Genomic DNA, 107,123 nt, shown 5'->3' on the forward strand with positions numbered 1-107,123 from the left:
CAGATTAAAATGTTCATAAGGCAACAAGTTTCTTCTGGGCATGATGAATGCATCAGGAGGATGTTCAGCAGCCTGTGTAGCCCAGAGATCAAACAAAGTGATCTCCTCTGCATTTTAAATGTATGAAGCTGAGAGATCTTAAGGGCAAATAAACTTACTTTGATTGTAGGGCTGAGATCTTCGAAGTCATATTCCTTTAATTTCCTTGGGCTGGTTGCCTTCTCTGTGAAAGACATGCACAGTGAGTTTTCAGTGGAAACTGGTTTTGCCTCATTTTCCACTTCTCTCCAGTTACAAGGAAAGAAGTGCAGAGCTCCAGAGGCCTACCTACCTTTTCCTATGCAGACAGAAAGGGCTGGGTGTCTGTTTTTAATTACAGCCTGAAAGAACTGCATTTAAAAGACAACAGAAAGCTATTTAATTAATACTTATCATTAGCACACATAGGAATGCCTAGCAGCAAATTGCAACAACAAAGCAATTTCTTTTTACTTTTTTTTCCTTGCACTTTGGATAAATTCAAAAAAATTAGAGTAAACAAATGCTTTGCACCTCGTTTGAGATGACATTTTACAGAGTGAGAGTAGTGGGAATATAGGTGTCACCCTAGGAGAGCAAAGATGTCTGAGCAGCCTTCTCCATCTCCAGTTTTTCAATCTCCAGCTCTCTTGGCCAAGAAGCTTATCTTCATCCATCCATCTATCTATCCTTCTATCTCAGCATTTACATCGGGCTCACCCCCATGTCTGAGTGCCTACTTGTCTTCATACCTGTCCATAAATTACACGGGGCCCCCAGGGCATTATAAATAATAATTCAGCTCCCAAACCTTCAGAACACTGTTTTAAAGCATTGGCTTATAATTCACCACGTTGTGGGCTCCTCCCAGCTCATAAATGGAGTAGAAGGACGTGACAGCCAGGTCAGTGAGGTAATTGCCCAAAGATCAATTCATTGGGTGGCCACGAGCTGGAAGATGGGGATGGACATTGGGACAAAGCACAGGGGAAGGCTGGACTGCTCTGCTCATGGGAGACTCCTCACTCACAGCTCCTTCGGGATTTTATATTCCTCACAATTTTATCTCAGGCAGAGCAGCAGTCAGCCAGTCATCCATCTCCCCCTTTAGTGAATAGATCTCTTAATGGCACTTTTAATGATTGGAGTATTGAACCACAGCATGGCTCTGCTGGAAGATGAAGTCCCCATGGGGCACAGAGGCAGATGGCTTAGAGGGCAGATCCCACCTGTAGCCCAGCAGATCCCAAATCACACCAGGACAGGCACGCCAATCCCTTGGTGGACACACCAACTATAAGTGAGTTTGGCTCAGGACAGCAAGTTGCTTTGATACATGTGAGTTATTGAGTAGAAACCCCAGCTGAGCTATGACCCTATTCCTCTATCTCAACACACTGCATGTCCATCCCAAGACATTACTTTCTCCTTGAGGTAGGAGTTGGGAACATGTCCCAGCCATGTCCCTCAGTGGGAGAATGCAGTGTCCCCATGGAGTATGGTCACCAGTTTGCAGGCATCACTGTCTCCTGGATGAGATGTCTCAACTGTCAGACAGGCCTGGGGTCAGGGACCTGAAAATGGAATTTTTGCTGGAGAAAAGCAAGAGCAGTTGATGTATGAGATCAATTATTTGACAAGCCTGTCCTGGGTTTGTGATCAGGTCTGGAAGGTGCAGGACTAAAATACCATCAACTCTGGGAACACGTGAATCTACCAGAGCCTGCAGCCACCCATCAGTGCTGGGTGAGCAGGTACCACTTTTTGTGTGACTTTCTTCCCTCCACTTTCCATCTTTCCACCAAACCAGGCTGACCTTCCCTCTCAGCCAGAGACCCAAGGATGAGTGGGCAGAGCCCCAAGCACCAGTTCTGGGGACAGAGTGGGAACTCCTGGTGTGACAGTGGCCATGGATGCCATGGTCCCTGAGCAGGTGGTGGGACAAAGCACATCCATTCGTCCAGATTCATTCCCACATCCCAGGCACCGGGCTGGCACACATGGCTGTGGATTGCCCTCTCTGGGAGCACAGCCCCTCTGCCAGCCAAGCCTGTCTTGCTCCCTCTGCCTTGGCTCCAGGCATGGAACAGGCTTTTCCTGCTGTTCTTCTGCTCCAGAGATCTCAGAGAGGGTTTCATAGTGTCCTGCCCTAAAAAAAGGTCTGATTTGGGCTGGGGGAGATGTAGCATCCTCACCCCATAAGGTACCCTCAGGGATGGTGGAGAATTAAACTCCTTTTCACCCTACAATGAGGCTGGACCCTTTACTTATCCTACTGCTTGAGGGCACTGTGATGGGAGCATGGAATGTATTTGTCACACTTTCTGCTTGCAAAACACACCAGGATTTTGGCAGGCTGCAAGTCCAGCCCCATTCACCCCATCCTTCACAGTGCTCCCCAGTGAGGGGTTGGGGTCTTGCCAGCCAGGTTTGCAACCAATTGCAGAACTGGGTGCAATTTCAGGCCTCTCCCCTCTTGCAGGGTGTCTTGAGATATGATTAAGGGCTAAATTGCAACTGAGCCTGGCTGAGAACCTCAAGATTTGGGGAGGCAGTTGTTAAGGGCAGTGGGGTCCAATGAGCACAACATCTGCATCAATGAAAGGGGAAACTGATCATGGGGGTCAAAAGGATCAGGAAGTTTCTTATTGCCACACCCAGAAATGTCCTGCACCACCCCCAGTGCAAAGCCATGCTTTGAGGAAGCGTTATTTGTAAGGATGAAGGTACTGCTTACAGATGAGGTATTTTGATGGTTTGGCTCTTAAAGAAGGGTGAATGATGGCCTCATGAAACATCATTCCTGAACCCCACCTCCCAGCTGCTCAATCCATGCAAGTAGAGCTGCTAGCATCAAAAACATCCAAGTGCTGTGGTTTTTACATCATTCTCAGCCAAGCTGTTTCCCTCGTCCCCGTTAATTGGGATGGGGCAGCCTCAGCCCCCACTCTGGAGGAGGCACAGGTCCCTCCTCTCCTGCAGGGTTTCGGTGGGATGGGAGGAGGTGGCACAGAGCCAGCTGTGCCAGAGGGAGCCAAGGAAAAGGCTGCCTGGGTGCCAGCAAGGCAGCTTGCAGCCCAGGCCAAGCTTCCCACTCTTCCCGCACATTCTGCAACATCCCAAGCTGAATCACTTCACAGAATTTACTTTTACCCCGTTAAATGCCACTAAACCTTCAAATTAATCCTCCCATTACAGGACTTCCTTTGATGTCAAAGGGGGATATTTTTTTGATGGCAAAGGGGGATTTTCCCCCCCGGTATAATTATTCCTAGTTTTCTTCCCCCTTTTTTAGGCACAAGAGATCCTTGCCAGATGCATGACTTGTGGAGGCAGCTCCCACACAAAGTATTTATGTATTTATATGTATATGATGAGAACGTGGTATTGAAAGACCTGAAGTTTCAGGCAGAAGATAAAGGGAATTTCCCATTTCCTACTTGTTACAGTGGAAGTTGCCAGGGAAGAGTCTGAAGCAGGACTAGGACCAAAAGCTGTGAGATACAGCACTGGAAAATAGCTCTTTAAGAAAAACTTGTCCAGGGAAAACATCTGCTATTTAACACTATCACACAGCAAGTTTCAATGCCTGGAAACAATCCCTGGCACTGCTTAAACTACAGGGATGGGTAAAGTGGATCCATTCCACTCTTGTATGTGTTTCCTATTGAGCATCTTGGGTGCTACTGGGATTGCTGGGCTGAACATCCCAGCACAGAGCCAGAATCACTGGATAATGCTCAAGAAGCAGGCAGCTGTGGGTAGTGCTATGACAGCTTTCTGTAACAGCCAGTAATGATGGAACAGCCAGGTTTACTCAGAGTTTTAATCAGTTTTTCTGATTTATTAGGAAAAAGGGGTACAATTGCAGCGCTCTTTACTGAAAATGTTATGAAATTGTCCATATAATTGAACTCTTAACTGAAAATGTTATGAGATAGTCCAATTGGACAGAGAAGTGAATTCTTGCTAATATATCATTGCATGGAGACTCCCAGCATAAGACAGGGCTTTTCTGGGAGTGGAGAATGCCTCCCAGGGCTCATTCTCCAGCTGTACCCAGTGGTCATGCCTGTGTGACTACCTGCCCTGGGGTGCAGACTGACCCACCTGTGCCTCCCACTGCTGTGCCACAGCTTCAATCCGGCCCCGGAGCACCTGTGCCCAGTCCTGTCCCCGCTCCAGGGGAGTGGACCTGGTCTCCATTGCTGTCAGAGCAGAGATTTCAGGGGGGATCTGGGGAGCCAGGCCAGCTCGGAGAAGGGCATCCTGAAATTTGGCTGCAGAGGCTGGAGCAAAGCAACACCGGGGAATGCTGGAAAGGAAAGACAAGCAAAGAAAACTTATGGTGCAAATGAGCTGGGGCTGGAGGTGCTGCAGGAGCAAAGGGATAGTGATGGTCCAGTCCCTAATGCTCATGACCATGGCTGTCCCTACCTGTGTGGCTGTGAATAGTGGTAGTGAGCAGCCACGGCAGAGTGGGGGCACAGCAGGTACTGGTTCTCCTCCCAGCAGCGCCGCATGGCTCCCACAATGTCCTGGTCAGAGGCTGAGCACGATCCCAGGGTCTCAGAGAGCTGTGGGGAAACAGGGAGGGTCACACAGGGCACCACCACCCAGCTGGCTTTAAAGCAGGTGGAAACAGAGAGGCTGGAGGATGGGTTCCTCCAGAGATTGAAGGAAAAGGGGTTGATGCTGCAGCTTGGGGATGAGGCACTGCTGGAATAAACCACAGGGATGGAGTGTGGGCAAGGGGCTTCCATCCACAGGTGCTGTGAGAGTGGCTGAGCAGGAGCCAGGGCTCAGCTCCTCATCTCTGCACTGCTATTTCCATGCTCTGAGGGAGTTTCTGAGGACTTGTAAAATCCACCTCAGTGTAACAGTTCTTCTTGCTTTTAATAATAAAATTGTTTTATATTTATCTTTCTGCAGCACAAGCAAGAGTGGGCACTGGGCAAAGGCTGCTCTGTGAGGGAGAACACATCAGAAATTGGACAGGAAAAGGCAGGATTTTACCCCTGGCCCTCTCACAACTCAAATCTTTGGTTTTCTCTTGTATCTCTCTCTGCTTTGTGTTTGTGCTCCCCTTTACTGTAACAGCAAGGCTGAACTGTACCAAACTCAGCAGACCCACTCCCAAACACCCAATTTGTGCCAGCATCCACTGTACAATGCCTCAGTACATAGCCAAGGATAGTCCAATTTCATATGCTACCTAAATAACTGCAGGTAATTTTTAAGTTACTTTTGTGAAGAAGGGAGAGCATTCTTAAAAAAATTTAAAAAGGGGTTTTTAGTATCTCCATGCACACACATTGATATAAAACTGTTCTGGAGTCATGCTTAAATTTTTGGTTGCATACTCTCCATTATTATTTTTTTAATTCTGCAAATGAATTGAAAATACCTGGTAGCAATAATCTTACACACACACACACAGGCACAGTGTTGTATGGGTGAGGAACTGACCTTTTTGTGCAAATCCTCTGGCAGCTTCAGCCTTTTTGAGATGTTGAATTGCTCCATCAGAGTTTTTATCAGGAGGCTGTCAGAGCCTGAGAGCAGCCAGAGGATCCTCTCCACATTGTAAGGCTCCTGGGACAACAAGGCAAGAGGTGAGGAAATTCAAACAGGGGGGGAGCTTCCTTGTGGATTCTCTGATGTCTCATTAGGGCTGAGGTCCTACCACTGTGTTTTTCTTGGTGGAAGCCAGGGTGGGCTTTTTGTCTTCCCTTTGCTCACCTACATCCCAGGACAAGTCTTTGGGAACACAATGTCTTTTGAACCTCTGACCTGTCAGAGCAGTCTGACAGTGACCATCAGATTAAAACAGAAAATGAAGGGATGGCTGATGAATCAACAGCTTGACCACATCTGTACCATCACTGTGAGGAGCCCAGGCTAATAACACACTGTGTATTGGAGAACCAGACATATCCAGCTGTTTACTCAGTGTTGCAGATGCTGCTGTGAGTCACTCAGCTCCTGCGTGACTTAATGAGACACCCAGCTCGCTGCAGGGCTGGCTGATAATCTCCTGGATTCATAGGGCACATATAGGGCCTGACTGGCCTATATGGCTGTGTAGCAATCAGCATTGCAACACTGCAGCAGAACTCTGTGCAAGACCATACAGGAGGGTCCCAAACCAATTTCTCTGCCCTGCCTCATTCCTGCACATTTACAAGCACCAAGAAATATTCCTCCAGGTGGTTTGGCTGAGATACCTTGTAAGGACAGACAGGACAAGGGCACCAATTTACAGAGTCCTCATCTCACCTCCTGGGCTTAAGTGCTGGGTTTGGATAAACTCTTCATAACTTTTAGCAGCTGAGAGCGCCTGTGACCTTTTGTCACTCCATCATGTACTACCTTGTCAAGTCATCAGGACTTACTCAGCCTTTTTTGTTCTTATCTGGGTGTCTTATGGGCTCAATTCTGTTCTTCATCTTCCCACCATCATCTCCCAGAGCCTCCAGCCTTTAATCTTCAGTCTAGTCTGGGTGTAGCCTGCCCTTTGCTCTAGGCTGTCCCCTGTTTTAGGCTGTCCTGGTCAGTGTGCCTGGATTTCCATGACCTGCTCCTGGACGTGCCTCCAACACTGTGCTCCTGACACCCCTTCTCCTGTCCTTCTTTCTGCTGTTCCCACATCCTTCCCACATCTTCCCACATTTCCCCTTCACCCTCCATTCCCACCAGCCTTATGGTTTCCATTACAGAACACTATGGTGACACCAGTAAGTTGAATTGGGCCAGGGCACTGGTGCAAGTACCAGCCTCACCATCTAAGTAAGGCTTTTGTTTCTGTCCCACACCACCAGAGCCCTTCAGGAGAATGCTGGGGCCCCATCTGGAGGCCAGGTCATGCTGGGGACAAAGTTTTGGAGTGTGGTTATGAGCTCTGTGACTCTTCCTGACCTCAGGGACAAAGAATAGCCCCTGCTTGGCTGCAAAGACACAGCATCTGCTGGGATTGTCCTGGGATTGCTCCTTGCAAGGCTCATCCACACCAGACTTTCTGCTTCACCTTCAACTCTTCAGGCAGCATCTAACAGGAAAGTTTTCTCTGCCTTATCTTAGTCTGCAGAAGCAGCAACCTAAAGAGGCTGCGCACTCTTCATGTTTGAAGGTTTCCAACACCTAAATGGACACAGCCCTGAGCAATCCCACCTGACCTCAAGGTTGAACCTGCTTTAAACAAGTCCCAAAGACCTCCTGAATTCCCCTCCAGAACAAATGTTCTCTTTAGCTACAGAAATATTTGCATGGATGCTTCAGATGTAAGTGAACAGTGACATCCCATGCAGCCATGGAGAGGAATGTGCTGAGGGATTCACTCATCTAGCTCATCAGGAATCTCAGGAAATCTCCTCACCTGACTCTTCCCCCAAGATCCCAAAGTGTGGCACTTGCTGACCAGCGCTACTGAAGGGAGATGGGCTGAGAGAGAAGCCCAGTTCCCCTGGAGCTCTGAGAAGCACCACAAGTTCCTGGCTCAGCAACTAAGCCAAGCTGCAGAGCACAGCCTGGTGATAGGGGCATAGGGACTTAGTGACTGCAAAGCACGGCAGTACCTCCAGACTCCCAGGTCCTCCCAGTGTGTTTGAACAGCTTTTGGAAAATCCAGGTAGCTTAAGGCCATAGAGATACAACACCAAGGGTTTCCCACTTTGATCACTTGTTTGGAAGCAGATCCAATCCCTGGGGATCCCAGAGTGGGAATGAAAGGGGAGGTATGTGCTTCCAGGTGTTTGGTTTCTGTGCCTCCATGACTTTTCTTTCTGAGGCCTTTCCCTGCCTGCTGGGACTTGTTTTGCTCCGAGCAAGCTGCAGGCAGCCATGAACAAGGCATTTCTTCTGGACTTCTCCACCTCCTTCCTAGTCTCTCCTCTTGCTCTTTGTGGAGTTTTTCAGAAGAATCAACAAAACCCTCAAGACATGATGGCATTTTTAGTTCTCTAGTTGTCTCATGTTGTGGAAATGTCCCTGTCTTGCTAAGCTTGCACAGAACAATCCCCAGAAACCCAGAACTCAACAACAAAGATCAGAAAGTCAGACCCTGAAAAGCGAGGGAGAAGGAGTTTGATCTATCTCAGCTCTGCAGTCTGTAGCATAAATGGTCAATAGGAGTCACACCTCTGAATGCATCACTGAGTGGCAGAATTTTACAGGCAGAACAGAGTAAAAGATTAAAAAAAACCCAGCAATATTTTCTATTTTTGCATTTTGGCCAGTTCACTACATACCTGGATATCCATGGCTGACGCCAACGTAGCCTTCACGCTCCCTGCCAGTGAGAAATCTCCATGTTGAACAGTCCTATGAATGATGTCATTGCTGTTCACCACAGTAACAAGTTGAATTGGGAGACCCATTTTCTGGGCAATACAGCCAGCTAGGGAAAAAAAGCAAAAAAAATGCATGAGTGCTCGATGAAGAAACATTTGGAGGAGATTTAGCAAAGTCATTATACAAATTGATTGAGCATCTAGTTCAGAAGCAGGCAGAAATTATATTCCCTAGTGGACTCTGAGATATCTGACTTCACTGGTTTGGTAGAACACAGATTATAAAATCCAGGAATGCAATGCTCCACCTGCCATTGAGCACAGACCCTTGCTCATCTCCACTTTTGCTGGCGGACAGGCAGGGGGCAGAGAGTTCAGGCAGATGATGGGCAAGCAGAAGAGATGAAGATTTTGGGCTTTTGCTTCTCTGATGGCAGCCTGGAAGAGCAGTGAATATATAAAATCCTTTATTGCTTTCATAAGACAGTTCTACATCTATTTTGGGACTGAGGCAATCAAGGACTCTCATTTAGAAGGCCAGATTATGCAATTAAGAGTGGTTGTCCTGACCATGCATTACCAGGCAAACCAGAGAGGACCAGGCAGGACTCCACACCTCTGTTAATGTCTCACTTAAGAAATCAGAGCCACAGCATTTTCCCTCTTCTGCATCAAACACATTCAGTCCTCTCCCAATGTGCCCATCCTCAAGATAGTTACAGTCATCATCAAAGAGTGGTTTGGGTTTTTCTGCACCTTGCAAATCACCAGTGACACCTAAATTGAGTAATAACCATACATGAGTAATAAAATATAAGTGGTTCTGAAGAAATCCTACCAAAGAGTGGGTGTTTTAATAAATAGCAATACCCAGTATCTGCAAAGTGCTTTTGGTCCATAGATCAGAGCATTCTCTCTCTCTTATCTAACCCATCTCTTTTTCCCTTTACCCGTGATATTTCCTCCTCCTCCCGTTGGCACAACAATTTCCACCATTGGCAGCTGGGTGGTATCCAGGGATGGGGTGCACTGAAAGTAAGCATAGAAGTAGTGGGCAATCTGCACCATAATCCTGGACCAATTGACAGAATTCAAGCTCATCAGGTTGTATTTTCCAGCAAAATCCACATCAGCAAACAGTTCCTTGATCGGCTGATCGATTTCATCGCTGTTCCCACGAGCTGTCAAAAGGAGAAAGGAAAGATTAGATCTGCCAGCAGCAGTGCATCAGGCACGAGGTATTTCTGCTCAGAAATAGGGCTGGTCTCAAGCCCTGGGGTTTGCTGTGGCCAGGAGTTGCCCATCTGCCCTGAGGGCTGTGTGAACCAGGGCCTGAGTGGCACCCTGTGGATGTCAGGTGGTTTCTGCAGACACAGCACTCTGGGCTCTTGCTTCTACCAAATATAAACCTGCCAGGGAGGCAAATGCTGCATCCCCTTGTGAGATGCCAGGGTGACACCTGGCTGAGCAGAGGAGGGCATGGGAACTCAAGCAGCTCAAGCACCCAGTGGTGATGCCAACCCATGGGGATGGCACAGTGGAAGGAGGTGGATCACCCATGAAGGCAAGAGGGAAGGGGTGGCTCCAAATCCTTTTAGTGACAAAAAAATGGTGCTGAATTTAGTTCAACCAAACACCAACCACCTGCATGGAGGCAGCTCTGATCTACAGCCAGGAGAAAAAGAAGCCTTAAACTGCTTGGTTGTCAAACTGGGGATGTTGTCTCCTGTCAGCCAGATGTCTGGGCATGGTGATAGCAATGACCCAGCTGGCTGCAGCTGCAAACCCCACTAAGCAGCCCCCTCAGACTTTTAGGGTCAAGGTTTTGACACAGCAGGGCCATAAAATGCACAGTCCAAACAGCAGTGCCAACCAGCAAAGACGTGGACGTTGTCTTCAATGACAGTGGTCATCTGAAGCTCCTGTATCTGGGTGCAGAGCCCCTTGGGCAGCAGAACAAAGATGTCCACGTTCTTCTGCCCTCTCACACTCTCGATGGCTGAGCTCCCTGTGTCCCCTGAGGTCCCTGTTTCAAAGTGAGGAAGCACCAAGAAAAGCAAAAAATTGCTGTGTCAATCAAACCTGCACCACTGCACTTTTAGAAAAAGATGCAGAGATGCTCCATGATACGTTTTTGGCCAGAGCAGCCACTTTGGCATTGCCTGGAGATTATGAGGCAATACCATCCTCGGGCATCTTCGGGGAGGGCTGTAGGATGATGGCTCTCAAGGTAAAGGCCTGCCCAAGAACCTTACCTCCAAGGAGTCATACTCACCCACCAGAATATTGACATGCTTCTGCTTTTTCTCCAAGAAATACTGTAAAAACTGTCCTGTGCAGGACAAGGACAGGTCCTTAAATGCATACGTAACACCATGCCAGAGCTCCAAAATGTTCAGCCCATCTTTCAGCCTGGACAGATGCACAACATTCTTGTGTCTGAATCTGCTGAAGGCCTTGTCGATCAGCTCTAGAGGGAAAATGGTTAAATGGCCTGTTAAATTAAAGGAGTGTTTTTCTGACCCATGGCTTCCTGCATCTGTGCTCTCTGTGCTCCTGGCTACCTTTCTGCACAACCAAAGGCTCTGTGCAGTGACAGATACCCCAAAAGTTATTTGTGGTTATTAGGAATGAACCAGCCCAGCTTAATGCTGTTTGATAACTCTGTGCTAAGTAATCCCAGGGGACATGCCACACAATCAGAAAACTATATTAAAACATAAAATACAGGAAACCCAAGTTTTATACCAACGTGCTGTTGAGACAGAGGTTGCAGCTGCCCTCTGGTGGAAAATATAGCTCATAAGTTTTAAAAACATTTAAAAACACACATCAAGGTAAGTGTGAAGCAGAAGAAAGCCCTGGAGGGAGCGCCAGCAGTGAGCAGGGCCACAACATCAGCTTGCTGCTGTCACCAGAACCCTATTTTTACACAGGGGACATCTTTTCCACTAGTGCCAGCAAGGTGACAGAGCAGAGCAGGCTACAGAAAGGAGCAGGCAATGTGCAGCAGGCTCCTTCTCTAGGGGACTGTGAAGAGGATAGGGGAAAGGCAGGCAGAAGCATCTAGACCCACCAAACCCTTGTCCACATCCCCACGAGCAGCTCCCCACTCAGCTCACCATTGAGCACGTTCCGTGGGATCAGTTTGGCCGGGACGAAGAGGGAGCACAGCTCCTTCACCAGCTCAGGGTAGGACAGGCTGCTCCACCTTTGCAGGGTGTCCCTGTGCAGCGAGGGGATGCGCTGGGGCATGAAGAGGCCCCCATCGGGGGCATATCCAGAGAAAAGGGCTCCCTCGAAGTCCACGGCCCCCGTGCCTCCCCGTGTGCTGACATACTCCATGGCTGCTGAGGAGGCACCACAATCACTGCCAGCAACACAAAGCACCCCCACACCAGGAACAGGCCCTCACCCCAAAACAATTCCCTCCAAAACCTCCCCTGTGGGCAGAGAGAACTCCCCAGGGGACAAACCACCTCCTCCCACAGGGAGCTGGAGCAGCCGGGGTCAGTGCAGGGCACTCGGCATTTTGCAGGAGGTGGAAAGGCTGCCTGGGATTTGTGCCAGGGTCGGAGCCTCCTTGTCCGGCTTTCCCTCTACCCTGCCGGGGAGACATTTCCGCCTGAGGAAAAGCCCTGACGGCGCACAAGTCGCTGTAGAAGCACGTCATGAACCTTTTGTGGGCTGTTTACAAAAGCTGGAGCTTTAAATTAAAAAAAAGAAATCGCTACGTTTTCAGAGCAGGCTGATTTTGTTCAAAGGAGTTAAACTAAGGACAGGATTTGACGCAGTGCAGGAAGGGCTGAGCTAAATCCTCCGGACTGGCGCAAATCCCGCAGGGCTCCTGGGACCGGCCCGGTCTCCCCCTGACCCTGCGCCCGCCCCGGCTGTGCCCCCCTCAGGCCCTGGGGCAGCGCTGTCCCCTCAGCGCGGCGGGGAACTGCCCAAAGAAGCTGCGGCCACCGCTTCCAGCCCGGCCACCCTTTGCGCTTGTGCTCACGGAAAATTGTCCCCAGTGACACCCGCCGGTGTTCCTGGTGCCGCGGCAGAGACGGCCGGCAGCAAGCCTGGAATGGGAATATGCGGGAGAGACGGAGCTCGGCTGCTTCTGCCGGTGCCAGGAGCCGGGACAAGGGGCAGCAGGTGCGAGCTGCAGCGAGGGGGAAATCTGGTTAAATATTAGGAGACAGCTTTTAACCTGAGAGTGATCAGGCACAGGGCATGGAGACCTTGTGGTCTCTTGTGTAAGCCTGGAGACATTCCGACTTCGAGTGGGGAAACATGGAGACACCTGATTAAACCACGAGTTTGGACTTAAATTTGAGATTGAAGCTGCTTAAAGAAGGGTTTGGGTCAGGAAATCCCAGAAGTCCCTTGTAAGCACAGTCAGTCTGGAACTCGGCTCTGCTCAGCCTCCCAACAGAACAGCCCTGTCACATCAACGGGGAAACTGAGGCACGGGGGAGAGAGGAGACATGGGAGGCATTTTGCAAAAAAATACAGTTCTTTGCTGGGAAGGGCTGTGCATCCCTTTGCTGCTTTTTGTTTTAATATAATTAGCATTTTTGGAAGGGCAAGGTCAGCACACGACCAGTGGCTGCACAAACCCAGGACACAGCTCAGTGCTGGAGAAAGCAAAAGGACTTCAGCCCAGGCAGGCAGGAGCAGAGGTACGAAGGATGGCTGATAACAGCCTGCTGTGAGCCACAGAGCCCACATCTGCAGCAAAGGACATACCACCTGCCAAAGCACTGGAGTCTGCCCCAAATACATTGCCTCTCTCTCTTTATTCTTATGGTTCTAACTGGAGCAATGAGAAAAATATCTCATTAGAGAGATATTTTTATTGTAGAGAGTGGTCCAGTCACTGCCCGGGGAAAACAACTTTTCTACACTCAACATCCCAAAAGACCCTTTCTGCAGGCTCTTTAGGTGGAGGCAGTAGGTAAATTTCAGGCTCTGGACAGAGCTGCTTTTGGTGGTGTTGCTGAAGATTGAACAGGGCAGCTGTAGCAGAGCAGGAAGCAAACAGAGGTATTTTAATAATATATCTGAGCTCAAACAGTGGGCCAGAGCAGAGCACACCTCTAGGAAATCAGCTAGGAAGGGAGCTATTTATGTATAATTATATAAATTCTATCACCAACCAGCCTGCATTTCCCCACCATCTCTGTGCTCAGTATTCCTCATGACATTGCAAAGATGAAGCCTGAGCCACCCAAACCTGCTGTGGTCCCATAGTTCTCCCTGTACCTATAGCCACCAGATCCTCTTGGCACAATGACATGCAGTAGGGTGCTCACCCTGTAATGGAGGTCTGTCCCCATTCCAGATGTGGATCCAGGTCTTTTCAGAAGGTTCTGGATAAAATAGCAAGACTGGACCTTGTTCTTCAGAGATTGGTCAGGCTTAAACTGATGGTGAAACCTCCCCATCACCATTCCTGGAATCACTGGAAGCTCCCAGTGATGCTTTACTTGGATGATGAGGGGAGTGGCTGATGTCTCCAAAACAAAGTGTCAGCTCCTCAACATGCTCCAGTGGTAGCTGGCACAAAAAACTGCAAGTAGTATCTCTGGACAAAACAGTGAAATATTAGAAATAAAGGAAATAGCAAAAGCTGCAGGATATGTGATTTGCCTCCTCTGTTCTAACCTCTCCCCTTTTCCATGATGGTGTGCCAAGGTGAATTCAGGATTTTCCTTCCTTGCCCATGCAGAGGCAGAGCACACTTTGAGCTAGAACAAGGACAGGATCAAATCCATAGGAAGAACTGCACAAGCTTGTAGTTTTTATTACCAATGCAAGTATTTAATATCACCAATATACATCTTTGCAAGAGTCACCCAGCACACTTCAATGAGACCTCACCTTTTCCCACCAGCATGGGACCTTATGTCTCTGGGCATTCACTTACCACGTGTCTAATTCTTTTAATGTGTGTTTTAGCTATGTGAGATGACTTCATTAATGCATCTGATTTTTTTTTCCAAGTGAAGAGCTTACAATGAGATTGATGATTCCTTCAGCATTACATCTCTCTGGGATGCAGGAGGCCTGCAAAATAAAAAATTGATTACAGCAGGATACCTGCTGCTCTGCATCTGCAAAGAGGCTGTTGCCACAGGTCTGTCCATGCCCTGGGTCTATCAGCAGTGATAACCCTCATTAACAAGTGGTTACTGCTGGGGTGCAGGGACTGCTGATGTGGCAGTCGCAGGTGAGCACAGAACAACAGCCTGGGACACAAACCAGGATGACACTGCCATTTACATGGCGAGGTTTTCCCATGCTCAGCCCTACAATTTCCATGAACTCAAGTTTAGAGTGGCATTTCATTTTGGGTGGAGCTCTGAGCAGCCTGGTTTTGTGAGAGGTGTCCCTGCCCATGGCAAGGGAGTTGGAGCCAGATGATCTTTAAGGTCCCTTCCAACCCAAACCATCATGATTCCATTATTCGTTCTATGATTCTTTAATATTATTTTGAATTTTTAAGAAAAGGAGGGGAGGCGTGTGCCCATGTTGCCTGTCAGGACTCATCCACTGCAGCAACAGATGAAGAGCTAGAAAACGTAATAGCCTCTAATTAACCTGGCCTTACTCACTGCCTCCATATTTCTGCTGGGATTTGCAGTTCTGCTTTGGACCTTGCCCATTCCTGAGCAGTTCATGGTCTCTGGACTCATATGTCAGGAATCACCTGTATTTGCAAACCCCAGCTCAAGCTGCTATCAGACTTTCCCCTTTTTTTTTTCTCTCTATTTTTTTTTTCCATTTTTTGGAATGCATCATTTTTCGGAATGCATCATTTTTCATTCCTCCAGGGGGATTTCCTCAATCTCTCCACCTTCCAAAGGCATCCAAAAGCATGATGAGGACTGAGGAAGCAGAAAGACATGTATAGCAGCAAAAATTCAAAATTTTTCTGAACCAATCCTCCTAAAATAGCATCTCTCAGCCCCGAACATTGCAGCACTCAAAGACAAGCACAGCAAAACTCTCAACTTCATGTTTGCTGAGCAGCTTTTCCATCCTTTCCAGCAAAGTGTGCCCCTTTACATGTCCCAAGCACAAGAGGCACGTTGGGTGGGGGTCCCCGGCCCATTTCCCGGCAGAGCATCCTCAGGAGCGCCGTGGACCAGCGGCTCTGCCGGCGAATCCCAAGTCACTAGATGGCGGCAGTGCCTTGTGTCCAGGCATACTGGAGGAGATGCACACCCCTTTGCCTGATCCCCTCCAGCCTTTCCCACCTTCCCACAGGTCCCTCTGCCCTTCGGGTTACGGACGCTGTCCCAATAAAAGCCGGGAAACACCTTTCCAAAGTTTTGAGGCTGAGGAAAAGGAAGCACGGGCGGTGTCCTGCGGCAGGAGGGTTGGATACAAAGCTGATGCAAGAGCTCGTCGGGGTGGGAAGGAGGTTCTTCATGTTCGCCCATCTTCTCCCCAGAGGATTCCATCCTGGGATTTTATTACCTTCTTTTCAGTGAGATCTCTCCTGTCCCCAGTAAGACACTCAGAAAAGGGCACACAGAAAGGACCCCAACTCTCATGCAGGTCCAAAAAGCACCACATTTAATAAAAAAGTAACACATAACCCTGAGCAGAACAAAAATGTCCCCATTACTCCCAGTCCTGTCTCTGCCCACAAGTTGTCTGGGGTCTGAAAACTGCATTCAGACAAAAGCTTTCAGACATGTAAGTGATCCAGACAACACCAGGCAGGTCAGAAAGGCAGTGACCAGGATTTGGGGATTTTGCAATGCCATTTACTGCCTTGTACAGAGTACCTCCCAGTGGGAAGTGTGTTACATTGGCTGAGAAAAATTACAGGAGCTTATCATTGGGGGTTGTGGAAGTTATGTGTCCCCTGCCCTCTCAGGTACAGAAGTGTGAACATTCACAGAGAGAACAGGGAGATTCTAGGTAAAAACTGCAAGGTTCTGACCAGAAATCAAAGTATTTCAGTTGTGCCTTCGCAGAGGTAGGCACAACTTAGGCTCAGAATCTGCACCAGAAAGGGGGCTAAGGAAGTTTGCAGAATGTCTGCAGCTGCACAGGCAAATATGCACCCAGAATTATTTCTTTGAGCCTCATGTCAAGGAGATATAAGACAGAAATGTATGACTGTAAATAAATTAAACTGTAAAAAGCTGCATCTTTGTTACAGCAAAGGCATCTCTTTCCCCCACTTTTTAAATCTGATCTAAATTGCCAGTATCTCAGCTGATGTGAGGCAGAACTTCCACATGGATCACCTCCTCTCATCTGCAAATGTGCACGTAGAGACTTTTCCACCTCTGCTGATTTTGCAGGGCAAGGAGCTGCCAGCATGTCAGCCCTTTCCCCACATTTGGGTGCAACACTCTTGCCTCAGAGCAAGGTGTTTCACAACCAAGTCAAGGGCATCTGTGTTGTGGTTTGGGTCTTGTAGGCCAAAGTGCAGGACCCACACATAAAGGCAGAGCAGAAAGGCAGCTCAAGGAAATGTGCAGTGCTGGCACCCTGGTGGGGTACAGGAGAAGCTGTTGTATCCTGGAGAAGGTTGTGCAATCTGGTTCTCCTGAGTTTACATTATACCCCATAGCCACATTTTTTATCAAAATCTGCAATCCCATAGCATGTGGGCTCTACGACCCCCAGTTAGGGATTGGACAAGGAAGATGCTTTATCAGCTTCTCCAGATCATTTTGGAAAAGTCAGGCTCCATAATGTGCAAAATGGAGATACCTGTGCTCAGGGAGGCACTTTGACTATAAAAACACAGCTGTGTCCTGCCTCAGCACTGACCCTCTGGCTGGTGCATCACTCTTGGCTCATTGCTTTCCCCAGCCAAGGGGCACCCACCATCTGCTAGGGAAGGTCTTGGAGGTTATTGCTTGGACTTTCCTTCATTTTATATATAAATTGTGGTTATATATTTACCTCAGGGAGAGACAGGAACAGGCTCCACCCCACACTTGTCTGGCCCCAGGATGCTCTCCTTGACTAATCACCTGCAACCCTCTGTGAGGAGCACTGAGTGAGCCACTGAGCTTGATAGATCAGGATGAAGGGGAGCACAGCTGGACAGGGGAGTACTGGCCCACAGTGACAGCCAGGTGTCCCTCCAGGACTGGAGTTCATCTGACCACCTGTGTGCACTTGGAGGCTGCTCCCTTTCCTTGTCAACATGCTGGTCTTGTGCACTTGCTCAGATTAAAGTTTCCTTGTCCCCACTGTGTCTCAGGGGCTCTTATGTGCCTGGATCAGAGGGAGAAGTTTGCACTGCAGATGTGTGGTGGGGTCTGATGCAACATTGGTTAAATCTTCACTGGCTCTGCTTTGGGGGTCTCTTCCAGACCTTTCTCACTCGAGAACATTGACTGCTAATGGCTTCATTTCTTTCCCAACATTTTCTTTCCTTGTCCTGGCACAAACTAGTTCCATAAGCAATGAGCACCATTTCCAGTCCTTTACCCTGACTCCACAAGGGCTGTGGGATGGAGAGCAGCCTCACCCCACTAAAGGCCAACCTGCTGGGACAATACACATCCTCTGAGGGCATAAACAGAGGGTCCCTGTGCCTGGAGAGAGGCCACAGCTCTACACCACAGATGTTAGAAGCAAGAGAATGGGAAGTGGGTGGCAGAGCCAGCAGCTTTATTCCTATTGTAAAGCAAGATCCCAGCAGCAAAGTCCAACTCTTCTGTAAGCTCTGGTCCCCAGATGATCATTGATAAGAGCTAAGGCTCTTGTGCTATCAGTGCTAGAGCCGCCTTGACCTTGAAGAAGCAATACAAACCCTTTGCTCCCTTTGGCACATTTGCGGTAAGATGACAAGGGCTGAGGGCTGCTCTTCTCTGAGTATCAGCATTGATGGAAAGCTTTCTCAAGCAGCAGCTCTCTGCACAAGCTACTGCTTTTGCATTCTTATCAGGGCTCTGATAATGACATATCTAATCTAAACCTATAGGAAATGGTGCTTGCATATCTGCAGCTTGGAAGTTACAGCTTGGAGGCAGGAGTCTCAGCATACTGCCAAGGGCATTTTAAAAAGAGAGGAATCTGGGAAAGATGCTGTATTTAATCTCAGTGCTGTCTTGGTAACACAGCACAAGGAAAACCAAGAGGGACAGAGAGCTTTTGGCAGCAGCAGCATCTTCTCCATCCTATCCAGCCTTTCGAAGCAATGCAGTCATGTGGCCTGATGAAGAAACTTTTATTCCTCAGAGTTCAAATTAATCATACCAGAGATGTGAAAACTTGGCAGCAGACCAAGTTTCCAGGTTCAAGGGCAGCAGAAATAGAATTACCCAACAATACTCTAGGTTGAGACAGAGGGGAGCCCACCTGGGGATCTGTGACTGTCAAGCTTGTGACCAAGCATTTTAAAAAAATGTCTAGGGGTTTTGGGGTGTTCAACTGGACCTGCACTAGGAAAATCCAGGACTGAATCATCAAAGGTCCTGCCTTGTAGCCTTTCACATTTGGGCAAAGAAAATCCTAGTGTAGAGCCCAACCCTGGCTTCCCAAAGCACAGAAGTGCTGGGCTCACTGGAGTCTGGGGAATCACTGGTGGGATAGATAAGAGAAGCAAGTGAGCTGATAGAGGGGAGATGCATGAAGACATTCCCAGACCTCCACAAGGCTGCCAGGGACCCTCCCCTAGGCTACAGGAAGTGCCTCTCCCCATACTTGAGCTATAAAGTCATTTTTGTAGTTCAGAACTTAATTGTTTCCGTTTGAACTGGAGGAGGCAGAGACATTTTTTTTCCTGTAGGAGCTGTAAACTTGAAAATCTAGATACAATGTCCAACTTACCAAGGAGTGCAGGTAGGAGGGTGGCTTCCCAGAGGCTGAGTGAAAGTGAGAGCTGAGAGCTGAGCTCAGGAATCCCAGGGAAGGGTTGAGGGGATGTCATAAAAGGATGCAGCTGCTCCACAGGCAGCTACAGAGGTGACAGAGCCAAACTCTTCTTGATTATGGAAGATGTTGTAACGTGAGGCACCAGCCACAAATTGCAGTTTGGGGGGTTTGGGTTGAGCACCTCTCCTTCAAGAGGTGGGTCTTGGGGATCCAGGATGAGTGCCCAGGGGGACAGAGGAGATGGGGTTTAAAATTTGGCCAAAGCCATGGCTGATCCACTGGTGATATTCTTACCTGAGACATTCTGCATGATTCAGGTGCAAAAAGCAGAAATAAGATATTTCAATCTTTTTTTTTTTTTTTCTGACAAGCTTCTAAGATCCTCTGCTTTATTTTCAAAGCAGCTTAAAGACAGAAGTACCTGCTGGCTTCCCTCAAGATGTAGCTTCCTCAATAATTTTTGAAAATGATCCATGCCTTTTCTCTTTATACAAACCAGATTCAAATTTTAGGGTATGGATTTACTTTAATCAAATTATCAATTGACATGGCCTCATGTTAATACAAATCAAGTACATTTTCTTGGAAAGATAAAATGATATCATACTTTAAAAGATGCTGTATTCTGTTGGGGAGATGTACAAGTATTCTGAACTTTGCTATTGAGATTAAGTTTATCTCACCTGCTATTTGCTCAGCAGGCCTGGCTAGATAATAATTACCTTGGCCAAATTTCATTCAATAAGCATTTCTCCTTTCTTTAGTACGAACTGCATATCTTTGCTAAATAAAATAAAAGAACATTGAGCCCAACAGAACACAAAGATGTTTTATTTTTGTTCATTGATCAAAAATCAGTTGGTCACATTTCCAAACTTTCTAACAGCAACCCATAGTCTCCACTTAGCAATAGCAAATCAGGAGCAGAGATGTGTTATAGCTATTCACAGTAAGCATAGGAGGAGAGGATACCTAGAGAAAACAACTTGGGTTCCAAATGGGGTGAATTCTCTCATGAGTTGCCCATTTATGTGAATGGAAAAATTTCTGCCCTGTTACCAAGAGAGTCCTGGACAACTATATTCCCTTTTAACATTTGATGAGTGACATCCAGACCCTAGGAACTTCATTTCCATGGACACTGTGGACCTGGAAACTCTGCAGTTTTTTCAAGCCTAATCTCTCTCCCCATCAAGCAAAGAGAGGGAACATGAACTGACTGGAGGAGCAGCTGGAGGTCCAGGGCATGAAAATGTGAGAGGCACACATGTGCTTCCAGGTATCCTATGGCCAGAGAATGTTGGCTGACAGGAGGCAGGGATCTAGCAGCTCAGGGTGCTGCCAGGACACAGCAAAAGAGGTCAGTCACTGCTGTCCCCTTGAAGAGGACACTGAAAAGGGACATGTCAGCATAGCCCCGTGTGACACTGGGCTGTTCACCTGAGGCAGGCATAAAAATGAAATACAATTCCTAACGTGACATCATTCCTGAGGGGATAAAATGGAAAAAAAAAAAACCAAAAAGCTGTTTGGAGAAATTGCTGAGTCAATCCACCCCTCCATGAATGCTCTCTGAACCTGCCTGGCTCCCTCCATGGTGCGCAGGGATGATGTCCCTGTGGATATTCCCCCCTCCCAGCCAACTTCATCCACTGTCCATCCCACCAGCCAAGGTTTTCCCTCTCTTGCTTCATCTGGCAGACACTGCCTGTACTAATTAACCAGAAACTGAGGCTCACTGCTGCAGCTCAGAGAGCGGGGCTGAGGTGGCAGCAGCAGGACAGACAGCAGCAGAAGGCTCTGACAGCATCTCCAAATTGGAAGGAGATAGGTCTTTTTCATTCTTATACATTATTTCACTTCAAAAAAGGACAAAGATGTGAGCTGACTTTGGGAGGGAGGAGGAATTCATTGAGGCAAGAAGCCCAGCCTGGGAGTTCAGACGCAGAGGATGGATGCTCAGATACCATGAAGCAGTCCTGGGGTGCTCAGCCAAAGGGACTGGAAGAGGAGCCCAGCTCTGAGTCCTGCTTTCGAGGGAGGAATTGTGCTCAGCTTGGAGGCTGCTGCTGGCCCTTTTTCTGATGTGGCACTTGGGAGAATTGCAGCTCCAAGAGCTGGAATGCTTCTTCAGTACAGAGTGACTGTGGCTCCTACAGGAAAAGGAGATGAAAGTGATTTGGTAGATCACTAATGGCACCAGCTCTCTATCCACACAGGACCATAGAGGTGGAGCCTGATTCAAACTGTAGTCTTCAGGTGGGCCAGTGCAAAGCCAGGAATTGATCTGGAGTATTTTTCTTAGAGGACAGCGATGGGTTTGTGCTGCTGCTACATCTGGGTTACACCAAACCCCACCAGCACAGGTCTGTGAGTGAGTCAGTCCCTGCCAGTGTGCAGCCACTATTCTGCCAGTGCTAAAGACCCACCATGCACACACCAGTGAGCAGAAACCCCCCAGGGACAGCCCCAGGGGACACACAGTCACCACATTCTCCTCCTCCACATACGTGCTTCTAGACTGCAAACTCATCAGATGATTTGGTTCCTTCCTCTGATAATGAGACTCTTTGCACAATTATTATTATATTTTTATCATTTGTTTATGCATGCCACATTGCAACCTCCATAAAAGTATTTTATGGGGTTTTCCCTGCCCCCACGTTGTATATTGTGGTCTGTAAAATGTAGAGAAATTTATCACTGACCATTGCCCAGTTTTATGTTAATGTTTGAACATGCCCATAAACCAATTACATCATCTTACCTCTGGCCAACTTTTAAGGCAGAAGCATGATATAAAACCAAGCTCTGCTTACCAGCAAGGCACCTTCTCTTGTGTTAGGAGCACAGAGAGCTTTTCCACCATGAGCTTCACTGGAAAATACGAGCTCCAGCACCAGGAAAACTTTGAGCCCTTCATGAGAGCCCTCGGTATGTGCCTGCATGTTCTGTGTACTGCTTTGTCTCTGCAGATCCCACTGATTTTTGGGAGCCAACTGTGCTGATGTGCTGATGATGTAGATTGAGACATCTCTGAGATTTGCTATTTCTGTCTGTCACCTCATAATTACTGGAATTTTAAACGTATTTGTGTGGAGATGTAATCTCAAAATAGAAGAGAAGGAATCTCTCTGTCTGGGGTGGGAGGTCAGGAGATGATGGATGAGGTTTTATGGCTTGCAGGAAGTCAGTCCTAGTGGGTTCTGCAGCCACTGGCCATTGTGGCTGAATGCTGCACACATGTGATAAGCCTGCAGGACCTTGGTGGCTTAGGGGCACTGCAGACCTGCTCCATCAGGCTGTGAAATTTGGGGACAAGCAGGACATTGCTCAGCCACTGTGCTGTGATGCTGCACAGCCTCACATCCCACCGTTCATCAGAACAATAGTTGCTGTTGTTTAAATGCTGAATGATGAATGTGTCTGATGGGTTTCCACTGTGTCTGTGACAGGGAATGTGGTCCTGCAGGGATACAGGGGGCTTTGCAATATTTCTGCACAGTTACGTGTCAGAAGGCTCTACCTGTCAGATCACCTTCAGGCTTTGGGAAAAGATTTTATAAATTGGTTCTGAGGAACCCTGAATCTCATAAAAAAACCACTTTGTTCCTTTATTCTGTCTTATTTAATCAATTTTTCCCTTGCCTGTCAGTGAAGGAAGGAAAGCAGGATTTATTCTTAGACAGGGGGGTGGTGTTTGTGCTCCTAGTCAGGTCAGCAAGACACGGGACATGTCTAGTTCCCACACAAAATTCAGGATTACAGTATTAATCTTCCTCCCCAGCAGACTCAGGGACATATGGCTCTTGGGGAAGCATCATCACTGAAAGGTTTTTCCACACTGGAATAGAATTTTTCCCAACTGTAGGTCCCCAAAACCTGCAACATTGATTTGTTCAGTGGCATTAATCTGCCTACAGATGGCTCCACCGTTCACTCAATGTCTTTTGTTCCTGGGCAGGGCTCCCTGAGGAGCAGATCCAGAAGGGCAAGGACCTCAAGAGCGTCTCAGAAATTGTGCAGGACGGGAAAAAGTTCACGATTACCATAACCACTGGCTCCAAAGTGATGAAAAACCAGTTCACCATTGGAGAGGAGAGTGAGATAGAGATGCTGAATGGAGAGAAAGTGAAGGTGAGTGAGCAGCCCCTCCTCTGCCAGGGCCATGGGGGCTCAGGGACATTAAATCTCCTTTCCAGCCATTCCCTCTGCATATGAGCAAAGGGACCGACCATACCACAAGTATTAATTAATGCACTGCACTTCCTGCAGAAGCAGCCTTGTATTTCTGAATCTATTTCAATAGTAATTTTGGAAAACATTGCACTGTTTTAATATCCCATTTGGAAAAGGGGGATAGAGATGCTTTGGTAAAAATTTTTGACAGGAAGAGTTCTGAAAGATTTGAGGTGGAAAAGGATTGACCTTGTGTCACGTTGCAATGCAAAACATAGCTCTGCCTTAATTTTGTTGATTCAAAGGTAGTGCAGGAAAATCAGATAATCAATCATAAACCAATAAATCTCCTTTAAAGTCCCAGTAGCTGTTAGCTGCTCTGTTAGCCTTTCCCACTGCTTCAGGTTACCCTGGGGGAGATGATTTGGCAAGGTGAGGAGTTACCACCCTTGAACTTGGGTGCTCCCTTTCCTGGACATTAGTTTCCAATGGTTCATTGAATGTCAAGGCAACACCAATGGCAAAATCTGCCTCTCATCTCTGCCTCAAGAGAAGATGGAATTGCAGGGATTTTTAAAAGCAGGAGGGATGATCACCAAAGAAATGCCCTGTGAAAGGGGTTCTGAGAGCTCTACCAGCTGTGTCACAATTTCCAGCATCCCTGCACTCCCTTTGGCATAAACTCTTCTGGAAAGAGTTATTAGAAGACTTTTAGCCTCTGTACATCTGCAGCTCAAGGGCAAACGAACACATCTTATAGCTGGGCAAGCAGATAAACAGAAATGGGCTTTGCTGGCTTATTTATTTGGTTAATTTCATTGATCAGTGACAGCTGCCCTGGGGGTGCTGGTGCCGTCTGTAGCCTTTTCAGATGTGCAGGTGGCTCTGCAGTCCCCTCCTGCTAAAGCAGGGGAATGACAACCTGCAGGGGTCAAGGTGGTCTCCAGCAATAACATGAATGCTTCTGTCTTCCACCAGGCTGTTGTGCAGATGGAGGGTAACAACAAACTGGTCACACAGGTGAAAGGGATGAAATCCGTCACGGAGCTCAACGGAGACACCATCACCTACGTGAGTGTAGAAGGGAAATTGTTGGAACAACAGGGCTGCCTTCAGGAGCCTGCCCTAGGAAGCTACAGAGGCACTGGGAGGTGCTGGAGCAGAGCACGTGCTTGCACACAGGCTCTGCAGCCAGGAGCTGAAGGCAGTTTCTCCTCAAAGTATGATCCAGAAAATACTTTTTAAGACCCCAGTTTAGGCACAGCTGATCAAAGTTTCGGGTAGTGAGGGCATGTTCTCACCCACCCAGAGGAACAGGTATGTGCCAGGGCTTGGCACTCTTAGAGCAGAAAGGTGAGGCAAACTGATCCCAGCTAAGGGATGCCAGCTTATCCCTGCATGCTTTGGGATAGTCATGAAGAAATTAAAAGTTTTAAAAATCCAGTTTATGAGAGATAGACTGGGGATCAGTTCTGATTTGATTTGCAAGACCATATCCTAAATACAGTATGGAGCTAAATACCATGATGATCCTTATGTGTGCCTTCCAACTTGAGATATTCAATGATTCTACAAATTCATAAAAAGCTAATACTTTCCATTTCTTTTTCAGACAATGACCATGGGTGACCTCACCTTGAAGAGAGTCAGCAAGAGAATCTAGAAATATTACACGTGCCAGTAGTTTACCATGTAAAATGTGGCCATTAAAACTTTTTTGAATCCTCTTCATTGTCATCGACCTCTTCATTGCTACTATAAATAGACACAAGCCTCTAAAGCTCATGGAAGCAATGGTAGAAATTGGGCAACAAACTGATCTAAGGGTGTGCTGGTGTTGGAGAATGGAGCTGAGGCAAGGCACAGGCTCAGAGCCACTGAGTGACACATGCTGATGAGTGTTCTTCCAGCCCCATCCCCATCTCCTCCCCACCCCTTCCCACCAGCAGGAAGGTCACAATTCTCTTCAGGTATCCAGTGTGTGTTTCACCCCAAGCTGCACCTGATAAATTGGGTTGAACTGGAATTAAACACTTCTTCCAGGGTGAAATACAGGTTTTCTCTCCTGGCAGGAGATGGGCTGGTTGTTCACAGTGTACACAGAGGGAGCACCAAAGTCATCTCCTGTCCTCTTGCTTGGCACTTGAAGCCAAATGGAGATGTGGTTTTCTGCTGCACACAGGAAAGGAAACTCTTTCCTCTTATCTGCCTTTTCCAAGGATGCTGCCAAGACTCCTCTGTGCCCAGGAAAGGTTTTCATACCACAGATCAACATTGATCCTCATACCAAGAGCTGAACCAATATGGATTGTCACACAGGGCAGCAGAGGCACCTCACAGACAAATGGAAGGGCTGAGCTAAACAGTGCCTAAAAATCAGGTGTTGGTCTTTAGTGAACTCAGACCTGGAGAAACATCAGCAAAATTACTGAGAAATGTCAAAGAGGAAAAGATCTGGTATTGTTTACTTGCTCTTGTGCTGAGGAGCAGGTAGGGGATTCTTGAATAAACCTTTTCCTCTCCTGGCTGCCACTGACAGTCTGCAGGAAATCGGTTGGATTTTGAGACATATGGGCAGACAACAAATACATTTTTTTTAAATCTAGAAATCCAACTTTAGCCATTAGACTTCTGCTTAGTTCTGTTGGCAGTCCACTGGCAGCTGATCTATAGACTATCTCTTTTTTCCTCAGTGCAAAATTGATTAAACAGCTAAGTTAAAACACAGATGTTTTAAGGCATCAGAGCCCCCAAATCACCCTAAAGATGAGGAAGGGTGGATTCCCCTCCCTGGAAACTGCTTGTCCAGTTAGAAAAATCCACATAGGCAGTGAACCAAACTATAGCAACTGGCTTCTGGCATGGGGCCGTGTCCATCACTGCGGACATTTTCTGATTTGTAACTAAGGAGAATAATTTCTCAATTAACTTATCTTGATGTAAGGATTCCAGGTAGTCTCAGTTGCAAATGGCCCACAGTTCGATGTTGTACCTGTGCCAACTGCAAAATCATTTTCCAGCAGTTTTTCATCAGAAAAAATATCATTTAACACAAAATCTGTGGGTCTTGTTCAGTTTGCATTCATTGCCCACAGGTGTACATGACACTTCTTGGAACTGTGGAACTGGCTTCCCACTTCTATCATCCCTTGGACACCACTGGAAAGAAATTATGTCATCCCAAGGAAGTGGTAGAACCCCTTAGGAAAAATCAATCAAAATTTAACAAAGGAATTCAGAACTAGGACATGTGTAGAGAGAAACACGCTTCCAATAAATATGTAAATAATTTTATAACAGGGTTTTTTTCTTTGATTATTTAATGCCTTAGTGATAGAAAAAGGGGTGTTGTTTCTGCCAGGACCTCTTCTGCTTTAAGCCCTCAGAAGAGTTTTCAGGATGCTCCCCCAGCAGGTCCATGCTGTCAGATTTGTGCCACTGGAAACAATCCTTGTGGATCTATCCCACTGCTGTATCACGTTCCCAGTGTTTGGAAGTGCCACGGGTGATGGTACCCTGCAGGCATGAATTGGTGCCAAGCTATGGGTTTATTCCTTTTTGTGGAAGAGGCTTGGTGCATTCTCATTGCTGGGCTCAGGCATGACTTGGATCTTCTGGTTCTTGAGGGCAGCTTCCCTCATCTTGTAATACATGAACTCGTTCTGCTGGAACATGCGCAGCTCCATCTCCGTCTGCACACGCATGACCTGGGGACACAGCAGGTTACAAACCCTGTGACACAGGGACCTCAAAGCACGTGAGTCAAACACTGCCAATATCAGGCACTGTCCCCAAGGGATGTCCCAGACCATGCAGTGACTGAGGAACCAGTGTCCCACCAGCAGGACCAAAGCTGGCTGGGCACAGATATTCTGCTCCTTTCTCACTCCCTTCTTCTCACTCCCTTCTTTCTCACTCACTTCTTCTGTGTGCAGAAGAAGGCATCAGCCTTTCCCATATCCAGCTTTTCCACAGCCTACTGGGAAGCCTCACGCTCCAAAAAGTGATGCAGGACCTGGAGGTGATGCTGTGCAGAGCCAGGAAATGAGTGCACTTCCCATCCATACCCTGGGCCTGGCCCTTGGGGTGGCCCATCACCAGGGTGGGTGTCACCTCAAATGGGAGAAGAGTCCCACAGTTGCACCCTTTAGACCCCAGGATTCATCAGCAGCAGTCATTCCTAGTGCTGCATTATAGCAGAGGATCAGAAGGGATTCTAGGACATGTTTTTACACCAGTCTGTGTGTTTATTCAGCCCTTTGTTTAGGAGCACAGGGATGAGCATGTGCTATATATCCACTATTTTCTACCTAAAATACAAAGGGAAGCACAGAAATGGAGGTGCTGTGTCTCATCTTTTGCTACGCGTATGGAAACAGTCAACAGGTTTGCTTTAGGTAGTAGATACTAATTTTTCTGAAGATACAAACTTGCACCAATAAAGGTTATAGCTCTGCTATATGGGGACTAAGACATCAATAAAGGATTTCATCTCGTATCCTATAATTTTTTGGGGGTAATAAAGGAGAATGCCATAAAGCAAACAGGTCACATGAAGTGAATTAGGGGCTGCAGAAATAATAGATCCCCAGCTGCAATTGTAAATAATTCCTCACATCTGAGCAGATGCAATTCCCTGGGATCTCCACTCTTGAGTCTAAGCTAGGAAATGCACCTATCAGTGATCTGAGGAAAAAACACACTGCTGCTGAGAAGGAGTAGGGAGTGGTAAATAAAGAAGAATGGACACCAATAAAGAAAACCAGGTGGGAAACTGGGCACATCCACCACATGTAATTTGATATACTCAAATTGCAATGTCATCCATCTGAGAGCAGTGAAATCAGCCTGCTGGAAGAATGGGGGGCTCTGTCTTTTGGCACAGCAATTTCAAAGAAGATTCAGGGGCTCAACTGCCATTTCTCATGTATCTTCTGGTGCAGAATAAAAGCTGGGATGAATTTTCGCTGGAATTTTCAGGGATGAAAATTTCCAGTAAGAAAGGACATGCATTTCCCAGCAGAATGTAACAGAATCTAGATAAAACCACAGCACTGGTAAGAAGTAGTCAGCACTTAATACATGTCTCAGCTCTTACAGGTGGTTTCTACCGTTTGTGATCTTGCCCAGGTAGAGAGCAGAGACAAGACAGGAGATGACACCTACCTCCAGGTCTTTGGTAATTGGGTGGGAAGGTCCATGGGTTATCAGGAGGATGGCATAGGCTTTGCAGATCAAGCCATGGCCAGCTTCAATGAGGCCAGCGTGCCAGTGTGTCACTCCTGCCCGCATCACGGCCATCCCCAGCTGAGCGTTGTTGGGATGGTAAATTTTCCTGGGAAAACATTGGGTAATTTTAGTTCAGGAGAAATCTGGGTTCCCAAAAGTGTCACTGACATGATATGTTTGCCAAAGAGCAGATTGTTTACTCAGGTGAAGAGCTTGTTGCAGGCAGTGCCCTTGAAATGTGCCCTTCTTAGAAAGGGGAGGGGGCACATTACTCAAGGACAGAGCTGTACAGGGACATGAGTTATGAAAGATGGGATGTGAACTGGGAAAGTTCAACTCCTGGCTTGGAGAAAGGCAAGTTCTGTCATCTCATGCCAAGAGAAAACCACGCTCTGTCAATATTTTGGCACAAGCAGAGCACAGATCTGACCCTACAGCTCAGAGGGCAGCAGCTTAACCTGACACACTTAGTGGGGTAAAAATGCAACAATCACCAGTTCCTCATTCAAAGCAGGAAGAGAAACAGATGGTTCCAGAAACTCCAGAAATGTTCATCTCACCCTCTGCAGATGCATCCCTTCATCTAGGAATTTTCCGTGCCTAAGGTGGGAAAAATGAAACCTCTCCTCTATGTTCAACTTTGGAAGCTGAAGCAGAGTTAGAAGCTGCTTGGTCTTAGCTGAAAACCTGCCCTCAAGGGCTTCCTTGGAATTTTGAATTGGCACTTAAAGCAAGAAAGAAAGCTACCAAGGTCTTCCCCATGATCTGAAAAACTGAGGGACACAGAAGGGAAGGAATTTTCTCTCGGTCAATTAGCTCAGCACCAGGGCTGGGACATGAAGTTGCTTGTCAGGCCTGCAAGCCAGGGAGGTGAGTCTGTCACCCCTCTGCAAAAGAACAAAACATAACAGGCCTTTTGGGGTAAAACTGACCAAAAAGACAAATAATGAGTGTGAGATGTCCTCAGCAGGAGGGTGAATGAGATGATGAATTAGGCTTTTCCCTCTTCTCAACAGTTTCTATTATTTTTCTTTCTCTCCTTTTTTTCCCTTCCGTTAAATACTCATCAGTCCTGTTATAAAACCTCAGTATATAATAAAGCATGTAATTTTTAATATGAGGTTTACCCTGGATCTATATGAACTAAACCTGAGTTTCTTTATTCTCACTAAGCTTTTGTCACAGGACTATATAATGAGCCAAGACAAAATCCATGTAATATTCAGGAGTGAGGGGATATCTTTGACATGTTTCTCTTTGACCTCTCCTTCCTGCAGGGTGCAGGGAACAGGCAACTCCTGCAGTCACAACCTCTTTGTCCTGCACCCAGGCTCTGTGTCTTGCAGGGAAAGGGCAGCCCTGAGATGCTTCTGAGACAAAACAAAAAGGCCAAGGAAAGATGTTCCTAAACCATTTGCCAGCTCCAGTTTAGAATATCAAGGTGTTTGGGAGCCCATGTGCATTTAAGAAGGGACCCGTCTCTGTCTGGTGGTACAAAAAAGGTCCCCATATGAATTTCACCACCACTGCCCTCATGGGAGCAGACTAAGAAAATGATTCCTGTGACACACTGCTGAACATGGCACGAGCTCAGAGAGCTGCCAGGAGTAGGGCACACACGCACAGGTAGCCATCCACCATCCTCTTGGCATAGTCAGCTGCTTCCTCGAACATCTGCAGGTAGGAGAGCACCTCGGAGGCAATGCTGAGCATCCTCAGCAGGTAGATGTTGGTGTCCCCCAGCACAGGCTCCTGTTTCTTCAGGCAGTCACGGCACAGCTTCACAACCTGGGTGTGGAGGAAGCAGGGACAGGAGAGGTGAGTCCAAGCACCTTTTTGAAATAGGAACCTCCTCGAGCCAGGTCTCATAAGCTCTTGGAGGTCTATTTCACACCCAAGATAGCTCAGTTGGAAGGCATAAAATCAGCAGAATGGCTTCTGTTGGAGTGTTGGAAACAAAAAGGTTTTATTAAAAGGCAAAATAACAAACAAGAGGCCCTCCTGCCCCTGGTAAAACACCCCACAAAAGCAATTAGTTTCTTTGTTCTCTTCTTTTTCTAGTAAATTGCCCAGGCAGGACTTTTTGGCTCCTCTCTAATTAGCTATCCTTAAGTTTGAGGTGAAGCCCTCCAGGCCTATAAGATGCCTTTTTCACCGAATCAAAAAAAAAAACATCTAGGCTGATTTCCTTTTAAAGGGGACAAAGGATAGTTTTGTCACTCCACCTACAGAAGGCACATTCCTACACCTCTGGGCCTGAAGCTGCCACCTCAAGAGCCTGTGGTTTGCGCAGTCCGTACCAGTCCCAGAGTCTCTTCCTACCAGTCTCTTCCCTCTGTGAAGGCTGGGGAAGAGAGGATGTGCTTTGATTTGAGAAACATCAGCCTAGGAAAATGATTGGAACTCACAGCTTTCTCTCACAGGGTTACACTCCTAAAACTGGGGAGGAAAAAGTGATATCTATTGCTCAGGAGAGGACACCAAGTGCCTATAGGATTCATACACCAGCGCCATCCACCAGCCTCCTGAAAATCTTCAATGCAGGGAATACTCTTAATGACCCCTTGGAGCTGGAGCCACAGAGCTGCACTGTTCCACTCCTGATCCAGCCATGAGTCAGTGTCCAGATTTCTGTTCCAGGGGGCTTCAGCCTTTTCCCAAAGACAGCGAAAACCCAGAGGTCATTACTCAACCTGGAGTGCTCTCTGAGGAGAACAATTAAATATTTCCTGGGTGAGCAAAAGAGGGAGAAAAAACCTTGAGTTTTCTCACCCATCGCCCTTGTAGCTTGGGCTCCAAGGTGGGACATGGTTCACCCAAACCACACGCCTATCCTCAGCACCCAACAAATGAGCAACATAGAACACTGAAGAGATCAACACAAAGACCCATGATGGTCTTGTTCTTTTCCCAAATCCATTGTCCTTCTTTTTTTGAGGCTACCTGGCAGAACTGGCTTGTTACACCTGCCCTGTAACTCATGTGTTTCACCCAGGAGCCCTGGCTTCAACACGTGTGTCGGTCAGAGGTGCTGGAAGTCACCTGAATCTCCTTGTGTCATTACTACAAAAGAAATTAGTCTGGGGTGTCTCAGACATGGTTGTGCTTTACAGTTTCATCCATAAATTGTGAATGTAGAGGGGGACAAGGCCTCCTTTCCTGGGCAGTGTGTGTGCAGCAAGAGAGCAGAAGCACCAGGACTCACCTCGTGGTAATGTCCCTCCATGCGGGCCTTGTTGATCTTCTCCAGCGTGTCCTTGGAGAGCTGGATCACCTCCTTCACTGTGTCTGCAGAGGGCTGGGGACAGCAGTGGAACACCAATGAGGAAAAGGCACTGCCTCACACATGCCAACAGGTACTGCTTGAAAGAATGCTTGGTCCAAATCAGCTTGGTGGGATGCTTCCCACATCACCACTCCCTACTGCTGGTGCAAATACCAGTGTGCCCCTCAGACCCGCCCAAGGCTGAAATGGGCTGCAATGTCCCAGTTCCAGGTTAAAAGGTGAAGGTCCTGCTGACTTCACTGAGTGTTTCCCATCAGGGTAGTGGCCATGTGCCTCTGAGATGCACGACTAGGTTCCTCAACCCTCCCCACCACTCTTCCCCTCTGGAGAAGGGGCAGAATTCACCCTGCAACTGAGAGGTCTCGTGAGATACCAAGGAGGCTGTGAAAGCCACCAGCTGGTGAGTATCAGGTGCTCTCAGTGCAGCTGCTAGAGGGAAATGAGGCTCTTGAATGAGAGATCAGTGGAATAGGAAAGATCCCTGGATTTTACCTACCCTGAGAAATGCTGTCATTGGTTCCCAACTCCCTAAGATAGCTAAGCTCAGATTTCAGCTGCACCCCAATAGGGAAATGTGTTTTCCTGCACACCACAAAGAAGTTTGTGTTTCACCATGCATTTAGAGACATGAAGCACATCTAGGAACACCTGACAAAACACTAATGAGCTCATAATTAGCTGCCACCTCTTTCTTCTCTTAATACTGAAATATAACATGATATCCAGCACAACCATTCATCCTCTGCTTCTCTGAGCCCTTCAAATTTGCATTTTCCAACTATTCTAGCTATCATGACCTTCCTTTTCATAAATGAGAAAATCTGAAATCAGCCCACAGTCATGTGACTCTGGGAATTTTTGGGAAGAGCCTGGTCTGGAGACACACAGCAGAGCCAGCAGCCAGGAGAGACCTCTGGGTGTAGATCAAAAGCAGAGTTCCTATATTGCAATGAAGGATGCAAAAACTGTGAGTCAGGAGTGTAGGACTGTCCTATTGTCTTTTTTCCACACCTGGTTGATTAGACATTTGATGAATCTGAAATTCATCTAGTTGGGAAATCCTCTTCAAAGTCCAGTATTGAAGGAAAAGCCATCATTTACAGATCCATTTACCCCTATCTGTTACAGATGTTATTATGTTAGCATTTGTGTTATGATTTATTATTCTATAGTCCTATATGAAGCTACTGTAGCTAATCAGGTTTGGGCAGCTGCCTGAGCAGCACACGGGGTGTCCTGGGGCACGGAGCACATCCAAAGGCAATGTTAATGTCAATGTTAATGTCAGTGCAAATCACACTGCTGTGCTGTCTGAGTCAAGACTCCCAGAATAGGCACCTTAAACAGCATTTCCACAGTGGCTTTGTCTAATAAAAATCCTCCCTTGCCTTTACTAGACTTCTAAGTCAGTTGCCACTATAAACAATGGGAACTTTTCTGCTCTTTGGAAGGGGTGAAGGACTGGAGGTCAGAGCAGTTGTTGAGGATGGAAGCTGTCCATCTCCCATGTATTCCTAGCACTTTTTCCATGCAGCTGTGAGTGCTGCTGCCCCCAGACAAGCGTGCCTGAGCTCAGGAAATGTGACACGGCCAACATGCTCTGAGGGTGAGGTCAGCCTGGATACTTATTGTCTGTGGATGAGGTGTGTTTTTAATAGCTGAAATCATGCACCTTGCATACTTACAGGATTTTTCTGCACAAGCACTTCACACTGTGGGGGACATTGCCCCAGAAGTGCATGTTTTCCTGCTATGTGCTGCACAGCACCTCTGATGCTCACAAAAAGGAGATGGTGCATGTCTAGTGGAAGGGTGTCCCTGCTCATGGTGGGGCAGATGGAATGAGATGATCTATAAGGTCCCTTCCAAGCCAAATCATTCTGTGATTCATGGTCTCACTGTTCACTCAAGACTTGATAGCAGGTGTTCAATGAGGGATGAGGTTTTTTTTTTATGCTTTCTACTGGAGAATGTGTACAAAAATACTCCTGCAGAAAGCCAGATAAAAATGCTTCTGCATCAGAGAACTGAGCTCTGGAACAGCTTTATAATATAAGTGGAGAGGTACAGTTGTCAGCATTAGCTGTAAGATGAAGCTTGATAATTTAAAATGGGTCTATAGCAGGGTCATTTGCAGCAGAGGAGAACTTGACCCAGCAAGGAAAGGGTCTCCTCTTGTCCCATCTCCTGCCTCTTATAAGGGAGCTCCCTTACATCAGCTCAATACTGTTTCTCTAAACTTTTCTCAAGGAGAGATTTGCACTCTGCAGTATCCAGCCTTTCCTGGCTCCATCTCACTGAAAGAAGAGTTACAGGACTGAGCTTGGCTTCCTGGCACCTCCTGAGAGGGAGGCTGAGGGTTCTGTGCTCCTTCCCAGGAAGCTGCATCTCACTGCGCCTCTCCTGGTGGCACTGCTTCTGTGAGGTCACATTTCCTCATCCCAACTTTTCTGTTTTGTTTCCCACCTGCTCCACATCATCCCCTGGGCTGTTTGATCATGGTGTGACTGCCCAACACTGCAGATCAATGACTTGGTGATACACTTCCTGCTCTGCCTTGCTTTGCCTTCCCTTATGCACTTTATAAGGCTTGCAGGAGTAGAAATCCCCAAGGTAACACTGCCAGAGATTGCAAAACCTAGGAGCAATTATATCCTTGGGCAGAGGAACCAAAAAGGAACTCTTAGAGCTGCCAGCATACTCATAAACTGGAACTGCTGGCCAAGCCGCTGCCAACAGCAAGCCACAGCCTTATACCTCCTACTGGATGACTTGTGAGACCTCCAAAGAAAAGAATTACTTAAAAATGAGCAGTTCAACATGTTAATTCCTCACAGTCAGTCTGCCTGCAGCAAGCCTGCAAAAATGTCAAGTGATGGTGCAAACTCCTTGTGACAGGCCTTTGCAAAGAGGGACTGGAAGTTCAGGCTTCCCACATTCCTGGAGCCAGTGTGATGGTACAAACCATAGAGTTCCAGCAGCACTCATTAGTCCTGTCACCGTGGATCACCTGCAACACATTTCTTTCTCTGCACTCAAAATGTAGTGTCCCTTGCAGTTTTTCAGGAAACAAACAAACAAAAACAACAACAACAACAAAAACAACCAAAGAAAAACCAAACGAAAAAACCACCACAATCTCAAAATGCCACCATTTTTTCTCAGCTCTACACCTAATTTTACAATATTTTTGCATCCTATCTATTGTTGGACTTTTAGGCTAAAGGCAACTTCAGGGGGCTTTCTAAATTTAAAAACTGTACTTATCTTGCAGAATAAGGATTAAGCTAGCCTTGCATGGTGGGCTTGAATTGCTGCTGTGCCCAATCAAGGTCCAGTTCTATTCTCATTTTTTCACATTGCCAAAATCTGACTATGTTCATATCAAGACTGCTGAGAAACCACAATCCTAGAGACCCACAGATGCCTTGGTAGAGGAGAAGCAGCCACCACAGGGTTTGGACATTGTGGGACAAACCATACCTTGCTTTCCCCTGCCTTCACTGCCAGCATCAGGTCATCCTTGAGCTGTTTCTTGCAGTGCTCACAGGTGCAGTCAAAGTAATATTGCTTCTTCAGCTGCGTCCGCCGCTCCTCGCTCAGGCTGAGGAAATCCACGTAGGAAACTGTCAGCTCATCCCCCGGGGAAATCTTGCTCAGGGCCCTCAGCTCGATCCTGGGGGCACAGGAGATGGGATGTGCGTTTGGAGAAGCAGCAGAAGCAGAAGTGCAGCCACAGAGCCGGCAGGGACAATCCTGCAGCCTGCCCTGCCTTGCAGAGGTGAGCCCTCGCCCTAAGGCACTGCTTTAAGTCTTCAGGGAGGCAGTGCAGAGGTGAACAGCAGCCTGGTTAACTGAATACAGAGCATGAACACAGTCACAGCAGTTTTTCCTGCCCTTCTAAAAGTCCCTGGTAGGGATATGTAAAGGTATGAGCTATAAAGAGGTTATGGCTCCATTAATTTATCCATATGGTGGCTCAACCTAGACATCAATTTTTAGTTTGTTGCAGACCTCACCAGAAGAAAAAAAACCATTGAGATCAGAAATGCACACCAAAATGCTGAGATTGGATTTGGGATCTTTTTTTAAGTGCTGTTTTGCATGCTACCCACACACCCCTGGCTATACTCCCAGATCCTGAGCTCTGCTGCCTTTGGTATCGTTTTCACTTTGAAAAGTTAAGATAAATTCCCTCTGGGTGCTGCATAAGAGATGCCCTCACCCTGTTCATGCATTTCCACATAAAAGTTTAGAAGTAATTATCTGGAGAGAGTCTATTTTTAAATAGCTCATTTGACCTACTACCACAATTCAATTGCCAGTCTCTGTTACTGAAATCCATGACAAGCCCCTGATGATGGGATTTGGAAAGCCAGACCTTTGTCTTTGCCTTTCCCTTATGTCATTCCCTGCAAAAGGTCTTAAATAATGTGGAGATTCAGAACTATTCCCTTGCTCTTTCACTCTACATACTGAATGTCCCAGTTACTCTGGGCCATCTCTCAGATGTAGGGGTTAAACAGGCATGACTAGCTAGAGAATTTGGCCAGAAATTTTGGGGGGGAAAAATCCATCAAATACCAACTGTGAGGTGGTTCTTTTGTATCCACCTCCTCTCCCAGCTACTGGTGAGCTCAACAATGTGTTTTAATGTACATGTCTGCCCTGAGATGGACCTGGGGGGGACCTGCTGGCTCCCAGCTGAGCATGAGGTGCTCTAGGTGGAACCCAACAAAAGCCTCACTAAAGGCAGAGGTGGCAGAGGACTTACAGGTATCACCAGGTGCTTTAGCAGTAAGCCTTTTGGGGAGGACGTGACTTATTCTGTGTGATCATGTTTTTGCAAAGGGATTGTAGTTCTCCTGTAATTCCCTTCTAATTCCCTTGGAATTCCTGTTACAGGCTCTCAGTACCAAGGGTGTAGCTCTGAGTCTTCCAGCTCTGCTAAAGCTGCTGTCAAAATTCTTCTCCAAGGCTGGTCTTGATCTTCTCTGGGTGTTGCCATATCAGCAACAAATTTCATACAAAATTTACCATCAAACATGCCATTGTCACAAAGGGCAGCTATTAGTTATGTCACAACCACAGGAAAGTGCCAGACAGAGAAAAGTGCAAGCAGCTACTCCAGGAGGAAGTGCACAAAAAAGAGCAATTCCCAGCTGAAAAGTTTACACTTATAAACATTCATGTTCACACTTCACAGGATCCTTGTTAAAGTGAGTCATGCAACCAGAGAAGCAAAATTAAGCCTCTGACTTTCATGATGCCCCTGATAGCCTAAGCACCACAGGGGTATTTTAAGCAGCCATCCCTTGTGTGGAGGGGATTGATAGCCTTTGGGGTAAGCCAGGAAACACATGGCATATTTTAAATACTGTAGTTAAAGAGACACTGTCAGCCAGGAGCACACCATTGAGCTTGTCAAGGGCTCCTTCCCCAGTGTCTACCACGAGCAGCAGGGACCTTGATAGCTGCATGCACAGGCACAGCGAGTGCCTGATAGCTCAAAACTCAAATTGCCCCAAATAGCAACTCTAATCAGAAGTGAAACTCTTTTTTTCCCCTTTTTATGTCCCTATCTATAATGTACTGAGTAAGATTCAGTGGTGAAGAAGAGCACTTCAAATGTATTTCACATCTTCTTTGAGGAAAATGCATGCCTGCTTGAAATTAAATTTTAAAGGCAGTGTCCCCTTAAGAACACTGATTATAATATACCAAATGCCATGAGTTAAGCAAAGACTTTTTTTGCACATATTTTTGTGATTGATTTAGTTTGGGTCAGGTAACAGCGGCATCATTAAAAGGTGGAACATTAATCATGGATTATGATAAAAAGGAATTGAAACCTACAACTCATGGTATTACTGCGCCTGTAGGCAACACATTCCTCGGGCACAGTTTGTTGCAGGAGAAACATGGAGTATTTAGTGTGTCAGTAACACAGTCATTTCTCATCTCCTAATATGCAAGGCTTTATTTTGGGCTGTACAAGATTAGCAAGACCTTGTTCTGACTTTCATGCTCTTGCCATGGTCAGGGGAGGAGAAATGAGAAGTGGAGAGGGGAAATACTGACAGGGAGGAAGCCAAGGGAGGGGATGGGAAGGCAGAGAGTGAATTCACCCCGGGGAAGACAGTCTATTATCACTATTATTTTAATTTACTACAAAATGCAGAGTTAAGTGAGGTTTGGGTTTAGTGGGGCTTTACACAGGGGAAGAGGAGAAGTTTAGAAAACAGAAAAAGTGGAATTTGGAGTAAACAGAGGGAGCCCCTTGGGGTCTTTGCATCTTTTCCATTAGACATGGGGCATGGGGGGTACAGGGTAATGGAGGAGAATGATGCTTTCAAGTCTGACCCACCTCATCTGTGTGTGGAACATTGATCTTACAGCCTCATGACTGAAAGACAAAACAAACATCTGCAGTTTACACATGTACAAGTACAACAACAAAAAAATGGGTACATGGCATAGCACTGGACACGAATGAGACAAGGGGGCTGCCTGTGCTGGCTCATGTGGCACTGCATGAGAGCTTCCCTTTTGATGTGCAGCTGCCAGGACCAAATTGTCCATCACTGGGCCATAGAGGATTTGGTGGAGAACTGCCCTGGCACTGTGATTTTACGAGTGGTCTAGGTCAGGGAGTGTGCAAAACCTGCTCCTGATATTTGGCAGGAACAAGGGGACTGGATCTCCTGTACAGAAAGGTCTCCACTGACATCAGCAGTTGTGCTCTCTAGAACACAGCTTGAAATGGAGATCAGACTGGGATGTCAGCCACAATTTACCTGGCCAATAACTCGATGGTCAAGTTTAAAGTCAGTAACCAGATACATGTGGGAGCTTTGACAAGCTGCCAGGCAAATCAATGCCCTTTCTGTACTTACCCAGAAAGTCAGGGCTGTTATCACTGCTGGGAGCTGTTTGGAGAGGCTTTTCTATCAGCCCACTATGGATCCAATCCAGGGCAACTGGATATCATAGTACAGACTCAAACTGACTTTGGATCAGACCCTATTTCCCACCAAGGTAATCACCCAGTTTTGTTTTCTCTTGGCTCATTTACCAGCTGCTTGGAAAATGCTGCTGCAGTTTTGTTAGGGAAAACCAGCAGTGATAACTGGAGTGCAGAACCAGTGTTAGTCCAAAAATGAGGGGCTGGGAGGAAGAGGGGTGGTTAAGTTATAGCACTGAAGTTTAGTGAAGACAGGTAGCTGTAAAATAGTAGCAGAAAGATCAGAGGAAATCCTGTGGCTGTGCAGTTTTTGGCAAGCAACTTCCCACAGTTAATGTTTTGCACACACTGCAACTTTCTGAATCAGCAGCAGTTTATACCTGTCACAGCTTGGAAACGGAAGGGCAGAGCATCCCTTCTGTGGGCTACCAGCTTCACCAGGTTTCACTCCCAGCTCTGGTGAAACATCTCCCATTTCCCACTGAATCTTTTTCTGTCTCACTTGTCCTGCAGAGGTTTTCTTACAGGACTGGGGTGGGAATAGGGAATGCCCAGACACTGAGAGCATCCTGCACTCTCAGGTGACTCTGCTTGCAGATAACAATCACACCTGCCACTAAGGTCCCGTTGCTAAAGAGTTAATCAGTGATTAATTGAGATGGCACACTCTTACCAGATGGGGGTTGTGTTAGGAGTGGTTATAAACACACCAGCAGATAATGATACACAGCTGATTGCAAGCTTCAGTTAGGAGAAACCCTTGGGTTGTAGACTCAGCATAATCCTTGATAATTTGCAAGTAGAATTACTCCTCAACTATCTATAAATGACCCAGGACGCCATGCCTCAAGCAGAGGCGACAGACTTCAATATAAGGGGTGAGTTAAACAGCTGCTTACTACTTTAGCTACCTATTTTGAGTCTAGTTACAAAACTCATAAGACACTAGGGGAAAATTCTTTGCTGGTTGCTGGATTTGGGGTCAAATCTTATGTATTTGTTAGTGCATCAGATGACAATTCTTTAAATAACAAGGAGAGAAACCAGTTTGTCTTCAGCAAGAAAATACTGTTTGGGGTTTTTTTCTGAGCTAGAGAAGGAAAGAAGAATGAATAGATTTTCTGGGGCAGGGACCTGACACTGGGGGTGGCAGAGCCTGCTGAGTTGGCTGTTATGGTCCATCCCTGCTTCACCAAAGGAAAGAAATCCACTCACTTGCCATTGTTGAAGATGACAGTGCAGTTGGGCCAGCAGTCATGGTTGGCCTGGCAGAGGTTGGGGAAGATTCCCACACCAACAGCCTGCAGTCCTCTTTGGTCACTGAGGGTAAAGCCGTTGCAGCTGATCTAGTCCCAAAAAACAGGCAGGAAGAATTGTTAAAGCAGAAAAAGCTGAAACTCCTGGAAAAAAGTTGGGATAAAGCATCAGAAGAGCAGCAATGCAGGACTTGTGCAGAGGGACCAGGCCAGAGCTGAGTCAATATTACAGAATATTTGCTGTCAGTGCTCACTTGGGATGCCTAAGATAAACTTGGTTTGGCCATGTATTGATTTCCTTATATTTGATTCCTGAAAATAATTTGGAGAAAGGTCACAGGAAAATGACTTTGAGGCAATTCAAGCAGAAAGCAAAGTTCACACTCGTGAAAGCAGGTATCAGTTAGAAATTAACCTTGACTGCTGTATTGAACCTGGTCATGTTTGCTGGGTTGCCCTCAAAGCTTATAAAAACCAGCTGCTACTCTTTGCTGTAAGTTTTCAGCATTACTACTTTTGCATGACATATATTCCAAGAATGAATTATTTCACTTTTCTATATTATGCACTACTATAAACAGAGCAGGTTTTAGTCCAGGCATAAATAATGGAAATATCTGCAAAGAAAAAACATGATAGGATAAATCAAAGGAAATAATTAACTCAGATGCTGATTATTTTACCCTGATAATAGTTTTATTTCCTTTGTGAACTGATTCTGTAGTTTTTCTGTACTTCCTTGCTCCTGCACAGATAAGCTGTGCTGGTCACTAGCACATAGGGTCTCCCTGTGTCCAGTAGACTGGGTTTTCTTTGTGGTGTGGGTACCAAAGCATGCTGTGTCCTCTCCCTGTACTGGCAGTGGCAAAGGCCAGCTTGTCTTGCACAGCAGCCACTGGCAGAGGAGTGAGCAGAGCCTGTGTCTCCTCTTGGCAGTGTTGGGAGCTGAGGGGGCAGTGCAGGGATACCCAGGGCTGGGAGCAGAGCAGCTCAGCCTGAACTGGAATTTTCCTGTCTGCTACAGTGAGAACAAAAATTTGTAGTTAACAACTTTGTGATTGATATTATTAAATATATTTCCATTTTTTACTGGTTTTATTGTATATATTACGTCAATGTAAAAAATCTAACGCACACAATATTAGTAGACATTAATGTATCTACTAAACCAGATCTTCTGTATCCAAATATATTCTAGATGTATTCACTAAAAATATACTTTCTCAGCTCTCCCAGGTGCAGAGAGGTGCCCAGTGGGACTTGTGATGAAAATGCAGCACCTATGATTGAGCAAAACACTTGTCTGCACATTGAGACAGACAAAATGTTTCAGCCTTTGCTATGCCTCAATTTCCAGTGTCAATGCAGAGGAGAAGCAGGTGGGGAATGGGATGAAGTCAGCCATCCTCTCATGAGGCCAGCTGCAGAGTTTCTCCCAAAGCTGACATTACAAACCCTCCCCACATGCCCGGCCTCCCCTTGGACATACCACCCCAAAAATGTGGGAGATGAGCTGCATCCCAAACTGCTGGCAGTGGGGCGGCCAGAACTCCAGGAAACTCTCCACGTCAGCACGCAGCTCCTTCTTCTCCTCCTCCCCAAAGCTGTCCACGTGGTTCTGCAGCTCCTCGATGGCCACCAGGCAGCCCTCGGACAGCCCAGTGCCCTCCCGCTCCATCTTCCACAGGATGCGGGCAGCCAGCCTGGCCAGGGGACAGCCGCAGGGTCACAGCACCAGCACCACGTGGAGAGAACAAAATTCATCAAAATTCATCGTGGAGAAAACAAAATTCACCATGGAGAAAACAAAATTCATCTCCTGGGGGAAATGGTGTGCAGGTAGAGTGACTGAGACAGGCTCAGCATCCCCAGCCTTCTGAAGGACAGGGAGATGCAGGGGGTTGTCTCAGTGCCTCTGTTCTCATCAGGAGATGTTCTACAGAGCCCCAGGTCCCCAGCCCTCCACAGCTGCTCCCATTTCCTTGAGGATTCCTCTCATTTTTTTATAGTGGAGCCAGAATGTGAAGACAAGTTAATGTGGCATTCACATTCTCCGAAAAAATCCCTTCACCCAGGATTTTTCTCCTGGGAAGCTGAGAAGCCTCAGAGAAAAGGAAAACAATTCTTATCTCATTTGCTTCTCCTGTGTTGTGCTCATGTGGAATGTGTTTGGAGATTGTTTACCCACAGGTGGTTGTTTCATTGGATTATGGTGTGAGTTGTTTTCATTCTTTGGCCAATCAGGGCCAAGCTGTGTTGAGACTCTGGAAAGAGTCAGGAGTTTTCATTATTATCTTTTTAGTGTTCAGTAAGTATCCTTTCTGTATTCTTTAGTATAGTATAGTATTCTTTAATATAATATAGTATAATAAAGTAATAAATTAGCCTTCTCAGAACATGGAGTCAGATTCATCAATCCTGCCTTCATCTGGACATTCCCAGCAAATACAATAAAGTTAATGTGTCCTATAGGCAAATTGGGGAAGAACCCATCTCTTCTTTCACTTTCCCACCTACTCCCAAGTTTCCCACACTTTCTAAACCATGCAGGGTAGGTTTACCTTACCACATTCAGAGTTTTTGGGGCCCAGAAGCAAAAAAATCCCAAATAAGAACACATGTCTTGCGCCATTGATGCTCCTCTGTCACCATGATATTTTATGAAAAATCCCTTTGCCAGGATTTCTTCTCCTGGCAAGATGGGAAGCCTCAGCTTCTCCATGTTTTGCTCCTCTGGAATGTGATTTGGAGAATTGTTTACCCAGCATGTGAAGTGTTTTAACTTAGTGACCAATCCCAGTCTAGCTGTGTCAGGACTCTGGCCAGTCACGAGTTTTCATTATCATTTCTTGTCTAGCCTTCTGATGTCTCCTTTCTCTTTCTTTACTATAGTTTTTGTATATAATTTCTTTTAATATAACATCATAAAATAATAACTCAGCCTTCTGAGAACTTGGAGTCAGATTCTCATCTCTCACTTTGTCCTGGGGACTCTCACAACACCCAACACTCCTCCACATACCTTCCCTATCTCAGGGATGCTCCCAGCCTATCCTAAACCTTCTCCCATCTCCACCTTGCCCAAATCAGGCCACCCAGCTGTTCTTTGCCATGAGAAAAACGTGTCCCAGGTCTGTCCTGTCCTCTCCCAGGCCACAGGGGCCAGCTCTCACCTGATGTTTTCGGTGGGTGCCTTGCCATGCCTCTTGATGGCAGAGCACTCATTTTTGTGGTTGAGCCAGGCTGCTCTCTGGCAGGTCCTGTCGCAGTAATGGGCAAACTTGCACTGCCCACAGCGGTGCAGCCTCTCCTGCCTCTTGAAGCAGGTGTGACAGATGACGTGTGTCAGGCTGCAAGGACAGAAGGACACCTTGGATCAGTGAGGCCCAGCTCTGCCCAGTGAAGTTCCTGCCTGTTTTGCACCCCTGCACACAAAAGAACTGTCACCGTGATATTTTATGAAAAATCCCTTCAACAGGATTTCTTCTTCTGGGAAGATGAGAAGCCTCAGCTTCTCCGTGTTTTGCTCCTCTGGAATGTGGCCTGGAGATTGCTTCTCCAAACGTGTGCATTGTTTTTAATTAATGACCAATCACAGCCAGTTGTGTCAGAGTCTGAGTCTGGGTTTTTTTATTATTCATTCTTGTCTGGCCTTCTGATGTCTCATTTCTCTTTCTTTAGTATAGTTTTAGTATATCATTTTCTTTTAATATAATATCATAATAAATCAGCCTTCTGAGAACTTGGAGTCAGATTCTCATCTCTCACCTCATCCTGGGGACCGTCTCAACACCACAACAACAAACCCCTCAGGATTTTTAGGGAGGATGGAGAAATATCCCACCCAGCTTAATGATTGTGTTCTTGCCTGGTGCTGTTGCTGTAAGTTAAATGGTGATGGAATAACTGGGACCCCTTCAAAAGGGGTATTTAATCTTTGGGGAATTCAAAACAGGATTTCTAAGAAGCATCCTACAATTGTATGGATGTAACCATAACTGAGGCTGGGGAAGGATACTGATGAAGGAGTCTGACCTCACATCCTCCCTCTGAGAGTGTCCAGGGTCCCAGACTGAGAGGAAACCTCCCCCATATCCCCCTTCAGGTTTCCAGCTTTTGCTCTTAGAACTTAATTCACTGAGAAGGAGGGGGAGACATTTGGTCTCCTGTCCACAAAATTTTGGGACTTTCCCCTTGCTGCTAGAGAAGGCTTTTCACTGCCTGATTTGGTGTCTGCAGCTGTCTGCTTCTCCATGCAACCACCCACTTTATCTGGGCCTCCAGCCAGGCTTGACAGTACAGGAGAATTTAAATTCCCATCACTCAGCCACTGCTGGTGCCAGAAGGGAGGTTCTCCTCACTGCAAAAAGCTCAGGGACCACAAAGGCTTCGTGATCAAAGGAGCATTTATAATTGTGCACAGTGCAGAGTGGGGAAACTGAGGCATGGGGAAATAAAAAAATTATTGATGAGCCTGTAAGGAGGATGTGCCACAAGCAGGAATCAGACTCACAGCCCCAGAGATTCCAGCCCAAAGATTCTCCTTTGTCTCTACTATACCTATAGCTATATATAGGTACACACATACATATGCATATTTATATTTATATCACAGTACATTTAAAATTCATTTTCTTGTCTCTGAAAATATTGTGTGAGCTGCTGACTTAATCCACTCTGTGCCTTGGCTCTTGCAGGATAAAGAGGGCCACAGATTTAAAAGCAGGATGACCCACATCAGACAAAACCACGTGCAAAAATGAGGTTTGGAAAAAAGGTTTTGGAAAGTGAGCAGTGCTGGAGGGAGCCCAATGTAAGGCAAGCATTCAGGATGGGACAGGGGGAAATGTGTCTGGGAAGGGGGATGCAGCCAGCTCCACTGTGTCAAATGGGAGAGCTGAAAGCTGGTGAGAAATGTGAGGCTGTGCTCTGTCAGCAGTCAGGTCAGGGGGGCAGAGAGGTGCAAGAGAGATTAAACTCCTTGTAAGGCAAAGCAGAGCCAGAGAGCTGATAAACCCACATGGTTACATCGTGCCAAGAAGCACAGGGAGATATCTCACATGGGGAATGGGGGTCCCTCCTGCCACCGGGGTGTTTTAAGGGCAATCAGAAAGCAAAAAAAAAAAAAAAAGTTTCCTTGTAGAGAGGAATGACAGGTTGGAAGGGAACATGGTGCAGAAAAATCCAAGTCCTCTACCAGGTGCTCCTCTGCCCTCAGTTTGCTCCCTGAGAATAAAAAAATACTGAAATGCTGACTTTGCATTTTGCTGTTTATTGCATGGGGTGTCCAGATTTTCCAAAGCAAACCTGGCTGGCAGAACTTACCACCAGCTCTGGAAATCCCTCACTTCTGAGGAGATGCAGAAATGCACCAAAATTTTATACAAGATTTTCTGAGAAAGAAAGGAGCAGCCCTTGTGGTATTGAAACTGCAGAGACAATTACTCCCAGGTAACCTGACTGGCAAGTGTAAGAAATACTGCAGCTCTTACAAAACCATTATGGGATCCTCTGTGCCCCAAAATGGTCTCAAAAAAAAGACTGGATTTGTGGATACTGTGTGTTATCAGGACTCCAGAGGCCCGGGCTCAACTCTTGGCACAATAAAAAAATCAGAAGACACAAGTATTTGAGATCCATTCCATAAAACTTCAACTAGCATTGCTTAAGCATCTGCAAGCACCTAAATCCCCCAGGTGCCCCTTGGCAGTTGTGAAACTCCTGTGTCAGAGGAGCTCAGAGCTGGATGCCCCAAAAGGGAAGGACAGAGTGGGGCTCTGCCTTGGCTGGGTTCTGGTTCCACCTGTCCTGGAGACACACAACACCCAGACACCAAAGGCTTGCATGGTTCACAGGCTCCTCTCTCATCCCCTCTGCAAGGCTGAGGTTCTCCAGGTGGAGCAACCTGAGATTAAATTTAAGTCTCTCAGCCCATGGAAATCATTGATCTACAAAACCTTCTCTGTCTGGTCTAGAAAGTGTTTAACTCAACCCAAAATGGTTCCAGGTATCCCAGATCTCCCCCCCAGTACAGAGAGCAGCCCATGTGGGCAGGGTGCTGCACAGCCATGCTGATGCCTTGGGAAGGCTGACCTAGAACAGAGGCTGGACAGAGCTAAAGGATAAAGCAGGGATTTATTAAAAGGCCTCAGTGGATCCACCTTGGGCAGCACAAGAGCCCAGCCCGGGCTGCACCCAAGATGAACCAAAATGGTCAAAAAAGCATGACCAGTCACGGGGTCTCTCACTTTTATAAGTTCTGCTCCATTTGCATCTTGGAGTTAATTGTCCAATTACAGCTTCAGGTTATGAAGTCCCATCCTTCTTGTTTTTCTCTCTTCAGTCCACATTGTTTCTGCTCTTGGGCCTGAGATTTGGATCATTTGTCCTTGGTCCCCAGCAGGAGAAAGAATTCTTTTGTCTCCCTACTCTGTGCAGAGAGCTCACCATCCCCTCATATGAAGCTCAGAATTACACACTAAAGCAGCAGAGAATCTGAAAAATATAAAAGCTAAAACCTGAGGCACAAAGGCAGCACTAAAAGTTCCTGGAGAGGACCCTGGGGAGGTGCCTTCAGGTGTGGCACCCACCAAGGAACCCTGGAGGTCTGAACCCTCTGGGTCTTGCTGCTCAGCTTCCCCTGCTTTATCACAGGGACAGCCCAACTGATTTCTGCTCTGTCTGTGCACTCCACAACGCCTGAGGTGATCAGTGCCCTTTCCCACACATAGTGAGAACTGGTTCTCACCCTGCCCAAAGCAGGATCTTCTTCAGTACACTGATGCCTCCAGCCCATCACAAGCTTGCCAGGTCAGGATTTAGGGCTGACTTAGATGCCACTGGCTGACTCACTGAATGACTTTCTGGGGAGCCTCAGGTTTCCTTGGCCACTTTTCCTTCCTACTCCAGCATCAACCAAGCTGAACGCTGAAGGGCTCACATGCTCTGGTGTCACTTAGGTGTGGAAACCCAGAGCAGCACAGGGAATATTTCTCTGTCTGCTCTGGGGTGCCCTGACACCCAGGGCAGCACTGACTCTGACCCTCATTCATGGAGAAAGTTTCCTAGACTTCAAGATAGACTAGAATGCACAAAAGTGTGAAATAGATTATAGAGAGCAGTGTAGGTGTATCACAGGGGAGAAATTTAGGTTTTGGGATTTTTAGTATGTTGTGGATGGAAGCAAGATGGAGGGCACAGGGTGTCATCCTGGGTTTCTTCTTCATGTCTCTTCTTCCTTCTTCTTCTTCATGGGTTTGGGTGGCATTTTGTAATTGGGCAGGAAAGTCTGCATTGTGAGCCCGGTGGGATCAGTTATTGGGTTAAAAGGGAAAATAATCTAGGTGTCCTTTCTTAATTGGATAGTTCAGTCTTAAAAGCCCTTGTAACAAGAGACTGTTGGCATTTTGTGCCTTCTAATGAAAGGCTGCAGAACTCACAGTAGTGAGACTGTTTTACTGATAAGAAATAATAAACACCTGAGTCTGAACATGAATTACTGCCTCAAGTGCCTTCAATCCTGACCCAGAGAAATCCAAAACTGGTACCCCAGCAACTGGGACCCCCACACTTAGGTGGGACACACAACTACAACTAATCCTGAATGCAGCTACAGTGACAAAAACAGTGATTCAGCGTGCCAGCCAACAAATGCAAGAGGTAACACAGCACTGACAATTAAACCATGGTTCCTGCAAGCCCAGCTTGCAGTGAAAGCACAAGAAACAAATAATTCTTGTGACTGCTTGGATTGGATTCAGACAGATTAAGGTCTGTTGGACCTGCCGGGGTTGAGCACTGTCACAGGAAATGTATTAACCTCATCTCTGAGACAGGCACAGCCCAAACATCTGCCACCCAGCACACAAAACATCTCATTCAGTGGCCTGGAAAAGCCAGGTGAGATGGCTTTAGTGCAAAGAATCAAGGAGGATTTCATTGAGGAGCTGATAGGCACAGTGAGTTGCTCCCAAACTGTTAAATGTGGGTCCCTGCTATTCTGTACATCACAGATGACACACAGAGATGGTCTAACTTACACCTAAATCTTATTTATGATTGCTTGGCAGGGCATCTCTCTCCTCAGTCTGCTATAGAGAACAGCATAAGAACAACTTAAGATGTAGGGCAAAGTCTCCTTGGTTTTCAAAGTAGAGGCTGTAACACTTCACTAAAGACAACAGCCTAAGAAAATGCACCTGCTACCTAAAGATGAATTATTAGCATAAGAATGGGTTTGCTCCTTTAAAAAAGAGTTAGAGCTTAGTACTTTCATCTTTAAAATGTCAGGGATGATATAATCTAGTTTTTCTGATTTGAGAGGAGGATTTATTTTAGACTAATTTTTGACTCTTTTATTTTTAGTCTTTCATTACAAGATTTCCCAGCCTTTTCTTAGAGATGTGAGTGAGATTTTCTTTTAAAAATCTGTGTTCCCAGGTTTTAATTAGGCTTTTGAACAAATGAGATAGTAATAAAAAATCAAACCCCAGAACATTTTTTAAAATATGAATATGATCACATTAGCTCTCAGTTTTTATTGGTGTCAGCTCAAAGAATTTGTTCCCATAATCTTTTCAGTCATGCTGTGATGGAAAATTTTGGATTTCTTATATGTCTAGGTCATCCTAACTACAATAGCAGAGCTCCCCACATTTCCTTGGAAAGTGTTTTTGGCCTCTTTGTACATGAAAAGACAAGCAAAAATTGCATGATCTCAGTTTTTTATCAATTTGCAGATCACTCATCAAGCAGACCTTCAGGTGATCTCGGCTTTCCACCACATGACACTGTTTTCCTTGACTACTGTCCCTCAAATCCTGCTGGTTAAAGAGCAAATTTCTCTTGGCAAAGGCTGACAGAGACATATGAGGCATCCCCTTGCTTATAGGAAATGTAAACTCTAGCAGGCTTGAGAGCCAAGGGATGTGTCAGAGGAGAAGGTCACATACAGCACATTGAGACCAGGCCCTGGGAATGCCATGGTCACAAAGGTGATGGAGGAAAGGAGACCTGGGATCTTCAGGGAGAAAGCAAAGAGGGTGGGAGGATTAGAAAAAGCTTCAGTGAGAGGCTCAGGGCCTTTGCAAGTTGAAAAAATTACCCCAACAAAAGCAAAGCATCCCTTGAGAAGATGCATTTCCAGCTTTCTGCTCCTATGTCAGGGCAAAGCCTGTCAGTGGTGGTGTTTTCTGGGTGATATTTCAGCTGATGACAGCAAGGCTAAATCAGAGATCAGGCTGTGTCTGCACTTTATCCTGGAAATCACACAGAGTTCTGCACCCCTTTGCCATCAGTATTCACCATTTCTTTAGGCAGCCTGCTCTCATTCAGGTAGAAGTGACAGGCTTGATACAGGAGTCAGTGCTGTGTGAAGCAACTAAGTTATAGAATCATAAAATCAGAATGGTTTGGGTTGGAAGGGACCTTTAAAGGTCACCCAGTCCTAGTCCCTGAAATGAACAGAGTTAGCCTTGTGAGTCATACTCTGGCCTTAAAATCTGACTATGAGCTGCATGGTGTTTATAGGAACCTCATTTTTCGTTGAGTTTTACATACTTCTCTGGCACTGTATTAAAAACTGCTGCTCAGATGACCATCATTGGCCTGAAGAGTACAAGCCCTCACCAACCTTAATGACTTTAGGGGATTTCAGGGTCCCTGTGACCTTCAGGGACTTCCAGGGTGGGATGCAGCCCGTAGATTTAGACACCAAGGTGTGTCTGAAGGGTCTAGAAAGCCATTCAGCTCAAAGGTAGATGTCTGTGTTCACTGCACATTTAGAGCTCCATTGATTATATCAGCATTTAGTGTTGGATTCACTTGTCTGGACACAGAATTCCAGTGTTAGGCTCTGCGGGGACACCTGATGATAGAGTTTGGTCAAAGGAAACATTTGTCCTTTTTCCTAGCAAAATAAAATCTCCACGCTTCCTCAAACTCGGCCTCCTACTGAAAGACAGACATCAATAAAGTGCAGTTGGGTGACAAATTACTTTGACAGCTTCTCACATGTATCTGTCTGTCTAGCTATCCATCTCTATCTACACATGTAAGTCAGGTTGGAGTCTGTACTGTGATATCCACAGTATATATATATAGATGTATATATATATTGGATGGATCCATAGTGGGCTGATAGAAAAGCCTCTCCAAACAGCTCCCAGCAGTGATAACAGCCTTGACTTTCTGGGTCAGTACAGGAAGGTCATTGATTGATTTGCCTGGCAGCTTGTCAAAGCTCCCACATGTAACTTGTTTCTGACTTCAAACTTGACCATCTGGTTATTGGCCAGGTAAACTGTGGCTGATATCCCAGTCTGATCTCCATTCCAGGCTGTGCTCTGGACAGCACAATGGTGTTGTATCTCTGCAGAGCTGCTCCTCCTGATCTCAAAGAGATCTTTGCTTTGCCTGCACATCCTGTGCAGCCATACAGAAATCCCTGTGTGGCCTCTGCACTACAGCTGCCTTCCAGACACCTTTCAACAGCAAAATCAGGGGAAGGAGTTCAGGGTCTCAATACCCACAGACTGGGAATGAACTTCCCAAAGGACTGAGTTCTTCAAAGGGGCTGCAAAGCAGAGACCAGCTCTGCACTCTTGTGCATCTGTGTGGTCTTTATGCACAAACACAGCTGAGATCTCTGGAAAATCTGGTCACATATTTGGTAGGGCCTGAGCCAAAAACTTAAACCCAGCAATCCTTCCTATCTGAGTCCCTTTTCCATAGTACACATACACCATGGGAGATACTGAGGTGAGTTAGGATGAGGGACTCTGGATTTTGGGTTTCCCTGTGCAGGCTGAGGCCCTTTTTTAATAGTGTAGATCCAACAGCAATTTTAGGACCTATGCACCTGTGTTTGTGGGCTAGGAAAAGCACATGCCTCTTCACTGGGCTCTTCATCCATGCAGAGACAGCAGCAGTTCCTATAGGGAAAACCAGCTACCAAGGCCAGGTGGGGATTTAATCTTGCAGGAACAAAGAATATGAGGATGCAGGCAGCCCTTCTTTGACAGCAATTAATTCAATGGCGTTTGATGCAGCTAGGGACAGCACTAGAAGGGACCTTTAAAGCCAAAGCCCTGGGTGTGGAAGAAAAGCATCAAGGTAATTGCCACAAGAAAAATGTGTTTCCATTATATCTCACACCCAGGCTATATCCTACCAAGCTCTTACCAACAAGCATTTGGTTTGTTTCAGAGATTTTGGGACTGTGTTTCACCCCCTGACCCACATTCAGTGCTTTGAGATGCAATGTGCCACAGGAGGGTAAGAATCCATTGTTATTGCACAACAGAAGGGCTGTGTTTACCTTGACTTCTGCTGCTCAACCTCTGGACCTGCCCTCTGGGAGCTGAACAAGGCCAGCTGAACAAGGGCAGGAAAGGAGGGATGCAGGGAAACACATCTGAGGTTTTCTGTTGGAAACCTCAGCCTAAGTCACAGTCTGCAGTCCAAGCTGTGCAGTGATAGCTTCTGCCCTTATCTCACATTACACCGGTGACATTTGAAAATGCAGCAAAGTTGCAGCCCTTCAACAGGGGCAGCTCTGCTCTATGCAGGGTGCAACATGGAAGAAAAAATATTTTAACCCACCAACAAAAGCCAAGAGGTTTCCAGCTGTTAAAAAAAAAAAGTATTTTTAATAAGGCATTTGAGAGAAATAATTGTCCATAGCACTTCCAAAGCAAATCACCACAAAATTCCAGCTAGTGACACAAGAGAAACTGAAGTACTGACTGAAGAGCTAAAAGGACACATCAAGGAGAAATGATTTTGTCACCAACTCCTGTAATTGAGCTCAGGGTTAAGACTTCAAGAACTCAACATTTTAAAGTGAAAAATGGCATTTTTAATGTGAGCTCTTGCAATGACATATTAAAATAAAAACTAAAGGTGTCATTCCTGCTACGGCAAAGATTCATAATAATGTTCACTCACTGACAGTTAAAGGACAAAGAAACAGTGAATGAAAGACACATAAAAAACTTATTTATTCCCCTGCACATTTAATATCCAATTCTCTGCTGCTGCCAGATCACACAGTGGCACTGAGCAGCTTCAGCTACAATATGATCAAGGCTAATACAGCAGCAGAACCTCTGCTTGTGCCCCAGACTTCGTTAGCAGAGCTGATTTAATTGGACAAACTCAGCTAAGCAGAATTGCCTACAGCCCTGTTTAGTGTGCAGGGTATTTACTGGAGTCACTGGCTGTTTGGGGCTAAAAATTCAGTCTCAGGACTCACCATGATGCCCTTGAAGAGCACTCACAACTTTCTTAAGCTCAGAATTAAACCTTCAGCTGCCATCTAAGTCCTCAGTTTAAAAAGCAGGGCCACATTGTGTTCTCAGTTACCATAAGGCTGAAGAAATTTCATTTTTGTCAGAGGCTTTAATTTATATTTAACCCAATGGAAATCAGCACAGAAATCCATTTTTGCATCTTTTCTCTTCCAGGTTATTTAAGTGAATATTTCCACTGATCCAAAGGGCAGAAGTGGGCACCTACCAGCCACACCAGCAGCACAGGTTGAGTGAATGTTGTGATTAAAACGAGCAGCAGAAAAGAAAAATATCCTTGCACCAGAACTCAGAATCTGGCTCCATCAGTGTGAACATAAATTTAAAACCAGTCTTGTGAAAGAGCAAAAGCAGACGTTTGTCTCCAGTTAGCTCAGCCAGCTGCAAATATTCAATCTGTTTAACAGAAACAGTGCCACTTGCTGATCCCCACCAGCTCCTCACTCCAGGACAGTGGGTGATGAAGCTGGAAGGGCAGCTGAGGATGGTAAAAGTGAGCAGAGCACCACAGAACTCACTTCTATCATGTTTTACCCACCAGAGACTTCTGCAAAGCCAGTGTGAGACTTCTGTACCTGGATTACCCTGGCTCCTGGCAGCTCTCTGCAGTGCAGCACGGGGCTGCTTCTGTGAGGCACTGAATGCATCCAACTTTCCCTGCTTTTCTCAAAGGTTCCAACACCAAGCACCTTGCAAGGTGTCATATCCTGGAAACAAACTGCACCTACTGCAAGTGAACAACCTGGTCTGAGCCCTGGGAAGGACATTCACTATAAACTGTGAATGTGTCTCTTTCCAGAAGTGCTTCTGACTTCCCTCTGATCCCTTCTCTGATGTCATCCAGGCGCCTCCAAACTTTTATACAACCACCCAGATGAAATTTTGCAGCGAGATTATTTTTGCTCTGAGTTTTCCAAAGCGCTTTTCTCTTACCTGTCAAAAACCACGGCCGCGTAGGCTGGCTCTGCAAAGATGACATCCCCAGGCAAGAATTCCTTCTGGGCTTTCAAACCCCTGCCTTTGCCTTCAGTTGTGAACAATTCCACTGACTCCATTCCTCCTTTGGTCATCCCAGGGACCCCAGGCTTTGGGAGGTGGGTGTCTCGGAGCAAGCCAAACCTCCTGGCACTCCCGCCAGCTTGGATGTGCTGTGAGGCCAGGCTTATAAAGGGAGGGCTGGTCTGCCCCCTCCCCTGGGCACATGGATTCCCATAGCAGGGCCAGGGGGTGGGAGCAGGAGAGGCAGGAGATCCTCTGCTCAATAACCCTGAGCTATGCAGGGATGGCACAGGGCTGGGGTTTCTGCTTCATTAGGAAAATTCTCTCCAAAGTGACGTGGGGAGGTGTTTCTCCCAGTCACAAGAAGTTGTATATGTTACAACTCAGCTTAATTTATACTCTCCCATTAGAGAGAGAGTGTATTCTCTTCACAGGGTATTTTTAGCCACCACATGCTTCTGTCTCTCAGGAAGCAACAGCTGAGACAGTGGGATGGGGAGGGCTGGGATGCCTATTTCTGACCCCTGCACTGCCGTCTGGCTTTTTCTAGAAATCAAACAAAGCTGCTTTATTTTTACCCTCCAAGAGATGGACAGCGAGTTTAGAGGCAGGGATAACAGAGGAACATGTGCCTTGACATTCTCAGCATCCTGTCACCACCAGGAAAGGAGGAATTCACATTTCAAATGCCAGTGGCAGCGTGTGTACAGAGCAGTGGGGAAGGAGCTGGAAGGACACCAGCAGTTCAGCACAGACTGCAGGAGCAAGCAGGACATCCTGATACTCTCACCATCTTGGATGCACTAAACCGCTTTGAACCAGCACCTGAGAGCTGTCCCCACCTCCAGTGCTCAGCTGTGGAGGAGAATCTGAGCCCCCTGAGTGGAAAAGGATGGTCCAACAGAAAGATCAAACTCAGGAGCAGCAAGGCCCTGGCTTTACTCCCTGCACCAGTGCAAGTTCAGGGAGACACAAGGAAAGGCCCTCATGTGTAAGAGTGAACTCACTGTGAAAACTGAACCCAGCCCATGCTGCCCTTCAGCATTTCTTTATCATTTAACAGCATTCACAGGGCTGGTTCCTGCTAATCTCACCCTCCACCAAGGAAACCTGATGCTGTGTCCTGCTGTAAGCACTGTGCAGATAACAGTTATTGCAGTCCTCTTCCCACATCTCTGTGCTGCACAGGAAAATCTGCCTGGTTAACAGCAAAAGTGAGCTGCAGAGAAATAAAGAGGGCAAATCCTGTGCATCCTGTGGCAGTAAAATAAATCCTTTAGATTTCCAAGGCAGTGGGAAGTATCACTGGGCTCTTTGAGACACAGAACTGCTCAGCAGCTTCTGCTAAAAGCCTCTGGCAGTGTTTCTTGCCTGCAGATGAAGTCTGGGATCATAACAAATCCCTGTCTTATAGCCTGCCTGCATGTGCAAAGCACAAACAGTATCAACCCACAGCTCCATAAATTCAGGGTGATCTGGCTATTCATGTGGCTGTGAGCAGTATTTCCATAACAACCAGACACCTCCACTGCTCCTGAGGAGGGCCAGAGCTGTCCCAGAGCCACCAGCACAAGGCTCCCAGTTCACCCTGTGCAGCCCAGAAAAGTCACTACAGGCAATTAACTCGTACAAGCAATGACAATTTTAGCTGCAGTGCTCTGCATGTGTGGTAGGTGATGGCAGGATGCTCTGGTCCCATCTCTTGTTCAGAGGTGATTCCCTTGGCTCTAGGCATCTTTTAGAAACTGCCAGAAGGACTTCAGCACCTCAAAATCAGTGCTGGTTGGCTTTTTCCTCCCAAACTCACACAGCTTGGAGTGTGGCTGTATTGAACACAGTCATTAATCACTCCAAGCACTGTTTGTGGTTCCCAAATAACAAATAATACCGAACAGAATAATAAAATTACAACAAAGAATCTATATTTTCAAAGTAGGTGCTGGATATCAGGAATTCCTTCTTTCTCAATCCATATTTAGAGCAGTGAACTTACCCTGAGCCCCTTGAAAAGACCATTGAATTTCAGAGCCAGCTGGAGAAGAACACCAGTTTTGGAGCCTGGAGCAAGGCTGAGCCCTGAGCAGGAGATTATTCTGGGCTTTGGGTCTCTCTGGATTCTGGGCTGGAGGGGTGAGTGGCCCCATCCTCCCAACAGGAGAATTAACAGCACCCTCTGCTGCCCTCTAAAAATTATCCAAAGCACAATTTTATCAAATTTAATGGCAGCAGCTTTGGACTGTTGCGAGCAGAGCTCAGACAAGCCATGAATTGGAGAGGAAAAAAAGAAAAAAGCAGGAGGGAAAAAAATCCCTGTGCCAAGCAGGAGCTCCTGAGACTCCTCCTGCCACTGCAATCCAGCTTCAACCACGCACTGTGACCCCTCACAGGTGAGAGGAGGCTCTGATCTCAGTGAAGCCCCTTTTTGGGGAAAAGTGGGGGGAAATTACTCTGCTCATTCTCCTTGGGGTGGAAACAATGGGGGCTGAGGGGAATTCAGCCCTTTTCAGGGCTGGGTCAATGAAGGGAAGGGCTGGTATTAGGCATAGTATTAACTAGGCAGTTACTAGTAATTATTAGGCAGCTATTAAGTAGCTACTAGGAGCTGTTAGGCAGTAACTATTATTTGCTAGGCAGTTACAAGGCAGTAATTAGTAATTTAGTAATTGTTAACTCTTAAATTAGTAAATGTTATATTAGTAATTGTTAGATATTAGATTAGTAAATATTAGATATCAGACACTACAAAGTCATTACTAGCAGTTGTTAGGTACTAAGACATTACCAGCAGCAGTTACTACTACTACTATTATTTATTATTATTATTATTATTATTATTATTATTATGTTATTGCAATTTGTTAGACTCTTCCTTGTAGTTACTGAGAAACTTCTTGCAGTTACTGAGCAGTTCCTAGGGACTTACTAGCTCTAGTAGTTACTGGGAATTACTAGACAGGTTCTACTAGCTCTGAGGTAATTACAAGGCAGTTACTAATTACTAGCAGTCACTAGCATTCATTGAATGGCTTTGGTCAGTGGTTTGCAAGCACTGACTGATAGGTTGTATAATGAAAATCAAGTTAAAAAACTAAAAACCCACACACTTAGCAACACATAAATGTGGGCCTTATTTAAAATATGTGAGACATCCATTAGCAGCAGCTTTCCCCATTGTCAGTTAAATCTGTTAGCATTCTTGGGAGCAGAAATAACTCCAGTGGAATTAATCACTCCCTTTAGAAAGCTGACTAAGCTATTTTAAGCAGTCAGCTTTCTGGAGGAAAGTATGAGAGCTCTCCAAAAGAATATACTTGGGGAAAGTTCCAATATGGCCTTGCTATGTTTAGGTTTAAGTTCCTATTTTCACACATATTGCCTAAATTGAATTGCCATGTTTCTGAACTCCAAAATCTGCTTTGGTACATTAACAACTTCAGAAGCACTCTGAGCTCCTGGGAATTGCAAGGGGTTTAGGAGTCTGAGGGTTGTGGGTTTTAACCTTTAGAGGAAGCTCACACTCTTATTTTTAGTGCAGAGCTGGTCCTGGTTTTGTCATGAGCCAGACACAGCAAGGGCTGTTGGTTGTGTTTGTCAGATCCTACCTCTGCCAAACAGAGCTGTGGAACTGCATATTATGGGTACTTTCTGGTCTGAGAATCTGCGAGAACAGAGGGTATCCTTCTCTTCAATGCAAAATCAGCAGTAACTTTCAGCTTTGGAATGACTCAATGGCACAATTCTTAATGATTTTATCACACAACACACACATCCTCCCTTTGGAGCATGTGTATGTTATTTGATTAAATTATAAAGAACTTACAATTTTTGTTTCTTTCTTTTTGTTTTTGTGTAAGGAATTTATTTTGACTCAGTGTTAACAAGGTAAAACCCCTTGGGGCCTGTAGGAATGGAGTCAATCTGTAGTTAAAGTCATGCATCCTTTTTCAAGACTCAATAAGTAGCTCTCAGATGTTAAAAATTACTCATTTTCCCCTCTCCCTTCTTCAGCATATCTTATTCACTTACTGGAGAGGAGAAAGAGTTTGGGTACCAATTTACTGATCATGTTTCTCACCCAGTATTCCACAAACCCTGCTTAAAGGGCACTGAGAAGAGGCTGGGAAATAACATTGTACAAAGTGCTCTCTTACAATCAATTGGGAGCATTTGTATGTCAGAAAGGACAATTATCTTAACCTGCTCCAGAGAGTCTGCAAAGTGAGGTGTATTTCTTACTGTGTTCTTAGGGCACAAGGAGCACGAAAACATGCCAGTGTGGAAAGGGAAAAGAGTCTGTTATCCTAAGGATTCTTCTTTGGAAGGAATCAACCACTCAGCATAGACTTAATCAGCTTTCTGCTGCACCCTAGTCAAGTTTTTGGTGTATTTCAAGAATTAAAGCACAGCCGGATCAAACCATGCTCACAGAAACTGAAACAAAAAAATCAAATACTTGTTTTCTGAAATCCTGAGCTACTGGTTTCAATGAAAATCTTCTGACACTTTAAAAAAGTGCAGCTTTTTCTTTTTTTTTTCCTGATAAAATCAGAATAGCTGATTTCAGTCTGCTGCAGCACTGATAATCTGGCCCAGTTCTCATGGGTGTGATAGGAGGGAGGAAGCAGAGGACAGGCTTAGTCCTGTGTTGTAGCCAAATTAATGCTAATGTAGTGTTCAAAGATGCCTCTGAAAGCTTGTAAATTAACTCTTGTTTCAATATTCTGTGGAGGTAAATTCTTAGGGTTTGAGTGATGAAACTATTTTATGGAAACATGCAGTGCCAGCATTAACAGCCTTCATCTCGAAGCAGAAACCAGTCTGGTGTTTCAATTTTTGCATTCCCATGAACCTTGAAAACAAAACAAAAATCACTCAAAATATATTCAGAGAGTAAACTCACTGAGAAAATGAAAATTTAATGCTACTACAATATTGTTTCCTTGGAGGAAATTCTTATACCTAACTGCAGAAATGGAAATCTCACTGGGAGAGCCTCCCTTCCTCATTTGGAATACAGAGATGTTACACCACAGTCCAGTGTACTTGACAGAGGATTTAAAGTCTCTTACCTTTGCCTGCCCTTTCTCAGCTGAATTTCTGTGGGTATCTGAGTGAATTTCTGTGTTTGCTGTCTGACTCCTCCTGTGCACTGACCATGCTGCCTGCTGCCCACAGCCAGAAGGGATTTCAGTGCTGCCCTTTGCCTGCAGCTTGACACACCTGATACCCTCAGCATCCAAGTTTTTGTTCATCTTTCCTCCCTTTATGGAGCAGGAATATCATGGCCTGATAGAGTTGTAAGATCATGTAGAGCTGCAAGCAGTCAGCTGAGACAGTGACAGCCTGCAGGTGCCTGCCTTTGCTGCTTGCAGAGTGAAACAAATGAATGTGGATTAATGAGGTGCATGTGATGCAAATCGACCTGTTCTGTGTGCTGCTGGGACAGGCTTGAGCATGCACAGCTCCAGTGGGGCTGCCAGGTGGTCCTGGTGAGGTTTGTAACCCCAGGATTGCCAGCCAGGGGTTTATGTACAAACCACAAACGGGACAGGGCTGCTGTGAGACACATTCCAAGCTGTTTTATTTTCCAGCATCAGCCTCATTCCATAGTTATGACAATGGGAAGATGCCAGCAGCTCACATCCCAGGCAGCAGACAAAGAACTCAATGTTACAACTCACTTCAAAAGTTTTTTGACCTATCACACAAAGCAAAAGCACATTGACAGTAGATTTACCCAACCACTACAAGCACATGTATTTAGCTGCATTTCTCTTCATAGAGAAAAGCAAGGCACAACTTCCCAAGAATATTTCTGGGATTCACATTCTCTGAACTTCAGAGAAAGGAAAAACAGTTCCTATCTCATTTACTGCTCCTGTGTTGTTCACAAGTGGAATGCATTGTGGGAGACTGTTTACCTGAAGGGAATTGGTAATTGGATTCTGCTGTGAGTGCTTTGATTCACTGACCAATTGAATCCAAGGTGTGTGTTAGGACTGTGGGCTGACAGTCACGAGATTCTGGGCAGTAGAGTTGAGTTGGGTGCTTGTGCAGATTCAGTTTTTATGTAGTGTAATGTAATATAAAATAATACAGTATAATAAAGTAATTAATTAGTCTGATATTCATGGAGTCCTCCTCATCAATTCTCTCCCCATGTCAGGGTTGCCCTGCTTTCCGATACACATACCTTTAGGTGAAACAATTTAAAACAATTGCTTATTTTGAATACAATACCTGCTTGTAAGCCTTCAAACACAATGCACAGAGCTCCATTATTAAGCTTAGAACTTCCTAATATCATGCTAGATGTACTTTTCTGTAGCTTAGGGAGTTATTCTGGCCAAGCATTAATATACAGAGCATTGTTCCAGCTATCCTTACTTTCTACATCTCATATAACTTTTCTGCTGCCAAATCTCATGGCTACTGCTTAGCTCCAATCACAGCTCTGCTCTCTCTGAGGCTGCCTTTTGCAGCTGCCCCAAGCCCCTCTGATTTTAAGGATTCCCACAGCCATGGCTTGTGAGGCTGTGGAAGGGCTCATGAACTGGGAAAGGTGCGAGTCAGTGTTTGCTCTTGAGGAGCTGCAGTTATTGCTGTACCTGATTCATGCACATCCACCTACTTCTCATTAAAATGCTGTGTTTGCTCTTGGCATCTGAAGGTACAATTTGGCTGTGTCATTTTGTGGGTTTGGTACCTTGAACTTGAAACATTATGCCTTTGCCTTAAGGGGTTTGTCTAGCTTAGACATTTTCTTTACTCCATTATTCTGTTTTCTGTCTTTTTTGCCCTGAAGTATTGGGAAAGAAAAGTTAATAATAGGCTAAAGCTGAGAGCATTTCCTTTTTAATCAAGAGGCAGAAAACCCTGGTGTGAACAGACTTTTTAAATTACCTGGTTTCTGATATTTTAATTAATGTTACTATTTTTCCTACCATGTTTATATTGCCCCCAGGGAACACTTTTTTCCTTGCCTTCTCTACACGGAATTCCACAAAGATTCCTCTACAATTAATGCAGCAAAAGGAAACTGCAAAGGTTTAAAGTTGGAAAGACATTCTCAAGCTTCTCTCAAGTGGTAAAATTTGCAAATATAACAATGTTAAAATTTCTTTAAGCATTCTCATATCAAAGTTTTAGTGGATTCATGGAATTTCTGTAACAATGAGGAAAAAAACTTTTAAAAAATCTGGGTGTGATTCTAAGATCACAATGGAGAATAGAGAAACAATAAGCAAATCATTATCTTTCAATTCACACAGCAAGAGTCTGATTCATTATTATTAGGCAACTTGTTTGTTTCAGGTTTTCAGAATCCACCTCAGTTACTTTGATTCTTTTTATTTATTTAAAGGGCTTCAGGTTTTTTGTTAAGAGAGCCTGAAGTTCCCATTGCCTTCTCAATGTCCATAATTTCTGTGTCTGAACGTTGAAACAATGAAGCTGTTCACTGTCTTCACTGTTATTCACTATTACCTCAGACTGCTTTTAATTTCACTTCATCTGATGTATTAAGTGCTGTGTCCTCTCAGAATGCACAAGTCAGAAAATTACACCAATAAATAGCATGCTGGCTTTCAAGCATGCATTTATTGTTATGATTTATTCTGCCTTAATAACAGTTTCTTTCTATTTATTCATGCCATTTTTAAGTCACATTGGAGATAAGAATGAGAAGTCATTTTTATGAGAGCAAAAGTGGACGTGTTTAGGAAACTCTTCATCCACCAGTCTTTGTAAAGTTTGAGTGGTTTTTGCTAATTAATAAATTTTCAGTGTCCCACTGCTTGTGCTATGCTGGAGAACTTGTAAGACTGAGACCAACTCACTAAAACATTAGTTTCCAATCAAATTATTTCCTTACAAACCTCTGTCTCGAGCTTTTAAAATGGTATTGCAAAAAGTTAAATTATGAGGCAGAACTCCAAGTGTGACTTAAGGTGAGCATTGGCTCAGAGGGAGCAGTGATGCAGCAAAAACACTGACTGTGTTTGCTCAAAGGAGTCAAGCACTTTGAACAGTTTTGAAACACCTGTTTTCTGATAAAACCAGTGAATTCAAACAAAGATTGTTCATACCCCAACTGAAAATAGTCATTTAAAGTGATGCTGTTTATGCCAGTGCTGCCGGTTAGGGTAATACTGAAAGGTCCATCAAAGTTACATTCATACATAAGAATTAAGTTTTAACTCATCCCTTTACAGTAACTCATTGCTCCCGTGCTACCTTTGCAGAATTCAGAGATGTACAGAAATGAAAACCAGATTTCAAACTTACAAGCCTAAATACAAAAGTACCTACATGTGAGAATGTATATTTAAGGGTGTTGAGCAAGTCTTGTCCTCTGTCTCTGTGCAGAGCCATAAACCAACTTTCCAGCCTTCTTCTTTCTCACCTCCTCCCACCTGTCTTTCTTCTCTGTTAGGGCTCCATAGCCTCTGGAGCACATTTGGAATTTAAGTCCTTTATTAAAATGCCCAAATATCTCAGATGAGTGCTACATATGAATAGTGTTACACACCCAGGAAGGAATACAGATTGACTTTTGTGTGCATGCGTTTTGCTTTTTTAGCATTTTGCAGGCATTTTGATAGATAAAATCTTTTTGGCACTGATTCTCTGTCCTAGACTTTAAGTTCTTGAATCATCAAAGAGCTAAAGTAATCACAGGAAATACTTTATGGCTGCTGAGTTGGTAGTGAAAAGAATCATGTCACTCTGGGTAGCAGTAGTCTCCAGGGTCTGCTTTCCTTGGCCTTGACAAGCCACCAACAGTAATATTCTGTTTCTCTTGGCACAAATATCTGCTATTAAAGGACAGTTTTAGGTAGTACATTCATGGAAGTCTAGGCTGTATTTCACATTTACTTTCTGGGCACACAAGTGAAGTATGACAGAACAGGAAGATGTTGCCAGTTTTATTGCTGGATTTTCCCTTTATGCTTGGATGGTGCCTGAACACTCATCTCCTATTCTGTCTAAACAGCTTTGACAGGTGCTTTTTGCAGCCCAGTTCCCTCTGAAAAGAATTATTTCTGTAGTGCTTGGGAAGGATGATGGGGCAAAGCAAATGGTACAGGTGAGGCAGATGGTGTGTTGTGAAACTGAAAACAGGGCCATAACTGCAGAGGGGCCAATCTGTTCAGTGGGATTTCTCACCCCAGAAGCCAGAGGGAATTGTTATAGCTCCACACTTCTCAAGAATGTGAAATTAAATCTTGGAGGCATCTTTGCAATTCTCTTCATGGAATCTCATGAGTGTCTGAGGCTAAATATCTTGTGCTAAAATCACCTGCCAGGCCCTTCTTAGCATTCCAGTGGGATCAGATTCATAATTTGTTTTCCAGAAACTCCTTATGTTTGCTGCTTCACTTATGCATTCCTTTGAGATACTTAAACTGCTGTTAATATTTGCTGTAGCCGTGGTATGTCAGTGGACTTCTCAAGCCATGAACTCTCACAGCTTGTCTGTGGCACTGCCAGGTGCCACAAATTCCAAAACACAGCTGAGGAACCTGTGGCAAGGACAGACCACAAGGTTTATTAAGAATCACATGAGGAGATATTGCCATTGGGTCCTGGTAAAAAGGAGATGTGGGCTGGATCCATGTCTCCAGTCTGGAAATCTGGTTTCCCCTCTGATGTTTGGCTGTTGACAAACAAATTGTTTAGACTAAAAATAAAGGGAAAACAACACTGAAAATTATTGGTTGACTTCATCATGTGTTATGGATGCTTGTATCTTTTATTTAAAAAAAAAAAAAAAAAACCAACTAAAATCTTGTCTTACATTTCCTAAACATTTTCATCAATATCTTTTTGTTGAAGAGCTGCACCTTTGTGACAATCAGTAGTTGGTCTGCTCTGCAGTGAACCATTTCTTAATGTCAGAAATTTGTTCCACTCCATATTCACACCACCAAGCACCATTAAATATTTTGGAGGCATACAAATGACAATGTCAGTTTGGCAGTTCTGCAGGGCCACAGCCTTTGATTGATTCTCTCAAAAGTTTCTGATTACCTGGTCACAAACTGTCAGGTAGCCTTTTAAAGAAGTTTTTTCTTCATTGCCAGGAAAGTTTTGTGAGTCTGTAAGCAAAAAACCTAAAATTCAGCTTAACATTTCTAGAACTGCTTGCACATAGGCAGTGGGAAAATAGATCTCCCCATGCTCTGCCAATTTTGTGTATAACAAATGGCCTTGAGGCAGAGTTAGAAGGAGAAAGGCCAGACTTGCTCATGACCCCTCTCTGGGAGTGAGCAGGGATGTGTCATTTAGCAGCTGTGGATGTAGTGGCGCCCTTGGGAAGGAGCCTGCAGTGTCCCAGACCAAAGTGAAAGCCATTTACACCTCACTGCCTGGCTGGGATTTAAGTGAGAGACACATCAGTTCATTCCTGAGCTTGCCTCATGCAGGTTTGTCAGAATACCATGTAGAAATACCCTGCCCAGGTATTACATACATACATATATACATACATATTTATTTATTTATTTATTTATTTATTTATATTTATATATGTATGTGTCTGCATAGATAGATATATATGATAAATAGGATAGATAGATATAGATATGTATCTATATATCTATATAGATATATATGATAGATATATGTCTATATAGATAGATCTGTGTACATATATATGTACATTTATTTATTTATTTATTTTATATATATATATATATATATATACGTTTATACGTGTGTATATATATATATATATACAAGCGTATTTGCATAAAAATCTGGTAACTTATAAAATAAGAAAATACAAATAAATAAAATGTGTGATATTACAGACAAAGCACAAGTAACAATAAAAAGAAATAAAAAGAAAAATGATACATGTGTCTATACATTTTTTTCACGTGATTTGAAGGTGAAATTATACCAGATCAGTCTTTTTAAAAGTGGGTACCCAGCACTCCTGAAGTTGCTGTGTTTCCAACCATCCCCAGCAGCAGCTGCTGTCCCCATTTGTGGATCAGGATGTGCTGGCCTTGTTTGGGCTGGGGGAGCAGGGAGGCTGAGCTGTGCTGGGCTGTGTGACCCTGGCAGAGCTGGAGCTGAACTCCTGTGCTTTTTTACTGATGGAACAGCAGGGCAGTGCCAGCAGCTGCATCAGAGCAGGTGACATTGCCTGAGGTGCTGCCCTGCCTTCCCCAGCCAAGTTGCTGCTTGGGAACCCTGCCTATTTTATGTCAAATCTGTTAATCATCATCCTGTGAGCATGCAGAAAACCTGAGCAGTGTGAATCTTTAGGGTTCCTGTGAGGGTAGCAGTCATTGGTTTTTCTGGGTCTGGATTTTAGGCACTTGAGACAGTAGTTCATGTTCAGACTCAGGTATTTATTATTTCTTATCAGTAAAACAGTCTCACTACTGTGAGTTCTGCAGCTTTTCATTAGAAGGCACAAAATGGCCAACAATCTCTTGTTACAAGGGCTTTTAAGACTAAACTATCCAATTAAGAACTGACACCTACATTATTTTCCCTTTTAACCCAATAATTGATCCCACAGAGCCCACAATGCAGACTCTTCTGCCAATTACAAAATGCCACCCAAACCAAGGAAAAGGAAGAAGAAGCATGAAGAAGAAACCCAGGATGAACACCCTGTGCCCTCCATCTTGCTTCCATCCACAACATACTAAAAATCCCAAAAGCTAAATTTCTCACCCAGTGATACACCTACACTGGTCTCTATAATCTATTTCACACTTTTGTGCATTCTAGTCTATCTTGAAATCTAGGAAACTTTCTCCATGAATGAGGGTCAGAGTCCGTGCTCCCCTGGGTGTCAGGACAGCCCAGAGCAGACAGAGAAATATTCCCTGTGCTGCTCTGGGTTTCCACATGTTCTGAAACGGAGACAAATGTTTTTAATTCTGTGTCTTTATATATACATATATTTTGAGGCTGTTTCTCTCATGGGACAAATGAATTAACAGCACTACAAGTATTATACTGAGGTAAGAGGTTGTTGTAGCTCTGCATTCATCACTGCTGACTTGGCTGTAGCAGCTGAATTTTGTATTGGCAAAGATTGAGCACAAACAGAGGCACTAAATTGTTAAGAGGTGGGAAATTGACTTCACGAGCAGGAGAAAAGACAATAATATGAAAAGAGAACTAAGATATTATGAATTTACAAAGAAGAAAGAATCTTAAGTCCTGTCCGCCTTTTTACAACACCGAGGAATGAAAATGGATGTTGTAATAACAAAGGGTAATATTTTAAGCTGTCCCTAGAATATATGTCCATGCAATTCATCAGCTACTGCAAAATATTGAGGACAAGGTCGCAGCAGGGTTCAGGATTGCTCCAGGAGGCACAATAGATGTTACTTGGCCAACCAGACTGTTACCCCCTATAATCCAATCTTTTCAGTAGAGTGGTCAGCAAGAAAAAGGTGAACTAAACCTCATTTTAAATTTTACATTATAAAGTCTTAGGGTTTTTTGGTAGTGTGCACTTGGTTGGGTGATGTCCGCCAAGAAGACTGTGCAGTTCACTGCTAATCCAAGGAAAATATACACAAAGTACTGTCCTTAATTCATATCAAGAAGTCTGTCTTTGAAACAAACACGTTTTCCAGTGAGAAGTTATGCAAATTGAAATAGAGTGAATACTGCCCATGATAGTAACATTTCATAGACTTGTGCCTAACTGCAGTTGGCCTTTTCTTAACTGGCTGGGAGGTTTTTAATAGAGAATATTGTTCCTTCTATCTTTCTCTAGGTAGCTGTTTTTACAATTCAGTACACTTGAGCAAATTGCAGTTTTCCTCTGTAAATGCATTTTCTGCTACAAACACTGGCAATTCATGTATTTTGTGTGCAAGAAGGGCTTTCATCTGATGGTCAGAACAGATTTTCTTGTGTGAATCAACTCAAGTTATTGTGTCCATCTTTCACCCCTCTGTTGAAGGTGTTAAACTGCAAAAATCAGTAACAGTAGAATATTGAACTTTTTGGATTACTTACACCACAGCATACAGAATCTCTAAAAGATGAGCCACCAGGCCCATTGTGTGTCATAAAAATAAAGTTTTAATTAGAAAATTAATTCCTATATTGGAAACTAATGGCCCTCCACGCCAGTCAGCAGCATTTTGATACCCAGTTTGTCATTCCTTGTTGGGGCCCCACTCCTGGGGTGATACTGTCTCACATAATGTTTAAACTGATCTTATTTTAATTAAATCTGGACTGGCTAGATTGGTACCTATAATACTTGGGTTGAGTATCTATAATATTTCATTTTTCAGAATGGTTTATTCTCATCAGCACTTGACAACAATTTGCTGGAATTATCACTTTAGATATCAAAAATACTCTTTGTTAATGTTTAAGCCATGGTTACACTGCAACAGGCCACCTTAACAGCTCCATTCATAAATGCTAGTGTAAAATTCATCAATTCTAGTGTAAAACTGCAGCAGAGGCTGTATTATCTATAAACGCTCTTTATGTCATTGTGTCAGGACTCTTGCATGGAATGGGATCATGGTGTGCTTTGAGTTTTGTGCCTCTTTTGCAGTCTCTAACCTACAGATTCCCTTTTTCCAGCACTTGGGGCTGGTTGTTTCTTGTGCCCTGTCCATAATATCACACTTACTTCCACAGTAAATCCATTCTGTAACTCCGTTCTCACATGGAATGAAACAAACATCAGATTTAGTAAGTCAGTAACTCTTCTGTTACTCTTCCTCTGCAGTTTGCACTTTCAGACTTTTTCATGAGCCCTGTGGTCTGCTGTTAACTGACTTGAATAAGTTCTTGGGGATTTTTTTGTTGTTTTGGTTTTGGACTGGTTTTTTTTGTTGTTGTTTGGTTTAATGGTTTTAAGAGGCACTGTCTAGTTAAACTGAGATGCAGTCCTAGACTTTTCATAGCTACATCTTCAATGACAACCCCAGAGAAGCTCCTTCAACCTTTGCAGTTTTCCCACTTATTTTGCTCTCTGGGGGTAGCAGCACCTGTTTTGGCACAGCATCTGCAGTGCTCAGTGTAGAAGGAAGTGGGCTGAACTTAAAGATTCCCTTTGACAAGGCAAAAGTGACCTTAATCCTGGTAAGTGCCAAGTCTGCATCAATTGTGTTGCTTTCAGGATTCATTTTACATTTGGCATAAGAAATTTATTGAATTGAATTGAATTGAATTGAATTGAATTGAATTGAATTGAATTGAATTGAATTGAATTGAATTGAATTGAATTGAATTGAATTGAAGCTCTTGTACCTTCCCTTTTGCCCAGGAGAGGGCTGCTGAGTGTTAACTGCAAAATGGATTTTGTGGTGATTTCAGATGCACTTCTTAGAGAGTGCTGTGCAACTGGGCTAAATATCAAAATTGCTTACATATTAAGCATTTTTATAAAACATTTTATAGAATCGTTAAGGCTGGAAAATACCTCAAAGATCTTCAAGTCTGGCCATTAAAAATTTTTAAGTGAAGGCACAATAATAATAAAATTACAAAAGACTGATATAGAACTGGTGTGATTTTAAATATTTGTTTAGAACATAATTACAATCCCCCAAAATAGGAGTATAGGAAACTGCTATAGGCCTATCTGCAGTTTAACAAAATTATTCCAGATGTTATGTTCTATTGGGGTTTTGGTATGCTTTGCTTTTTTTGGTTACCAGTTCTACATGGAAAATGAGTCCATTAAACATGGAAATGGTTCCTGATTTTTAAGGAATGAGAGCAGCCCTGCTGAGAGGACTTGGAGATCCTAGTGGATGAGGCTGGACATGACCTGGATATCTGCACTGGCAGCTCAGAAAGTCAAACCTGTCCTGGGCTGCATCCCCAGCAGGGTGGGCAGGCCAAGGGAGGGGATTCTGCCTCTCTGCTCTGTCCTGGTGAGACCCCACCTCAAACACTGCATCCAGCCCTGTGGTTCCCAACATAGAAACACATGAATCTGCTGGAGAAAGTCCAGAGGAGGCCACAGATGCTCAGAGGGCTGGAGCACCTCTGATGTGGACACAGGCTGAGAGAGCTGGGGGTGTTCAGCCTGGAGAGGAGAAGGCTCCAGGAGACCTTCCAGCACCTCCCAGTGCCTAAATGGGCTACAAGAGAGCTGGAGAGGGACTTTTGACAAGACATGGAGTGACAGGACAAGAGGGAAATGCTTTAAACAAGAATGCATGTTTAGATTGGATATTAGGATGAAATTGTTCCCTGTGAGGATGGTGAGGCACTGGACCAGGCTGTCCAAAGAAGCCATGGATGCCCCATCCTTGGAAGTGCTCAAGACCAGGTTGGATTTGGGCTTTGAGGAACCTAATCTAGGGCAGGGGGTTGGACTAGAAGATCTATAAATGTCCCTTCCAACCCAAACTATTCTATGATTTTATAATTCCATAGTATGTTCAAGCTCCTGTGTTGCTCCCAGGACTCATGAGTGAGACCTTCAATAAGAAATTGGAAACATCAGCTTCTACAGGGCCTGGGGTAGGCAGGGAAAGGCAAGAGAAAGAGGGGAATTGCTCAGTCTGCCTGCAGGGCTCAGAGCAGGGTTTGTGCAGAGCCCCTGAATCCTCTGTGACATCCTACTGACAGCTGCTGGACTGAGCAAACAGTGAGGCTCTGCAAACTGATCATTTAAAAGCAATTTCATAAGAGGCTGTTTAGTGTCTCATTGTCTTCAGGTCACAGGAGAGCTTCTGTAAGCCTTGATGTGGGACCTGAAAGCCATCACACTGTTGGTGTGCAGCACTCCAACTGTGCTTTCCCCAGGGTGGGTCTGTTTGAAGAGCCACCTGTGCTGAGCTGCTGTGCTCAGTAAATCTGCCCAACTGAAGCTTTCTGTTGTGGGTTATTGTGCTGTGGGATAGAGTCGAGACCAGGGCCCTCAAAACTTGATTTCTCTTAGTTTTGTGAGTATAAGAGGAAGGTTGAAAAGTCCTGAAAAAAATAATGTAGTCTGCTTTTTCTTTCCCGTTTCTTTTTGAATTTGTATTTTGTTGTTGATTGCAATCTTGGCTCTAGATTTTTCCTGCTACTGCTAAATTATAAATATGAGTAGCCAGAACCTGGGCTGTCAAGTAGTTTAGCCCATCCTCTAAAAGACAAACTGGACTAAGCTAAGCTGAGCAGGGACGTGTAGGTGCCAGTAACAATTCATTGGGCAGAAGTCCCAGGAACCTCAACCCAAGGTCCATGAGGATTCAGATTTAAGTTCAAGGTGTCCGTGGGGCTCTTGTTTTGGTCCCCTTTCCTAAGCTCTTTCAGTCTTTATTTGAGACTGATGATCCCTCTGCTGTCTTCAGAGTGTCTCTTTTCTCACTCCGATCTGATCTTCCCTCTGAGTTTCTGTCACTCTGGCACAGAGGGCTGTGCAAATTTGGCCAGTGACATTTATTACTAGGGCACCCTTGCTCCATGTGGTCACACAGACCCCCTCTTCTTAGGAAGTCAGGCTAAAAAAACTTCTAAAACTTCCCAGTAGATGGAAAGGCCATGAGTGAGTACCCCACTTGTACACTGTGAACACACTAATTGAAGGGGAGTAAGTGTCAATTGGTCCACTTTTGAAAAAAGAGTGGCACTTTTGGAAGTCAGGAGGAGGAGATTAACGTCTCTGAAAATATGGAAAAGGTGTGATTTGGCAGAACAAGGAAATGGTTTTGGTGTGTTCAGTGATCATTCCCAAATGTGAACTCTGCTCACCCACGCACTGGGCAGTGATTGCAGAAACTGTGCTCTAAACTAAGGCTCTTGGTGTCAAACATGAAAGATAAGATCCCAAATGAAGTGTTCTTGTCACATTTCCATTTGAAAATGATGCATCTATGATGTAAATGCTGCAAATAAAACATAGCAGATTCTCATCTAGCAGAAGTGACTTACAGCTTTAATTTAGGTAAGCAATAACCAATTTTCTAAGGTCATAAATAATGGTTATTGTTGATGTGTTTCCTGATCTCCTTGTTCCTGGCCTTTCAAATTTCTGCCAGTAGTTCTTTACATTTAAAGTACTAAGCACAGACACTGATGATATTATTTACCCTTTACTTAAATACATCTTTTTTCACTTCTTAGAGACAAATGTCAGTAATGAAACCTAATCCTGCTCATCTGTTCCTCCCATTTAAGCCACCAAAGCATTACAATTCTGATTTGAGAAACAAATGGAGCCACAAATCGTTGTCACATCTGAGCAGAAAATCTTTCAGATCTTTCTGGAGACCCCTTGAGACCACAGTGTCCAGGGCAGGTACAATCATTCCTCTCTGCAGCACTAAATTAGATCTGTTCCTGGTCTGGAAAACCTTTGTGCTGCTTGGCTTTGTGAGAGAACTGCTCTATACATAAAGGACAAGGTAAAACTGTGTACATGTAGAGCACAAAACCAAGATTATGGCTGCTGTTTAAAACTGATCTTGAATGGAAAATTCCTTCATTTCAATTTTGGCTCTGTCCCTGGTTCACCAGGTCACCTGGATTAAGTAGCTCTTCCAAGGCCTCTTGTTTCAGCTACAAATGGTGCAAAAAGTGATTCTGGCAGATTTCTCCTGGCCACGCTGTGCCCCTGAAGCAGATTTTCTTCCCTTCCTCCCTCCTGAAGGTGACCATTCCTTGGACATCCTTGTGTCCCTGTGTCTGCTGCTCTCCCTCACAGGCAAACAGATCTGCTGGACCTCTCCATGAAGGGCAGCCAACATCAGAGGGAGGCAAGACACCCTTCTGAGGGAGCAGGAGTAACAGCAAATGCCTGCAAGCAGTGGAATTGCTTGTTCAGTGAACACAGTGGAGCTCAGATGCTCATCTCTGAACACAGCTGTCACACTCATTGCCCTGTGAAGAGTGCCATGAATGTGCAAAATACCGTCACTATTTTATAGTTTGTTTTCCCCCTTATGACTTTTTATACATTGGTTTCGTGACTGGCTGCAGAATGTGAATAATTCGTGGCAAGATCCTGGTTCACAGTCCACCTGAAAAAGTCCACAAGTGAAACAGAACATCTCAGAGTGAAGTGAGCAAGTTGTTTCCACAGTGGAAGGTTCTCACCAAAGGAAGGGAGAACCACTGAAGCACCTTGTGTGCCCTGAACTCGGGCTGTGGTTTCAGAGAGGCACAGGGAGCACCAACACCTGCCAAGTTAACCCCACTGCTGGCTCATGAGCCACATCCTTGTCATATCTCACCTTTCAACTTTTCCAAGCATGTTTCCTTAAAGGTTGAGAGGCATTCAACCAAAATCACTACAAATTACCCAATACAACACCTTGTACTGCATTTGAAATGTGCCATTACCTGATTTACCTGTGGAACCAGATCACAGTGTAGAACAGCTGCAGCTTTTTTAACCACAAGATGTTGTAGCTGGTGGTTCTTCTGGACTTGCAGTGGTGGAAATGGCCTGAGAGAGGAGGTCAGAGCCCTGCCAGATCAGTTGGTGTTTCTCCTGCTGTACCTGTTTCCCATCCTGCTTCTGTTTTCAGAGCAAGGTGTTGAGCAGCCAAGCGTGGCATCTTTTTAACCCTGACCAGCTGTAACAGTTCTTGAGTGTACCCTACAACAGGTGCCACAAAAATTGTCACAAAAAACCCCAATTAATAGGAAACTATAAATAAGTGCAGTGCCATAAATCTGTGGGACAGCTTTGGAAAAGGAGCACCAAGGGCTCTTCATCTCCCTTTCAGAGCTCAATTTGAAAGCAATTAAGTGCTATCTCAACCAGGTTGGGTTGTGTTTATGGGTTTTTTTTCCTGGCAAAATGAAGGTTTAGGCATTGATTCCTGTTGAATTTAGGAAAATCCTGCTTTGATTTCAGAGGGCTGCAGAAAAATGCCTGCCCAGATTTGCTCCTAGGAGTGTGCTGTCAGTCCCTCCTGCTCCAGGGTGGAACACTGAGTGTGGGCATAAAACTTAAATCAAAGCTTCCACAGGGGACTGGCATAGCCACAAGTGCTGAACACCTGTGGGAGCCCACCTTGCACAAGCTGGGCTTCATTGCAGAATTGATACTTAACAACACCTGGCAAAACCACAGATGCTCAGCTCGCAGACCTTTTCTTCCTGCATTGGCAAGCTCAGGTCCTTGCTGCTTCTGTACTTGAGATACAAAAGTTTGACAGAAAACTAGATTCTCAGTGGGGGGATTGTGAAAGTAGTAGTACATTGTGGGTTTTTTCTCTGTGAGAGCTGTGGAGAAAACTGAAAATCTGTTTGTGTGGGAGAGGGGAGGTTTAAAAGACACCTTTAAAGCGAAGTAGGATTCCTTAGAATTAAGGAGGAAACAGTTCCCAGCAGTGTTCCAAGCACTAAGCTAACAAAAAATTGAAATGAAGGTTTTTTTCCCCAAAGCTAAGTGCTAGATCTTTCCAAACCCCCTGCATTATAAATTCAAGCTCCAAAAACTGAGCCATAGATATCTAATACCATGATATGTGAGAAATACTTTGGCTGTGATACCTCTTGCATTTTGGTAAGCTTTTTCCCTCAAAATGTTTCTTTTGGAACTGTATTATGTCAGTCTATGTGTGTAGCTTCTTTAGGTGATGGAAGATGCCAGAAGGTCTCCCTGGAGCCTTCTCCAAGCTGAACATCCCCAGCTCTCTCATCCTGTCTCCACAGCAGAGGAGCTCCAGCCCTCTGAGCATCTTCATGGCCTCCTCTGGACTCCCTTCAGCAGACCCATGCCCTTCTTACACTGGGGGCATAGCCAGCTGCTGGGCTTAAAAAAAACACAACAAATCACTCTGCCTTGCTCAGCTTCACCCCACTAATGCTCCCTCTCTTGCTTTGCACTCCCCCTGTTGCTGCAGCACCAGGAAACTGCATTTCTGCCCGGACGAATGAATCACTCAGGCTGGGCAAAGCGGTGTGTTACCACTGAAACGTGAGACTTCTCAGCAGCTTGCAAGATTTGGCTCTTTTGCCCACTTCCTAGAGGCCAATAGAAGTTTTGGTGCTGCAGTTTCATGCAAGCTCAGATCAGGGCACCGTGGGCTCAGCTTTTGTGGGTTTCTCTCAGGCGGCACCTGGGGTCACCTTCAGGAGCAACATCTGGGCACGCACTGAGGTGCCTGGGCCCTAAGCTCATGTCAGTGGTGCTCGTGGTGCAGAGAGCTCAGAGCCCCCTGGGAAGGCACCTTTTTCACCTGTATTGTGTGAATTGTTCAAATTTGTGTGTGCACCAGCAGCTTCTTCACATGTGAGCTCCATCCCTGCTCCATGCTGCCATGCTCAGCATGGAGAAGGATAACTGGGAAGCTGATGTGAAATCAGCACCCTGATGTGAAATCAGCACCCTGAAAGCAGAGTTGTATCCTGCAAAACAGCATCAGATCCCATCAGATTTAAATAAAGTCTGCATTTTGGGGCCATCTGTGAATGGCAAGCAACTGGCATTGCTGGCATTTGAGTCTATTCGAGCATTTACAGTTCTGTGATATTTTTTGAAAACTCTTGGGATGAACATCTCTTCCCTGCTCAGTTATTCTATGTCACTCTCTGAGGGTATCACAGCCTAAAGAAGGAGATGGACCCATTTCCTTAGAATTGCCCTTAAAATGAGGGGATTTTATAGAAGTGGTTCTGCTTTCAGAAAATTCTCTCTCAAATCAGATGGAGAAGGTGATGCCAGCTGTTCACTGCCTGCCTTCAGGTTTGTTTACAGCTCTTTTTAATCTCTTCTTTGGTTGGGGATTTTTTTTTTGGGGGGTTTGGTTGGTTGGTTTTTTTTTTTTTTTTTTTTAATCTGAGCTCAACAAGTGCAGAAATCTGACCGCATGTGTTTGGGGGTGTCTGTGGTGGAGGTGTTGTGGCACCAGCCCCAGCAGAGCCAGCCCCTGCCTGCCCTGCCCTGTGAGCAGGGGCTGCACAGCCTGCCTTTCATCTCTGCACTCTGCTCCAAGCAGCAAGAAGCAGCAGCTGGAGCAGGAAAGGAGCTGAGCAGCCCCCCAAGCTCTGTCCATCTCTGCCTCACCCTGTGTGGCATTATCTGCTCCCCAGCACCCATCTCACAGCTCCCTGCCCATCTCACAGCTCCCTCACCTCCTGGTGTGATTTTACTGCTCTGGCAGCTCACTGGGTTAAGATTACAGATGAGGTTTCTGATGAAGTGTGAAGGAAGTGGGGACACACATACCACTGCTGTTGTGGTGGTGCTTTCTTGTTCACTGGTGGGTGGGCTGTTAAAACAAATGAACCTTTGTTTCTTTCTCTTTTTTTGGCATTTTTAGTAGACTTTCTGATGCCATTTGCTTAGGCAAACATAGGCAAGCAGGCATCTTTGTAGCCTTACATTTGCTCATGGAGAGCAAAGATAACTTCAGGGGTTTTAAGGCAGATATTTTCCCCCCATATCTTCTAGCCTGCACTATTTCAAGTAACTTCATGACTTTCTATTCTCTTTCCAGATACCTGTGACTCCTCTCCACTGGTGAGGATGCTGAGAGCAGCAAGAGGAACAAAAACACTTTGATTGTCCCATGCTGTAGAAGGCCTAATTCTTAATTACACTCTTTTGTCAGCCACGCCAAATTCAACAGTCACGTTAATTATAGGTATCTCTCAAAATTGGAATTTGTTTCCGTTGTGTTTTATTTTTAAGAAGATGAGTGAACCCACAAGAATTCCCTCTGCAGGATACACCTCCAGTCATTTCACCACTCCTAAGAGTAAAGTAACTCCCTGCTGAGTTATTCATGACCCTTCTCAGCCAGGCTGATGTGGATCTGATCACTTCCTGAGGCTCTTGTGAGGAACAAATCAAGCATCTCCCTTCATGCTGAGTGCTGGCACATCACAGAATATCTGTGAGACTCTATGAAAGAAAAAAAAATCAACACAAACCATAATCTGTCCCACATCCCAGATAAGCTACCCAGCATTTTAGCTCTCAAACCAATTCTCCTTATTGTGCCTCTCAGTCCTGATGCCCTTCCTTATTCCTCTGCCTTAAGCTCATTTCTTCCATCATGCCCATAAACTGTGATCAGCCAGGTTGTATCACTGCCCTTTTGTCACTATCCCTGGGGCTTTCTCACTCCTGAAGGGTGATCTGGACTGACACTCACACTTGAGAAGCAAGGAAAATGGTGTTAAGGAGGGTGGAAAGCAGCTGGTGCTGGAAGGGGTAAAAGCTGGAGATGGGAAAGAGGGAAGAGAGAGGAGGAAAAAGAGTCATGGCCAAGCCTCAAGTCTGAAAAGCAAAGTTAACACCAGAGGGTGACTGTGGAATTTGAGAGGCAGCTCTGACAGAGAAATCTGCCCAGCTGGCCCTGTCCCAAGAGGTATGAAATGAACCTGGATGGTCTTTAGGGCTTTGCAGGCAGACCCCCCCCAAAAAAAGCTCCAAGCTTTGTTGAACATTTTTGTGAAAATACAGTGCTGTAATCTGTTTGGGGATGGGAAATCAAAGTCTGAGCTTTTTCTGAGCCATGTGCTCAGGTACAAGCCTAGCCAGGGAAGGACCCAGGTGCAAGTCCCTCCTGCACTTGATTGGAGCCCATGTGGGAGGTTTGGGTTCAGGGTACTGCCAGGTCCTTACCCCAGGGCTGGCTCTGCAGATGGCCCCATGCAGCCTTGCTCAGATATCTCAGATATCTCCTCTCACCCGTGCTTTGGAGGGGGTGGAGACTCTGTGACCACTCAAATGGAGTGAGGAGCTGCTGTGGCACCTCTGTGTGACTGCAGGCCACCTTCCAAAGCCACCAGGATCCTCTGCTGCAGCAGGAAATGTCCATCACACCACGTATCAAGAGAAACAACAGAGAAGTTTCTCTGCAGCCTCCTGGGAAATATCCAGAGATCAGCACTTACCTTGTCTTAAATTATGTGTTTGTTGCTTTTCTGTCCCTTATGGGCATTTTTTGGACTCTTAAGAGGACCCCAGCAGGTCTGAGGTTCCACCAAAGCTTCTTTTTTCATCACTTTGTTCAGGTTGAGTCAAAATTGCTTCTCAGTAGCACCTAAACCCCTAATTTTCAGAATTTAATCTGAATTATTACCATGGGGCCAGGTCAGTGGGGCTAGTGACCTGCTCACAGCCTGACACAGGAGCAGCCAGGCTGGGCTAGAGCTGAAAACCGCCTCTTTGATGTGCCTAGCTGGAGCTGAGGCAAGCCAGAGCACAGTGGATGGATGGGGGGCTTCCACAGGCCACTGCTCACAGGGGCTGCACAGAGTCCCCTCTGCCCCAAAGCAGAGAGGATAGGGACAAAAAGACCAGGGAATAAATCCAGTTGTGTTACCCCTTTGACTCAGAAGAGCAGGCAGGTTTGGGTGGAGTCTTTTCTGGCATCTACTGAAACTGCTGGAAGAGCAGACAGATCCTGAATTCCTGTGCCCAGGCTGCAGCCCCAAGTGTGTCTGTGGTGCTGCTGCTGTGAAAACAGCCCTCCTTTGTTTGTGGTGATAAACAAATGGTAGTTAAGGGGGGAAACTTCATCTTTTTCTAAACTTTCCCAACCCGCATGCACACATGAGGTGGCTGTGCAGAGGGAGCAGCTCGGTGCAGCTGCAGAGGGTGCACGTGCAGGGCTCTGTGCTCAGCCAAAAGTTGTGTGTAGCTGTAGGAACCCTTTCCCTGTGGCTATACCATCACCCCAGGGCTAATCCCTGCTGGGCCACACTCACAGTGCATGTGTGGGATTGAAGAGTGGATAATGGGAATTTTCTGTGGTGTAGGGGGGTAAAGGCTTTGTGTAAAAGGGTAATTAATCACTGGGAAATTAGTTCTTGTGAAACATGTGAGGTGTTAGCAAGTAAGAAAGTGCTTGAACCAAAATAACTCTGTGTTTTCTGTGAGGCTTTGTGATGGGGAAACTGAAGGGAGCAGCAAAGCATAGAGGGGATCAGGTTATGGCCCTTTCCCAGCTAGGTGGGAGGGGTGAAGGGAGAGTTCAAACTCCCATCCCAAGGGTGAAAGGGGTGTATTTGTAGTTCTTGGAGGGAAAAATGGATTTCTGTGGGTTTAGACCATTATGTATATATTTGTATTTTCATGAGCCCAGTTATAATGTATATTTTTAAGGGGAAGTGTCTTTATGAAAGTTTTGCATTTCTTTAAAACACCTATGCTGCAGCACCATGATATCTCTTTGCACTTCTCAGCCTGGTGATTGTGAAAAGTGGGTTTAAAATTAATATCTCAGTTTGCACTTGGTTTCTGCTAGGTTAGAGGACTTTATCTATTTACTTCAACCTAAATTGCAAAGAGTTTTTTTGTCTGTGTAACCCCCCACCCCCTGCCCCATTCTCAGAGAGTGCAGCACCTCTGAGATGAAGTTGAACATGGCCTGGAAATGAGGTAGTTAATCTAATTCTTGAAATTGCCCATGTTTTAAAATTGTTTGAGACCCCCTATGTGTATTTTGAGGCTCTTCCTGTATTCAGAGGCAGGGGAGAGATGCAGGTGAGGAGGGGCAGAGTGAGAGAGGGGAGTGAGTTTGTGCATCACCTCAGAGCCCCATCCTGCAGCCCAAGGCTGAAATCTTTGTGTTTGAGTGAATATTCTGCAGACAAAAAAGGAAGTGAGAGATCTAGGCTTATAAAAGAGGGGGAAAAAACCCCACTTCTTTTTCTTTTAACCAGGATTTCTCTTTTCCAGGGTAGCCAAAGGTACAAGCCTGACTAGTGAGTGAGAGGCAGAGATTGAACAGACAGCCCATTCTCTAACAGACAGGTTTATTGACTACATGCACAACTAAGCAAAGCAAAGCAGTGAAGTCCAGGCTCCAAAAACAAGATCTCATCAATCCGCTGGCCAGGCGTGCTGGGAGTCTTGGGAACCTGGAGGTGATGCTGCAAAGGTCCATGCGGATTCAGATCCTTAAAGTCCATGGTGGCTACAGGGTCTTCTGTTCTGCTCATCTTTTATCATCTTTCCAAGGCTTTGAGGCTGTTCACACCCCTGCTGTCTTCCATGGGTGCTTTTCCAAGCTCAGGTGTTAAATTTCCTTCTCTTTACTTCCAAAGACAGTGTCCTGTTGGAACTCAGGACATCCCTCTGGGTGTCCAGAGCTGCCAGGACCCCTGCCAGGGGGCTCAGAGACCCTGGCACACAGCCCAGAACACCTGTGGGTTTGATTATGACCTGTGGAGCAAGTTGCCAGCTTTGTATGAAGACCTGAAAGCCACAGAAGTTTAAGTAGTGTAATAATAAAATTATCACTAGGTGAAAAAGTAGATTTTGGGGTTTTTGGAATAGGGGTTTTGGGGACAAGATGCAAGGACTTGGGTGTGTCCAGCCTTTCTTCTTCTTCTTCTCTACCTCCATCTTCTGCTGTGATGTTGGCACTTTTAGATTGGTCTAGAGTAGAAGCTCACTGTCTAACATAGGTGATAGGTTTTGGGAAGTAATTGTAAACATGTTATACGTAGTTTGCAGTATAAAGAGATAACACTGCCCTGGGGGCAGGCAGAGTGCCTGGAATTGTCCTGCTGGACGGACCTCAGCAAGGCAGGAGAAAAATTTTTATAGATAAGATACAATAAACAACTCTGAGACCGAGAAATGAAGAACTCCAACTCAGTCTTCAAACGAGAAGACCCATTGGTTTGACCACAGCATCCCAAAAACCTCACTTCCTCTCAAACCACGACAGAGCCGAAACAGAGACTTCTCATGTGTCTCGGGGCTGCAATAAACCACAACCTTCCGAGAGCGTCCTTGGTTTTCCTTACCCCTATCTCCCTGGTTTAAGGACTCTTAAATCACACAAGAGCAGCTTCTTAACATTACTATTTGGGGATGGGAAGTTCGAAAACAAGCTACTTTTGCTAACTTTTGCTTCTTTACTATGAGAGTGATCAAACAATGAAACAGGCTTGCCCAGAGAAGTTGTGGAGTCTCCATCCATGGAGGTGGTCAAAGCCCAGCTGAACACAGTCCTGGGCAATCTGCTTGAGCAGGTGGGTTCAGACTAAATGAAACCTCTCAAGAGGTCCCTTCCAACCTCAGCCATTCTGTGACTCATGCCATCTGCAGGCTGCTTGGCCTGTCCTCCCCTCCTGGGTGGCCCTCTGGTAACAGAGAAGGCCATCCCTGTCATCAAGGTCTGGCATGGCGTGTGTCCCCACCGCTCAACGCCTGCTGGGTTGCAGCCAACAGCGGAGCCAAAAGATCTTCTTGGTGGCAAACACAGAGGCCAACCCAGTCTTGCCCTTGACTATTTCAGGAGGCTCTTGGCCAGCCCTGCTCCTTTCACCTGGTTATCAAAGCAGAGCTTCACCTGCCTCATCCGGTAACAAGTGGCTACCATGGCAAAGCACACACAGATTTGCATCAGCAGGATGACTACAATGGGGTGCAGCAGCGTGTTGAAAATGCCAGTGGCCGTGGGGGACCAGCCAAAAAAAAATTCCCACCAGTGGTGCTCTCCTGCCCTCTTAATTCGTTCTATGACCTGTTTTATAACTTTACCATCGTGGTGAACCGTTATTAGGATCTTTTTAGCTTGAGCCTTGGCATTTTCTAGTAGCTGCTGCAAATCTACATGCTCTAACATTTCTTTTACAAGTGATAAATCCATACCGATGGGGGTCGGGGTTATACTACGATACAAGGTATAGTTTCTGATTAGCAACTGGCTAGTAAACATGGGTGGTTTATACACAAAATCACAGCCTCTAATAGTAGCTACATTGCAAGCACACATATTTGAGTTGCTAAACACAGTCTGGTTATAAGCTTCATTAATCTGCACGTATTCACATGTTGTTCTGAAGCACACACAGCCTTTCCCTACATACACTAACATGGTTCTGTTACTGCTCTGGGGGTTGATCTCAAAGTGGCACACCCCTTCTTTGGTGTCAAAGCACACATCACTCGCCTTAAGGGCATCATCTTCACATATGAATCCCAGCCCCCTCTCCAAAATGCAGGCTTCCAAATCCACCGTCTCCCACCTCCCATCAGACACCCTGGCCCACATGCGGTGCTCCAGGGGGTAGACTACAGACCCGTTGGTGTTCACCCCCAGGGCCACGATGGGGTAAATCTTTTCAATGCGAGCCTCTGCCACAGTGAGGACATGGGCAATGACTGCGTTGAGGGCCTGGTCGTGGGTGAAGTTGACGAGCCTCCACCAGGCTTGGAGCTGCCGCTCCTTCTCTGTGGCCGCGTCCCACACGATCTTTCGGATCTCGGTGGGCAGGACGCCGTTGTCACCATCTCTCAGGATACCTGCAACAACACTCTGCACCCACATCTGGGCCTGGATGCAGCTAAGAGCAAGAGAGACGTTACTTTGTTCCAAGCCCAGGGCTTGCAACAGCACCTGATGGTCTTTCTCACTTATTTGTTCCCAGGTGGGAAGCACCTCTGACACAAGCCACTGCCCCATCCCAAGGCTGGACAGGGATGAATTCAGGGGCTTGAGGAGGCCCTGCATGCCTGAGGTGACAGTCTCCAGCTTGTTTGCCAAGACTTCAGCATCCATGCTGTTGAGGACTCCCAGGCCAGCAGCTCCTCCTCCCAGGGCTGTGGCCAGCAGGTCCCTCCTGGCCCGGGTGGCATGGAGGGAGCGGCTGTGGAGCCATGCCAGCCAGCCAGTGTGCAGAGTGGACAGGAAGGGGGCACAGTGTGGGCTGACGGAGGAAATGTTAGCAGTGGAGAGAGACAGCACCACCTTCTTTAGTGACCGGACAGGCCCTGTCAACAACTCCTGGATGTGATTTTTCTTCACTACATAAGGACCTATTTTGGAAACAATAGGGGGCAAGACAGCAATGATGGCAAATTCTTTTTTAAATCCTTCGGGGCCTCCTATCCACCACTTTCCTCCAAGTTTGGGGGACATTTCTACGCTCAGGCTTCCTTTACACCACACCTGGAGGGTTATGATCAGGTGTGGGCAGCGTCCATAATCCTGATTATACCATGAAGCCTCTGCATCTAATTCAGATCTATCAAGTGTTTTGGTTTCACAGAGGCAGGTCAGTGGAATGATCCAGTGGTGGCCGTCAGGGGCTGTGACAGTCACGGTGGTGCCATTGATTTGCATTGGGTCAGCTACATTTTCTTGGGAGTATCTAATTTCCAGTTTTACCTGGTTGCCAATTTCAACATAACGGGGTGCATGCCAGGCCAAAAAATGGCACTTTGAGATCTTAATGGCAGCAAAGGAGGGTGCTGTGGTGCTGATCTTAAATTTAAAGGACAGCCCCACGCTGTTTTGTGCCCAAAGGCAAACCACAAAGACTGGCTGGACCAAAGTAAAATTGTACCAGCAGTCCAAATTCTCCACAGCACAGATTTTGTTCTGATTCTTCTTAGTTTTTATTTCAATGACAGAGATTTGAGTTACTCGCTGGTGAGTGGATGCATTCATTACCCTGCACCCCACCTTTATTTGCTGTCCCACCTTTCCCAGCAGCTGTGGAAGTCTGTTTGTGCTATCCCAGCCCCACTCATTTTCCAAGTACACCTCTGCCCCATGCATAACCACTGTTGACAAATTCAAGCCTTTGGTAGAATTTAATCCCATGATTCCTGTGTGTTTTATGTAAGCTTGGGACCAGGGCCAATCAGTCCCAGTTTTTGTGTGCCTCCTAAGCCTGGGCTGGGCTGTGGCCTGTGTGTCAAGGTGCCTTTCTAAGTGAGAATGAATGACATTTTTACCAAGATGCTGATGAGTCAGTTGGACACACTGGGTGCTCAGCAATATGCACATACCAGAAAGCAAAGTAAATCCTGCAATCACAAATTTGAAAGCATTTTCCCCGCAGCACAAACAGGGCTGGTGATGCCACGAAGATCGCCCTTCCCGCTGGTCACAATCGCCTTCCATTTTCCTTTATCTGCAAAACATAAGCAAGGAGGGCTCTCCAGCCCCGTTAGTTTCCCTTCCATGCTTTTAACTGTGAAGAATGGAACCATTTCTCCTGCCTTTTTGCCCCTTTTCTGATTTCTACCTGGTACACAGATGGGCTGGCCTTGTTCACAACCCTAACAGGCCCCAACCACTGGGGTTCCAGCACCTGGTTCTTCTCCCTAACCCTTCTGTATATGACCAGGTCCCCTGTGTTCCACTCCATGGGGCGCAGGAGCACTCCCAGCTGCTTATCCATCTTAGGGATGCTGGTCTCCTGCACTGAGGCAAGTTGGCGGTAGGTGGCTGACACCGTCCTCAGCATGTCCTGGACCCACCTGTCCATCAGCACGCGGGGCTGCATTTCATCCGGGGGCTCCCCTCCTTGCCACCAGTGTTCCAGAAACTTTGGATCTCTTGCAGGAGGAAATTTTGGGGGAGAGAGTGTTTGAGATGCCAGAGACCCCCTCAGTGCCAGCAAGGTCAGTGGGAGCTTATGATCCCAGTCTTTCCTTTGCTGGCTCACGAGCTTCCTCAGTGCTGTCTTCAGGGGCTGGCTGGGTCCCTCTGCTGAGACTGGCTTCTGGAAATGCCCTGTGATGTGGAGTTTTTGCTTGATTCCCAGAGCCTGGCACACTCCCTTTGTGACTTCCCCGATGAAGCGCTGGCCGTGATCTGAGTGGATCTCCTTTGGGATGCCCCACTGTGAGAAGATGTGCTCTACCAGGATCTTTGCAGTTGCACTGGCTGAGTTGTTTCGAGCTGGGAATGCTTCCACCCATTCGGTGAAGATATCACTGACCACTAGGCAGTACCTATTGCCTTGGGCTGTTTGGGGCAGAGGGCCAATAAACTCCATCTGCAACTTGCTCCATGGCCCAGAAACCCTCTGGTGGCCCAGGATGGCTTTGGCTGTTTTGGCATCGGGATTGTTGGCTGCACAGGTCAGGCAGTTGCTGACATACCTCTCCACATCCTCTCTCATTTCGGGCCACCACCCAGCACCCTGCAGCCTCACCATGGTCTTGTCTGTCCCCAGATGCCCTTGCTCATGAGCTAGGGCCACCAGCTCTGTCCGAACCAGCTCCGGCACCACCCAGACTGGGAAATCTGCCCCCTCCCTCCGTGCCAGGATCAGCCCTGAGACATCTTTCCACACCTTGCACCCTTTGTACTCCTTGCCCTGTGCTAACTCCCTGAGCCTGGGGTCCTGTGCCTGCAAGCCCACCAGATCCACACTCTCCCAGTGCCTGCTGGGAGCCACCGACACGGGGCCACTCTCTGATACCTTGTTGGCCTTCCACATCAGCCCTTCCTTGGCACCTTGCTTGGCTTTGGCATCTGCCTCCTTGTTCCACTTGGCTTCCTCTGTTCCCTTCTTGTGGGCTTTGACCTTAATGATCTGTGCCGGGCACGCCCTCTGCTCTGCCAGCCTTGCAAGGTACAGCAGCTTTTTGGCATAGGTGACAGGCTTGCCATCAGCAGACTGCATGTCCCTCTCCCTCCAGAGGGGCAGCCACTCCAGTGCCACACGCACCACCCAACCTGAGTCTGAAAATATGGCCAGTGGCTTGTCTGATGGTGTGTTTTCCAGAGCAGCCATCACTGCCACCAGCTCGGCAGCCTGGATAGAGTGTGGCAGGCACCTCCCCTTCACCACCTCCCCCGTGCCCCTGTTGACAGCGGCATAGCCTGTGTAGGGCACCCCTTCCTCATGATAGTTGGACCCATCTACAAACCACACAACGTAGCCTCTCTCCTTGGCTTCCTCCAGGCTGAGGCTGCTCTCAAAGAGGGGTGCCCGCCGTGGCTTGGGCCCAGTAAGCGACACTCCCAGCTCCTCCCCATCCCTCTCTGCACTGATTACCACCCTGTAGGCACCAGGGGAGAGGTCCCCAGGGACCTCCTTGTTGGTCAGTGCCAACGCCCAGTTGGCCATCCTGGGGCAGCACAGGGGACCTTCATCCCCCTTTCCCAACAAGAGGTACCTCACCGGGGTGCAGGAGGTCCTCAGCAGCACTGGGGCCGACCCCAGCAGGTACTCCCAGTGCTGCAGGGCCCAGGTTAAGGTTAGAACCTCCCTCTCGTAGTCACTGAACTGTTGCTCGACTGGTGTCAGGAGATGCGAGGCGTGGGCCACAGGGAGCAGCTTGGCACTGTGCTGCTGGCTCAGCGTGGCCTGCAGCCCCATCCCCATGCTGGCCAGCTGCAGAACATAGGGCCTGTCCCCCCGGGGATGTGCCAGCATGGGGGCTCGTGCCACACTCTCCTTTAAAGTCTTCACTGCCTCTTCCTGCTCTGGCCCCCATTCCCAGGGGGTGTTCTTTTTCAGGAGGTGGCAAAGGGGGGCTGTTTTCTCTGCATAGCTCTCAATGAACTCACGGCACAACCTCAGGAGGAACAGGAAGGACCTCAGGGTGGTGACATCAGACGGTGCTGACATCTTCTGTATTAGCTCAACCCTCTGCTTTTCCAGTGAGCGCCCTTCCTCCCCCAGGGTCACCCCCACAAAGGAGACCTCCTTCCAGCACAGCTGGGCCTTTGTGGGGCTGATCCTGAAGCCTGTCTTCTGGACAGCCCCCAGCACCTCTGCCAGCACCTCTAAGTTCTTCTCCTTTGTCCGGGTGTGGATGAGGATATCACCAGCACAGGACAGCACACTCCCCCGGTGGCTGACCTGCTCCCACATCCTCACCACGCGGGCATGGCAGATGGCAGGGGCACTGTGGAAACCCGGAGGGACTCTGGTGAAAGCAAATTGCCGCCCTCGAATCATGAAGGCAAACTTGTGCCAGGACTCAGGGTGCAAGGGGATGGCAAATGATGGGCTGGTCAGGCTGAGCACCGAGAACCACTCAGAGCCCCGGGAGATGGCTGCCATGACGTTGGGGTACCTGACCACCATGGAGGTCTGCATTGGGGTGACTTGGTTCAGGGTGCTGAAGTCAACTGTCAGCTTCCACGTTTTCCCATCAGCTTTCCTCAGGGGCCACACTGGGGAATTGCTGGTGCTCTGCTGCTCCACCAGCACGCCCTGGTTCAGCAAGGCTTTGACTGTGTCCCACAAGCTGTCCTCAGCCTCAGCTGGGTACCAGGGCTGAAGCTGAGGAGGAGGATCCGGCCCTTTGATGGACACAGCAGCATCAGTCTGCCCACAGTCCAGCTTGCTCCTTGCCCAGACCTGGGGGAACTGCTCTGTGACCCGTTTCACCCGGGGTTCCCACTCAGGATGGACCAGGATCTCAGGGGCTTTCACTGACATCACCCTGTGACTTGCCGGGATGACGGGCAAATCAATCTGTGGGCAGCGTAGCAACGCTTGGTTTGCCAGGTCCACCACCACCCCCATCTTTGTCAGTGTGGAGATGGCTAAAATTCCTGGCTTTCCTTTCATTTCTATTTTCCCAAATTTTTCAGACCCTTTGGCAGCCCCAATTTCAAAGGGTATGTGCCCTGTGAAGGGCACTGAGGATTTCTGGCCATTGGGCCCTGTCAGTTCAATAATTTCAGAGGTTTGGAAAATCCCAGCTCTGCTGGGGGTCATGTTCAGAATTGAATAAGAGGCACCAGTATCAATTAACATCACTTGTCCAAGCACCCCCCCTCCAATAGTTGTATCAACTATCAGGCGCCCCCATAAATCGGTCTTAATCGGTGCCACAAAAAGGGGCGATGCGGGTGCCTGGCAGCCCTATTGCTGAGCCTTAGCCCCCGGGTCAATCAGGTGGGAGCTGCTGGTTTTTTTGGCCTCATGCAGGGCCAGTTTTTGGAAGAGCTCCGCATCCGGCAAGCCATCAATGTCCTCCTGTTTCTCATATTTTATCAAGCGCTTCCTCAGCTCAGCCCGCCAAGGGTTAGACTTCTGAAACCTCAGCCCTTGCTGGTTCTCCTTCCCCAGCCCTCCCTTGCTATCAGGATCTTTTCGGTTGTCTCCTTGCATTTTTCTCATCCCTGCATTTTGGAAAGGCATGCCCAAGGTTTTCCCTTTCTTCCCCCCCAACATGTACCCCGGGAATGCCTGCTTTTGCAGCTCAAAATTCTGGTTCAGGATCTGCTCCAGCTCTGACAGAGGCTTTTTGGCTGCATCCCCACCAGCAATCACCCGCAGTGGGGGTGTCAGCCCCACCACCAGCGGCTCCTTGAATTCAGGCCTGTCAAAATCAGGGGGAGAGTCCTTTGAGCCAGGCAGCCCAGCCATCTGGTAGAGCATCTTTTTACGGTTTACATAGGCATCAGGCCTCTCCTCAGGGTTTTGCTTCTCCTGGTGGAAGAGCACTAAGGGGTTGACCTCTGGGAAGAACACCTTCAGCACGGCCAGCTGGACATCCCCAATGTCCGGGACATTGCCCATCTGCACATCCCCCGGCAGTGACGCAAAATCATCTGGTTTCATGGACTTTCTCACAATGTCTATCAGGTCACTCACAAAGTTGCCACTCTGGCACTTGGGCAGACGCTGGACCCTGGACAGCCAGTTAATTGCTGTCTCCTTTGTCAGTGGCCCCAGCATCTTCCCCACTGTCTTAAGCTGCTCAGGGGTAAACCAGAGCACAGCCCTGTTGGTGTCTATGGGTTGGAGTGGGACATGGCTGACTGGCTCATCGTGGGGGACCTTTTTATCTTTGGAAGCCTCTGCCTCCCCTGCTTGCAGCTGGCACACCTCCTCCCGCAGAGGAGCATAGGGGGACGGCCTGGTGGGGCTGTTAGCACCCCACACATCATCCTCGTAATCATAGTGGGGTGGGTGCAGGTCCAGGGAGTCCTCCCCCTCACCAGTCCCAATCTGGGTCCTCTTGCCTTTAATGGCAGCCACAATGCCCCTTGACACCCCCAGCTCTGCCTCCAGCTCCTGGATCTTGGCATGGCACACCTTGTGATCGGGGCCAGTGCCCCGGTCCCGCTGGACATCCTGCAGGACGGCCCTCACCGCGCTCTGTGCATCCTGGGTCTCCCCGATCCACTTGCCAACCTCCTTTTTCAGCTCCTCTGTTTTCAGCTTCTCATAGCCCAGCTTGCTTTCTAGCCGGGTGATCTCCACCGCGCTCCGCAGAGAGTCCCCGCACAAACCCTGCACCTCCGCCCGCAGGTTGTCCACCTGGACTTTGAGCTCCTCCTTGGCCTGCTCCAAGGTCTGCACGTTCTCAAGAGCCTCCTTCAGCAATTTGGACAACTCCCTGCCTACCATCAGCAAACCCTGCAAAGCCGCCCGCTTCTTACACTTGTTAGTGGGTTTGGGCTTTTTGTTCTCCTCCGACCAGCTCTCCCACTGCTGGCACAGCTGCTGGTAAGCATCTGGGCCCTGGAAAGACCCTGGTGACCAAATGGGGGGGAGACACTTCTGGAGCACGAATTGCTCCAGCTTCCAACTGCTAACAATGTCACTCATCATAGCAAAGGGGACAAGATCTGAGACAGCTCCAACTCAGGGCAAAACTACCATAACACACCAGCACTGACAACTCCTTCAGCCCCTCCACAGAGCAAGGCCACAACCCCGCAACCCACTCTTCCAAAAAGGCCCCTGGGGGGACAGCGAGCCTGGGCCCAAGGGAAGGGGAAGGTGGGAACAGGAGGCCGCGGCCGGGCCGGCAGCTGCCGTGGGCCGCCGGCTCCTGGGAGGGAGCAGGGAAGGGATGAGGGATGTGGGAGAGGGTGAAGCAAAGGAGAGATGGAGTAGGAGCCCAATAATGAGATCTCACCAATCCTTGGCTGAATGTTCCGGCAGTCCCAGGAGTTTGGAGATGGTCTCTGCAGAGGTCCAGCAGATCCAGCACCTTTAAGGTAAAGGTGGTGACGAAGTGGCAGCCTGGTGATTTTTATAGCCATGGCAGGTCGTTGTTTGGGGCTGATGACACCTGTGTTTACTTCCTTGGTGGCTTTTCCTCCTCCATGTGCTGCCTTCCCAAGGACATTTTCCTTGTCTCTCCTTATCCTCTTCAACACTGATTAGGGTAGCTGAGATCACACGGCAGCACCTGCACTGCCCCTTATCTGTTGGGGGAGGTCCAGGATTATCATGGCTCACACTAAACTCCTGCTTGCACCAAATGTCCTGAAGAGGGAGAGCTGGAGCCTGTCCTCTGACCATCCATCCTTCCAGATCTCCCCATGGCCCCCTCATTTACTACACACCCCATTAGCACCTGGGGTTTGTGAGGTGATCACACATGAAGCTCACACCTGACACTTGTAACAAACACATTCCTGCCAAACCATCCTCAAGCACAGATCTATTTGCCAGAGAGGGATGAAATGACAGGAAAATTCACACAAATCATCATTTAGATCCATTTTGGCATCTGGTCTTTAAAAGCAGCATTTTTCTGTGCCACAGCCCAGCTCATCATACACTGACATGGACCTTGGGGTTACCTCAACTGTGATACTGCATCAGCTGAATTGCAGCAGTAAATCTGCACCTGCAAAAGCAGATGGACCCCCCAACTTCACCATACAAACCACATCTTAGCTTGGAGAAGTTTAGAAAATTTGACCCACTTGTTTTGGGGTTTTGGGGTTATTTTTTTTCTGCTATTACACTCAGAAAAAGGTACCAATCATCTCACTCAGTGAAAATGCTATCATTTTCATTACTGCTTTTACCTCTAATGAAACACTCCAGAAAGTAAACCCTCCACTAGAATAAAACTATTAAAAAAATTTAAAAAGGAAAAAAAATGTTCACAGCTGCTGGAGCCCCAAGGAGTTTCAATCCTGCACCCCTTTACCCCCTGAGCAGCCCCTATTTCTACACACTGCACATCCAGCTTGTGTTGGACTGGCCTGAAGGCTGAGCAGCTTTCCCTGAACCCCAAAATCAATCCTTTTAACATCAAAAGCATAGTGAGAATGTATTTTTCTCTATTTTTATGTTAGCTGTTTTCTCTAGCCTGGCACTAACAGCCCAGCTGCAATTAACCTCCTCTGCAGCATGGGAGTTTAACAGATATGAAACCCCAGCCAGGTCCTGCTTCTTGGCTCTAAACCCTGTTCTTCTACATCAATGCTTTGCTCCAGCCCCCCAAAACAAACACTTCATTGTAGGAAATTCATAAGAGGGGGGAAAAGAAAGAGTAAAAAGTGCAGAAAATCTGGTGAAAGCACCAGAAATTAGTCTCAGTGTGGTGAGGTGGGCAGGATGCAAGCTGGAAAAAAGAAGAGGGGCTGTTTCCCACTAGGATGTGTTCACAGGGGACATAACTGGGCTGGAGACAGGGATGGTTGTCTTTAATTTCAGAAAAAGAATAAAATTCCCCTGGAAATTGTGCAGCTACATAGTACAAATACACCAAAATTAAAGGGTTTCCCCCCAGCACGGCCCAGCCATGAGCCAAACACGGGTGATTAGGAGCTGCTATTCCTCAGCAAGGTCACCAACAAGTCTTGCTTGTGTGAACAGATAAGATCAACTTACACCCTTCTTTCCTCCCATTTTCTTCCCAGGACAGCAGCCCCAAACAATGTGGGGATGTTACAAACAGCAGCTGTCTCCTGCACGTTCACACAGTGCTTTGATTTTTGTCAGAGCTTTGCTGCCAGACAAAGATTTCCCTCCTCCAAAATGTTTTCTTGTAGGAGCAACAGCCAGTCCTGAGAACAGCTTGGCCACTGGTGAACAGCTCTGCTGAGTATAAACAGCAATTTTTTAAAAATTATATTTAATCTATATTCCAGTGCAGCATGTTTTTACATTTCATATATTTCCAGTGCTTTCTCTAAAGCTGCTATTATGTCCTGGGGAATCATCCCAGGGTAACACCCTCATATCCAAGGTTGTAATGATGGCAAAAGCCACCTCTGGGAAAAATTCTTGTCCTGGCCAGGAAGCCAGAAGTTGCTTCTGCTACTGCTACGCCAGCAGCAGTAGGAAAAGAGGGATTTAGCCATTGCAGCGGCTGGGGACTTGGGGCACACCTCACAGACTTCCCCACAGGGATGAAGGGAAAATTCACTTGCAGTGGCATTTCTCATAACAAGCACTCCCTGCCCCCCCACCTCAATAAAAAGAAGTGTTTCCCCTCATTCTAGGGAGGGCCCAGTGTCAGGGTGATGTGAAACAAAAGGGGACAGACGAGCAGAAGGTGAAGACAGCAGAGGTAAGTGCTGCTGAGTGGCACATCAAGGGATCAGCTCTGGAATCAAGAGCTTAAAGCACTGAAATGGGTTTGAAAACTCTCAAATTGCCTTCTCCTGTCAGGAAAGAGTTAATGAGCAATTCAGCCCACCCTAGTTTAGCAGATGAGCCTTTTGTGGCAAGGGTTTTGCAGTTAGCAACCCACTTTGAGCAGGAAATTAATTTAAACAGAAATGGGGAGAGGATGTGTTGCAGCAGCACGGAAAAATCTGGTATAAAACAGACCAAAAGCTCACAGTGTACAAGATGCAATATTGTTTTTCCTATTCATCTGCCAGCTCAACCCTGGAGGAGGTTTCTCAGTGCCCCCATGTGAGATTTCCTTTCCTGGGGAGATGCTGAAGCATGATAAGGACTACAAGTATCTGCATGAGAGGGACAGAAAAGAAAACTGAATCTCACTTGGCAGCCAAGTGGGCAGTAAATAAATAAAAATAATTTCTATTTTTTCCCCAAACATGAAAATATTGAAGTCAGCTGACACCAGTTCATCTCCATAATTTCACCTCTTGTACTTGTCTTTGAATCCTAAACCCCAAGTGCTTCAAACCTCTTCCTCCCAGACATTTCAAAGTCATTCTGATACTTTATCATTTAAATATTTCTGCCTGTGAGCTGCATGCTGTCACAGCTACTGAAGCAGCACATGCTCTGAGGTGGAAAGCCCCAGCAGAATTTTCTCATTTTTGTGGTTGTTCAGCCACAAATTTGTTTGAGGTTTCTTGCTCTTGATTTCAAAGCTTTCTGTGATGCTTCACATCTCTGCTTTATGTTGGGTTGGTCTGGTGTTCAGCATTTTTCAGAGAAAAACACCTGCTATAAATTCTGCTGAAGAAAACAACTCCACAGATCAAATTGCATCTTTTCCTTGTTTTGAATGCTTTTTTTATTTCAACAGGGAGAAAACCAGCCAAAATTCATGCTTTCCTTCTTTTATCTTTAAGGCCATGGTCCTACATTTGTAAATTTTTGATAGGATAGATGTAGATTAAAAGAAGGAGGAATAACTAGGTGGTGAAATACGAAGAAATCTGAAGAAATTAAAAATTAGTGAGTTTTCTTGTTTTCATTTTTCTAAAGAGGATTTGAGGTACCCTGTGAAGTGCTGGAGAAGAGCAAAGGGTGCTGCCCTGACGGACTCTTGGGTTTGGGGCTCGGCGCAGAAGAAGCTGCCGGGCTGAGGCTCCAGGTGCAGCTGTGGCAGAGGCTCTTTGGTAGCTGCTGGTGAGAGATCTGCACAGAGAGGGGCAAGGACTTCCTGAGGTGAAGCCAGCCCTGCCACCAAGAGGTGACAGCGAGTGGAAAGGGGGAGCCGGCACAAAACCCCTCTGTCACCGAGTCTGTCACCATGGCCCGGCCATGGCTCCATCTCTGCATCTGCCTCCAGATCCCAGGTAAGAGGGACACATCTCCTAGGGGTTGAGGGCGCCTAAAATCCTGCTGGAGCCTCTCCTCCACCACATTCCAGCAGCTGGATGATGGAAGATGAAATATACCATCACAGTATAGATCTACAGGGTATTATTACCTATTTACCATAATTTTGGATCATGCTATTAATTACATGCTTTAGGTTTTGGTTAGCCCTGAACTGGTCAGAAAGTGGGACCAGTTGGTTGCTCTGGGTCCCTTCCAACTGAAATAGTCTGTTCTATTCTATTCTATTCTATTCTATTCTATTCTATTCTATTCTATTCTATTCTATTCTATTCCGTTCCATTCCATTCCATTCCTTTCCATTCCATTCTACTCTATTCTATATTCTATTCGTATTTTCAAACATAGTGGTATAGACACCACAGAGTTTTTACTCCTCAGTGCAGATGGGCTGTAGGAAGCTGCTAATGGAGAAGTTAAAATAGCTCCTTTGTCCACTGCCTGTGTAACACAAAGATGACAAACATCCCAAAATTTCTAAATTATCCAGAGACCGAGTACTTCCCAAGGGCCACGGCTGGAATTAGTGTGTTGTAAAACCATGCTGCCTTACAGGTTCTGATATCCTCTAGATTTCTGAGGCAGGGAACCCACTGAGAAAACCTCAATGAATGGGAGTTCACTTTGCCCATGCAAAAGGAAAAGGGGTAATTTTTAAGTTGCTGCAGGCTGGCCTGGCCAAGCACCATGATTCCCCATGGTCCCCCTGAATATTCACCAGGAAAGGGAACAGAGAGGTTTTGGGGTTGAAGGTATGTCTGAGGATGAGTTTTCTTCTCTGTCTCCATCCTAGCTCACTCCTGGCTTGACCACTGGCACTGAGCTGAGATCTTCCACAATCTTTTCTTGTCTTTTCTGACTTAGATAACAGTGTCTCCAACAGGTCAAGGATAAGTTTTTCATGGAGAGTTATGTTTCCCATGCCCAGCAGAGCCAGACCTCAGGGCACTCAAGGAGACCCTGAAGCCCCCATGTGCCATGGCCACACACATTTCATCCCTAAAAAACCACACAGGGGCTTGCCAGGACAAAATCTGAGAGAATTTAAACCTTAAATTTAATCCTCTTTAATCTGAGAGATTAATTTAAACCACTCTAAAGCCTTAAAATTATATGTTTTAATAATAAGGAGACATTAATGTTGTCACGGAGCCAGAGGATGTGGTGAAATGCTGCAGCTGCTGTGCAACACTGGAATTTTGCCCTTGCAGTGTTAGTGCTCTGCAGCACTGGCAGCACTGGGGTCATTGGTGTGGGGACAGAGGAAGGCTCTGGACCCCTGTCAGTCACCAGAGCCCTCTCCTCTGCCTGTCCCATTGGGAACATTGGAGACATCAGGACCTTGTGCCACATTTAATGCCTTTAGATGTTCTTGGGTCATGCCAACCCATCCCCACACCACTGGGTTAACAGGGCTGCATGAGGCTGAAAAAACTGCTGTAAGCAACTTCAGGATTTTGAAGAAAAAGGAACATTTTAAAGTAAAAAAAAAACTGACAAGAAACATGTATTATTGAGCTTTTTGCACAGCTTTAAAACATGCCTGGGAAAGAGATGGGAGAAGCAGGAGTGTCCTTATCTGCAGAGGGCTGTTTTTCGCTCGGGCTCGGAGTATCTGCAGCTTTGCAGGACTGTTTGCTGAACAGCAAGGATCACAAGTTACCTGTTATCCTTTCCACAAGGACACATCCTCGCTCTCACAGACACCCCTCACATCTGCCTGGGCCAAACAAGACTCAGATAATTTCCACAAAGCTGCAAAGCCCAAACAGGGAGATGTGATGCCAAACCAAAGCTTTGAACCCCGCCGCTGCCCCTCACTCCCTCTCCTTCCCCATGTCTCAAAATTCCTTTGAAAAATATTATTGTCTGAAAACTAATATCAAATTGGCTCATTTTGACATGTTTTGCATGTTTTTTGGTCTCTTTTTCTGCCCCTGAAATGTTTATCGGTGTTGTATCTGTAAGAAGAAAAATTTGGCAAATCAGTTAAGAGGCACTAAAATTTGTTGAAAAGGGGATAAAATGTTTGAAAAATGAGAAAGGTAAGGAGGGCAGAAGAGGGGCATTCACAGGGGCAGGCAGGGATGCTCTTGCCTGCACATACAGCCCAAAGGAGACCCTCAAAACCATCCCTCCATCGCTCTCCCTGTCAGTCAGCCTCCTTCATAGATGAGTGTTTACAGAGAAAATCTGCCTGTATAATTTGGCTAGGCCAAAACAATAGCTGGGGAACCCAAAAAGGCCTCTGAGGGAATATGGGAACATCCTGATAAAAATGCTCCTGTTTCTCACTCATGTGACCCCCCTGGTCTGTGTGTCTACTGTGATTTTATTAAGCTCATAAAGAAAATCTGTATTTTGCACGAAAGAAAAACAATTAAATTAAAACAAAAACTGTATATTTTTCTTTTTCCTTAGGTTTTTATACAACTCAACTCTTTACCCAAACTCCAGGGCATATTCTAACCCAAACTAGCAATAAAACTGAAATCCTCTGTGACCTGAAGGAGGAGCATGCTGGGGTGTACTGGTACCGCTGGAGCCAGGAGAGCCAACATTTCCAGTTCTTGTTGTTCTCCAACACAATGGGCAGAGCCACATATGGCCCAAATGTGAAGCAGGACCAGTTTAGTGTCCATGAGGCGAGGTCCCAGAGCTCCTACAGCCTGCACATCAGCAACCTGCAGCCCTCAGACAGCGGCATCTACTACTGCTCCGTGTCCCAGTCCTCCCAGCTCCTCCTGGGCACTGGGACACAGCTCACAGTGGGTAAGCAGCACCCTTGGGCTTCCAAAATATACCACCAGTAGGCTGTGATGAGCCTGGGAAAGGGGTGATTCGTTTTGGTAGATTCTTCCCAATTTTGAGTTGCAAGGTCGGGGCTCTGGGTTTTTTCTCTGAGACCGGATAAAGCAGCAAATACAGAAAATGGCTAAAATTTAGGTCAGCTTCATGTGATAGTCCTTTTGCCATCAGCAGTTGCTCTGCTGTGAGCATGCCTTGAGCACAGCATTGCTCCTAGAGCTCTAGGATTTCCTTGGGAGCACCTGGTATTGCCATGCCCTGTGTTTTTCTCATTCCCTGCTGTACTCTGGATGGGAGGCTGGATGTGTGCCCTGCTCACAGGTCACAGGTCCTTCTCTGCCATAATTCCTCCTTACTCTCACTCCAAGTAACAAGAGCAGCGTCAAGGCCAGAGAGCATCACCCCTCACATCCCTGGGGTGGATCTGATGGCAGCTTTCAAGATCACCCCTTCAAAAAAACAAAATACTGAAATGGGATTTATTCCTCAAAGCTCACAGCCCACTATCCCTGGGGAGATCCAAACAGGAGCAGCAGTTTTCTGCAGGTGCTGTGGGAGGAGAGAGGCTTTACAGACATCTGGGGCATACAGAAGCTCTTTTCAGCCCATTTTCCTTTTGACCACAGAGCAGTAGTTGATGCAGAAAAACTAATGTGTTTGAAGTGGGATTCAGCCTCTGTTTTTGCAGACTTTTAGGGAGACAAATAACTTATTTAACTAAGATACAAATAACTTATTTAACCGAATGCCACTTCTAAAGCAGACCAAATGTCCCAGTTTTTCTGGGTTTTTTTTGCAAATACACTCTGTACCTTGAACTGGATGAGAAATCCCTTTTGGTTTCTTGCAGGCTCAAGGAAAAGCTGGTTTAAGATAAAGGAGAATTGTTTTTTAACAGCTGGGCACATATCTCTGTGCAAAGCATGAAAAACAGGCTTGAAATGAAGCTTGATCAAGGACACCAATTAAAAAGTAAACAGCAGCAGGTGCTCTGGGAAGACTCAGGCTTGGCTGGATATTTTCTTTTTTTCTTTTTAGTTCTCATGATAAAACAAATTGTCTTCAAGTTTCTTTTCCCTAAGTTTATTATAATTTAAGGGAGAAGTTGTCCAGATAAATCCCAGAGCCCTGATATCTCATCTTTTCATGTAAAAAATGGTACTTTCTGTAAGAATTTACATCCTGGATAGAAACAGGAAAAACAATAGTTTTCAATCACCTAAAATTTTGAATAAATATGGTTTGAGCAGTCAGACATGCAGCTATTTAATGACATTGCTGGCATATTTTCCTGGCCAACTTTATTCAGAAATGAGTGTGTTCCATTGTAATTTAGATACATCAAAATAAATCCTACCCTCATTTTATCAGAAAAAAAATATTCAAATGTTGAGCAAAGATTAGAGCAATGTGAATAAGGAAAATGTCCAGGGATCCCTTAAAACATCCCAGTGCTGCTGAAATCTCCTGCTACCCACAATTTTGTGCAATTCTGGTGAGATAATGCTTGGCAGCAAATGTCACTGAAGCAAATTCGGGGGTTTACCCTGCATGAGCCTTCTTTACCTGGTACATTATTTTATTAACGCTTTTAAAAGCTCTTGGTAACTTCTGTGAGGCCAGGTCAAGCTCACCCCTCTGAGCGAGGGGGTCGCTGTTGGGGGCTGGTTCAAGGCACAAGGGGCTGGTTCAAGGCTGGTTCTCTTGGCTGCTGTTGGAGATCTCTCTGCACCCTCTGCCACACTCACCACCCTCTTTTCCTCCTTATCCCCAGTTGATGTTTTGCCTCCAAAGACCACACAGACACCAGTGTCCAAAAAGCCTCTGCCACGGACAACCAAAAGGAAAGTTGCCAGCAAGGAAGGTACAGCACTGTCCCAGCTCCTGGAAACAGGGCTTTGCTGAGCTCTTGGGGCCCTCAGGGCTCAGCTGGGTTTGTCCTGGGGTGGGGGCCACCACAATGTCACCCTGCAGGAGTGGGTGCCTGGGTGCAGATGGACACGCTGCCCTGGATAGAGCTGACTTCTGCCTGTAGGAGGGATTCCCTGGGACATCCACAGGTTTAGGGGCAGCATGGATTTCAGTTTAGGGTCCCATGACCTCAGAGCCAGGTTCCCTGTAGTGCCTTTTTCACTGTGAGGGGGACTGAGCACCAGAACAGGCTGCCCAGAGAGGTTGTGGAGTCTCCCTTATCAAAAATATGCAAAAGCCACCTGGACACAGCCCTGTGCTCTGGGATGACCCTGCTTGAGCAGGGAGGTTGGCCCAGGTGACCCACTGCGGTCTCTTCCAGCTTTACCCATTCTGTGGTTCTGTGGTTCTGTGGTGCATCCTTCAAAGGTTACCCCAGGGCGATGGTCACATCCTCACCACCCCTCTGAGGGCCTGCCTTGCTTTTCTCCCTTCTCCATCCCCAAAGCTGCTGGGGCAGGGTGGTGCCAGGTGCTGAGTGCTCTCCTCTCCCCAGGTCCCTGCAGTCCCCTGGTCTGGATCCCACTGGCTGCTGCTGTCCTGCTGCTCCTGCTCAGCCTGGTCTCCACCGCCTACCGCCTGCACCGTGAGTTTCCTGCCAGCATCCTGAGGGGGCCAGGCCCTGGGACAGCCCAGGAGGGGATGGACAGCTGGGAGAGGGGCCCAGGACTGATGGACACTGTCTCTTGTCTCTTCCCAGGTCTGCGGCGGAGGCTGCAGCTTCGCATGCACAGGCAGTAATTCCCAATAAATCCCAGTAAATCCCAGTAAATCCCACTGCCCTCCCTGCCTCAGGCAGGCAGGGAGAAGCCACAGAGCCTCCCCTGCATGAGGCTGAGCACTGCCTGGACATGAGCAGGAAGGATCTGGCAGGGGACAGACGTGGGCTTGTACCACAAAACAGACATTTCTTTCCTGCATGACTTCAACATTCTCCTGGACACAACAGCTGGCAAAAGGACCAGGCTGGATTCTGCAGCATCCTGAGCACTTCCCAAAGGACACTGAGCAGGGCAAATGCCACGGCTGGCTCTGCACAGGGGGAAAGGGGCTGGTACCAAAGTGTCACCACATTTCTCTTCACAGAGAAAAGCAAGGCACAATTCTTCCCAAGAATATTTCTGGGTTTCACATTCTCTGAACATCAGAGAAAGAAAACACAATTCTTATCTCATTTGCTGTGCCTGTGTTTGTGCAGAAGTAGAATGCAAAATGGAGATTGTTTACCCAAAGTGATGGAGTTTTGTTTCCTTGGCCTGTCAGGGCCAAGTGTGTGTGTGTGTGTGTGTCAGGACTGTTGAGTGACAGTCACGAGATTCTGGGCAGTTCAGTGCTTGGCAGATTCAGTTCAGATGTAATGTAATATAGTGTAATATAATGTAGAATAATATAGTATAATAAAGTAATTAATTAGCCTTCTGATAAGATGGACTCAGATGCATCATCCTCTCCCCTCATCTGGGGTGAAAATATCCACGATGCCAAAGGGACTCAGATGGGCTGGAAAGCTGTGAAAAAGCTGCTTGGGTCTCCTCTGTGTTCATCTGTAGGACAGAACAAAGGTGCTTTTTTAGCTCCTGTTAATACTGATTGACAAAAATCTGGTAACTTTGAGAGCAACCAGCAGGGATGGAGCAGAGGCAACTTGTAAAGACCCTGTGAGGTTTATTCAATACCAAAAGTGAAAATATCACTCAGTTATTCTGTTCTGCACGCTGGTGTCTTTTAGTCCACACAGTTGTGTGGCAAGCAAGGAACCATGGCCTCCAACCAGGAAAGAGTTAAAGCATTGCAAAATCTCCAGGGGTGAGCAGATCTGGGAGGATGTCTTTCTCCCATGGGAGAGTGCAAACAGCCGGGGCTGGGAGAGGAACACCAGACAAAGCCATGCACACAAGGCCAAACACTTGGCACAGCCTGAAGGTCAACACCACCTCTGAGGGCAAACAGAGGCCCCCAGGGGCTGGCCCTGAGCCCAGCAGCACAGCATGGCCAGTGGGAACTGCCCTGGGGGATGCCTGGGTGTGCTGAGCCCCAGGGGACACCCCTGTGCCCTGAGCCCTGTGTGACACCCCTGCATGCTGAGCCCCGAGCAATGCCCACAGGTGCTGATTTTTGGGTGATGCCAGAAGCAGGGAAGGTCTCCCCAGGGATGGCAACAAGGCTCAGCTGCTGCCCAGGGTGCCAAGGCAGAGCTGGGGCTGGAAATTTGGCATCCTGCTGAGCACAGGCAGCGAGCACCCGCTCTCAGGTGCACCCCCAGCCCCACATCTGCTCACACACAGGCACCAGCCCTGTGTCAGCTACAGGAGGGCAAGGGGAAGGTGGTCCAGAGTCCCCAGGGTTGGGGCTAACACAGTCTTGGGATGAGCTTTTGGGTGAAAGCGTCACAGTGGCACAGCAGCACCACTCTGGCCTTCCCCTCCCTCCCCTCCCAGCCACAGGTGCTGCTGCTGCTTTCCTCTTTCATACTGAATTTTCTGTAGAGCTTGGTCTCAAGCCCAGCTGTTGGTGCTTCCCCTAAATGATGCAGTGGATAAATAAAGCTGGCAGTGGATCATGCTGAGCCAGCTTCCCCAGGCTGTGACACTCACCCAAGCTCTCAGGCCATGCAGCTGTGGGGACACCAGCACGAGACCCCACCCCAGGTGCAGCAGGGAGGGGACTCTGAGCATCTCTGACCCCTCCACATCACAATTTACCCTCTGGGAGGGCTCAGATTAACTCAAACCATCATTTTCCTGCACTGCAAGTAGTGAGCACAGCTTTGCCCCAGAAGCAGACAGATTTTATGGCATGTACATTTTTCATAACAGCTGTAAGAAAACCCCTTTGAAACTTCCCATGAGCAAAGGTTTATTCTTTAAAAAAGCAGGGGCTTTCCCTCTGCCTGCAGCTGCTTTTGAAATCCCAGCTCCCTTTCTCACACTTGAGGTGTCCTGACCTCAATGCCCACACCTTGCTCAGCTCTCCCACCTCCCAGCCAGCACAGGCGAGCACCTCCCATGGCCAAGCAGCAAATACAGGCTGCACAGCCCAACCCTCCTCTCCCTCAGGAAAGTGAGCAGCCTCAGGATAACCCTGCCCAGTCCACTCCTGCTCCTTCTTCTCCACACTCAGGACATCCTCAGAGTGTCTGACCTTGACTGAAACCCCTCCCCAGGACAGCATCATCTTGTCTTGGTGGATTTTAGTCACTTATCCCAACTCCAACAACACAAGCACAAAGGAGAGGGATTTATTCCTTGGCTCTCTGCTCATCCACAGCAAAGAATTTGCTCAATGTCTGAGTTCCCCAATCAGTCTTCATGCTTTCCTTGTATTTGGGGAAAAATAAAAAAGCAAAACCAAAACCCACCCAGACTCTCCATCACCCATGTGCAATGAAAACAGAAGAGGACAGCGACAGCCAGAGATGTTGTCCGGCCTGTTGAAACACAGGTTTGTGCAGTTTACCAGTAGAAATGATGAAAAAATAATAGTAATTTCTATTATCATCAATAGAGTGCTTTAGACAGTAAAACTGGGAGAGATTTTAGCAGCAGGTCTCACAATTGTGAGAGTTGATAGATAAAAATAGATTCCCATTTCATAGACTTTTTTTCCCAGAGCATAAATAAGCACAAAACAGAAACAGCAATGGAAAGATGCTGAGAAAATTATCCCAGTTCCCTGATATCTGCAGCTTCTTTGCTGAGACACAGTGATTATGCCAGCCAAGGGTCGGGGATGCCATGTTCTGTTGTGGCACAACATTCCCAACTTGAAAATTAATGGGAAAGTGTTTCTGCCCCTCTCTGTAATATCATGATCCCTGGATCCATGGAGAGACAGAGATACAGGGGACAGCATTGTCCATCACAGTGTCTCTCATGCCACCATGTCCTGGCACATGAGGGTCTCTAATTTATTCCTTGATTCCTTCCAATGATGGATCAGCCTTCTCCTGTCTCCCACTGTCACCATCCTGCCTGCAGCAAGGAGCAGACATACCTAGAAGGAAAAATAACAGGATTTTATATCTATAACCCAAATATCTTGTTTAAAATGTAAATAAACTATTTCCTCTTAAATGACAAAAGGAGACACCACAAAATTTGGACAAAGGCAAAGGATAAGGAGGGGTTTGCAGATGTATGGGTTCAAGAGCAAAACTTCACCTATGTTGCGCTCATCCCCACAAATCAATGGGCAAGCAATTGTAAAAGAGATCAAAAATTATATGTGACAATAGTCTGGTTTATTATTACTATTATTTCTTTTCTATTTTATAATATATATTATATATTTGATATAGAACATGTTATAGAACACATATATATAGAATATATAGACTATATACAAAGAATATATAGAATTCATATTCTATATTATAAAACTATAATCCAGTCATTCTCTCAATGAACAGTGCAGATCTTGAAAGCATTAAAATATTCAAAGGACATAGCAATATTCATAGATACAAAGCAGAAATACAGGTACTTCAGGCATTGCAGTAAACAGTCTTCATAGTTTTGCTACAGTTCTGTAAATGCATTTTTTAAAAATTGCCAGTCTTTACAGAATAGCTCAGTTGTTAATCCAATATTGGAAGTGCTCAAATTTTCTTTTTTTCTTTTAAACTTTCATTTTTATGCGGGTGGTCTGTGTTTTTATGACACAGAAAAGTAAATCAAATCAGGTGCAGCTGAAAATATTCAGCTGAAAGCAAATTATTGACAGAAGAGTAAAATTATCTATGAATTTAAAGTTCCTAATATAATTTTTTTTTTCAGTTAGAAACTGCTGAGTAAGGCACAATAATGGAGAAAGGCTGGATAACATCTCTATTAAATTATTTAACTTGAAATCTGTGCAAAAAAAAGGAGATACTTTATCCATGGGTGCTGTTTAAATTCCTTGAGATTTATCCTCACCCAGAACAGCTCCATGCACTGCAGCTCTTTATTAAATATGTTATCCTGGCAGGGGAAATGGATTCACAGTAGGACTCCTAAGCATTCAGGTCAGATTTGTTAAGTGGGAATTTCTAAATGTCTTTTTCTGTCACTGTATAAAATCAAAAAACCCTCTAGGAATAAAATCTACCTCCTGGTAGCATTAGTACTTTTTGCCTCTATTTCTCTGGACTTCAATAAGCCAAAAAATAGCAATGTGTTAAATTTGGCTTATACAAACAAGAAATTGAGTTTTTAAATATATTATTCTAATTATTTTTCAATATAATTTCTGGATATTAAAGTATATATTATTTGCTGAAATAACAAGTAATTGTGTATATCAATATACCTATAATGAGTGCACTCAGGGTGAGCTCTGCAGCTTCTGTGGGACTATAAACAAATATTTGTTATTCCAGCATTCATTTAAGTGGAACACATATTTGACCAAGTCAAAAATGAATTTTATAAAGTTTGCATTATGCTCCTCTACTACCTTGCTATGAGAAAGGTTAATTTGGGTTCATACATCAATGGTTCTTCCACATGAAGCAAAACTCACCCATGCTTTAAATGTTTGCAAGATGACAGAAGCCTTTAACATTCCTCCCTTAGGCATTTGTGTTTTTCTACTAAAGTTCAACTTCTCATTTAGCCTGTGAAATACACATGTGCATGAAAGGGGGCTGCATTACACTTTTAAGAGAGAATCATTATTGCTATTTACACTTTCTGATCTAGGTAATAAATGAAAACCAGATATGAAACACTAAAAAAAAAAAACCCCAGTGATGACATCAGCTCAGAATCTTTTCTCTGTCAGGTACAACAGATCTAAGTGCTGTTACAACAGGGATCTCACACAGCAAAATTATTTAGCTCACTTAATATAAAAAACCCAAATCCCTAAGGTGAATGGCTCATCTGGAAGTCAATAAGCAAAGGAAACTTGTTCAGATGGCAAAGCCAGGGGTGTTTGTGAGGGTCCCCAGGACGAGGTGACAGATGAGAATCTGACTCCATGTTCTCAGAAGGCTATTATATTATATTATATTATATTATATTATATTATATTATATTATATTATATTATATTATATTATATTATATTATATTATATTATATTATATTATATTATATTATAACTATACTAAATAAAGAGAAGGATACAGACTGAAGGTTTAACAAGAATGAAAATGAAAGCTCATGACTGACTCCTCAGAGTCTGACACAGCTGATGGTGATTGGCCATTAAGTAAAAACAATTCACATGACACCAATCAAACAAGCACCTGTTGGTAAACGATCTGCAGACCACATTCCAAAGCAGCAAAACACAGGAGCAGCAATCAGATAATTATTGTTTTCATTCTTTTCTGAGGCTTCTCAGCTTCCCAGGAGAAGAAATCCTGGCAAAGAGGATTTTTCAGAAAATATATCACGGTGACAAAAGCCCTCTCCATGCTCTCCCAAAAGCTCCTTGGATTGGAGGGAGCTCTTAGGCAGCCAGCTTGACACAGCCACCTCAAATTTTGTCTCCTTGGCTATTTTTGGCCCCAGCAATGAGTCAGGGCTAAGTTTTGTCTTGCCCTGGACTGAGCCTCTCCATCAGACAGCAAAAACCTTGATCCTGGAGAAATTTGGAGAAGTTTTGCAATACTGATTTTTTTTTTCCAAGGGCTTGAGCTTTGCTGGGAAACACCAAAATTCTGGAATTCCCTCTGCAGAGCATTGGGAGCAATGGACACCTCCAAAGGAAAGCCAGGACAAGAGGAAATGGTTTGAAGTTGTGCCAGGGGAGTTTCAGAGGAGATATTAGGAAAAATTTCATCACTGAAAGAAGTGAAGGAATGTGGAAGTGGTGGAGTCCCCATCCCTGGAGGGGTTTAAAAGACATGTAGATGTGGCACTCAGGGACATGCTTTAGTGGTGGCCTTGGCAGTGCTGGGCCAGGGGCTGGACTCGATGACCTTAAAGTTCTTCTCCAACCTAAACAATTCTGAGATTCTGTGCTGAGCCCCCAGGCTGGTGCCAATCACCATGGGCACCCTGCCAGTCCCAGCCCCTCCTCAGTGCTCAGAGGAGCCAGCCTGACCCTGCCCCAGCTGCAAACCACGCTGGCTTTGCTGCTCCTCTTCTCTGCTGCTGCTGCTTAAAGCATCTAGCCAGGAGGTCAGGCACCAAAATGTGGTGTGCAACCACCCTCCCTCCCCTCAGGGCTCAGCAGGGAGGAGGGCTGTGGCTTAGGAGACGTCTCTGTGCCCAGAGCTGGGTGTGTGATCTCACCCACCACACATCCTGCTGGGCTGTGGGCTCTGCAGGCAGCATGACATGCAGCACAAAACCTTCCTGCTGTGCTGTGGGCTCTGCAGGCAGCATGACATGCAGCACAAAACCTTCCTGCTGTGCTGTGGGCTCTGCAGGCAGCATGACATGCAGCACAAAACCTTCCTGCTGGGCAGCTGCCTCTGGGGACAGGCACAGCATTCTCAGGGGAGCTGGGTGCACGCTGCTCTTCCACATGGCAGCATCACAGCTGAGTGCCACCACAGCACAGAACCAGAGAATCAGTTCAGTTGGAAATGACCTCCAAGATCATCAAGTTCAACCTTTGACCCGATGCCTCAATGCCAGAGTGCAATGTCTGCTTGTTTTTTGGGCGCTACCACTGATGGTGACTCCACCAGTGCCCTGGGCAGCCTGTTCCAGTTCTTAGCCACCCCTTCAGTGAAGAAATTTTTCCCAATATCCAACTGAACCTCCCTTGGCTCAACCTGAGGCCAGCTGCCCTTGTCCTGTCAATTCCTGTCCCCTCTTCAGGCACAGCAGGGATGAGATGCTGAGTTCTGGGGGCTCCTGGCTTACAGACAGGGTCACAGAAGAACTGCTGCCATTCTTCTACAAAGCCCAAGTGCAATCACCAGCACAAGCACAAGGTAAACTCACTGACTGATACCTTAGGGAGAGGTGCTGGGCTGCACAGATGCCCAGCTCTGGGGTCTCAAAACATGATGCCTTAACATCAACATTGAATGCAAAATTTAAAGTAGGGTATTTCCTATCAGTCACTTAAAAAAAAAATTGACATAAAATATTCCTGGGGGCTGGGATTGTATATTCCTGCCCTAAGCAATGAGCTGCAAATGACACTCCTGTTATTAAAATACAGGTCTCAAGTCACCTGGATGCAGGAGGAAATGAGTCAGAGCAGTGGTGGAACAGCCATTACTATAATTGATGCCTTTCCTCAGGTCCTTTCCATCACTGCCATAGCCAGGATAATTTTGACACAATTAAAAACACGGGTCACATCCCACTGTGCAGAGCCCAAGGTGACATCCCCAAGGAAATGCCAGGGGAGGGAAGCTTGCCTCTGTGCAAATTCTCCTGGTCCCCAAACCTGGGTCACTCCTTGCTTTCCTAAAGCTGGAACACAAACTGAGGTGGTTGCCCAGGGTCAAACATCTTTGCTGGCCATTATCCCTTTTCCAAGGGGGATAAATATTCTCCTGTGAAAAACCACAGGATCTGCTGTTGGGATAAACGTCCTTGTGCAGGGTGAACAGCTAAGGAAGATTAAAGTGCCCAGCATTAAAGAATGAGATAATTGGAAAATTAATAGCATTTTAGAGGAAGTGGATGTGGAGTTTTGTAACAAATGGCTTCCTTAAAATGACACATTGTAATGAGATCTCACATTTAAGAATATAAAAATGACAGGTTTGGTTCAAAGCGAAGGTTCATGCAGACAACCATCCTGTCTCCAACACTGGCTGTGAGCACATGGCTGAGTAATAATGACAAGAAAATCATATATGACACTCTCCCTTAATGTTCAGTCTATTTCTAACTAAATAGATTTCCTGAGCCTGTTGCTGTCTGTTGAGTAACCCACAGTGAGCCTCTCTCCCAGGCATTTGTCCAGGCTCTGCATCCACAGTGTCCTTTGTCAGGGACACCCAGGGTGGAGCATTTCTTTTGCTTTCAGCTTCATCCAACACCAGCTTCACCTGCTGCCCCTTACTTTCAGTATTGAAAAAAGCAGGGAATAATCAACCCCCCTCCACTCCTTCCCAGCCACTCCTTACCCTGGAGACCTTTAGTGTAAATCCATTTAAATCAGCTTTTCAGGGTAAAGACTCCTAGTTTGACACACAAAATCCATCCCAGACCTCTGATCCTACATTTTGTCCTGCTCTGAACCTTTTCTTGCTCTACTACCTCTTATTTGAGTCCCCTCTGTGAGATGAGGGGTGAGAAGAGCACACAGCATTCAGGATCTATGCAGTGCATTGGGCTGTGCCGTGGCTGTGGTCCATTGGACCATACAATAGCAAAGCGTGTTCTCTGGTTTATATCTGATTTCCTTCCTACCTGCTGACACCCAATTTGCTTTTCCTGCTGGGAAAACAGTTGATATTCCCATGGTAGTACCTGTCTTAACCCAAATTTTATAGGCAAGTCAGGACTGGTTTTCCTTTCACGCAACACTTCATAGCCGCCTACTCCAAATTTCACCTTCCCCTGTATTGCCCACTCTCTATAAAATCCTTCTGCAGTTCTGTATTTGCAACACATAAATGAAAACAAATTATTGTGCATAAAAATAAAGTTTGCACGATTTGTTTTAGGCATGATTTGCCATTTGCCCTCTGAGTCCAACACTCACAAGCAGGGAGTGCAGTGGTGCCTGCAGGAGAACAGGCATGGGAAGAACACCCACACTCTTCTCTTGCAGTGCTGGTGGGGATCAGGCTGTTTAAAGTGAACTCAACACCAAATCTAGTTTGTTTTGTTGATGGCAGGAGAGCATTAAACCAGCTGCTGCTTTTTGATGCCACCATCCCTCCCACCCTGCCCCTTTTGAACAGGGTATTGTGGCTTAGGGCTGCATCTTACAGGTCTAAATCAACAGAGGGGGTTGGGGTTTTTTCAAATAAATGCAAAATTGAGAAGAAATAAGCTGTATAAACCAGCAAACACTATTAATAGGATGACAAAATGGATGAAGCAAGTTGCTTCCAGCAAGCCACAGGTTTCTATCCTGCCAGCAGGAGAGGTGGAGAACAGAAGTGGGAACTTTTCTTCCATTTCCATTAGTTGTGACCTGCTGTGGAAATTAGTTCCCTCTCAAAGACTTTAACAGTAAAGATGCACAGCAATACCCTGCTCTGGGGAAGTTCTCCTGCACCACACAGATGGACCCAGAAACTCCCTGAGGGATCTCCACCAGGATTTCCTGCCCAGGGTGGTTGGGGAAGAAGGTCAGGGTGCAGCAAAGAAGGAGACCAGACATGGCAGGACTCTGGATTGGTGACAACAGAAGACATCAGCTGTGGGGATTGCACCAAGGCTATGAGACCCTGGAAGGGAGCTGAACTCAGAGGACAACAATCAAACAGGGCCTTGAACCCAACAGAAACCTGATTGTGAGAATTTGAAATGAGAAAATGAGACCAGTTCACTTACTTGAACAGTTCAGACAAAAAAAAAATGTTGGAGCCAATCAGAAAATTTACCTTTTCTTAAGTCTATATAGAGTTAGAAAAACATGAAGTTCTTTTTTAATTCTAGTTTGAATCTGTGGTATTTAGATTAAAGAGGCAGAAAACCAGCCTGTCCACTGTTAACTGCAGCTGGGGCACTGGCACATTGTC

The 107,123-nt window shown here is 46.1% G+C and overlaps 4 protein-coding genes across 11 annotated transcripts; 2 read left to right on the top strand and 2 right to left on the bottom strand.

Moving 5' to 3' along the window:
* Nucleotides 1-3,880: 3,880 nt before the first annotated feature.
* On the bottom strand, nt 3,881-12,155 carry THNSL2 (threonine synthase like 2). 7 transcript variants are annotated; one of them, XM_030947631.1, is made up of 9 exons: nt 11,786-12,155; nt 11,429-11,653; nt 10,582-10,776; nt 10,180-10,332; nt 9,257-9,487; nt 8,265-8,413; nt 5,488-5,613; nt 4,456-4,595; nt 3,881-4,333 (listed from the first exon to the last, which is right to left on the bottom strand). In XM_030947631.1, the coding sequence occupies exons 2-9, from the start codon at nt 11,649-11,651 to the stop codon at nt 4,099-4,101; spliced, it is 1,452 nt and encodes a 483-aa protein (XP_030803491.1). In that variant the 5' UTR covers nt 11,652-11,653; nt 11,786-12,155; the 3' UTR covers nt 3,881-4,098. The 7 variants fall into 7 exon arrangements, with proteins under 7 accessions (XP_030803491.1, XP_030803488.1, XP_030803490.1 ...); XM_030947628.1 differs by having other exon boundaries at nt 11,429-11,656; XM_030947630.1 differs by having other exon boundaries at nt 11,783-12,155.
* A 9,824-nt stretch (nt 12,156-21,979) lies between these two features.
* FABP1 (fatty acid binding protein 1) lies at nt 21,980-24,996 on the top strand. The gene is made up of 4 exons (XM_030948124.1): nt 21,980-22,088; nt 23,119-23,291; nt 24,312-24,404; nt 24,946-24,996. Exons 1-4 carry the CDS (start codon nt 22,022-22,024, stop codon nt 24,994-24,996), a joined length of 384 nt encoding a protein of 127 aa, XP_030803984.1. The 5' UTR covers nt 21,980-22,021.
* A 1,640-nt stretch (nt 24,997-26,636) lies between these two features.
* Nucleotides 26,637-53,724, bottom strand: SMYD1 (SET and MYND domain containing 1). 2 transcript variants are annotated; one of them, XM_030947545.1, is made up of 10 exons: nt 53,310-53,724; nt 43,242-43,418; nt 41,558-41,771; nt 40,028-40,158; nt 38,216-38,254; nt 35,332-35,524; nt 31,768-31,860; nt 30,187-30,350; nt 28,500-28,668; nt 26,637-27,040 (listed from the first exon to the last, which is right to left on the bottom strand). In XM_030947545.1, the coding sequence occupies exons 1-10, from the start codon at nt 53,444-53,446 to the stop codon at nt 26,882-26,884; spliced, it is 1,476 nt and encodes a 491-aa protein (XP_030803405.1). In that variant the 5' UTR covers nt 53,447-53,724; the 3' UTR covers nt 26,637-26,881. The 2 variants fall into 2 exon arrangements, with proteins under 2 accessions (XP_030803405.1, XP_030803406.1); XM_030947546.1 differs by lacking the exon at nt 38,216-38,254.
* Nucleotides 53,725-91,540: 37,816 nt separating this feature from the next.
* On the top strand, nt 91,541-97,268 carry CD8B (CD8b molecule). Its single transcript, XM_030948065.1, has 5 exons — nt 91,541-91,705; nt 94,170-94,520; nt 96,331-96,420; nt 97,024-97,113; nt 97,228-97,268. The coding sequence occupies exons 1-5, from the start codon at nt 91,660-91,662 to the stop codon at nt 97,266-97,268; spliced, it is 618 nt and encodes a 205-aa protein (XP_030803925.1). The 5' UTR covers nt 91,541-91,659.
* Nucleotides 97,269-107,123: the final 9,855 nt, after the last annotated feature.

Source organism: Camarhynchus parvulus, chromosome 4, assembly GCF_901933205.1.
Source record: "Camarhynchus parvulus chromosome 4, STF_HiC, whole genome shotgun sequence".
NCBI classification, from domain to species: domain Eukaryota; kingdom Metazoa; phylum Chordata; class Aves; order Passeriformes; family Thraupidae; genus Camarhynchus; species Camarhynchus parvulus.

What these genes read in the sequence shown, in the direction of transcription:
- THNSL2 (XM_030947631.1), bottom strand. Translation starts at nt 11,651, where the DNA reads ATGGAGTATGTCAGCACACGGGGAGGCACGGGGGCCGTGGACTTCGAG. An exon ending in CGTCAGCCATGGATATCCAG is followed by an intron (nt 5,614 to 8,264) that starts GTATGTAGTGAA and finishes TTGTTGTCCCAG; the next exon opens with GAGCCTTACAATGTGGAGAG. An exon ending in CACTATTCACAGCCACACAG is followed by an intron (nt 4,334 to 4,455) that starts GTAGGGACAGCC and finishes TTTCCTTTCCAG; the next exon opens with CATTCCCCGGTGTTGCTTTG.
- FABP1 (XM_030948124.1), top strand. Translation starts at nt 22,022, where the DNA reads ATGAGCTTCACTGGAAAATACGAGCTCCAGCACCAGGAAAACTTTGAG. An exon ending in GCCCTTCATGAGAGCCCTCG is followed by an intron (nt 22,089 to 23,118) that starts GTATGTGCCTGC and finishes GTTCCTGGGCAG; the next exon opens with GGCTCCCTGAGGAGCAGATC. An exon ending in ACGGAGACACCATCACCTAC is followed by an intron (nt 24,405 to 24,945) that starts GTGAGTGTAGAA and finishes TTTCTTTTTCAG; the next exon opens with ACAATGACCATGGGTGACCT.
- SMYD1 (XM_030947545.1), bottom strand. Translation starts at nt 53,446, where the DNA reads ATGACCAAAGGAGGAATGGAGTCAGTGGAATTGTTCACAACTGAAGGC. An exon ending in TGAAGGCAGGGGAAAGCAAG is followed by an intron (nt 31,861 to 35,331) that starts GTATGGTTTGTC and finishes TGCTGTCCCCAG; the next exon opens with CCCTCTGCAGACACAGTGAA. An exon ending in TGGAGGGACATTACCACGAG is followed by an intron (nt 30,351 to 31,767) that starts GTGAGTCCTGGT and finishes CTCCACACCCAG; the next exon opens with GTTGTGAAGCTGTGCCGTGA.
- CD8B (XM_030948065.1), top strand. Translation starts at nt 91,660, where the DNA reads ATGGCCCGGCCATGGCTCCATCTCTGCATCTGCCTCCAGATCCCAG. An exon ending in CATCTGCCTCCAGATCCCAG is followed by an intron (nt 91,706 to 94,169) that starts GTAAGAGGGACA and finishes CTTTTTCCTTAG; the next exon opens with GTTTTTATACAACTCAACTC. An exon ending in CACCGCCTACCGCCTGCACC is followed by an intron (nt 97,114 to 97,227) that starts GTGAGTTTCCTG and finishes GTCTCTTCCCAG; the next exon opens with GTCTGCGGCGGAGGCTGCAG.